Source organism: Bos grunniens, chromosome 1 (genome assembly GCF_055505025.1).
Source record: "Bos grunniens cultivar Pamir isolate PY7600 chromosome 1, Bosgru_T2T1.0, whole genome shotgun sequence".
In the NCBI taxonomy this organism is placed as follows: domain Eukaryota; kingdom Metazoa; phylum Chordata; class Mammalia; order Artiodactyla; family Bovidae; genus Bos; species Bos grunniens.
In genome coordinates, this window is record NC_141165.1 from 84,418,784 (window position 1) to 84,562,962 (window position 144,179).

General features: G+C 44.7%; 2 protein-coding genes across 3 annotated transcripts; one reads left to right on the forward strand and one right to left on the reverse strand.

Annotated features, from left to right (window-relative positions):
- Positions 1-7,122: 7,122 nt before the first annotated feature.
- On the reverse strand, positions 7,123-30,282 carry LSG1 (large 60S subunit nuclear export GTPase 1). 2 transcript variants are annotated; one of them, XM_086320472.1, is made up of 14 exons: positions 30,102-30,282; positions 28,566-28,692; positions 26,887-27,007; positions 26,624-26,710; positions 26,036-26,122; positions 21,776-21,836; positions 20,468-20,644; positions 14,918-15,304; positions 14,370-14,471; positions 14,080-14,223; positions 13,517-13,640; positions 11,244-11,323; positions 9,106-9,279; positions 7,123-7,581 (listed from the first exon to the last, which is right to left on the reverse strand). In XM_086320472.1, exons 1-14 carry the CDS (start codon positions 30,198-30,200, stop codon positions 7,402-7,404), a joined length of 1,950 nt encoding a protein of 649 aa, XP_086176598.1. In that variant the 5' UTR covers positions 30,201-30,282; the 3' UTR covers positions 7,123-7,401. The 2 variants fall into 2 exon arrangements, with proteins under 2 accessions (XP_086176598.1, XP_086176599.1); XM_086320473.1 differs by lacking the exon at positions 20,468-20,644.
- Positions 30,283-43,923: 13,641 nt separating this feature from the next.
- FAM43A (family with sequence similarity 43 member A) lies at positions 43,924-47,032 on the forward strand. The gene has a single exon (XM_086320482.1). The coding sequence runs from the start codon at positions 44,846-44,848 to the stop codon at positions 46,115-46,117; it is 1,272 nt and encodes a 423-aa protein (XP_086176608.1). The 5' UTR covers positions 43,924-44,845; the 3' UTR covers positions 46,118-47,032.
- Positions 47,033-144,179: the final 97,147 nt, after the last annotated feature.

A 144,179-nucleotide genomic window follows, 5' to 3' on the forward strand; every position in this document is an offset into this window, starting at 1 on the left:
TGCTGGGTCCCCGGGTGACTCTGTGTTTCAAGTTTTGAGGAACTACTGGACTGTTTACCAAAGTGGCTGTGCCATTTCATGGGTTCATTCATCTTTAAAAGTTAGGATCACTCACGGGAGAAATGAACACTGTCAGTCTTTGTGCTAAGAGCTGGGGACACACTGCTGAGAAAAACAGACATGGTTCCCACCTACCTTTACAGTTCAGTAGAAGAGAAAGATATTACGTAGGCAATTGAGCAAATAGAGATTAAATATATTATTAAACAAAAGGGGCCAAAATTCAAATAAGTAAAATGATTAAGACGAAGTATAAAATTAATGCCAACTAAGACAGTTGGTTCAGTGGTAAAAAATTCACCTGTGAATGAAGGAGATGCAAGTTTGATCTCTGGGTCGGGAAGATGCCTGGAGGAGGAAATGAAAATCCACTCCAGTACTCTTGCCTGGAGAATCCCATGGACAGAGGAGCCTGGCAGGCTACTGTCCGTGAGGTTGCAAAGTTGAATACAACTGAGCATGCATACATGCGAGACACGATTAGAGGGGTAAATTAAAAGGAAAAATATATACAACCCAAGTTTCTCATAGTCTATAAACAATAAATACCCTTAGTCTAATCTCTGCCTTCTGGTTCTTTTTTTTTTTTCCTTCTTTTTGTTCTTGTCTTCTGGGTTTTTGTGGGTTCTTCCGGTGTTCTCCTCTGTGCTTATGAATGGTCGTCTCTGCCTGGATCTAATCACGCATGGGTGCTGACTGGTGGCCACCTAGATCCTGGGTTCCTCTGGTGCCTACAGCTCCCAGAGGCAGGTCTATCCCCAAATCATCTATCCCACTAGTCGTCTTGCTAAAGTGAGCACTGTCCAGTTTGGTGTTGCCCTTTCACCAGGCCCAAGATCACCTGATACTATCAGTTTTGCTTAGGTCTGAAATTACCACGGTTTAAGTTGATTCAGTCTTTATTATGGTTTCCTTCTCCCTCCGCCTCAGCATAAATCCTGGGGAAGTGGACCTAATTTAAAAGTTGTTTCGGTAATTCTCTGGTGGTCCATCGGTTAGCACTTAAGGGTTTAAGTCCTACAGTTGCACTGCCTGAGCAGTTGAGGCGGTGTGGCCCATAGATTGTCAGTATCAGAATCGCTCTGGTTGCCCTTCAAAAAGCAGACCTACTAAATTTAACTCCCTGGGCATGTGTCCTTGGAATCCACATGGATTAGTGTCCTAGATCTGCTGAAACAAATCATCACAAATTTCGTGGTTTAAAGCAACAAAAATGCATTCCCTCACAGTCCTGGAGGCCCAAAGTCTGCAATCAGTGTCACAGGACTAAAATCAAGGTGTTTCCTGGGCTGCCTGCTGTATCCCCTTAGTGGTATCTGGTATCTGGTGCCTGCCCTACTCCCTGGCACTTTAAGGGAGAAGCTCTTTCTTGTCCCCTCTCTTCCAGCATCTGGTGGCTGCGAACATTCCCTGCCTTGGGGCTGCATCACTCTGATCAGTCTCTACCTCCTGTCTCCATGTCTGTATTGCCTTTTCCTCTTCTATGTTTAATCTCCCTCTGCCTCTCTCTTATTTGTGGCCTCCTCAAATAATCCACAATAATCTCCCTGTCTCAAGATCCTTAACTAAATCACACCTGCAAAGACCCTTTCTTCATACAAGGTAACATTTACAGGCTCCAAGGATCAGGACTTGATATCTTTGGGGGCCATTATCCAGCCAACTGTACTGTTTTATGGGAGATGCTTATGAGAAACAAGGTTATGAGATGGCCCTCGCTTGGGGTGGAGAAACTGTGGGGAGCTGTTTCCAGTCACTGGATATCTGGGGACATTGGACAATGCAGTAGGAAAGTGTGGGTTTTTGATAATCTTGGACCGGATTCACATTCTGCCTCCTTGCAGCTATGACTGGGTAAAGCGCTGATCCTTTTTGCACAGGAGTATTCTTACCTGTAAGCTGATAACAAGAGTACCTACCATAGAGTTACTATGATTATTAGAAATCCTGCAGATAAAGCATCTGGCACATGCCAACTGTGGCAATTATTATTGTTACTGTCTTTCCCAGGAAGAGCCTCAGATATACTTAAAAACAAATGTGGTTCAGGGACTTCCCTGGCGGTCCAGTGGCTGGAGCTCTGTGCTCTGGTCTGGGAACTAGGTCCCACGTGCCGTAACTAAAGATCCCTTGCGACACAACTAAGACCCAACGCAGCTAAATACATACATACATACACATATGTATATTATATACAAATGTGGTTCACTGAAAATGTGAAAAGGAACGTCAACTAATGGAGACACAGCTCAGTGCTTAGTTCTGTTTTCTACCATGTGCCAGGAGCATCTGTCTTCTGCCCCTGGGTCTCTGGAGTGAATTATCCACAGCTGAGAACTCCCACAGTTCAGTCTCACATAGCAACTGCCTTTGTGACATGTCTTGCATATCTTAATTGAGCACATCTACAACGAAACTGGATGATTTTCCTTTCCAAAGCTGTTCCACTGGGGTGGTCTTCCCTCACAGGTGATCGGGGATCTTGGTCCTGAGGGGTCCAGTGCCCACTCTACTCCTCTGGTAGGGACTTTCAAGCATGCTAAGTGTTGTCTTTCTACCAGGCTGTGAGCGCCTTGCCATGGTTTTGTTCGTATCTGTCTCTGCAACTCAGTGCTTGGCACATAGTAAGGAAAATACATAGAATGAAAATATTGATTTTTAAACAGGCCAGAGAGTGATATGTACTTAAGAACATACTGGAAATGCTCTAACAATACCTAGTATTGTGTGAATACGCTAGGGAAGGCTCTCAAGAAAGGCATGAGCTGAGCTTTGGAGATCAGGTGCTCCTGATGGCAGGAAGGGCTGGCCTGTGGGCACAGGCAGCAGCAGATGCTGCAGCAGGTAGAGCCATGTGAGGGGCAGTTGGTCCAGTCCCAAGGGAGCCAGGACTCCGTCCTGTAGGCGACACTTAGGATGATGAATTCTAACCAACTCCCTCCCTCCCAAATTCTTCCAGTACCTTCCATAGGGCTCTCCACCTGATCCACCCTCAGGAAGTGAGTCAGTTCCTTTACCAGGCTCCTCCCAGGCCCAAGAGTGAATGTCTTCTGGCCATGGTCCAGAGTTTAACAAAAAGGAAAACTTAACAAGGGAACCATAACACACGTCCTCCCCACACAGCTTGTAAGCACATCCTGTTGGCAGAGGCACTGCGGCCACTGGCATTGTCCTGAAGAAGGAAGGGCTGTGGCAGGCTGACTAGCCCTGCCGGAGCGGGCAGCCAATCGGACCATAAATCCCAGCTGCCTGTGAAGAGGGGTGGGGTTGGTGAGAGGGTGGGAGGTGGCTGTGGGCAGGTGAGCAGCTCAACAGCTTTCCTCTTCTGAGGACACACTGTCTCCTGTCAATGTTCTTATAAAATGCATTATTTAGAGAAAGGGCTTGTGGCTACTCCTTAAACAATAACATAAAAAAAAGTTCATCAATTTAATTTACCTGCTATATAGAGAGAAATTCTAAGATAATGCATTAAAAAAAAAATGTATGTTTATCTATCTACTTGGCTACCCCAGGTCTTAGTTGCAGCACACAAGACCTTTGATCTTTGTTGCAGTATGCAACATGCCTTTAGTTGAGGCATGTGGGATCTAGTTCCCTGATCCAGCATTGGGAGAGTGGAGTCTTAGCCACTGCATCACTCAGGAAGTCCCTAAAGAATGCATTTTGAAATACTGGCCATTCCAAATCTTAAGCAGTCCCATTGTGGACAAACTGGAGTCAAGATTGAAGTGATAGGATTGTTAAGGTCCTGAGTTCTATTTAGAACTTTGCCATCAACACACTGTACGATCTTGTTTTTAATAAAACATTTAAAATTTTTATTTAGGGTCTATTGAGTGGATCACAATAAACTGGAAAATTCTGAAAAAAAATGGGAATACCAGACCACCTGACCTGCCTCTTGAGAAACCTATATGCAGGTCAGGAAGCAACAGTTAGAACTGGACATGGAACAACAGAGTAGTTCCAAATAGGAAAAGGAGTACGTCAAGGCTGTATATTGTCACCCTGCTTATTTAACTTATATGCAGAGTACATCATGAGAAACGCTGGGCTGGAAGAAGCACAAGCTGGAATCAAGATTGCCTGAAGAAATATCAATAACCTCAGATATGCAGATGACACCACCCTCATGGCAGAAAGAGGAACTAAAAAGCCTCTTGATGAAAGTGAAAGAGGAGAGTGAAAAAGTTGGCTTAAAGCTCAACATTCGGAAAACAAAGATCATGGCATCCAGTCCCATAACTTCATGGGAAATAGATGGGGAAACAGTGGAAACAGTGTCAGACTTTATTTTTTCGGGCTCCAAAAATCACTGCAGATGGTGACTGCAGCCATGAAATTAAAAGACGCTTACTCCTTGGAGGGAAAGTTATGATCAACCTGGATAGCATATTCAAAAGCAGAGACATTACTTTGCCAACAAACGTCTGTCTAGTCAAGGCTATGGTTTTTCCAGTGGTCTTGTATGGATGTGAGAGTTGGACTGTGAAGAAAGCTGAGTGCCAAAGAATTGATGCTTTAAAAAAAAAAAAAAGAATTGATGCTTTTAAACTGTGGTGTTGGAGAAGACTCTTTAGAGTCCCTTGGACTGCAAGGAGATCCAACCAGTCCATTCTGGAGATCAGCCCTGGGATTTCTTTGGAAGGAATGATGCTAAAGCTGAAACTCCAGTACTTTGGCCACTTCATGCGAAGAGTTGACTCATTGGAAAAGACTCTGATGCTGGGAGGGATTGGGGACAGGAGAAGGGGACGACAGAGGATGAGATGGCTGGATGGCATTACTGACTCAACGGACCTGAGTCTGAGTGAACTTCGGGAGTTGGTGATGAACAGGGAGGCCTGGCGTGCTGTGATTCATGGAGTTGCAAAGAGTTGCACATGACTGAGCGACTGAACTGAACTGAGTGAGCACTTTTTGCTAACATAATGCCTTTAAAAAAAAAAAAAATCAATCATTTTGTTGTTGTTTTGGCCATGCCATGCATTATGTGAGATGTTGCCCCACGAAGGATAGAACTCATGGCCCCTGCAGTGGAATGGGAGTCTTAACCACAGGACCAGGTAAGTCTTCATTTTTAAATTGCTCAAAATGGTTGTTGTTAACCTTTTTATAACTGGAGACTTTTGAAAGCACTATCTTTCCTTTCTGTATGGCCTCTCACCCTCAACTAGTATACAGTACATTGAACACGACAACAAATGGCTGTAAATGGTGGAAATTCAAAAATTTTCCTCACTTCTCCACAAAGACTGAAGAGGGGAAAGGGCTAATAAAACAAGGTAGCACTTGGATTTCTGGCCTGCTATTAATTTTTTCCTGTGTATCCATGAAGAAAACATTGCTATTGGTTTCTTGACAAAAACTTTACTTCCTTCTAATTTCCTGAAAGTAAACAGATGACAGATGTACAGCAGGTTCTGCTTTAAAAGGATGGTATGTCCCCTGTAAGAAAAGACTTCAAAACAATAAAGTGATACTGACTGCCCTGCGAAAACCTCAAAATACTAACCTCTACAAGGGTGGGCATACTATTTACAAATTCCAAGTTTGCTTAACAAGACATATTCCAGGCAGAAGCGAAAGTGAAGACAGAAATTCCCTTTCAGGATGTCCTAGTTTGGGTTCCTCAGACTCTAAGCAAAGGTTCAGTTAGTTTATTTGGGAGGCAACTAACTCCATGAAGCAGAAGTGAGGAAGCAGCAAAAGTAAGAAGGGTAGGGAGAAGAGCAAGGAAAGGTGAGTTAACAAGACAGTTTAACCACGGGCAAACAGGGCTCAGTTCCACTAAGGATCTTGTGAGAAACCAGAATGTGCGTGCTGCGTGACAGGAAGCTGGGGTACTTACCAGCCGGCCCCCACTCCTTCCTGGTTGGGGGTTACTCTGCGGGGGTTCCACCTCCTGCCCTTCCAAGCTGCCCTTTGTGTAGGCTGAGCAAGCTCCTGGGGTGCAGGAAAAGTCCTCAGGTGGGAAACCAGGGAACACAGGGCTTGTGGCAAGCTGTCAGCCTGTTCAGGAACTGGGCTGCAGGCAGGCGGACGCCATTTGACACTGAGGGATGTGGAGTGTGTGTGTGTGTGTGTGGAGGGCATCTGCATACACATCCATCTCTTACAAGCTGTACTTGCTAGAAAGCTGAGTCTGATACCATTGACAGTTGTTATCCACTCATGAACATTTGACTTGTCAAAGGTACATCTCTAGAAATGCCCTCACATTTATGCTTGATTTTCCACACAGGTGCCCAAACAACTACATGGGAGAAGACTGACCTTTCCAATAAACGGTGCTGGGTCTACTGGATACACACATGTAAAAGAATTAAGCTGATCCATTTCCTGACTCACACTATGTACAAAAGTGAACTCTGGTCCAGAGACCTGAATTTAAGAGCTAGAACCCTAAAACTCTTCAGAAAAAAAATGAGTATATCTTAGTAATCTTGCATTTGGCAATACTTTGATTCTAACACCAAAGCACATGCAACCAAAGAAAAAAGATAAATTTAGACTTCATCAAAATAGAAAAGTTGGTCAATGAGTATTTGTTAAATTGGTGAATAAAAAATTTTAAATTCCCCAGATAGAACACATTTTCAAGTATACCAGATATATTACAGTCAGTTAAAGGCAAGTCTTCTTAACTGTGAATTCATGAACTTTGGGGTCTATGAATCTCTGGATACATTTTGCACATTTGTGTAGGTGGTAATGCACATTTTTCTGGAGAAAGTGTCCATAACTTCCACTAAATTTCCAAAACCATCTATGACACAAAAAAACACATGCTCCCCTCTCTGGGGTGGACACTCAAATCTTCAGTAGGTCATGCTCTCCACAGGCTTTAAAACTCATCCATGTCAAACCCTGTTCTAAGATCTGATATGCCTTCTGCCATATCAGGGGCATAAGCTGGGTATGTGTGTGAGGTTAAGTATCACAAATTTAATCATGTACTAAAAAATCCATCCAGGTTTCAGCAAATTAAAATCATTTAAAGAATGTAAAATGTCCAAATAGCAATAAATCTATATGAGCCAATAAAAAACTCACAAGTAGCAACTGAACTTTAATATCTTTCCCCCAAATTCCCAATTTATAAATTACTCTGCATTTGTGTATATATTTACACAAATATACATCATAAATTCCCTCATCTTAAATTCAGCCTTTCACAGGAGCAGGGTTCTGGGAATCTGAGACAACTGCTAGTCTGAGCTGGTACTCTAAGGAGCCCCTTGGTCTTAACACCGACTGCTGTGTGCGCATCACAAGGGTCCACCCTGTAGCACCACAGATGCACAGCAAAGGTGCCAGTTCCGTTGCAGTCCAAGTTCACGTATCCAGGTGCTTATAGAGTCTGCGGCTTTTCTCTTTTTTATTTCTGTTGCCGTGTTTTTTCCAGGGCTTCCCAGGCCCCCTCTCAGAGCTCACAGCAGCTGCTGTCACCAAGCCACTCCCAGGCTTGTAGCCCATCACAGCCTGGACTCCTTTGGTCAGAGCTCTCACATTTTCCTAGGGAATAAGGGAAGATATTAATGGCGGTGTCAGCAGTCTCCTTCAGAGGATACACACAGAATTGTTTGTGGAGAACTCCAGGATAGTGGACTTCCATCTCTCATTGCTCTTCTTTCTCTCCCCATTCCCAAAATAAGTTTCTCAGAGTTTTGTCTTCAATTCATTCTGCCTTCAACTTTTGTTTAGTCCCATGGCTTCAAACACCATCTATATCAATACTCGTAATACCAGCTATTTTCTGGAAATCTCTCTTGATATCAAAATTCTACTTGTGTAACTCAGTTAGTTAGAAGCTGACTCTACATTCTTTATTTCAGCCAGTGGTATAAGAACCTGCTCAGCCCCCAAGATGACACACTCCGTCTTATCTGTCACAACAGTTAGGCACTGAGTTCCATGGACTCCAGTCTCTAGAACTTTATATATCCTCCCCTCTTATCCATCCCCACTGCTTTAACCCAGATGTTCATTGGCTTTTACTGGACCACTGCAAGACTCGTTGAGTCCAGAGTCCACACTTCTATTAGAGTTCTCTAATCTGTATCTCTCTAAGTCCTGTCCTCACAGATCTCTGAACGCCCCTTGCAGACTGGGGAATCAAGTCCATATTCCTTCCAGTGGCACACAGGGTCACCTGCAACATGAGTTCGGTGTTGATAAAACCCACACTCCCGTATCTTTTTGCCTCTGTTCATTTACTCCTTCTGCCTGGAAATTTCATCACATCTTCCCACTGACACATTTTTATTTGTTTCTCAAAGCCTAGCTTAAATATCATTACCTTTCTGTAGTCTGGCAAGGATGTGGAGGTATTAGAACCCTCATACATTGCTGGTGGGAATGTATAATGGTGTAGCCACTTTGGAAGATAGTCTGGCAGCTACTCAGAAGGTTAAATATAGAGCAATTCCAATGACCCAGTAATCTTACTCCAAAGTATACACCCAAGAGAAATGAAATACATGTAAACAGAAAAACCTTCACGTGAATGTACACAGCAGCTGTATTTATAATATACAAAAAGTGGAAACAACCCAAATATCCATCAACTGACAAACGAATAAACAAAATGTGGTATATTCCATTTAATGGAATATTATTTGGCAATAAAAAGCAAAAGAAGTACGGATACGTGAATGAACCCTGAAGCTGTTAGGCTTTGCTAAAGAAGCCAGCCACAAATGATCATACAGTATATGATACCATTTATATGAAATGTCCAGAACAATCTATTTATAGAGAAAGTGGATGACTGGTTGGAAGTGGCTAGTGGAAGTGGGGAATGGGGAGTGAATGTTAATGGGTACAAGGTCTCCTTCTGGAGTGATAAAATGTTCTAAAATTAGATGGTGGTGATGGTTAACACAACTCTGTGAATACACCATAAACTATTAAATCATGTATTTTAATAGGGTGAATTCAATGATATGCGAATGACATTTCAATAAAGCTATTACTAAATAAAGCTGTTTCAATAAAGTGTATTGGATCAGAAGTTAAAAAAAAAAACTTAAAACTCACCTGATGGAAAAAAGCTTTGTCCACTACATTTTCAATCTGATATACCTTTTTATTTCTAACCACCTGCAGTTTTATTTCCCCACCATTCACTTTTTTCTCCAGGAGTCGCTGGTGTTGGTACTGAAAGGTCACAGGATCTCTGCCAGGAGGAGGATGACAGTACAGGAGTTTACCCTGCAGAGATAACACATGTGTTATCAGAGCACCTGTGTGAAGTTCACAGAGGTGGCCTCTCCCCAGGGCACACTGATGGAACTTTTGTTCTTTTGACAGCCGAGATGGGTTCTGGTCACTGCAACCAGACAGTCCTAACACCCAGAAGACGATCCTTAGTGTTCTAGAGGCCTCACTCCTTCCATAGTCCTAACTTAGAATGTAACCTTTCTTCTCTGTGCCCCTCTTTATCTTCTTTAATGTACTCCTCAGTACAAGTACGTGATTATATTGGGTTGGCCAAAAAGTTGTTTGGGGTTTTTCTGTAACATCTTATGTAAAAACCTGAACAAACTTTTTGGCCAATCCAAAACTTAATGTGGTAGTTGGGGGTTTAGTCACTCCGTTGTGAACAACTCTTTGCATCCCCATGGACTGTAGCCCACCAGAATCCTCTGTCCAGGGGATTTCCTAGGCAAGAATACTGGAGTGGGTTGCCATTTCCTTCTCCAGGGCAATCTGCTGACCCAGGGATTGAACCACGTCTCCTGCTTTGCAGGCAGTCTCCTGCACCATAGGTGGATTCTTCCCTGACTGAGTCATCAGGGAAGCCCTATACTTGATATATTTTCCAAAACAAAAGCCAGGATGCAGTTGGACAGTGTGGCTGCACTAACGGGGACTCTGGGCCTAATGCCATCGTTTGCTGGGCGCCAAGTTTCCTCTTCCTACCATGTATTCTCTAAAGACTGTGCTGTGTTTTAACTCATTTCCCCCATCCTCTACCTAGACAGCATATTAAAAAGCAGACATCACTTTGCCAACAAAGGTCCATCTAGTCAAAGCTATGGTTTTTCCAGAAGTCATGTTATGGGTGTGAGAGTTGGATCATAAAGAAGGCTGAGCTTTGAAGAACTGATACTTCCAAACTGTAATGCTAGAGAAGACTCTTAAAGAGTCCCTTGGACAGCAGGGAGATCAAATCAGTCAATCCTTAAGGAAACCAACCCTGAATATTCATTGGAAGGACTGTGCTGGAGTTGAAGCTCCAATACTTTGGTCACCCGATGTAAAGAACTGACTCATTGGAAAAGACCCTGATGCTGGGAAAGGGGGTGAAAGAGGATGAGATGGTTGGACAGCATCAGAGACTCAATGGACATGAGTTTGAGCAAACTCCAGGAGATGGTGAAGTACAGGGAAGCCTGGCACGCTGCAGTCCATGGCGTTGCAAAGAGTCGGACACAACTGAGCGACTGAACACAACCACCACCCATTCTTCACAGATTGACAGATGGCAAAGAATAATTAATAAATAATTCATCCATACAAGTGTTCTATTAACTGTTTTCTTCCTAAATTAAGAAAAAAAAGAACACGGCTGTCCTCTTTCACTTCTGTGCCCCAAAGCCCCACTGATGACACACTGAGAAGAGGAGGGAATAAAGCGACATCCTCACAGCCAATTATTATGAGCCTCCCGGAATACTTTTTGTGGAAAGAAGTAGCTTACTACTACTGTTAATAAAAACTACCGGGGCTAACTTTACACAAGGCACTGAGCTAAGTGGTGTTTGTGTATATGGGGGTGTCTGTCTCCAACTCATATCACCATTCTCATTTATTTCCCATAATAATCTCATGAGATAGGTACTATGAACTCCTATTTTGCTGATGAGAAAAACCCAAAACTTACTATGTCCTCACTGTAACAGGAAAATAATAGCTCACAGACTTACATACTTTATCACCTTTACTGATAACAGATATTCAGAGATGTTCATCTATTTCATATCATGTCAGTCCTTTCCATGTTTTATATGATGCTGGCTCCCCTGGATCAAGAGTATAATTCCAGTTATAAAACAGTATCAAAGAGAAAATATCTCTTTTTTAACCCAGCTGGTTGCCATTACCCTAAACACAGGCAATGGAAAAAGACCTACTTACTTATTGGAGAGGAACAAGAGGCAACGTTCACTTACATTGACATAATCCTTCAGGATGTAGCGTGCAGATCGAGGCTGGTCTGGCTGTCCATGTGCTGTCATGAATCCTCGCATACCTATGAGGGGAAATGAATTTTGTAAAACCTAAGTTAGAAGACACTGTAATAAAGAAACTTGAGGTTAATGGAAATCTAGCCTTTTCTATTACTACACTGCATTCTTATGCTACCTTAAAAAAATCAATTAACAATGTAGAAAACATTTTGGTTAGCATTACAAATCTATCTGACAATCCAAGACCGACTATACTGGTGCATCTGATCTTTTGACAAACGCCTAGCAACATGTTGTGACGGACACGTTCAGTCTCTCTCTACTCTAGTTATTTCTTTCATCTCTTTGATTTTAAACACTGATCCAAGGAGGCTACTTGTAGAATGCTACATTGTCATTATCAGCAAAACCAAAAGCAACAGATCAAGTTTTCTTATTTAATGACATACCTACACTTTTTTCAGTTTCCCAAACATACAACAAAGATCCCTTTAATACTAATCCAATTAGAAGGGAGCAACAGAGCAGAGCTGATAATAACACAGGCTTTAGCTGACAGGTTCAAAACCCAGCTCCTCCTACTAGCCCTATGCTGTTGGGTCTTTTAGTTTAGAAGAAAGCAGTTACAACTATACACAAAGATACCTTTGAAGGAGGATGAAAATCTAAAAATTAAAAAAAAATTATAGGAAAACAGCTTTTCCCAAGTAAAACACCAAACCCAACAAAACTAAAAACCGAACAAAACTGACTTCTATGGGGCTAAAGAAAATACACATCAAGAAAAACATTTGAAACATAGGTGGCAAAGAATTGCTACAAATCATTAAGACACAAATGATGCATACAAAAAAGTGATTCTTAGAAGATAAAATGGTTAACAAATACATGGACAGATGATGGATTGTACTAGTATTTTAAGAATGTTTAGGCATGTGTTTTTACAAACTGGCTTTGTCCTCACTTTTTGATTTACCAGAGAGAATTAGATGAAAAATTTGAAAAGACTCATATTACTTTCAGTTTTATCTGGATATCAAACCAGATGGAAAGTCTGATACAAAGTCTACTTTTCCCCATCTTTCAGGCCAGCACAAGGGAGAGATGGATTAGGAAAGAAACCTAGGTTCTCACTGAGGCTATGCCACTGACCAGACACCACCTTAGGCAAGTCATTTCATGTTCAGAGTTCAGATTACTTGTTGTAAGGAAAGGGAGAGGAGAGACGGGGAAATCTTTAAGACCCCTTCTTGTCCTATGATTTTGTGACTATACTAGTCTTACCACAAGTGCTTAGTATCCATCCTCTTTAAAATATCTCAACTAAGGCAAAAATTCAAGGTCTGATTTAACTGTGGTTTATATCAAATCACCTTTCTCTGTCAGGAAACACTCAAATAACCTGAACTCTTTCCTGGCTGAGGGCAATTTCTTGAAAGGCAAGATACATATACATGGAAACTTTTTAACACTGGTATTTCTTTAGGTAGATACAGGTCTCTCCAGATTAAAGTTTGTGTTTAAAATACGTAAATCACAGTCAATTGGAGAAATGACAAAGATAATTCTCATGTGTGTGTATGCTAAGTTGCTTCAGTCATGTCTGACTCTGTGCAACTCTATGGACTACAACTTGCTGGGCTCCTCTGTCCATGGGATTCTCCAGGCAAGAATACTGGAGTGGGTTGCCATGCCCGCCTCCAGGGGATCTTCCCAACCGAGGGACTGAATCCTCATCTCTCATGTCTTTTGCACTGGCAGACGGGTTCTTTACCACTACCACCACCTGGAAAGGTTCTACATGGAGCTCCCATGAAGAAAAGCCAACAGAGCCTCAGATCAGAACCCCTACATCTACACTTGGGTCCAAGGCCTCCTACCGGAAAGGGCCTGAAACCACCAAAGCCTGGGAAGACACGTCTCCCAGGCACTGATTTCTGCGATTAAAACCTGGGGAAGAGGCAAGGAATATAGCACACCTCCTTCTCTAACTCTAAAAAGCACCTAACATGAAATAAAATACCACTCAGGCAGCAGCCGGCTCCCCCTCCTTTACTGCCAGACCCCAAAACCACTACCAAGTCAGCTACCTGGAGGCTACTCCACAGGAAAGACCAACAGGACCACAGAAATATCAACCCTGAAAGATGACAAAATGCTAAGGGAAAATTCTGAATTTGTATCTTTGCAGGGTACTTCTATCAGTAATTATATTGTTATTTTTTGTTCACATTTTAAAATAAATCACCACTCACATCCATAAGCCGTCAGCAGTTCCTCTGATGTTGGAGGTCGCCAGGGATCTTCATCCTCTCTAGGCTTTATGATGTCAATGCCATATGTAGCTTCTAAAACATGTCTTGGAATATTCTGGCAAACATAAGCTTGTCAAGGAATCTACTTCTCTGAACTGACCCTCTTCCTCCTCCCCATGGCATCTTCTAAGAACACTGTATTTCAGCACCATGGTGACAAAAAACTTTCCACCTCTCCTAAGAAGTATGATTATTCTTAATTTTAAAAGACTTTCAGTCCCTCTTTTAAAAAAAGCCTTATGCACCAAATGTATGCACCTCCAAATGTATCCTTTAAAAATATTATCTCTGAAACAGACTTCAAGATGACAAATTTTTACCTAAATACACTACAGATTTGTGAGATAATCCTAATTCAGAGATAAGTCACACAATCTTTGTTTCTAATCCTTACAATTATGTAAGGAGGGATTATTTTTTCCTCCCCTGTTTAATTACCCAGATTTTTCTGAAGCTCCAATATACACAGAACAACCACAATTTTGGCATAGCACCAAGGATATTAGTGATACAGGTGGGACATGGTCTCTCATCTGGTCAATCGGGAGGATTCCACTGCAAATCATTTCGGCTTTGGTAGAGACAAAGGAGGGCATCACCAGGCCTGGGCAGTCACACAGGCAGAGGCCAGGTTCTACATAGAGAGTCTGAAGGACAAGTAAGGGGGTTAGGCTGGGCACACGGCACAGGAAGGGGAAGAAGAGCAGCACACGAGTGGCAAAGAACTCCAGAAAATACTCAGAGGGAGGAACTGTCTGAGGAGTAAATGCAGAGGCTGATGCTGTGGAAATACCTGAAAATGCTTGGTGTGGCCAGGCGTAGCAGACACAGATACCTTCTTGTTGCCTAGGATGGTGTTGATTGTTGAACTCTTACCAACGTTTGGATAGCCCACCTAGAAGGGAGTCAGATGGAATGTCTACAGTAAAAGTTGGCAATCTTCACAGGATGCCAAAAGCCTACCCTATCTAAAAAGCCTGCATCACAGGATGCCCAAAGCCTACCCTACCTAAAGGAAAGAACACTGGATCAGAGGGCAGAAGACAACCTTAAAAGTTTGCATTCTGGTATATCTTGTAAGTCACGAATCCTGTAGGGACTAACTGGGAGACTGCAGAAGGTAACTAATACGAAGAGGGGTATAACCAGTTTAAGCCTTGAGAAAGTTCACTCTTGGAGCTGGGCTTTGCCTGTCACACACGGCCTGCTCCCACGACGCCCACGGGCAACAAGAAGGCTTCAGTGTTCCCTGTGACACCAGGGCCTGACTGGTCTCTGGGGCTCCAGTGCAGTGGGAATACAGACCCTCATGAATCAATTTTATGACCTATCTCATCTTACCAGTCCAACAGTAAGTTGTCCATCCTTCACCTTCTTTCCAGAGTGCAGCTGCTTAAAGACCTCGAGCAATTCCTGCTTGGATACCAAGTGACTAAAATTGTGTATTTGTCTCTTTTGTGGGGTGTTCCTTCCTTGAGCCTCAGAATGGCCCTCTTTGCAGTCCTGGCCACAGGCTTCCTCATCAGGGCTGCTGCTGTCTTCCAAACACGTCTGCCAGTCTTCCTCCTCCTCCTGACAGTCCTCATACTCGCTCTCATCTTCTTCACTACTGGCAGCTTCACCAAGTGAAAGATGTTCAGTCTCTTTGTGTAGAATTTCAGCTTCGTCGCAACTGGAGTTTTCAAACTCGGCTGTGATAGCCTCTCCAGTGTCTCCGTTTACTTCTTCCTGATGAAATAACAGAAACCACATAAGTTCAGAAGTGTGTAACAACTGCACTTTTCACTCTGGTGAAAACACTCAGAGTTGGTTATCTAAGATGAACAGAGGACAAAAAACATTGTGAAGAAGAGGAAAGGTGACAGACGGAGGAGACGAGATAACATGAGAATATAACTGAACTATCAACAGTGGTGCCCTCTAGAGGTGGACCTTCACATCACACATTTTTCTTACTTGAACTTTGAACAAATAACATCTATTATTTTTCTAATAGATAACTCTTGTTTAAGGCCATACTACCCTGAACACCTTGATCCTAATAGATAACTCTTTTATCTATTAAAAAGAGAGTAAGAATTTAGAAAAGTCTGTGTCAAGCTGATTTCCTTGGCAGTACTTTTGCAATGGACTGTAGAATAAAATAAAAGCATTCTCATTAACAGTAAAACAGTTAACATTCTCTTCTTTGCACAAAGCAAGATGGGTATAATTTATAATTAATATATATTTGCATTTTCAAAGACAGGGATTTTCATAGTTAAGGAAACTCTTCTTTTATAACTGCCTTTAATAAATCATAGCACCATGGAGCACAGGTCCCTGTGTGTGAAACATGAGAGCAACAAAACAATGCTGTGCATGGAAATTATTCAGCAAACAATGATTTTTTTTGGAAACAGAATGGTAAAAATCATTTACAATTCATGGGTATATTAATCCTTCTGGATGAATTACAAGTTGGAATCAAGATTGCCAGGAGAAATAACAACCTCAAATATGCATATGATACCACTTTAATCACAGAAAGTGAAGAGGAACTGAAGAGCTTCTTGATGAGGGTAAAAGAGAAGAGTGAAAAAACTGGCTTAAAACTCAACATTCAAAAACTAAGATCATGACATCTGGTCCCATCACTTCATGGCAAATAGATGGGGAAAAATGTGAACAGCGACAGACTTTATTTTCTTGGGTTCCAAAATAACTGCGGACGGTGACTGCAGCCATAAAATTCAAAGATACTTGCTCCTTGAAAGAAAAGCTATGACTAACCTAGACAGCATATTAAAAAGAAGAGACATTATTTTGCCGACAAAGGTCTGTACAGTCAAAGCTATGGTTTTTTTTTCCAGTAGTCATGTATGGATGTGAGTGTTAAACCATAAAGAAGGCTGAGCATCAAAGAATTGATGTTTTTGAACTGTGGTGTTGGAGAAGACTCTTGAGAGTCCCCTGGACAGCAAGGAGATCAAACCAGTCAATCCTCAAGGAAATCAGTCCTAAATATTCATTGGAAGGACCGATGCTGAAGCTGAAACTCCAATACCTTGGCCACCTGATATGAAGAACTGACACACTGGAAAAGGCCTTGATGCTGGGGAAGATAGAATGCAGGAGAAGGGGACGACAGAGGATGAGATGGTTGGATGGCACTGTCGACTCAATGGACATGAATTTGAGCAAACTCCGGGAGATAGTAAAGGACACGGAAGCCTGGCGTGCTGTAGTCCATGAGACCACAAAGAATTGGACATGACTTAGCAACTTAACAACAATCATTCTGAATTCTTATGGATAATAAAGCAGAAATACAACAATTTACAGTATTACCATTTCTTATCAATAAGGATGAATTGATTTAGATTTAGAAATGATGCAAACCTATCATTTCCAAATAATCTACAGGAGAGGGCATGATGAACTCAGTTAAATAGGTATCCTACATTTTAGGGAAGAAACAAAGTCAGGGAGAAGAGGTATGATTTCACTGTCATTTCAGGCGACTCAAAAAGAAACTTGGAATTGGAAGCAATTTCTATAATGAATGTCAAGAAGTCACTGTGTACTATTCTGAATCATTTAAAAGTATGAAAGAGGCAGAACACAAGAATGTGGACTGAACATGGGTATGTACTAGGAAAACTAAGGCTTGAAGCAGTTTAGGTTCAGGAAAATGATAAAGGCAACAAAAGGACTTTGCAGTAGTTACATCAAAAATTTAAAGAAGGGACCAATTGAAAAAGTATATACAGGTCCCTTGCTAAGACTAGCCAGTGAGGCACTCTCCACCCCCTTCTGATGTCTATGTCAGAAGCTTTATCTGTCCCTTTTTCACTTTAATAAAACTCTGCTACACACACACCAAAAAAAAAAAAAAAGAAAGAAGGGAAAAGTCCATCTTTTGGGGAACACAGTGCAATTTAACAAATGGTCAAGAGAAAACAAAAGTATTCAATTAAAAAAAAAGTCTCATTAAAAAAAAAATAAGAATGGTTAAACCACCATGGCTGTTGCTGCTGCTAAGTCGCTTTAGTCGTGTCCAACTCTGTGCGACCCCAGAGACGGCAGCCCACCAGGCTCCTCTGTCCCTGGGATTCTCCAGGCAAGAATACTGGAGTGGGTTGCCATTTCCTTCTCCAATGTATGCATGCATGCTAAGTCACTTCAGTCGTGTCTGACTCCATGTGACCCCATGGACAGCAGCCCACCAGGCTCCTCTGTCCACAGGATTCTCCAGCCAAGAATACTGGAGTGGGTTGCCATTTCCTTCTCCAAAAAACCATGGAGAAAGAACCAAACTTCAGATAGGTGAAAAAATAGTGAATATCTATTTTTAATAAGTTCATGCTTGATATTCAAATGACAGATGTGATTAGATACGATATCACAGCAGTAGCTGGTAACAACCTGGAAAATCGTGAACAGAGACTTCAGAAGACTTAGGAAGAATAAATAGGGTTCAACTTTTAGAAAGGAAGAAAGAATATCTTCCATAAACCAAGCACTGGTAATCCAGTCTGACAGGGAAACAATTCCACAAGTTAGCTGACAGTCAGCAACAGGAGGCAGCGAAGATTCCCTGAGAACAGATCCTGCAAACAAATTCCGTTTCCCTTGGGAATCTACTCCTTGATTGTCAGTTCAGGGAATACCACAGATGTAAAACTGATCCTTTTCCCATTTTTAACAGGGCCACTGGGTTGCTGTATCAGGGCTGAGTGATATATTGATAAATAATTATTCAGCACTGCAACTAGACACCAACTTCCAGGAAGGATTTGAAACAAGAGAAGCCATGGTGAAGAGGGCAGCCTATGAAGCCAGATTGCCCACGGATTACAAGCACTTACACTCTTTCTGGAGAAGATGAAATAAAACACAGAAAGTACTCAGAATAGCAGTGCCTGCTAAGAACAGGTTTTCTGTGGGTTAGCTTTTATTAACAACAGTAATAGCACGACAACTACTTTTATAGCCTTTCAAATACATCTTAAATGATTGGTACACCTGTGCTTATTAAGTCCACGAAAGGTCGCAGAACTCTGTCCTCGGCCCCAGACTACTCAACAGCGTTATCAATGAACATTAAGAATACACAGAAGGGCCAACACAAAATCTGCAGATGATTCAACGCTGGAAGAAGAGAAAAGCAAATGACACATCCAAAATGAATTCTACCTTGTCCGCAAAACACTAATATTTAGGAGTTACATGTCCTAAGCTGAGCTAAAAATAAAGTGAAAAACTTTCCCCACATGTAAAGACAGATGAGCTCTGCTTGGTAAAACCTTATCTTTTAAATACTGAGTTGGCCAAAAAGTTCATATAGATTTTTCCCTTAAGGTAGTACGGGAAAACCAGAACAAACTTTTTGGCCAACCCAATATTTGAGGGATATGGTTGCTCATAGGTTTAACGAGCCAAAAGCATAAGCTCCTTTGAAAGGAGGTGAATTAACAAAAACTCTGAATTCCTGGGAGTATCCTGATTACAAGAAATAAGAACACATGCCCTGGGCAAACCACATCTGAAAGACCATACTCGATCGGTGGCCATCCTTTGTAGGTGCTCTCCTGACTCAGGCAGAGAGGCCCTCAGCGTGAGGAGTGCGCTGGAGGACAGGTCTATAAGGAGCGGCAAAGCAGAAAAATGTATCTTCTGCAGAAGAGGGAACACAGGGAGAAAGTAAGAGGCCTTAGATCAAAGTTAGGAGAGCTGAGCCTCATTGGACTGGATGAAGAACTTTCACCCTGGAGAGAAAAAGAATGAGACATGTGGTATGTCTGGCTGCAGACAGTATGTGACTGTCTGCCAGGGAGGTGGAGGGAAGAAGTCCTTCACAGAGGTAGAGCTCACTAATTTGTGAGCTCACCAACAAGAAGGGGTGTATTCAGAGCACCCAGCTCCGGCCACTAACTAGTCAGCAATGGCTGATAAACAGAGGTGAGACAAAAGGAGGTGGACAGGAAAAGATACGACTTTAAGTCTCTTTCAGCTCCAAGATGTTATTGCTAAGTTCTTCCCATAGCTGGTTATCATTAATTTTTATTAGAAAATAACTCAAACTGTTTCTATCAAAACTGGGTTAAAACACATGGTGTATCTTAATTTAGTATTAACTCATTTCTTTGTTTTCAAAATAAAGTCAAAAGAAATTCTAGTTGAGTCCAGAGAAGTTACTACATTCAGCTGCATCTGCATTTTGGTTTTGACTGCTGTTAGAAGTAACTGTGAAGTCATTAGGAAACGTCCTATACAACTTTCTGCCTAACATTTAAAAAAATTATGAACTCCGGAAGGTGGGATTCAAACATGCTCATTATTATGTAAGAACTAGATCATCAAGGAACACCTACTGCAAAGCACAGGGAACGCTAGCTACTCAGTCTCTTAGAACCTGTACAAGAAAGAGAGTGAATAAGAGCTGATGCACGTGGAAGTGAATCCCTTTGCGCTACACTGAAACAACCACAGCACTGTAAGTGAACTATATTCCAATACAGAAGCAAAATCAAATAAAAAAAAAAAAAAAAAAAAATTATGTGTCTTCAGAGAAAGCAACTCTGCGACTCACTTTTCTGTAAGTCATCATACTACCCTACTGCTGCTGCTGCTAAGTCGCTTCAGTCGTGTCCGACTCTGTGAGACCCCATAGATGGCAGCCCACCAGGCCTCTCCGTTCCTGGGATTCTCCAGGCAAGAACACTGGAGTGGGTTGCCATTTCCTTCTCCAATGCAGGAAAGTGAAAGTGAAAGTGAAGTTGCTCAGTCATGTCTGACTATCCTACTATAAATAAAGCCCCACAATCAACAATAAGAAAAAAACAAAGCGCACTTAACAGAAACTGAAATCTTCCTCCCTGAAGCCCAACCTGAAGAAGTCCCAGTTACCTTAGAGTTACCCATCAGCTTAATGGCTTCAGCCAAAGCTGACCAGAAGATGACCTTCACGTTTTCTTTTTCGAAAAATTCAGCCCAGGCACTCCGCTGCTCGGCAGTCAACAAGTCTGCCTTATTTATCAGAATAACATTCTCCTTGTTGTCATCAATGGTTTTCACATAACATTCCTAGGCAAGACAAAGATATTCAAATATTTCTCCAAATGGGGAAAAATTTGGCTAATTATACTGAAGACCCCCTTTCCCTAGTAGCTATTACTAAAAGGTCTTACTGTCCCCAGTTTTAAAACAGTCCTAATACAAAAGATTTTTAATCATGGTACATTCTATGGATCCTTTCAGCAGGCTTTGAAAAGAAGTTAGGTCACATATACTTACAAACTTCACATAAAAAACTAAAGGGTACATGCTGATATATGGCAAAACCAAAACAATATTGTAAAGTAATTAGCCTCTAATTAAAATAAATAAATTTAAATTAAAAACAAAAGGGTAAAAAAGAAATGCTTTCCTGCCCTGTTCTCATTTCTTTATACAGTTTCTTTTAAGCAAAAATAAAGAACTGCTGATTTGTCAGTCAGCAAGAACTATTTTCAAGCCAAATGATGACAGCCAATAATAATCTTACCTTTTATTACAAAAAATATTTTTGAAGTCTAAAAGGAAAATAAGACCCAGTGATTAAATTAACTCCCAACCATAGCTTTCCATTAGGAAATACCCTAAAAATATTGAAGGCTGAATTAGTAAGAGTTTCCCTATTTTGAATTTTGCTATTCACCAGTAGATTTTAAAATAATGGTTCTACTATGGTCCTTAAACAGAAGGAGGAATACTTCATGTGTGTTCAGTCTTATTAATTCAAAGCCCGTATCGCCTCATTTCTAGTGCTCCTCACACCTTAATGATGACCCCTGCAGTATTTTACAAACTTAGATCATTTGTAGAATACCACAGAAGGTAGTAACTATAGTGTGAGAAGAGAAAGCTTAGTGGGATGAAGGGACTAGGCATATGCCAAACTCAGCAAAATGCTACTTCATTTACTGTCTCTTCAAAAATGAGAAACATTCTAAACTAAAACCTAGAAAGTTCAAGTGTTTATGCGTTCCTGCAGACGGAAACAACTGTCTGAAGAAAACATCTGTCTGAAGGGCACCATTATGCAAGCTCCTGGCCTTGGAAGGAGTCGGGGACCGGATAGGGTGCAAAGGCTGGCCCAGAGCCACTGCTGTCAGTGACACAGTTCTCCCACTGCTGCTCCAAGGACAAGTTTGAATCTTGTCACGTTTTACTTACCAAATCCTCACACCTAAACAGGAGCGGATTTCGAGCATCTACTATCTGGACCACGATATCACTGAAAAACAAATGGGAGATGCCAATCACTGTGAAGTGAAAGGAAACAGTATTGAGAGCAGACATTCTCCATGTCAGGCGCTGATAGGGTTAACTTTCAATGGGCAGAATTATCTCCAGTTTATATGTGAAGAAGCTGAAGCTTGGAACAGCTAAGTGGTCTATTCAAAGTCACAAGGTACTAAGTGATGGAGCTTGAAGGGGAACTCAAGCACTCTGGACCAGAGATCATGCTGTAATTGTAACATTTTCCTGCTCTCAATATGATAAAAATTTTAATTATACCTTCTAATCATCTCTCCTGGAAAGATTAAAGAATTATTTCAAAGACTTCAACCCAAGGTGAGGTCTACTGTATGCTCAGCACCCAGTCTACACTTGTGTTAAGCAAGGCCTCAAAAAGCCCTGATACATCACCTGATCACAGCTGCCACTATAAACCTCATTGAAACCCTTCTGACATGTAGCAAATCATCATCCACCAGTTTCAAGAATGTGCTTAAATGCAAAGATTCAAAATAGCGAAGTATCAACTGAAGTTGCCATGGTGAAGCAGGAAATGATGAATCCAACCCCTTTCATCACGCAGAAGATGATGGAGCAATGTGAAAACTTTCCGCGCAGACAGCAAGTCCCTCGAATTCCTCACAAAGGTAGCGGGGACCAGCAGGCCAGCACTGTACGACTAAATACTGCACTTCTCCGGTAGGATCCTCCCTGCCCTCAGCCTCTGCGGCTAGGACGCCGTGACCACCGCTGGGAGGGAACAAGCTGCGCAATGTGCCAGCACCTTCTACTAGTCTTCCCAATCCATGTCCAGTTCACTCTTCCTCAAGTAACTCCTATGCAACTATGCTGAACACCAAGGAAATGTGTTAAATCAAGGCTACCATTCAGGGCAGAGCTTTTGACAAATCTGGGTTTGCATTTTCCTTCAGAATAAATTTCCAGCATAATCTTGTGAGTAAAGGAACTCGTAGACTTGCTAATTTCTGACAAGATGCTTAAAAAGTTCTCTAGTTAAGTGGGTCCTAGTATTTCCTTCTTTAAGGTAATATCTACTGCTTTCCAACTGTAAGGATTTAACAGTAAATGCAAAAATGACTGCAAAAAACGGACAAAGTCTAATGAACCAAAGTCCATAAACATTACGTCTACCTGCCAAACAGGCAGAAAGAATAACCAGCTTAGACACACCAGTAAGAAGACAAGTTTAAGATGGCATGCTTTGTGTACTGAATTAAGATGCAGGGCAAAGTGCCAGTTATGTGCTGCAAAGGCTTGATGCAACGCAACGGAAACGCCCTGTCTGACCAGAAGCAGCATTCTGCCCTCCGTGCCTCAGAGGTTTCCTGCATTTCAATGAAATGTCATACACCAAATCCTTTCTGATAACTATTCTTGAACTTAAAGAAACAGATGACATAGCTAGCCTGTTATCAAACAGGAGACATCTGCCGCTTTACAGAACATATCAATAAATATTTCCTGTTAAGAGACACAGCAGGAGTCACTTTAATGATATTTTTATGTAATTCAGATCCACTTCCATGTGATAGAGCAACAGAACAAGTGATGCTGTAATCCAATTGAAGCTACAAGTTTCAACAGGTCCAGGCTTACTCTGGGGAAACAAACAGCTTATTTAGGGGCATAAAAAATAAGGGCCTTCCCGTTAAACATGGAAAAATTCATATGGTTACCTTTGTTCCCTCTCAAGACCTACAAAAATGAAAGTAAAGGCTGGAACTCATTAGGACAAAAAGAGCAACTCAGAAAGTTAGTCAATGAGAAGCAGGCCTGTTCACACTCCAGAGCTCTGAGAAAGCTCAGGATCAGAAGCATCAGATGCAGCTTTTGAGACAAGGGCAAGGTGTGGGGCTAAAATCACTCTGAACAGGGAGTGATTAGGTCTATTCCCTTGTTCCATTCAGCCAGGCGGCCACACTTCACCCCACAGCCCCTCAGCCCCCTATCCCAATGGCAGAAGCCAGGCTTTATTGTGGAGAAGATGAACCTGAGAGGCTCTAGAACTAAGACCTCAAGCATAGGAGAAGGTGGGAAAGAAATGCCATACTGAAGAGGAGGATTAATGTAAGTCGACATATACCCCAAATGGTGCAAAGGCCCAGCCCCCGTGTAGTATATCATCACCTTTACCCTGTTCCTGACAGACGAAAGTGCTTCTCTTTAAGAAACTGACTGATCCTAGGGAAAACACCCTAGATACGAACATCTTAGGGTATCCCAACCAAATAAAATTGATCTCTGCTCAGTCACCACACAGAGAAGTTCACCTGGTGGCAAAATCACCCAAACAGAAGTTCGTCAATCAGCTTTGTAACACTTTGTTTTCTTAAATATGAACAGATGGCAAACATCACTTGATATCTGTGGAAAGCCTCTTACACAAGTCAGAAACCAGAATAAATAGGGAAAAAAAGAAATACGGAAAAAGACAGACAATATATGAAATAGGAGAAAATCTAGAATTAAAAAATAAACTAAGAGTGTGCAGATGGAGGCATTCCCTCAAGGTAGAAGTTTCAATATTTCACACTGTTATCAATCCTCTTTGGAAAAAAAAAAGCGCATTTTCAGCAACATACATCCTAACTGCATGAAGGAGACATCAGTCCACGTCAGTCCCCCAAAAAACCATAATGGGTCTTCCTAAGCCCCATTCAAACCTAGGTCAATCTAAGGTCTGCATGGAGCCTGGCAATTAGCAGCAACCTTCCCCTTCCTTCCGGAGAAGGCAATGGCACCCCACTCCAGTACTCTTGCCTGGAAAATCCCATGGATGGAGGAGCCTGGAAGGCTGCAGTCCATGGGGTCGCTGAAGGTCGGACACGACTGAGCGACTTCACTTTCTCTTTTCACTTTCATGCATTGGAGAAGGAAATGGCAACCCACTCCAGTGTTCTTGCCTGGAGAATCTCAGGAACGGGGAAGCCTGGTGGGCTGCCATCTATGGGGTCACACAGAGTCGGACACGACTGAAGTGACTTAGCATAGCATCCCCTTCCTTTAGGCTTGGAGATTTGCCTTAATATTTTCACCTCCTCACATCCCAGCCCAATGACCCTCTCTACCCAAGGGAGCAAGATGGGCTGGAGGCATGTAAATGACTTTTAAGAAAAAGAGATAATTCGTGTTATCATAAAATTCATCCTTTTAAAAGTATACAATTTAGTGGTTTTTAATACAGCCACAAAGTTGTATAACTATCACCACTAATTCCAGAGCATTTTCATCACCCTAAAAAGAAATGTAAGTGACTTTTACAAATTTAATCCAAGCCCTTCTTCTTCGTAATAATGCTAAATATGCTAATATTCTTTCCCAAGAATCCCAGTGAAAGCATCCTGTTTCCTAACGTTCTTACTGGGTATATTTTATAGATTAAACACACACACCCCTGCTCCCCGAAGGCTTATTGTTAAAAGCATCATTTCAAATATAAGGTTAATTTAAGGGGTCCTTATAAATAACTCATACACTCTTTTGACAAAAATAAAAACCCTTTAGCAATAACAAAGAATGAGATTGAAGAAAGCTGATTCATCAATTTCTAACTATCAGGATATGGCGATGATCGAAAAATCTCCCATTCTCAACTTACCAAAGTCATTCTCTTATTTTCAAATCCCAGTTGAAACAAATCACTCCTAAATTCCCCCAATACTACTAACTGTTCCTTCAGCTCTGACTTGGCCCGTGATCCTTCATCTGTAACACAGCAGGACTCACACTTCATCTTGTATTTTACTAGTATTTCGTCAACTTAGTGCAAGGATTGCATTTCATCTATCTGTGTGTCCCTGGTGTTTGACCCCTCCCCAAAACACATTTGCTCTCTGCAAGCAGACACCAATTCTTTTTCACATCTGTATTTTCCATGTTACTAGTATGAATTCGTATACGTTTGCTGAAATAACTATAGGTAGTTCACAACTCATCTTACAGAAAACAATCATTAAGTTTATCGATGTGTTTTATTAATAACAACCCCCCCCCATATTTTAAAAGAAATGTAGGATCACAGTTTCAGTTTTTATAATAATTCTCAGTAGCCCTTTGTATAGCTTGATCCTGTTCCCTTAACCCCTCTCTGAGCTCACAAACATATATAACATGCAAATCTAACATAACACCATCACCACATCCTTCTTACACCAGAAGAAAATGGTAATCTACCTTCTCTCAATCACCCTCCAGAGTTGGCGCCAAAAGTCCAAATTTCTTTCAAATGGTGTCAATATCAGGTTTTGTTCCTCTTCCAACCTGGTTTTAGAATGAGAAGTTTATCTTTCTGCTAGATTTTGATAGTTAGGTTTCAAGTGATATAAATACTCAAATTCATTGCATTAAAAAATAAGCATGCAAATATTAATTGTCAAATGATTTTTATATCCTTTCTGTTGAGTTAATATGTAAATCAAATTTAAATTTTCTACTCAAGCTTTTAAGTCCTAGAGGTTTATCCATCACACTGCAAGAAAGCTCCAGGGAGCGGTGATCAACTCCAGAGTGACAAATGGCGGGAGAAGGATATGAAAAGGAGAAAAGGCCAGGAATGCAGCGATGAACTCACAACCTTTGTGCAAGGAAACACATGCACAAAGCAATGTGGCTTGCACACACAAACTAATTTGCACTTATAAGATGAAATCTACCATTTCTCTTTAAAAGAACAAAGCCTTAAAAATGCAAACAGCAATGCAAGGACACCAACATGCCTAACTTAAAATTTCAAGAAAATTCTTCATGGAGGTGAACACTCACCAGACAAGCTGACGTCTCCATTCTAGAAAGTTATCTTTCTCTGCTTGTTTGAGTTCTTCTGGGCTAGTTTTTTGGTCCCACTTTGGTCTGAAACAATCATAAAAAAAAAAAAAAATCCACATGAGTTACCAAAACAGAATAGGATAACTGGATTTAATAATGGCAGTTGAGAAAAGAAAGCAGAAAAAAGTGAACACCAAATAAAAAATTTTACATTTAGTGGATTTGTTACGCCTTTTGATATACATTTTTACTCAACTCACCTCCTTGGTATACACAGGAACTGTTTGTTTTCTTCATGGAGTTTCTTAATTCTCTGGTTCTCCTCAAAAGATAGTAGTCCAGTTCTAGCCTCAGGAGGCACAAATTTAATATTAAGCTTCTCTGTCCATAGGGGGGAAAAAAAAGTACTGCTATTTAAGAGGCGGTGAATTCATTACTTAAAATACTAAAAATATGAGCACCTAAAACAGAATTTAAGCTTTCTTGATCTACATAGATTTCCCTAACCTAAAAAAAAGGAAAAGATCTTTACTAAATGTTTCAAAAGGTCAACCACTTTTTCCAGTACTGATTTTTATAAAACTCCATATGCTAAATGCATTTCTTGGAACCAGAAACAATAGAAATGGGAAGCAATTGAAAATATTCATTACAGAATGTATGTAATGAGATAGCAAAAGAGACACTGACGTATAGAACAGTCTTATGGACTTTGTGGGAGAGGGAGAGGGTGGGAAGATTTGGGAGAATGGCATTGAAACATGTAAAATATCATGTATGAAACGAGATGCCAGTCCAGGTTCAATGCACGATACTGGATGCTTGGGGCTAGTGCACTGGGACGACCCAGAGGGATGGTATGGGGAGGGAGGAGGGAGGAGGGTTCAGGATGGGGAACACATGTATACCTGTGGTGGATTCATTTTGATATTTGGCAAAACTAATACAATTATGTAAAGTTTAAAAATAAAATAAAATTAATTAAAAAAAAAAAGAAATAAAACAATAGGAACGGAAAAAAAAAAAAAAAGAAAATATTCATTACAACCAATCTCCTCATTGTACCCATGGAGAATAATTATAAGCCAAAGGGACTGAGGGGAAAAGCAAAGTTCAGCAAGGAGTCGCACTCCAGTCAAACTGGTGAGCTACTACAAAGCTAGAATTTACATAAAACATTTACAAACATTCACAATTAAGCTGTACAAGAATTTAAAGGAATAAAAAAACACCCAGTGTATATATAAACCAGAGGCTTCTACTCTAGGCTTTATCCCCTGAAGCTGCTCCAGGCCTCTCTACTGCACCTCTCCACACAGCCACCTAGTCTCCGAGGCAGGTGACTCCAGTGAGATAAGCACTTGGGAGCCAGCTACGCTTCTTACCCAAATGCTGAGAGGAGATCCTATTCAAGGATAACAGGTCATCTTCAGCAATGGTTCTCTTGATCTTTAGGCAAAGACGGCAATCCACTACCCTCATGTGACCATCAATACTGGCCGGTCCAGTCACCATTCTCATCATGTCATCCTCAACCACCAGTCAGAACACACACCCCTCTAACCCCATGCTTGATCATTTTTTAACATTAATTTCTCCTTCCAATGGTGACCTCCTACCCAATGTTCCCACTTAATATGGGAACTTACTCACCATGATGTTAACTGGTCTCTTCCCTGATGAGAGACTGAGTTTCTTGAATTTGACATGACAGATAACCACAGATACTTTTTAGAGCTTAATTTTAAAACCGTGGCACATTTTGAACTTCCCTGTTGAATTCAACTGACCCTTCCGCACTGCTCCTGGGATATCTGCCTTTGGGTTAAAAACAGCTCCCTATGACTTTAGGAAGATTGGCAAAACAGCCCCAAGTAGACTTACTTGTATCTAGTCAGCAAAGACAGAAACGTGTTGGAGGCACTCAGCAACAACTTACCAGCTACAAACTCTGTTCCTGCAAGTTCTGCAGTGGCAAGGAAGTCATCCAGGGAACTCTGTTCAGTCACGGACTGAAGATTAAGTCGACCCCAATCATAGCCATCGTTGAGCTCACTTGTGTGTAGCTATGAGTAAAACATACAGCTGCTTTCTTCTGCTCTTCACATCCAAATAAACGCTATGTTCTCAAAAAACCATTCTATGGCCTTGAGGGTGGTGTTAGCTCTTTTAGTCAACACTAGTAACAGTTAACATTTAAATGGGTACTTTCTTACCTCGTAATAGTTATTTTCCTTTTACTTTCTTGTTTAATTTTCAAAATCTTTTGAAATAAACTTCATATCTCCATCAGGATTAAACTGGAGAGAATAAATTGCCTATAGTCATAAGCTAATAAGTGGCAGAGCTAATATGTGGTTTATAAATCCATAAACCATATACTCTGGTTCTGGCAGCCACTGTTGGTCAACTTTTTTAGACAGACACCCACAGTAAGCAATACACTTCGGATAGTGACTTAAATGCTGTGAGATACTGTGAGATGCTGTGTACCATTCAGTATAGTGAAGTGAAAACAAAAGAATCCTGAAAGTTACCTTTATTACATTCCACACAACGTGGTATTTTCTTGAGTTTTATTCTGTGGGGTGAAAAGCTTGGCTAGTTGCCACTCACTGTTCTGATTCCAGACACACCTCAGTTTGATAAGATAAACACCATCCTAAGCTACATGCTCTGTACAGGTACAAATAAATGAAAAAAAACTGAAGGTTAAAAGGCTAGGTGGTTTGCCCAAAGGCCCCAGAATCAGCAAAAATCAGGGTAAGGATTAGAATCCAGTTCTTTACTGAGAACTTTGTGAATTCTAACACTTCGAGGAATGAATGTCAAAATGACAATTACAAATCAATCAAACCACTTCATCCGCTCTTCAAGGATCCTAAAGCTATGACCGTTTCCAGGCCCAGGAAGCTACTAGGCCCGCCAAACTTTGGAGAAATGCTGTCCAGTTCTGAGTAATACCACTAGGGAATAAAAAAAAAGTGAAGCACGAATCTGAGTTATTTTGTACTTCTGCTACCAACCAGCGGCTCTTGGAGGATCAATTCTTTAGAAAAATGAATACAACAAGAAGTAGTTTTTGCGTCATTCCTGTGAGGAAACTTCCAAATGCTTCCACGGCCTACAGGATAAATATCAAACTTTTGCCCTGGTTTCTGCCCTGGTTTTCAAGATCTCACTCCGGCCTCATCACATTAGCCTCCACCTATGGGCCCTGTGTCTTGCTAGGAGGGCCTGTTTATCCGTCTGGTCGATTCTAACGGTCTTGAGCATTTGCGCATTTCAGTATCCGAGAGGGGCTGGAGGTGGGCCTAGAACGGTTCCCCGCCGTTACCGGGGCGCAACTGTATTCATCCCTAGAAACCCTATTTTGGCATCATTTCCTTTGAATATTTCCCTGAGAACCCTGACCGTAAATTTCGCAGCGTTCAGACTCACAACTAGGCAGAAAGGCTGAGAAAGACGTTTTTACCCAGGAGTCAGTGTGGCGGTGGCTACGGCTCCGTTGAACTTGCTGGCGGATAAGAGCCCGGCCAAGGGTTCCACCCTCTGGCGCTCTTCTCCGACCCATGCTTGTCCAGAAGACGAACGAAAAGCAGCAAGTTAGAGTCACACCAGTTTGCTGGGTATTCAGGAGCGCGATCTCCGGAAGTGACGTGTAGACGAGCCGAAGTGGTTAAGGCCCGACATCGCAGGGAAACAGAATAATCTGCCTCAAATCTCCACTTATATATCTCACACTTGCCACTACGATAGAAAGTAAATGCAAAAAGTGGCCTCAGAACTTAATTTTCAATATATATTCCTAAGAATATCTCAAAGTTGGATAGGGCGATTAGATTACACGAATGGTACCTTCTAAATTTGTGCGTCGACTTTTAGTGTTCGGGGTACAACTAGGAGATTCGGAAAAAAATGGCCGGGCATATTTGCGGTAGCAGCCACGCCTCCGGTTAATTTCGTCAGGAGGAGGAGGTGACGTGCGTGTAGAGTGTTCTGGAGCGCTAGGTGGCGTTGCTTCCTGGCGCTAATTTTCGGCCTAGTGTTGTAAGGTGTGGCTTTACTGCTGTCACGCCTGGCAACTAAACAGCTTTGTGTTTACTTGGTCTTCCTAAGCTGTGAATTGGTGAGAAGAGTTCCTGCGTGGATGGCCGTTTGGAATGGAAAGAGCTTGACAAGGTTGCAAGGAAAGCCAAAGGAATCTGACTTAAACGTGCTTTTTTTTTTTTTTTTTTCCCAAATAGCTTTTAAAAAAGTGTTTAAAACTTCCAGCTAGAATTGTATTTAAATTTTCCTATAAATTAAAATAAAGTGAAAGCAGTGACCCCGCTCCACTCTTTGCGGCCTGACTTTTGCTCCTCACTTTATCTTTAGAGAAGTCGAATTAAAGTTATGAGGATGTTGGGGGTTTTAACTCCATTCTCATTAATCAGAACACCTCATTGTTGTGATGCTCTGAGAGCAAGCAGCATGCCCAAATCATAGCTGAAATGTATTCGGTCAGGCATCAAACCCAAGTCTCCTCAATATTTTATCAGTTCCTGGGGCGGATAAGAGGGGAGAATGAGGGTTGTTATTGTGTATTTTAGAACCCAGTTCTTCCCCAACTTTGATGTGCATGTGAACCCTCTAGGAATCTTGCTAACGTGCTGATTCTGACTGATAAGGTCTAGGGTCTGGCTGCACTGGGTTCTTCCAGGAGATGATGATGATGTTGGTCTGGCCCACAGGCCACTCTGAAGAGCAAGAGAAGTCCATTTCCTGCTGGTGCAGATGAAGATCCTGAAGAGCACTGGCTAGAAGTCAGTCACAGCAAGTCTGGGTCAGGAAGAGCTGGAACCATATCCCCCACCCATGTCTGCATTCCCTGGTAAGCCCTGCTGTGGGCTGTATCTCACTGCTGACTCTAATTGAATTGGAGTGCACTTTGGGAAACATGCTGACAAACCATGTAGTAGTCGGCAAGTCTTTGGGAAGGTGGTGCTCACAGATCAGTGAAGGAAAGCATTAGAACGTGGTTTCTTCCATCTGTCAACTTAGAGACAGCATATCTTTAAAAAACCTGAGAAATTTCCGTGGCAGTCTACCGATTAAGACTCCACCCTTCCACTGCAGGGGGCATGGGTTGGATCCCTGGTCAGGAATTAAGATCGTACATGCATTGAGGCATGACCACAATAACATACGATAAAATTGGGTTACTAAAACAAACAAACAACCCCCCCCCCAAAAAAAAACCTGAACATCAACTCAGTTTCTGGCATTCTCTTAGAGCTGAGTGGATAAAGAAAGAAAGAAAGAAAATAAATGTGCTCAGTCACGTTTGACTCTTTGCGACTCTTTGCGACCCCATGGACTGTAGCCTACCAGGCCCCTCCGTCCATGGGATTTTCCAGGCAAGAGTACTGGGGTGGGCTGCCACTTCCTTCTCCAGGGGACCTTCCTGACCCAGGGGTCGAACCCAGATCTACTGTGTTTCAGGCAGGTGCTTTACCCTCTGAGCCACCAGGGCTCAGTGGAAAAAACTAACTCATAAAGCAAGATTCAGTGAACTTTATATTCTAGTGACAATAATAATGAAAAGATGTAAACAAACCTGCCACCTAGAGCTCAGTTAGAAACTTGGGACTTCACTTTCATTTCCTCTTCCAGATTTTGTCACCTTCAGTGATTTAAGGAAAACAAACACTTTTGGTTTCTATTGTTATTCTTCTCCTAGGCGTCAAAAAATCTGGATCAAATAAAGTGATAATTTAATCAAGATAGATAGGGCATCAAAAAGACACTGACATCGTAAAATGCCAACAACTACTCTTAGCTGACAAATAAGTAAGGCATAAAAAAAATCTACTCCCCTCTGAGATATTCCTCAAATCTACCACTGACAAAGAACTAAATCTCAGCTTTCTTATCTGGTTAATGAGGATAATAATAATTCCTGTCCTGCAGAGGTAGTAAATGAGATAATGCTGCAAGATCATTGCCTAGTATTTTGTGTTCATTTTCACAACTGAAAAAAATTTTTCCCCAACAACTGGATAATGCCGGTGAGATTCCAGATGTATAATTGGTTCATACTGAAGGATTATGAGGCTAGTTCAGTGAGAGGGCAAGGAGGAAGGGGAATTGAGGATGCTGATGAGACACGATTGTGGGATCTAGATTCAGAGGAACAAAGTGAGATGGGGGTACAGGGAATGGTGATGGTGATGGTCAAGGGCGGAGAAGGTGTTGGTTGCTGCTCCTGAGTGAGGAAGTTGAAAAGATGAATCAGCCCAGCCCCTACACTCTAACTACAAAAGCCATTCCACCCACACACTTCAGGGAACAACACAACCCAGCCAAACTCCCTTCATCACTTTGTCACGACAGTGGAAATGTTTGTGTCTGGAAGACTAGTCAGATCTTCCTAATACCCCATATAGCTGAGACCTGTTGAGGCCAAGATTCCCTAAATAGCTGACTCCTGGGGAATGTTGCATTGATTTGGAGCTTGGAAGCCTCCTATTCAGTTTCCAAATAGCAATATGGGGTGTTCCTCATTCTTGATTTACTGTGATTCAACAAATGCAATTCCAAGTCCCCCAAACCTACATGCAGGAATAAACCTTGGAGTAGCTTTCTGCTCTCCAGCTTCACACTCTTGTGCCTCTGAGCTCCACCTCTCTCTGGGGATGGAGAGGGGTGAGTGGGTGGGTTTCTGTTTTGGTTTTGTTTTCACCCCTCGGCCAACAATGTGTCAGTGGCAGAAAAATTATCCCAAGGCAAGCTTGCAACCCTGCCCTCCCTCTTTCCCATTCTCTACACCAACTTCTTCCACAAGGACATTAAAGCAGTTTGCATAAGCCTGAGAGTTGTGAAAATAGAAGTCTGGCAGTCCCCACAGAGTCACTGAATCAGTAGGAAACTCCCTTCGATTATCTATGATTCTCAATTTTTCCCTGTCGAAAATGGGTGGATTCCTACACATAAGCAAGTTTCAATAGTTCAGCAGTGACTATACATGATAAATTTGAGTCACTTCAAACATTGCTTTCCTGCTTGTGCAAGTCACTGTGTGTTCAATGAAACATGTAAAAGACCTCTCGTTTTGGTGGGTAGGCAACAAGATCCTATGTGTTCTGTATTTGAACCCATGAATTTTTCCCAACTCTTGGAGTTGTATGTGGAATTTCTGGGGTTTTTTTATTCCCAGATGACTCTGCAAATTATTTTTTCCCTCACAACAGCAAATAAGAAAGGGCACTATCTGTTTTCTGAACTTTTGGCAGTAGAAATTGAGATCCAGTGAAGTTCAGTGAAGTAATACAAAATAAAGAAGGCTCCTAGTAGAATGAATAATCAGCAACTCTAAAATCTTCAGATGGAAAGTGCCAGGTTTCTTTCATTTGTTCATTAATTCATTCATTACTAGTCTCTGGGGTTCAGCAATGGACAAACTCCCTGCTCCCATGAGCTTATATTTTAGTGGTCATCAGTCCAACAGAGGGACTCATCCAAGGTTAAATAGCTCAAGTCAGTGGTGGGGTGATGAACTATACCACCAGTAACTAATCCACTAGGAGGGCCTTCTGACCATTGGGATTTCACTGTTTGTCTCTAACTGTGGTCCCTCCCCTAAATCATTTTATTAGATACATCGATAATGTTAGCAGGTACACTTGGATGGCAAGGAAATGAGAAAAAGTTGGAGGAAGTGTGAACAGAGTCAGGAGAAAGTATATAGGGCCATTTCTGTTCATCTGAAGGACTGTCATAGGGACAGGAGAGGATTGTTTTGACAAAGAAAGTGGAACTAGAACAAATAGGGAGAAACTACAGAGTTGCCATTTCAACCTGTGTGAGCCTTCTTACAATTGAAGTGGTTCAAAGATGGAATGACAGCTTTGAAAGGGAGTGAGCTCTCTGTCACTGGAGGTGTTTAAGCAAAGGCTAAATAATCAAGCATCAGGATGTTCTCAAGTAGGCTCATGCTTCAAAGTGGGTGTTGGAATAGATAATCACTAAGGTGCTCAATTAGGTAAGGTTCTTAGCTAATAGACTCCTTGCCCCTCCTGCTTATGCCACCCTTTGTTTCACTCCAATCTCTGAAATAATAGTAGCACAATGATGATCTCAGAGAAGGTGCCTAGGCTGGCAATATCAGCATGGTACCTTCACTATATAACCCAGGAAGAAGAGTACATCCTGCCCTCTTTGTCATGTAAGGGTCAAGGGCATCATGAGCCAATGATCTAGCAAATGTGCTCATTATTATTTATAAGTACTACAAGCAGCCCTGGGATTTCTTTGGAAGGAATGATGCTAAAGCTGAAACTCCAGTACTTTGGCCACCTCATGCGAAGAGTTGACTCATTGGAAAAGACTCTGATGCTGGGAGGGATTGGGGGCAGGAGGAGAAGGGGACGACAGAGGATGAGATGGCTGGATGGCATCACTGACTCGATGGACGTGGGTCTGGGTGAACTCCGGGAGTTAGTGATGGACAGGGAGGCCTGGCGTGCTGCGATTCAGGGGGTCGCAAAGAGTTGGACACGACTGAGCGACTGATCTGATCTGATCTGATCTGACAAGCACTTATTCATTGGAAGGACTGATGATGAAGCTGAAACTCCAATATTTTGGCCACCTGATGCAAAGAGCTGACTCATTAGAAAAGACCCTGATGCTGGGAAAGATTGAAGGTAGGAGGAGAAGGGGACAACAGAGGGGAAATGGTTGAATGGCATCACCAACTTGATGGACGTGAGTTTGAGCAAGCTCTAGGAGTTGGTGATAGGGAGGCCTGGCATGCTGCTGTCCATGGGATTGCAAAGAGTCAGACACGACTGAGAGACTGAACTGAACTGACTAGCACAAATGAAAATGTGGATTGAAGGCTCCAGTTTTAAAGATAACCATGCAGGCAGAGCAGTTTCTCTGTCCTCTGCCTTTTGAGGGAACAAACTTGGCATTCATCCCTTGCCTCTGGTGGTGCTGATGAGAAAGGCTCACTTGCAAGGCTCAGAGTTTCACTTCTCTTGACTGCCTTCTTATGCCTTTGCATTTCTGCCAGGCCCTTCTCCAGGTGGTAAACATTCCAAGCAAGTAGTGCTTGAAAGGCAGGGCTTCAAGGCAAGCGAAGTCAAAAAAACGTGAGAACATTTTTGGGGCCTCAGGACACAGGACGACCTCCAAAGTTTATAGACATCTAATCTGTCTATTTTCTTCTCTTACCCTTGCAATTTCCTACTATGGCCTTTGCTTTGAGTTGAATGCTGTCTTTCAAAAATAGAGATTCCAGTCTTAACCTGATATTATTTGAAAATAGGATCTTTGCAGATGTACTAAAGTGAAGACAGGGTTACATGTGATTAGAGTGGGCCCTATTGCAATGACAGATGTCCCTATAAGAAGACACAAATTTGGGCACACACAGAAAAGATACAAAACCGGGGGAGAACATCAGAGGAGGAGGAAGGCAGAGACGGGGTGATGTGTCTACAAGCCAAGGAATGCCAGGGATTGCAGAAGCTAGGAAGAGGCAAGGGAGGATGCTATCTTCTACTAGCCTCAGGAGCTAAGAGAGAAAAAAAATCTCTATTATTTTCAGCCATTCTGTTCGTGGTAATTTGTTATGGCAGACTTAGAAAGCCAACATAGCTTCTTATGATCTTAGAACCAGAGGGGAATTTGCTCAGCTCACAAGCAGGAAGGAGAGGGGCCAGGAAGAGGCAGCATCTTGCTCTGGGACCCTCAATGAGTCAGAGCTGGGACATGGGCGTCTGAGCTCTGACTCTGATCACAGCACATCCCTACTCAAAGGCCTCCAGTGACTCACCCAGCTTGCAAGATGCCTCTACCTGCTATTCAAGGTCCTCCAGACTCAGTCCCTGACCTGACTCAATGCAAAGAGCATAGCTTGGGAAAAAATATTTGCAAATGATGTGACCTACAAGGGCTTCATTTCCAAAACAGCTCATACAAACAGCTCATACAACTCAATGACAACAATAACAAAATCCAATTGAAAAAATGGGCAGAAGATCTAAGTAGACATTCCTCCAAAGAAGACATACAGATGGCCAACAAGCACATGAGAAGATGCTCAACATTGTCAATTATTAGAGAAATGCAGATCAAAACTACAATGAGATACCACCTCACATTGATTAGAATGGCCATCATCAAAGAAGCCTAAAAATAATAAATGGTGTGGAGAAAAAAGAACACTCCTGCATTGTTGGTGGGAATGTAAATTGGTGCAGCCACTATGTAAAATAGTATGGAGTTTCCTCCAAAAAACTAAAAATAGAATTGGCATATGATCTGCAATTCCACTTATGTTCAAACAAAACTATAATTCAAAAAGATACATGCAATTCTATGTTCCTTGCAGCACTATTCATAGTAGCCAAGACATGGAAACAATTAACAGATGAATGGATAAAGAAGATGTGGTACACACATTCAATGGAATACTGCTGCTGCTGCTACTGCTAAGTCACTTCAGTCGTGTCTGACTCTGTGAGACCCCATAGACGGCAGCCCGCCAGGCTCCCCCGCCCCTGGGATTCTCCAGGCAAGAACACTGGAGTGGGTTGCCATTTCCTTCTCCACTACTCAGCCATAAAAAGAATGATATAAAGTCATTTCTAGAGACATGGATGGACCTATAGATTATCATACTAAAGTCAGAAAAAGACAAATACCATATGGTATCCCTTATAGGTGGAATCTAAAATATGACACCACTCTAACTCTTTTACATCCTGCTTTCATTTAAAAAAATTGATGTAACATAAAATTATCCCTGTTAAAGGGAATAATTAAGTGGTATTTAGTATATTCAAAATGTTATGCAACCACCACCTCTGTCAAGTTTTGTAACATTTTTATCACCCCAAAGGAAACCCTGTATACCTTAAGCACTTGCTCCCCCTTCCTCCATCCCTCCAGCCCCTGGCAATGCCCAACCTGTGTTCTGTCATTAGGGTTTCACTTTAGCATAATGTTTTTGTAGATCTCCACTTTCATGGACCATGGTGATTAGAATGAGCCCATCTGGATAATTCAAGCTATTTTCCCTGGTTATTTTCAGTTGGTTAGCAACCTTAATTCCATTTACAATCTTCCTTTCCCTTTGCCATGTACTGTAACTTATTCATAGATTCTGGGGGTTAGGACGTAGGCATCTTTGGCGGGGGTGAGATTGTTGGTGGTGGTTGTGGTTATTGTTCAGTCGCTCAGTCGTGTCTGACTTTTTGCGACCCCGTGGACTGCAGCACAATAGGCTTCCCTGGTGTCCTTTGCCATCTCCTAGAACTTGTTCAAACTCATGTCCATGGAGTTAGTGATGCCATCCAGCCATCTCATCTTCTGTCATCCCCCTCTCCTCCTGCCTTCAATCTTTCCCAGCATCAGGGTCTTTTCTAATGAGTCGACTCTTTGAATCAGGTGGCCAAAGTATTGGATCAGTACTTCAGCATCAGTCCTTCCAATGAATATTCAAGACTGATTTCCTTTAGGACTGACTGGTTTGATCTCTTTGCAGTCCAAGGGACTCTCAAGAGTCTTCTCCAACACCACAGTTGAAAAGCATCAATGCTTTGTGCTCAGCCTTCTTTATGTTGGTGGTGGTGGTGATTATTCTGCCTGTTTAGGATGGTCAGAATGTGTCAAGGCACTGTCTGAACAACTGGAGGATTCTACTTATGTTTTGACTCCAGGAGCAGAGCACAGAGACGGTGGTAGTAATCCAGGGAAGGAGTGGATACAGTGCACAGAAATTGTGAACCTGATGCTCATCCAGAAGGTCTTGGATGAGGAGGAGGGCAAGGATAAGAGGTTAGGAAGGGGTTGATAGTGGGAAAAATGAAGTGGGGTAGGGCAGAGCTCCCTGCACTTTAGTATCTGTTCAATCACGAGAAGTTGAAGCACACATATTGCCAACCTCTAACACCAGATATCTGGTTTATGGGTGGGATCCAGGAATTTCCCCACAGAATTCTGATACAGCCAGGGGGTGAGTCTGCTCTGTGAGGAATGCTGATGTGATAGGAGTCAGGAATGAAGAGGGCTGGAAGAATAAGAGGCTGTAATCTCACAGTAAGATTTTGAAGTTGGAGAGTCCTTGAACCCACTGGAGTCATTCCCACCTTGGTGACTTCACACTGGCTGTGAACTCTGCCTAGCACAAAGCTGTCCAAATGCATAGTTTTAAATGTCCAGCAGCCACATTAAAGAAGTAAAGGGAAATGGGAAAAATTAATTTTAACAGCATATCCTACTAACTCAATGTAGCCAAAACATTATCATTTAATATATAATTACTATAAAATCATTGAATATTTTACATTCCTATCTAGGTCCTTAAAATATTGAATGTATTTCATGTTTGCATCACATTTCAATTTGGACCCAGCACTTTTCAGGTGCTCATTAGCAGCATTTGGCCCATGACTACCATTTTGGCCATCACAGGTTGGAATGCTCTCCCTCCATTTCTTTGTCTGGCTGGCTTCATCCCATCCAGGTCTCTGCCCAGAGAGGCCTTACCTGGCTATGCAGTCCAAACCAGCTACTTCCTCCTCCTGACATTGCTTTCTTTTCTTCAGAGACTCTTCACTAACTGATATTTTCTCAGGTGTTTGTTTGCTTGTTATCTGCCTCGCCACAGGATATAAATCCCATGAGGGCAAAGACCTGTCTGTCTGCTTTGGTGCAGTATCCCCAGCAATGACATCACATCTACAGTGGACTCTCGACAAATATGTGTTGAATGACTTTGAAGATCCCAGGTATGTCATTTGTCATGGCTGAAGCCAATGTTCATTCAGTGGGATGTAGGGGGAGGGGGACCAAGCAGGAAGAGCATTATTCGAGAAATAAGGTGGGAGAAAGCCAGCCCCAAAGCTTCGTGCAAGCTAAAAGGCTTACGCTTCGAATTTATGTTAGAGGCTGGGTTTCTTTCCGGCTGTGACTTGGCTGTGTGTTGGTTCTGCTGCTGGCTTATCTGGTTCTGTGAGAAAACGTTTCACCAAGTGTCACTCTTGCCTGGCACCAGTAGATGGGGCAGTGTCATAAAAAACAGTCTGTGGTCCGTGCAGTTTCTAGCCATGCAGTTTCGGTCAGCCCTTGCCAGCTGACTTTGCTGAGGTCTATTCTGGAACTGTTCTACATCTCAGGTCTACATGGTGTGTGTCTTACACATCGGAGTGCTCATATTTGCCTAAATCTTCTGTGTCCTCCCAGGTTGAAAATAAGCTTACTAAGAAGATAGCCCAGGAGCAGCTCTGTGAGCCTGTGCATCTGGGACATTGGGTCTGCTAGAAAGCCTGGCCCGCCAGTGGAGTCCTCCCTGCTGCTGTGCACCACTGTTTTCTCTGCCACTGCATGAAGCCCAAGGAGGTGCCTCTCGTGGAGGTTGAGACAAGCCCTAGCTCCCATCACCAGCGCCTCCACTTCCTCCCTAAACCCTTCTGATCCTTGGTTGTTCTTCACTGTTGTTCAGTCACTAAGTCGTGTCCGACTCTGCGACTCCACGGACTATAGCATGCCAGGCTCCTCTGTCCTTCACTGTCTCCCGGAGTTTGCTCAAATTCACGTCCATTCAGTCGGTTGGTGATGCTATCTAATCATCTCATCCTCTTGCCGCCCCCTTCTCCTTTTGCCTTCCATCTTTCCCAGCATCAGGGTCTTTTCCAATGAGTTGGCTTTTTGCATCAGGTGGCCAAAGTATTGGAACCTATCAGCTTCAGCATCAATCCTTCATTAGAATATTCAGGGTTGATTTCCTTCAGGATTGACTGGTTTGATCCCCTTGCAATCCAAGGGACTCTCAAGAGTCTTCTCCAGCACCACAATTTGAAAGCATCAATTCTTCAGCACTCAGCTTTCTTTATGGTCCAATTCTCACATCAGTACGTGACTACTGGAAAAACCATAGCTTTAACTATATGGACCTTTGTCAGCAAAGTGACGTCTCTGTTTTTTAATGTGCTGTCTAGGTTTGCTATAGCTTTCCTTCCAATGAGCAAGTGTCTTTTAATTTTCATGGTTGAAGTCACCATCCACAGTGATTTTTGAGCCCAAGAAAATAAAATCTGTCACTGCTTCCACTTTTTCCCCTTCTATTTGCTATGAAGTGATGGGACTGGATGCCATGATCTTAGTTTTTGAACGCTGAGTTTTAAGGCAGCTTTTTCACTCTCCTCTTTCACGATCTTCAAGAGGCTCTTTAGTTCCTCTCTGCTTTCTGCCATCAATGTGGTATCATCTGCATATCTGAAGATGATATTTCTCCTGGCAATCTTGATTCCAGCTTGTGCTTCATCCAACCTGGCATTTCGCATGATGTACTCTGCATATACATTAAATAAGCAGGGTGACAATACACAGCCTTGTTGTAATCCTTGAACCTCTGAGTAATTTGGAAATGTTAACTGCTTGAACATGATGTCTGCTTTTGTAGAGTCTAGACTTTGAAATATGGCCTAGCTAAAGGTCACTTGCTGCTGCTGCTGCTAAGTCGCTTCAGTCATGTCCAACTCTGTGCGACCCCAGAGATGGCAGCCCACCAGGCTCCCCTGTCCCTGGGATTCTCCAGGCAAGAACACTGGAGTGGGTTGCCATTTCCTTCTCCAATGCATGTAAGTGAAAAGTGAAAGTAAAGTCGCTCAGTCGTGTCCGACTCTAGCGACCCCATGGACTGCAGCCCACCAGGCTCCTCCGTCCATGGGATTCTCCAGGCAAAAGTGCTGGAGTGGCGTGCCATTGCCTTCTCCGAAAGGTCACTTAGCACAAGTTAATTTGGTGTGGTTTTTATAGGATTTTTTTTTTGTTTGGACTACTTACTCTCTCTACTTCATTGCCACTATAAGATATTCCTGAAATGCAAGCAGAAGAGGAATTAACCTTGGTTTAAGTGGCTTTTTACAGTCCTAACCAGCTCCTTCCAACACCTTGCCTCCATTAACCTATCAGGGCAGTTGAAGGGTAAGTCATTATAGCACTGTTCTAATCACATTCTGGGCCCAGCCAGCCATGAAAAGGCCATTCCTTCTCTAAGAGACTAGGAGAGCCCAGAAAGCACGATCAGCATAATTCCTTGTTTGATCAGGAAATTTTCCTCTTTCACTTAAAAAAACTATTTATTTTATTTTGGCTGCCCTGGGTCTTTGCTGCTGGATGCAGGCTTTCTCTAGTTGCGGAGAGCAGGGGCTATTCTGTGGTTGCAGTGTGATCTTCTCATTGCTGGGGCTTCTCTTGTTGCAGAGCACAGGCTGAAGGGCATGTGGGCCTAATTAGTTGTGGCACATGGGCTTAGTTGTCCCATGGCGTGTAGAATCCTCCTAGACAAGGGATCAAACCCATGTCCCCTGCATTGGCAGGTGGATTCTTAACCACTGAACCATCAGGAAAGTTATCCTGTTTCATTGTTATTAAATGCCATCCTAAACTGCACACGTGCATGCATTATTATGTTCTATGTTTGCTATATCTGGAAAGCCCTTTAACTCTTTCCGGCTTGGTGACGTCTTGTTCATTTTAAACATAACCACCTCTGTGGAACCTTCTTTGATTTTCCTAGTCACAAAGAATCTTTTCTTCTCCAGCTTCTCAGAGTACTCTGGGATCTTCGCAGGCCATTTGATCCACTCTGTCTTCTTGTTTACATGCATGTTTCATTCATTCATTCAACAATTAAGTGGTGCCAGGCATTGTGCAGACAGGGTGCTCTCATAGAATTTATGTTCCAGCAGAAGCCCAGAGTTGGGTGAACTTTATATCCTTCACTGGACTGGGAGTTTCTTGGAGACAGGAATTAGGTCTGTCGACTCCCAGTTCAGGGCCTGGTTCCAAAAGGTACTCAGGAAAGTTAAACTGAAATTCAGTACCAATGACTCTAGAAAATTGAGTCATGGCTCAGCTGGTAAAGAATCTGCCTGCAATGGGGGAGACCTGGGTTCGATCCCTGGGTTGGGAAGATCCCTGGAGAAGGAAAAGGCTACCAACTCCAGTATTCTGGCCTGGAGAATTCCATGGACATACAGTCCATGGGGTTGCAAAGAGCCGGACACGACTGAGTGAATTTCACTTACTTTCAAAGAAAGGTTAAAAGTTAGCAAAAATAGAGGGCCAGAGAATCTCCAGGAGGGGTTACGGTTGTGCTGAGATCAGGACCTGGCATGGAAGCCAGAGACACCCAGATCCCCAGAAGCCTGGGCCTGGAGAGTGGGAGGGTCTACTGTCCTCCTGTGGGATGAGCTTGGGTGTTCCATGCAGGGTTATCAGGACACTTATTACACATTTCAGCTACAAGTGGTTTTGCTTTGAGTGAGCAGACCATAGAGGAAAGCTGGTTGTTTCAAGGGCCCAGAAATGAGTTACTAACCAAGGGTCAGGCCAGCCAGATGATTAAAGTGACAGTGTCAAGCTGGCACAAGAGAAGAGAATGATTAATGCTAAGCATTCTCATGGAGGGTGGGTGGGCATTATTTGAAACAAAAGTCATTTGAATTTTTACTAGGAATTTTCATCCATAATGTGATAGTAATGTAATAAAACTAAATGCCTGGCCTGCCAAAGTAAACTGAGTTCTTAACCACACACAAGGATTATTTAGAAACTGTATATATCTCAGAAAAGTGCTCTCCCGCTTAGGCCCTGACAGAAGGCAGGGCCACTGCTAGGGGTTAGGAGCTTATTTATCAAATACACACTGTAGTGTTCACTCCAACCATCTTATTACCACTCATCTCTCTTTTCATTATCTGCTCTTTACATGTGGAGAAGGGGCTCCAAGAGAGTGAAAGATGTTTTCTTTGCCCTTCTTTATTTTCTTTGCCAGAATAAAATTCTGGGGAAAAAAATAGCACCCAGTCATTCTCAGAAAGCTGTCACACACAGAAAGAAATACTATTTCCCCAACCTTTTTGCACATTATAGTCTAAATCCCACCTTCCACCGCCTCCCCCAGAAGTTTCGATGGAGACATACATTTATTCAGTGAGTTGCAATTCAGCCTGGGGGTGGAGTGTCAGAATTCAAGTTGCTTTTCCTGCGGGGTAACCCCAGGTCTTGGAGATTTCTGTAGATATAGGGGATATTGGTAAATTTGGGATGAAATTGCCAGACTGGATCGGTCTCCCTTTCCCCCCAACCAATGGCTGCAACCAGATCCCTTTAAGAGATCGGCAAACCGCCGGGCGTCCAAGCCTGAAACAGATCCTTGTCTCTGCTCCTCCCCTGTCCCCGTGCAGCGAATGGTTCGTGCCGGCCTATATTTACCCGAGATCTTCCTCTCGGACTGCAAGGATGTGAGGCTGGCGAGGCAGCTACCGCTCGTAGCACCGGAGAGGGCGCGCTGCAAAGGCTGGCAGCCGAGCCAGGGGATCCCGGGAGCCGAGTCAGACACCCTCCGGAGAAAAGAAATGAGGTAGCGACCGTCCCGGGAGCCGACCATGCGCACGCCTGGCCCTCGGAGCCCCGCGCTGCCCCCGCCGAGCCAGCCCTAACAGTGAGCCGCGGAGCCCGAGTCCCCGGCGTCCTGCCTGTGGGAAGATGCAGTGAGCCACTGGGGGATTGCTGCGCGGGGCCCGCCGCGGCCATCCGACCCACCATCGGAGCGCACTTGGGGCAAGCAACTGCTTCTGGGACCCGCTCAACCGAGGGGCTCTCTGCCTCCAGGACCCCTTGGAGGTGGGGAGTACCGACCCCTGGGTACACTCGCGGTTGAGTTTCCGCGGTTTCTGGCCCTAGCGACTGTGTGTGTGAGTGTGAGAGGGGGGGCTCTTTTCACCTTCGCCGAGGAGTTCCTGCGTATTCTCGCACCATCCCGGCTGCTTTTGCTGGGGGCTTCCTCATTTATTTGCATCTCTTTTTTTCTAAAGACGTTTTCCGCCCCACTCTTGTGCTGTCTTTCTCTCATTTTGCCTGCCTAAGACTCTTTGCCCTGATCCTGCTCAGGCTGGGATAAATCTGTGTGCTCCTTCCCTCCTCCCCCTTGCAGTTAAATCTTAAAAAAAAAAAAAATTCGACCCCTACCTCTTGTGCTGGGTTCTCGAGCCTTATACACCCCTATTCCCCCGCCCCCACTCCGGAGTGGGCCACTCCCAGCAGAGTTTTATTTTTCGGTCTTGCCCGGGCCGAGCCCGGCCGGGGCGGGTGGCTCAGCCGGGCTCTCAACCGGCGCTCCGCCGCCGCCGCCCAGCTGCGCGGGGGCGCCCTCCGGAGATGCTGCCGTGGAAGAAGCACAAGTTCGAGCTGCTGGCCGAGGCGCCGCCACGGCAGGCGTCTAAGCCCAAGGGCTACGCGGTGAGCCTGCACTACTCGGCGCTCAGCTCTCTAGCGAGGGCGTGCCCCGAAGGCGCGCTCAGCCGGGTGGGCAGCATGTTTCGCTCCAAGCGCAAAAAACTGCACATCACCAGCGAGGATCCCACTTATACTGTGCTCTACCTGGGCAATGCCACCACCATCCAGGCGCGCGGCGACGGCTGCACCGACCTAGCGGTGGGCAAGATCTGGAGCAAGAGTGAGGCGGGCCGTCAGGGCACCAAGATGAAGCTGACTGTGAGTGCGCAGGGTATCCGCATGGTGCACGCCGAGGAGCGCGCGCTGCGGCGCCCTGGCCACCTGTACCTGCTGCACCGCGTTACCTACTGTGTGGCAGACGCGCGACTGCCCAAGGTCTTCGCCTGGGTGTACCGGCACGAGCTCAAGCACAAGGCGGTCATGCTGCGCTGTCACGCGGTACTCGTGTCTAAGCCCGAGAAGGCGCAGGCCATGGCCCTGCTGCTCTACCAGACGTCGGCCAACGCTCTGGCGGAATTTAAACGGCTCAAGCGGCGGGACGACGCGCGTCACCAGCAGCAGGAGCTGGTTGGCGCTCACACCATCCCGCTAGTGCCGCTGCGCAAGCTGCTCCTGCACGGACCCTGCTGCTACAAACCGCCGGTGGAGCGCAGCCGAAGTGCGCCCAAGCTCGGCTCCATCACCGAGGACCTGCTCGGCGAACAGCAGGAGCAGGAGCTGCAGGAGGAAGAGGAAGAGGAGCACGCGGAGGGTTGCCCCGAGGAGGAGGAGGACCGAGCCGGAGAAGGAGAGCCGGCAGAGCCAGAGGCCGAAGCGAAGCGGGCGCTGGTGGTGGCCATGCACTTCGAATGCGGGGACTTGCTGGACACACTGGAGAGTGGCCACGAGGAGGCGCTGGGGGGCGGCGGGGTCTCGCCGGGCCCTGAGGCTGGGTCGTCGCCTCTGCTGCTGGGCAGCACCTCCGACATGAGGGCCGAGCTTTCGCAGCTTATTAACGACCTGGGCGAGCTCAGTTTTGGCAACGACGTGCGCAGCCTGCAGGCGGACTTGCGGGTGACGCGCCTGCTGTCGGGCGAGAGCACGGGTAGCGAGAGCTCCATCGAAGGAGGGGGCCCGGATGCCAACACTGCCACCGCCGGGGACCCATCCGGCCCCGCGGACTGCGCCAGCCCAGACGAGCCCCACTCGGGCTGAGCTCCCAGCAATGTCCTGTGCGCGCCCTTGGCGCCCGATCGTGATCCCCACGCGCCTCTCCACCACTTCCTTACCTCCCGACCTGCCCCAGGAAAGGGGAGATGGGACACTTGAGGCTCAGACCCGCCCCCTCTACACCCATACATATGGCTGTGTTTGAAGCGGGGCTCAGATTGCAAGTGGAGATACGGGGGAGGGGAAACCATACAAGGAAGGGGAAAGAGGTCGCCATTTGGGGTCTGGGGAAGGGAAAGGCCGCTGGTGTTAGCAAAGCCCGGCGGGCTACAAGTGCCTGCCGGCCAGTTTCCTGTTTGTGGGGCAGCTGGGGCCTGAGGAGGAGGGGTTAACTTTCTCCCCCACCGGTCATCTGGGAGGGCCTAGTGTTGTCATTGACATGGCACTTTTTGTTTTTTTGTAATTGCTTTCACAGTGTTTGAGGCTTTAATGCCACCTCCTTGGACCCAGTCTTTTTGGTGCAAGAGCTTGGGTTGTTTACCTCAGACTCAGACCCTTGAAATTCTGCCAAATTCCTCAAATAACTAGTGGGGAAGGGAGAGGGGGAGAAAGAAAGTCGCATTTTGTTTACAGTTATTGACATCTAATACCTAGAAAAAGTTTTCCTTAAGAAACACACACCTTGCTCCTGCTCAAAAGATCTCACTCCGTGATACTGTGTAAAATATTTTTGCACTGTTGTGAAGTATTTTTGACATCTTTTTGGTTTTCTTGTACATAACTGTGTTCTCAGAGTCCAATGTTTATATCTTTTGCTGTGCAAAAGGGACATGTAAAATGTTGTTCAGTTGTATATACAGAAATGTGTATAAAACATTTTGTTATTTTTTAAGAGTAGCACTGCTCTGGTTCTGTTTGCACGCCAGTGGGGAAGAGAATAAAGAGGAAAATTGAACAGAACAGGTGAGCATCCAAAACTGCTTCAGAAAATGCTTGGCCATGGGGGTGGGCGGGAAAGGGTGTGACCATGACTGCGATAGGGTTGGGAGGCTAGTCTTTGTCCTTCGAAGGACTTGGAGGTGATTGAGAAGGGGGAACTCGCTTTATGTGTAGTCTGGGGCCTTTCCTGTCCTCTGAAACTCTGGGTACTGCAGCTGGGCCCGGATTCTTCACTTATTCAGTTCTATAAGCATCAGCTGTTTCTTTTTTTTTATTTTTAAACTTTACATAATTGTATTAGTTTTGCCAAATATCAAAATGAATCCGCCACAGGTATAAATGTGTTCCCCATCCTGAACCCTCCTCCCTCCTCCCTCCCCATACCATCCCTCTGGTGCTCTAGCCCCAAACATCCAGTATCGTGCATCGAACCTGGACTGACATCTCATGTATGAAACGAGATGCATCAGCTGTTTCTGATCTCTTTGAGGCAATTCTTGGAGATGCCGGGTGAGTTCTGTTCCTCACTGCCAGACCTGTGAGGTGATTTAGGGAGGGGTAACTTTCAAGGTCTTCTAGGGTTTTACCAGCTCCTGTGGTTCACCTTTTCCTTCCCAAACAGCTCAAGGAGCTGTAAAGATGAGAATTAGAGAATGAATGGAAGTCCCTATGAGGTTCTCTAAGGAATGGGAGCATCTCTGTTTTTCCTGAGAGGAAAAGCAAGGAGAAAGGAAAGTTAAATTCTAGTCATGGCTTGAATGAGTCACAGTGCAGGTGGGGCGGGGTGGGGAGCAGGTGGAAAAGCCCATTTTCTTTCCTTCTACAACCCAGCCTGACCCAGTGGGAGAGTGGTTTGGAGGTCAGGGCGGAGAAGGACTGCTAGAGCTTGGTCTGTGTGTGTGTCTTAGCGTTTTCATGCTTGCTCTGTGTTTATTTCTGTTGTAAACTCCAAACAGATGTCTCTAGTTTGGCTGCACCCGATCAGCTGGAAGCTGTAATAAGATGCTGCCAAAACTGTGCCTTCTGCAAATTATTTTTTTCCCTTTGCCCCTGTGGGCCCTTTTTTCCTATGTTGCAGAAATTGATTGCTCTCTTGGCCTTCCCTGCTGTCCTGAGGCCCTTGGTTTTGTTTTCATTGTAAATTTGTTCTGAGCAGATAGACCCAGTGATCTTAAGGAGTCTAGAATTCACTGAAACCATAAAGGAAGGAGGGGTGGGAGGTTGGGGAGAAGAGATTTTCTTCCTAATTAACAGAAGTTAATTGGTGATCCTTATTAGAAAAGCAAGTGTGGGTGGGAATTTGAAAAATATTCAGAGTCACTTCCTGAGGGCCTTAGAACAAGGTCCATCTTTATCTTTCTCTTTTATTATATTTTGATTTGGTTGAGAGTCCCTCTCCCTTTTCCTGAATACCTCAGATACACACTACTGAATGATGTTTTCAAACCCCCAGGTAGAGAGAGGTCAGGAAAGTCAGCTATGTGGTCCATCACTAGTTTGCATGCTTAGATCTCACATTTCAAATTATTGCCGTGCACTGCCAGGTTCTTCTGCTGTTTGAAACTGATAAGAGCCTTAATCAGGGTAAAGATCATTTGACAAATACTTGGAGGTGGGGCAGAGTCTACATGTCATCCTTCTTAATCCAACTGAGTCCAGAGAGAATGCCATGGTGGCTTTAGTCTGTGATTAATGGGGTTACAATGATGGGTCAGAAAACAGACGAATGACATTCATACCAATACCATCAATAAATACAAGGCAACTATGTCTTTAAAGTCTGATTTTTCCTATTCTCTGATTTATAAATAGGGAAGGGGTGTTTAGAGGGTGAGGAAGCAGGAAGAAGAAAATAAGCAGACTGCAGAAGAATCAGCTTCCTCTACTCACCCCACTGTGCCCTCCCTTTCCCTCTTTCCTCCCCTCTACTTTTTGGCTTTTATCCCCACTGCACCCCAGGGCTCTGGCTGTTGTAATTCTAGATGCAATAGGAAGGTGATACATGATTCACCTCTTCTTACATCTCAGTCTTCCAGGGATGATATCACTAGCGTAAGGAGAGATGTTTTGAATGAAAAAAACAAAAACCCGAAAACCAATTTACTCGTAACACTCAGAGGGAAAAGTGGTGTGACACAAGTACAGTGAGGCAGAGGAGATACACGTTACACGTTATGGAACGCACCTGAGGTCTGGTTTATTCATCAAACAGCTTGCAAGGTGAGGTTTATTCGTCAAACAGTCTTGCAGGGTGAGCCTCCTCTTTCTCCTTTACAAGCCAATGGTACTTTAAATGCAGTGAGACACTTGCCACATTCTTCGCCAGTGTGAGTAATCCTCCGTGTCCCACAGGAGGCATTGACTGCATGAAATAAGGAGTGACTTGTGGTGGCAAGAGAGATGGTTGCAGGGGTGGCTGTATACATCCACAGAGGAGGCGTTCCTCCACCTCCCTCAGCACAAGCATCCCATATTTGCAGTTTGTTGTGTGTGTTGAGGCAAAAGGAGGGAGGAGCAGGATGGTGTAGAAGAAACAATAGTATTATGTACCCTTTCAACTATTACAGTGTCAGACAAAACACCCCCTCTACACACACACACACACATGCTCCCCCCTAAAGAAAACCTTCCCTCACACTGCCCCACAGTCAGCAGAAGAGTAGATTTTAAACAAATTAGAAAGGCTCTGTTATACTAAGCAAGCATGATGCCCTCTCAGGGACAGAGCTGCTTTTAAGAGTTCAGCTTGTGAAAGGAGATAGATCTGGCTGGTAGAATCCACCCCTGGCACCACACTGGAGATTAGAAAACCTCATGGGAGTTGCCAAGAACCATGAGAAACATAATTCTATTACAAACTCATTGCCCTCATTTCTACCAGGATTTAGTAATGGAATAAGCAGAACTTTGCTCTGTGTAGTATGCATCAGTAACCTGAATATTTGCTGGTCAGTGATGCACAACAGAGCTAGAAATGTGCACGGACAGCTGGGGCTCGGAGCCCCGTCTGACATGTGGGAAACTATTCAGGGCTTCAGGCATGCAGGCAGGCCCCTGGGGCCATGGTACTCTGTATTCTCTGCACCAAGTTTTTCTATACTTGGCCACATCTGTCTCAAGGTAGTTTTTGATTTCTTCTTTGATTTCTTCCATTGGTTGTTTAGTACCATATTGTTTAGCCTCCACGTGTTTGTGTTTTTTGCAGTTTTTTTCCCCTTGTAGTTGATATCTAGTCTCATAATGTTGTGGTCGAAAAAGACACTTGATGTGATTTCAGTTTTCTTATATCTACCAAGGCTGGCTTTGTGACCCAGCACATAAACTATTCATGAGAATGTTCCATGTGCTCAGCACATCTGGATCTGGCTTTATGGTTAGCTGGGGCCTTTCCTGCTTCTGTTGGCTCATCCATGTTCACAAAATGCCTGGGACCACACCAATATCCCATCCATGCCCCCAGCTCTGGAGTGACCTAATTTGAACAGCCTTAAGTAACCATCATTTCAGTGGTTTGAATAGTTAGGTGGCCCTGGAGCTTGGCACTAATTCCATCACTTTTCTAGGACTGTTCGGTGACACCAGCAAAGGCCCATGTTTCTAACCCCCAAGGAGAGGAGCCCTGGTGACTGCCTCCTTTCTGGTTTCTCCTCTTCATCTCTCTCCAATCTCAGTTCCTCCTATAACACATCATTCAGGTGTCACCTATTACCCAGCTTTCTACCTGACCCTGGCTTCATTTCTCTTCCTTTCCACAAACCTAGTTCAGAATTGAGTCACATAAATGAAAGGAAAGCCCAAACTTTAAAAGAAAAATAAGCCAAGCAGGCAGTCATTCATCAGCACCAATCCTGCAATCCCAGGGCATGCTCTGGCCCTGCCCCCCCTTAGAAATGAAGAAATGAGGCACAAAGGGGTGATGTCCTGCCCAGAGTCATACAAGGAAACACCGTGACCGAGGGGTCCAGACTCCTAAACTCCTCTTTTCACATTCCTCCAGTTTTAATGGCTCATAACTAGGTTTTTAGCTTTGGGATCCAGAAACTGGCTGTTTTCCTCTTTCTAATGTATCCCTACATTTTACACATGGTAGATGCTGGATAATAAACTCGTGTGCCCTTCATCAACATGCCACTCCCACCTTCAACTCCCACCTCCAAGTGTGCGTGAGTGTCTACTGGCCACATGATGCTGGAGGGAGAGGGGCCAGGTGTCTCTTCCTGGCAAAGACCCTGCTGCAGGGGTAGAGTGGCAGCCCCCAGAGGAACCTGGTCTCCACTTGCTTCACCTCTGAGATCTGGTCTGGCAAGGTCTTGCCCTAGAAAAGCAGGTATAATTTGAGGGTGGGGGAGCTCTTTCCATGGTACCATGTTTATTGATCATCTGTATCATTCCTGGTTGGCTGAGTTCTCCAAGGACAGGCACGTAACTTTAGGCCTGTCTGATCCACCAAATTTAGCATACCGCCCAACACTTAGTAGGTGCTCAGGAAATGCTAAGGAAGGAATAAAGGGGTGATTCCACTTCAGGATAGGAGAATAGGGCTGATAAAGTTCAAGGTCATCACCCAGATGGAGGAGTCAAGATTTTAAGGATATATGTTTGGAAAGGAGGGAAGGATAGGGATTCAGTTGACTTCTCCACTCTATATCAGGTAGATTCAGTTCTCAACTTTTTCCTTGAAACTTCCCTAATCTTCTAAGGGAGGGATGGTTGTGGTTAGAGAAGGGTGGTTTACTGGTAATTGTCTTTGAATGGAATCGTGGACCAAATCTTTCCCTGTAACTTGAGCCAAGTAAAGGTTCACATAATGTGGTATGGCGGACGTCTGCAGGAAGAGTCTTGAATCCAGGCCTTGAAGTGATCTGGACTCTGGCTGCATTGAGCCAGTCAAGTCATTTTCTCTCTCTAGTCTCAGAATACTTGTAGATAAAATAGATGGGTGTCATTGCTGTTCAGTCACTACGTCATGTCTAGCTCTTTGTGACCCCATGGACTGCAGCGTGCCAGGCTCCTCTGTCTTTCATTCTCTGCTGGAGTTAGCTCAAATTCATGTCCATTGAGTCTCTGATGCTTTCTAACCTCTCATCCTCTGCTGCCCCTTCTTTTTCCTTCAATCTTTCCCAGGATCAGGGTCTTTGCCGATGAGCTAGCTCTTTGCATCAGGTGGCCAAAGTATTAGAACTTCAGCTTCAGCATCAGTCCTTCCAGTGAATATTCAGGGTTGATTTCCTTAAGGATTGACTGATTTGATCTCCTTGCAGTTTGATAATTGCAAAACTAATGTTCTGAGTTAAAAAGGAACAAAGGTTAAAGTTAAGAGTGTTTCTGCTTTCCTCTATCTGCTAGTAGGTAAGAATAGAAGAAACATCTGCCTGTGGGCTAGAAACTGTCTGGAGCTCTGGGAACACCTTTAGGTCTCACTGTGGCCTCGGCCATCACCACAGTTTAATTTGAAAGTGATGTTCCTCTTGGCCAAGGCAGAGCAGGAGTTGCCTGACAGACATCCCTTTCATTAACTCCAAATTTGGAGGCCATGCTGTGTCCTAAAATGCAGACTGATATTCTACCTAAGGGCCAGGTTGTGCGTGCATGGTTGCTAAGTCCTATCTGACTCCTTGGGACCCTGATGGACTGTAATCTGCCAGGCTTCTGTGTCCATGGAATTTTCCAGGCAAGAATACTGGAGAGCTTTCCCATTTCCTTCTCCAAGGGATCTTCCCAACCCAGGGTTCGAACCCATGTCTCTTGCGTCTCCTGCATTGGCAAGGAAATTCTTTACCACTGCTCCACCTAGCCAGGTTAGGGGACATAGAATAATGTGTCCAAGATCACTCAACAAGCTGGGCCAGAAGTCAGATCTCCTGATTCAAAGTCCTACACCCTCGTGCCCTGTATCTTTTTGTATTGGGATAAGTTAGTTTGCAAGCAACCCAGCTACTCTTCGAGGAAAGAGCCTCAACCTCTGATCAAAGACCACGAGGGAAACTCGAAGCACTGGAAGAAGTCTGGGAGTAAGAGGGAGTTGGCATCCTGGGGCATCTTCCTCACCACCTTGCTCTTCTCTGCTCCAGGACCCATCCCAATCACAGATCCCTGTCCTAGGAGAATTTATTCTTTGTTGCCTGTTGGGGATTCTCCATCCCTCTGTCCCAGGATTAGCCACCAATGAATGGTTCAGGAGGTCACCAGCTCACTCCCAAGATCATCTACTCTTTCTGAGAGTCTGAGGGCCAGACGGAGCTAGTCAGTTCCTTCCTTTTACAGATGAGAACACTGAGCTCAGAGAGGGGAAAGGACTTGTTCAAGTGACGTGGGTAGCTTATCGCAGAGCCATGAGTAGAACTCAGGCTTCTAATTTCTCTCAATCTCTTTCCAAGATGCCACACTACTGCCTCTTAGAAGTCCTCAACAGGAACACAGTGGGCCTCTCTGCCTCAGGGACGTGGGCTGAATATGTGTGTGTAAAGTGCAGGGCCCGCCTCCCTTCCAGAAGTGCCCACATTCATGCTTCACCTTTTCAAGCTATTGTTCCTAAAGCCAACAGTGAGTCCCAAATTCTTTCCTAAGTCGCTTTTTCAGGAAACTGACATTTTAATAGGGGTCTCTTGGATTTTAAAGCTTTTGAGATATAAAAGGCTGAATAATAGAATTTCAGGCACTGTGTTGGAGAAGGCCACAGTGAGCAGGAAGAAATATTTTAGTGCATCACAGATGCACTCTCCTAACATCACAGATGTTCTGCAGTCTAAGCCATGTTCCTAAAGGTTGCACTTTTGCAGCTGAACTCATACACAGAGAAAGCGAGCTTTCCAAGATCACCTGAGTTCAGGAGGGAGGGTGAGTAGGGCCCCTGGGTCCTACTCTCAGTTCTGTGTGCTCAATCAGGGCTGGCGAATGATTCCCAGGTACCATTTAAAGATCTACAAGTCCAAGAACTGCAGTTCCTTGTCCACAGCTGCTGTCTGTCTTCTCCCAAGGTTTCCTTGGCAGGTAAACCTGTCTTTGTCCTTGCAGGCCAATACATTTCTTCCTTAGCGTCCTTGATTCCCAGGGAAAATGCTCACACTACCTGATTTCCAATAGAGGAGCTCATCTCTTTAAAGGAGCACTGTGCAATCAGGTGCTCCTGTTTATGCTGCTTGCTCGAATGAGATCTGGAGCCACACCAAGGTGTGTGGGGTTCTTCTCACATCAGTAACAGTTGCTGCTGATGAAGGAAGTTCACAGAGCCCATGGCTGGTCAGACCCTTTTGGAGGTGTTCGCATTGATGAACTCCAAAGAGACTTGAGTTTTATGTAGTATGTATCTCTGCTACTTCCTTCCTTTGACCCAGGTCTTAGAAGATGTCCAGTGTTAACTGACAAGTGTGAGATTGCAGGACCAAGATGGAGTGGCCACAGTATTCCCGTGGGTGAGACTGTGGGTATAGCTGAAAGAGAAGTGGACTTGAGACTTGGTTCTAGCCTTGATTTTCCCATACATCAGCTCTTTGACCTTGGGCAATTTCCTTTTGGGGTCCAGTTCTTTTTTGTGCAATGGAGATAGTGACAGCTAACCAAACCATCTCTCAGGTTGCTTTGAGGCTCCAAATCTAAATGTTGAACAAGTTGGTGCTCTTGATAAAGAGCAGTGGAGAAAAGGAGTGGTGGCTGCTGGAATATTCACACTGAAATAACACAGTTGGGATGAGTGAGCCTTCATGGGGCTCCCCCAAAGAATAAATGTGTATCTGGGCAGGGACATTTTCCATGAAACATGTTCCAGAACCCAAGGAGGGAAAACAGGCAAATGAGGAAGTAATCTGTTAGGAAGAGGAAACAGTAGGTGGGGGTTTGATGGTATGGTTTCTGTGGAAATATTATGGGCTAATTTTCCATCTGAAGCTCAAGATATTCACCTAAGCTACATGGATCCATCTCCAGCCCAAACTCTTTCAGCAGCTATGGCAGAAGAGATGGCAACTGCCTGTGTTCTCTGGCTGGATTTTTGTTTGTTCTCTGTAAAGAGAGTCATTTTGTCGCATGTGGTTATCAGCCGAGATCAGTATTTCTAATGTGATTACTGTTCTATACTCAGATCAACAGACATACACATTACCTCCCCCAAAATATTTACAGTCATTGACCTCTCTAATAGATGGCCCTGAAATGGACAGAGTTCACCTTTCTAGAAATGTGGAAGCTCTAGGTTGTTTCTTGGGAGACGTGCTATATAAATAGAGTATACACAGGAGTGCTTAGGATCTCTTGTCCTAATGCAGCTGGTGTGTGTGTGTGTGCATGCATGTTCCTGTGGGTATGCCTGGGACTATGCTCTAGGGCACAGCTGAGCTGTGCTGTAAACTCAAACTGTTGTGCTGGGCGTAGTGGGAAATGATCAGTGAAAACTCATAGCACAATGTGAGAGCTATGCTGATCCTCCCAGAGTTTAGCCAAGAAAAACTTCAAATCGCATCCCCCTTTCCTTTCCGTTGTACTGAGTCTTCTTTTTTGTTTCTCTTTGATCTTAAAGTATCCTTAAACGAAGAGAAATCACCAGTTTCCTTGGGGAGGCCTCTGTATCTTGGGCGGCCATGATCCACAGAGGCCTCTACTGGTATGGCTTAGTTGTGGCTGGCAGGATCTTCATTGTGGCATGAGAACTGGTTCGCTTCAGACAGTTCCCATTTACACCAGTGTCTTCATGTAATTATAGTAGAGCCATCTTTCACTCTCAAAAGTGACCTAGTTTGGATGATAAATTATGTTTCCCTACCTATTACCTAGATAATTTTGACCTTAACCTGTGCATGTCTTCATCCATTCATTCCCATTCTCTCCTTCATGGAAAAAAACATTTATAATGCACCTACTGTGTGCCAAACACTATTCTGGTTGTAAGCGTGAGGTGGGTGAGTCTGAGGAGGGGATTGGGGTGGATCTAGGGAAACAAGAAGGCATCCCTGCTCTCATGGAGCTTGTAATCCAGTGGAAGAAACTAAAACATGTAATATCTGTGTGCTTAGTCACTCAATCAGTCCAACTCTTTGCGACCCCATGGACTGTAGCATGCCAGGCTCCTTTGTCCATGGGGATTCTCCAGGAAAGTATATTGGAGTGGGTTGCCATGCTGGAGTGGGTTGCCATGCCGTCATCCAGGGGATCTTCCCAATCCAGAGATTGAACCCAGGTCTCCCACATTGCACCCAGATTCTTTACCAGCTGAGCCACCAGGGAAGCCCATTTAATATCTATACAACCTAAAAAGAAGTATGGACAGTCTATGTCCATATTGAGGGAACCCAGAGGAGGGGGCAGCCAACCCATCCCAACCCACTCAAGGGAGGGAGGGATGGTCACAGAGGGCTTCGCAAAAGAGATGATCATCCTTTTCAGCTACCATGGTGGTCTTCTGACATGTTCTGACTAAGTTATAGAACTTTGACTTATCTAGATTCTGGGGGAAGTATAATCCTCCATAACTTTTTTTTAAGGGAGAGATTGGAGGATTTTTTTTGAAGTTCTCACCAACCTTAGCCTCTCTGGGGAATTTCTGCATTTAAAAAAATATTTATTTGGCTGAGCTGGGTCTTAGTTGTGGCAGGCAAGATCTTCATAGCAGCATGTGAATTCTTAGCTGTAGCATGTGCGATCTTGTTCCCTGAGCAGGGACCCAACCTGGGATCCCTGCATTGGGAGCACAGAACATTAACCACTGGACCACCAGGGAAATCCCTGGAGGATGTTTTTGAAAATTTCCTACTTGCAGCCTCTCTCAAGCCCCATACTTCTAAATGCCATTTCAGAAGAATATTTAGGTTTTCTTATTGTTCCATTTACTGACCCATGAACTTGGCAGCTGGAAGGAATACAATATGTTGGGTATAATTAAATAAGGCAAGAAATGCTAACTACTTTAACAAATCCCATACTCTTACTGGGTTATCATAATGAGGGTTTGTTTCTCTCCTATGCAATATTCAGTGTGAGTATTCATGATTGCAGTCATTCAGAGACCCAGGCTCTGTCTACATTGTGGCTCCACCATCTTTTAGAGCAGGAGACATGGGCCAGGTCAGACCTGCTGGCTGTTTTCGGATATGAAGTTTAATTGGAACACAGTTATACTCATCCATTCACATATTGTCTATGGCTGCTTTGGACTACAATAGCAGAGTTGAGTAGTTGCAACAGACTGTATAGCCCACGAGTCTAAAATAAATTTGTCATTTGGTCCTTTACATAAAAATTTGCTGACCCCTACCCTGGAACTTCAGAATTTTCCCTGGATCATTTGTTTCCAGCTAGAGAATGACTTCCAGTGGACAGAGAAAAAGTGTGCATGCTCATTGGAGGTTTTAATGGGTAGGTCTAGAAGTGACACACACACAACTTCTCACCGTGTTGCACTGGCCAAAATTCAGTCCACCATTACACATAACTGCAAGGGCAGCTGGGAAGTGTAATCCAGCAGTGTGCTCAGAACGAAAGGGAAATGGACTTGGGGAAGAGACACAGTCTCTTCTGAGGAATTTTGAGGGGAACTATCCCCTCTCTGAGGGCTCAGTGAATTCCTGCAGCCTTTGGAACAGGCCTCTTTCTCCAGAGACAGCCCAGCCCCTGGATGACAGCTCTGATTCTTGAAAAGTTCCTCTAAGATCATCACACTGCCCTATGAGCTTGCAGAGAGTCCTCTAATTCTACCTTGGTCCCAGCAGGGACTCAGCTGCCTGCAGAGAGATGCCTGAATTCTTCTCCCCTACAAAGTCCTCAGCTCCTCCCACCAGGGACTCAGACACCTGGGGAAAGGTACAGTGCTGCCTTCCCAGTGAGAGTGAGACCTGGACAGATGCATGAGTGGCCACTGCATGCTCTGGGAAGGCCCTACATGAATTCCACTGCCCCCAAGAGGGAGGTCCCACTGTCCCATGTCAGAAATGCCTCTACTATAAGTTACATTGACATACTGGCTTGAGGGAGGGCAGGAGAGGGGGACTTTATATGATACTGAACTGGCTGGATTTTTGTTACCATGCTACACTTATAATTTGTTGTGTGCATGCTCAGTCATGTCCAACTCTCTGCAACCCTATGGACCACAGCCCACTAGGTTCCTCTGTCTATGGAATTCTCCAGGCAGGAATACTGGAGTGGGTTGCCATTTCCAGGCAAGAATACTGGAGTGGGTTGCCATTTCCTCCTCCAGGGGATCTTCCCGACCCAGGAATCAAACCTGCGCCTCTTGCATCTCCTGCATTGGCAGATGGATTCTTTATCACTGCGCCATCTAAGAAGCCCACATTTATAAGAAACTAATCTAATTTAGAAAATAAAGAATTGTATAGTGCATTTTGGAAATATTTTAATGCAAGATTGAATATCTAGCTCCAACTTATTTATTTCCTTTTTGGTCACATGGCATGTGGAATCTTAGTTCCCCTACCAGGGATTGAATCCATGCCCCTGCAGTGGAAGCACAGAGTCTTAACCACTGGCCCACCAGAGAAGTCCCTCAAAGTAGTATTTTTTAACAGGCTTAGGGTACCTGACAGAATTATCTGGGAAATTTACTGGTACGGGTGTTAATGGAATGTGGCATTACTTTATTATTTATTATTCTTTGGTAAGTGTAGGGATAAACTAGCAAATAGTTGAAATAAATATATCATTAGCAAGAAAAAATGAGAAGAAAGGAAGGAAGGGAGGGAAAAAAAGAAAACAAAGGCAATAAGCTGTTGGTTACCTCGGTCTTTTGTAGGTAACCGAACTCAGAGGATCCCAACTCAGAGGCCTGGGTTTGCACCTCATTCTACGAGGTTCTCTGTGTGACATTGCACAAAGAGTTGCCGTTTTCCAAGGTCGGATACATTTATAAATAAGGGAAATTATGCTTCCTTACGGCACTGTGCAGTTCAAAGGAAGTCACGAATATGGGCTACTTCTTATGGAAAAGCATGACACAAATGGTGAGGGGTCTTCCTTGCTGACTTTCTGGACAGCTGGGTCCCAGGCAGGTTGGGAAGCATGCCTGAGAGAGTCTGGCCACTCAGTGGCCGCGCCTGCTCCATCATTCTCTAGTTGCTTCTTAGAAGTTCTGTTTTTCCCCAAACTTCTTGAAGGTGGAGGTCTATTTCCTCAGGACCTGCATTGCTAAGGCTAGACTTTACATTGGAGTCTGTGCAAGGGGCTGTCCCCCTGGAATACCATCTGGTCAGTGACCCCTCAGCACTCCACCTCTCCATCCTTCTGAGGTGGTCGCCCTTCTGGGAGGTGGTACCTTAGGCCTTACAAACTATGCTCTTCTGATGCTCATAACCCCTCAAAAGAGGCAGGCAGAGCAGCATCAATAACTCAGTTTTCAAGGAAGAGACCTAGGGAGGGACTAAAGAGTGGAATGCAGCAGAAAGGAAGGCCACCACAAGTGATTAGCACCTACTGTATGCAAGGCAAAGGACTGGGCACATCAAGTGCTTGCCTCTCATCGTAGTGGACTGAGTAACGGGTAGATCTGAGACAATGGTCCAGGTCTCCAGATTCTAAGGACTCTACATGCACAGAATGACATGGGGCAGGGGGATTATGAGCAAAGGATACTGGAGGCTGGCTGGGTAGACAGGCGGGAGACTAATAGGGAGGGGCCAGTGGGGGTAAAGAGGGGAGGTTGGCAACTGGCAAGCATGAAGCTATGGGTGGGGTCCAGGCCATAGTTTCCATTATGTGGCTGTCATCAAAGTGCCCAATAAATAAAGGTTTGCAATTACAGGGAGACAGGGGTTTGGGACTCTCCCAGGAGCAGGGCCCAGATGTTAATTAAGCCTAAGATAGGTTATTATCTCTCTCCATTGGATTGAACAGAGGGAAATTGATGCAGATGGCAGGTTGGGGACTTGCCTATGTGGCTGTTATATGTTATTATTTCTGGTTTTTAAGAGGCACTCAACCTGGGGTTCCAGGGTGCAGCCGAAGGGAAGAAGCCACATTTACGTGCTAGTCACTGAGGATGTTTCCCGCTCCTCCCTCACAGTTCAGGAAGGGCCTGCCCAGGCGCACAGCATTTGCCCTGTGGCTTTCTGGTCACCTGACTTGTGTTCCCACAATGGGGCTGCCATAGAGCCAGAGAGCAGAGCATGGGGTACAGAGTGCTGGAAACTTGAGGCTGTTCCATCCTGAAGTCCTCAGTGCAGATAGGCAGAGAGGTTATTAAAATAGCCAACAACTGGCTCACCATGTTCACCCACCCTTCTGAACAGATGCTGGCTGTAGCATTGGCCTGGTGTGGGTCTTAGAGGTTTCTGTTTGGCCAGGTGCTAACTCTTTGATAGCTGGGTCTTGGACAGGTTTCTGTGTATGGAGGGGGAGCGGGTTCAGAGAAAGGGCCCAGGGTCAGGGTGACCTGAGAAGTACTACTACAAAGAGGCTTGGGTCAATGGTTTTCTACTAATAGAGAAATAATTCAGTGTTTTACTGCTCATACATCTGTAGCCAGCAGAATATCAACTATGAGAAACATACTTTTTTTTATCAGGTAGTGCAGTGGTGAAGAATCTGCCTGCCAGTGCAGGCGATGTAGGTTCAGTCCCTGGGTCAGGAAGATCCCCGGGAGAAGGGAATGGCTATCCACTCTGTATTCTTGCCTAGAGAATCCCATGGACAGAGGAGCCCGGTGGGCTCCAGTCCATGGGGTTGCCAAGAGTCAGACATGAGTTAGTGACTGAACACCTATGCAATTTTTTATCTATAAATTAACAAGTATCAAAGATTTTATAATAATAATATTTCACTACAAATAATAACATTTAATTCTTTCACAGTAACACCATTGGACTTTGCTTTCTCTCTTTAAAAAAAAAAAATCATTGTATTTGTTTGTTTATTAGCTGTGCTGGGACTCACTTGAGGCATGTGGGATCTTTGATCCTTGCTGGGGTGTGTGGGGTCTCCCAGCTGTGGCATGTGGGATCTAGCTGTCCTATCCTTGAGTGAACCTGGACCCTCCACACCAGGAGCACGGAGTCCCAGCCACTAGACCACCAGCAAAGTCCCTGGACTTTGCTTTCATGCCTATTTTCTAATGGGCTGCCTTCCAGATACCAAGAGGATGTTTATGTTTGGCTGGTCAGTGGACTGGGAACCTTGCTAACACTTGCTTTTTGGGTATTGGGGAGAGCAAGTTTTTCTTTATTCCTCAGTGTCTTCCATCAACAGAGTTTTAACATTGTTGCAAGACAGACAGCATCTGTGGATAGGCCACTTGTGTCTATCCATCTTTGTAGACCAGGTAACTGTCTATTGACGAAACAGTGAGTTGCTTAGAGTCAACCTTTTTTTCTGAGCATCATTTGGAACCACTGAACAGAAACTGCACTCCTAGTATCACATGTGAGGTGGGGGTTACGAAGGGCCGGGGGAGAGGGAGACACAAGCAGGAGGGCAGTAGGAAAGCTGGGTCAGTCGCTATTCACACCCACAGGTGTTTATCAACAAGCACTTCTTGGCTAACCTATCGAGCAAAGGAAGAGGATCATTCTTTGGTTGGTGGCTCAGAAAAGTGGTCAGCCATCATTTTCAGGCAAAAACTGTGGAGCAGCATGGACCCCTTTTGCCGTCCCTGGCTTCAATCCCTCCAGGAGTCCCAATTCTAAAGGACACCATAAAGATTTTCTGATTAGAATTTCACTGTGCTTGTAGACATAGGGATGTAGGCTGCTAGGCAGAGTATGCCCGTGATCTGGAAGATCAAAGTAAGACGTGGCTTACTTCTGAAACTTGACCTTGGTTTTCAAGGGCTGAATAATAATAATGATGATAAAAAAAGATGGAAGATGTTTTGAAATACTATAGTGACCTAGTTATGTTCCATCTGGGAAAGGCGAACAGCCATGAGTTACTTTAATTCTCTTCAGCACATCTGTTAAAAGACTGATTGAACATTCAGGGCAAGCCTTAGAATAAGCAAGCTTGCCCAGATTGTAATGGCCAGTCCTTTGTGTAGATCTTGCAGAATAAAAAAGCCATAATGAAAATGATGAATACAGGCCTGGCCTCTAACTGTCCATAGCTCACCTAGGGGATGTCTGACTTATGAGTTTGCCCAACTACGTGATGAGTCTCCATTTAAGAGATCTTGCCTTGAATGTACTCTCCCTGTTCTACTAAATTCACATTCACAGGATGACTACCATCATGTTAATATTTTATTTAAGTCATCCAGGAATGTTTATAAAAGACATTTAGCACACATCAAATTTCACAAATAATAACTAGTATTTTATAGTTATAGCATACAGAAATATTTTTATATCCACTATCTCATTTGATCTTCACTAGGCCTCTGAGATGGGTAGATATTGTGACCTTTTTATAGATGGTGTCTTCCCAGGTGGCTCAGTGGTAAAAAATCCACCTGCCAATGCAGGAGACGTGGGTTCAACCCCTGGGTCGGAAAGATGCCCTGGAGTAGGCAACCCACTCCAGTATTCTTGCCTGGAAAATTCCATGGACAGAGGAGCATGGCAGCTACAGTCCATGGGGTCACAAAGAGTTGGACACAACGGAGCATGTACACACACACACACACACACACAGGAGGAGATTAAAGCACACAGAGAGGAAACTGGCTTAGAATCATAGTGTCAGAGATATTAGTGATCAGCTGGTCACTGATTTTCTTTTTTCAGATGGAAAAACCAGCTGGAGGGAAGAGACTTGATGAATCTCTTAGTAATTGAAGCAGAGCTAACTTGCCAAAGTTGTTTTCTTGCAATTATTTTAAGAAAACTACCTGAAATCCAAGACACTGCCCACTGATTTGGGGCGTAAGCTTGAATGTGACTGGGGAAAGGGGAGTGGCTGCCCTCCAGCCTTGGGGCCAGGGCCTGGACCAGGGCCATTAATGTGTGGTGTGGCCCACTGGTTGTTTTGAGCAACTGTTCAATTTAAAAAAACATAACAGACACAGAACCTAAGAGACGGGGTTTTAACTATGTGGAGTGGTCTATTTGGTCCTAGAAGAGGGATACAGAAAACAGATGGAGGCAGAGTCTTGGGAGCTTCAGCCGCTATAGAAAGTTCTGGAAGGGCTCTTGGTCCTCACTCCCCTCCCTCTACATCCCCCACTTCCCTCAGCAACCTGTACCCCTGTATGCCAGGAGCCTTGCTAAGCTCTGGGGTCGGAGAAATCCTTAGCTCAGCACATTCCCACTGCATCACCCCACTGACCTCCCAGCACCACCCTCCCTCCTCCAGACCCAGACAGACTCTCCCATCACACAGGACACAGCGCCGGGTGCTGAAGAGCAGGAGGCTCACTCTAGGATCCTGCCCTCAAGGAGCTTGCGGTTTGGTGAGGGGAGGAAAGGAGGAGGCGCACAGAACCAGCCATGACTCCCCAAAGTTCCCCCACTGAGCTCTCCCTAAAACACCATGTGGATACAAGGGGGGCAGCTGGAGGAAGAGGACAATGCTGATGAGCCCAGGAGGAGGAGTGGGCCTGTGACTGGGAGCAGGGCATTCTAGGGTGTAGGAATATCAAGGGGAGACATGAAGAGTATGGTTGTTCATCAGGGAAATGCCTTGGGATTCAGTGTATGCGTGTGTGTGTGTGTGTGTGTGTGTGTGTGTGTGTGTGTGTATGTGTGTGTGAGAGAAGATGAATCACTGGTCATAGAGAGCCTGTACACCCAACAACTCTGACCTTTCCATGGAAGACTATGAGTCTGAAGGATGGGAAGCATGGTGCTGAGAGAAGACGCGTAGGAGGTGGGAGGGAGGAGGGGCAGGCGTGAGGAGGGAGGGGACAGGGAAATTGTTGTTTAGTCTCTAAGTTGTGTCCAGCTCTTTGTGACCCCCATGGACTGTAGCACACCAGGCTTCCCTGTCCTTCATTATCTCCTGGAGTTTGCTCAGATTCGTATCCACCGAGTCGGTGATGCCATCCAACCATCTCATCCTCTGTCATCCCCTTCTCCTCCTGCCCTCAATCTTTCCCAGCATCAGGTTTTTGTTTTTGTTTTTTCCAATGAGTTGGCTCTTCGAATCAGTAACAGGGAAGAAGCTCTCAAAATAGTCCAGGCAGGAGATGACGAAGACCTGGGCTGAGGGGGAGATGCTGAGCATGGGGGAGGGGAACAGGTTGCAGGAACATTTCAAAATAATCAGGAGGATAAGAATAAGGGAGAGTGAGGTGTCCAAACTGCAGGGGAGCTGGCTGGCACTGGCTCAGGGGACCAGCTGTGTACATCCTCTCCCAACTCTACATCAGGAACATCCTATCGGGAGATTTAAGTCAACTGCCGGAGAAGCCTTAAGACCACAGAAATCAAAAAAATCTGTGAACCAAGACCTTTCTCCTCAGAGAGCCAGTTGTTTAGGAACGTTTGCACCGCTGCTGAGCTTCTCCTGCTGTGGGTGATGTGGAGGGCGGAGTCAAAGAAGTGGCCTTGGGAGGTTTCAGGGGCTTTTGAGATAAGCCTTGGGCAGGGGATTTTTCTGGTCAGTAGGGTGTGAGGGAAGATACTTTCTGTGAACGCTCAGTGTGAGCAAAGCCCCTCCCCCTCTTCCTCTGAAGTGTCTCGGCACAGAGCTGGGAGCTTAAGAAATGCTTGGTGGCCTTCTGCGGGCTACTGCTAGCAGTCTTCAAGGAGATTTTTATGAATTGGTAGAGAAGAGGCACCACTGAAATGTTTCTTAAATACTTACATGTCCACGATGCACGCTTTCCATGAATTGGCCTATCTATGCCAGGAGTTCCTCTACACACAGAGCACTCCCTAAATCCAGCAGTAATGGTTCTTGAATTACCTTAAGAATGGCTCAGAAATTTTCCTGCATTATTTTTATCAGGGGAACACTAGAGAGTGTTCTAAAGACTTTCTCAAGATCATAGCTAGTTAATGACCTTCACCAGGATCAGCCCTTTAGAGACGGAAGTTGTATTAGTTACCTATAGATGCAGAGAGCTCCCATCTTTTTAAAAAGCAGTTAAAAAACTGGCTCAAAACAACAATAAACATTTATTATTGCAGAGTTTTTTTGAGTCAGGAATTCAAGAGTGATTTCACTGTTGGGATTTGGCTTGGGGTCTGTGTTAGTCAAGGTCTTTCCGAGAAATAGAATGGATAATTTTATATACATTGTATATATATTATATAATTTATATATTGCATACTATATTAATGTATAGTATATATATTATAGTTTATATAATATACATTATATAAACTAGTGTATTATATATAAATTATATAAGTATATATATAACATATACATAAAATATATGTTAATATGTATAATTTTATTATGAGAAATTGGCTCACATGCTAAGGATGCTAAGAAGCCCCATGATCTGTCTACAGCCTGGCGTCTAGGAAAGCTGGTGATGTAATTCAGTCTGAGTTCAAAGGCCTGAGAGTCAGGGGAGCCAGTGGTGTAAATACAAGTTTGAGATCAGGAGAATCTGAGATAAGATATTACAGCTCAAGCAGCGAGGCAGGAGGAAGAGGAATGAGTTCCTCCTTCTCTATATTTGTTCTGTTCAGGCCCTCAGTGGACTGGGTGATGCCCACCCACACTGGGGACGGCCATCAGCCATACTGAGTCTACAGATCCAAATGCTAATCTCATCCAGAAATACCTACACAGACACACCCAGAAATCATGTTTCATCTGGATGCCCCATGGCCAGTCAAATTGCCACAGGAAATCAACCATTATGGGTGTGCACGTGTGTTCTGTCATGTCTGACTTTTGCAACCCCATGGACTGTAGTCCACCAGGCTCCTCTGTCCATGGGATTTCCCAGGCAAGAATACTGGAGTGGGTTGCCATTTCCTTCTCCAGGAGATCATCCCTACCCAGGGATTGAACCCAAGTCTCCTGAGTCTCCTGTATTGCCAGGTGGATTCTTTAACACCTGGGAAGCTGTAAACCTCAAGGGGGGTCTCTCATTAAATTACAGTAGAGATGTTGGCTGGGGCTACAGTTGCTGATGGGGCTGGAGGATCTGCTGGCATGGCAGTTCACACAGCGGGCGCTTTCATGCTGGTGTGGGCAGGAAGCTGCAGTTCCTCGTCCGGGCCTCTCTGTGGGTCAGCTGGAACATCCACTCAACACAGCCGCTGGTTCCTCCTGAGTGAGTAATCCAGAGATCAAGGCAGAAACTCCAACGTCTTTTATGACTTAGCTTCAGAAGTCATCGTCATCATTCCCATGTGACGTGAGTGAGTCTTCTTCAGTGTGGGAGGGGCTAACGCAAGAGGCAGGACTCATCAGGGACCAGCTTGGATGTTGGTTACCACAGAAGCCAACACAGGAAATGAGTTAAACCCAGGAGTCTCTTGAAGTCAGAGGACACGGTTCCGCCATCTGAAAGGTAAGGATCGCATTAAAGATTCAACCTCCTTTATCTAAAAAGAGGGACTATTGGTCCTTCTTTGCTTGCTTTAATGGGCTGTGATGAGGACCAAGCTGCAAAGAACAGTACAGATGTTAGTTCTGGTGATTATTCCTAAACCACGTTTGTTTAAAAACAAAAAGCAAGGGAAGAGAACCTTACATCCTTGCTATGGATCCATCCTTGCTTGCATCCATGCTGGCTATTCAACAAAGCCTAGGGGTTCAGGCCTCCAGGGGAGGGAGCTGCAGTGTGGTGGGTACAAGGATGAGCTCTGGGGTGAGGCTTCCTGGGCTCATAGCTCAATTCCTCCTCTCACCAACAGTGTGACCTGGAGCCAGATACTCAATTCCTTTGTGCCACAGCCTCCATACCTATTTCTGTGGAAATGATGACAGTACCTGCTTCAAAGGAACATTGTCATAGTTAAATTAGCTAATTCAGGTGAAACATTTAGAACAATGCCCCCTGACAATTTAGTGACTGCTTGATGTAAACCTAGCTTTAGCTCCAGAGTGGCCACAAAGTCTGGAAACGTAGCTATTATTTTATCATGCATTATAATGTTATATCCATAAACCATTTATTATATATGTGCCTATGTTGCCCGACTTAGTGGCCAACCTATATTATGCCCTCTAATCCTGATTGTCCAGGCAGTATACTCTGTCCTTTAGTTGTGCCTGTGATCCAGTTGGCAGATCTGGTTTAAGATTCTAATCTCTCATTAGAGGGGAGAACACTATCATTATGCTTATTAATGTTGGCCCCACCTCTAAGCTTCCCCGGATATGGGGCTCTGTTAACACTGCTCTCCAGTGTGTTGCTCACCCTAGTGGCCTCACCATTACATGAACACAGGACAGAGCAAGATACCCCGTGCTATTAAGTTGGTTTTGCAAACTGCAGTGGGCAACCACAAAATGGTGTAAAGATACACCTTACTTCAAAGAGGGCAGGGTACCAGACATCACATGAAAAGGGTTCCAGACAACCTGTGAATGTGCCCTGGGGAAGGAATGGTCTAGAGCGGGCAAGTTTAGAGTTCCAGAGATGTATCCCACCTTAACAAGATTGAACTTACAAAACTCTGAGCCTAGAAATTGGTAGTTTTGATGTTGGTACTGCTGCTGCTGCTGCTAAGTTGCTTCAGTCGTGTCCAACTCTGTGCGACCCCATAGACAGCAGCCCACCAGGCTCCCCCATCCCTGGGATTCTCCAGGCAAGAACACTGGAGTGGGTTGCCATTTCCTTCTCCAATGCATGAAAGTAAAAAGTGAAAGTGAAGTTGCTCAGTCATGTCCGACTCTTCAAGACCCCCTGGACTCCTACCAGGCTCCTCCGTCCTACCAGGCTCCTCCGTCCATGGGATTTTCCAGGCAAGAGTACTGGAGTGGGGTGCCATTGCCTTCTCCAGGATGTTGATACAGCTTATGTTGATACAGCTTATGTTATAAAATGACTCTGCATATATATGGAATTTAGAAAGATGGTAACAATAACCCGGTGTACGAGACAGCAAAAGAGACACTGATGTATAGAACAGTCTTATGGACTCTGTGGGAGAGGGAGAGGGTGGGAAGATTTGGGAGAATGGCAATGAAACATGTAAAATATCATGTAGGAAACGAGTTGCCAGTCCAGGTTCGATGCACGATGCTGGATGCTTGGGGCTGGTGCACTGGGAAGGCCCAGAGGGATGGTATGGGGAGGGAGGAGGGAGGAGGGTTCGGGATGGGGAACACATGTATACCTGTGGTGGATTCATTTTGATATTTGGCAAAACTAATATAATTATGTAAAGTTTAAAAATAAAATAAAATTAGAAAAAATAAAAATAAAAATAAAATGACTCTGCAAATAATTTACCAGTTTCTGTAAATACCCAGCTGTTTGGTTTGTTTAAAATATTTTTTTTTTTGTTAATTTTCTTTTTTAAAGGATTTGAGGATCTTTTTGGAGAACATCTATCACCTGGAAGGTTTTCCCAAAATGTGTTCTTGGAATAGTAATCCCATGGGGTGTTACTGGATGTTACATTAGGAAAGGTTACAACGATCAGATGAGGTCAGTAAACATAGTTGAATGTTTCCTTTTTACAGTTCTTCTCAGAGCCATTAATAACTAAGATGCCTTATGAATCTTTATAAGAGTGATACAATCATAAGATTTCCCCATATTTATTTGATCATAAACCCTTTTGGGGGGATATATTTCAGAAAAAGTATTTTTTTTAAATTTTATTTTATTTAACTTTACAATATTGTATTGGTTTTGCCATATATCAAAATGAATCTGCCACAGGTATACATGTGTTCCCCATCCTGAACCCTCCTCCCTCCCCATACCATCCCTCTGGGTCGTCCCAGTGCACCAGCCCCAAGCATCTAGTATCATGCATCGAACTTGGACTGGTGACTCGTTTCATTTATGATATTATGCATATTTCAATGCCATTCTCCCAAATCATCCCACCCTCTCCCTCTCCCACAGAGTCCAAAAGACTGTTCTATACATCAGTGTCTCTTTTGCTGTCTCATATACAGGGTTATTGTTACCATCTTTCTAAATTCTATATATATGCATTAGTATACTGTATTGGTATTTTTCTTTCTGGCTTACTTCACTCTGTATAATAGGCTCCAGTTTCATCCACCTCATTAGAACTGATTCAAATGTATTCTTTTTAATGGCTGAGTAATACTCCATTGTGTATATGTACCACTGCTTTCTTATCCATTCATCTGCTGATGGACATCTAGGTTGCTTCCATGTCCTGGCTAATATAAACAGTGCTGCGATGAACATTGGGGTACACGTGTCTCTTTCAATTCTGGTTTCCTCAGTGTGTATGCCCAGCAGTGGGATTGCTGGATCATAAGGCAGTTCTATTTCCAGTTTTTTAAGGAATCTCCACACTGTTCTCCATAGTGGCTGTACTAGTTTGCATTCCCACCAACAGTGTAAGAGGGTTCCCTTTTCTCCACACCCTCTCCAGCATTTATTGCTTGTAGACTTTTGGATCGCAGCCATTCTGACTGGCGTGAAATGGTACCTCATAGTGGTTTTGATTTGTATTTCTCTGATAATGAGTGATGTTGAGCATCTTTTCATGTGTTTGTTAGCCATCTGTATGTCTTCTTTGGAGAAATGTCTATTTAGTTCTTTGGCCCATTTTCTGATTGGGTCATTTATTTTTCTGGAGTTGAGCTGTAGGAGTTGCTTGTATATTTTTGAGATTAGTTGTTTGTCTGTTGCTTCATTTGCTATTATTTTCTCCCATTCTGAAGGCTGTCTTTTCACCTTGCTAATAGTTTCCTTTGTTGTGCAGAAGCTTTTAAGTTTAATTAGGTCCCATTTGTTTATTTTTGCTTTTATTTCCAATATTCTTGGAGGTGGGTCATAGAGGATCCTGCTGTGATGTATGTCGGAGAGTGTTTTGCCTATGTTCTCCTCTAGGAGTTCTATAGTTTCTGGTCTTATGTTTAGATCTTTAATCCATTTTGAGTTTATTTTTGTGTATGGTGTTAGAAAGTGCTCTAGTTTCATTTTTTTACAAGTGGTTGACCAGTTTTCCCAGCACCATTTGTTAAAGAGATTGTCTTTAATCCATTGTATATTCTTGCCTCCTTTGTCAAAGATAAGGTGTACATATGTGCGTGGATTTATCTCTGGGCTTTCTATTTTGTTCCATTGATCTATATTTCTGTTTTTGTGCCAGTACCATACTGACTTGATGACTGTGGCTTTGTAGTAGAGCCTGAAGTCAGGCAGGTTGATTCCTCCAGTTCCATTCTTTCTCAAGATAGCTTTGGCTATTCGAGGTTTTTTGTATTTCCATACAAATTGTGAAATTATTTGTTCTAGCTCTGTGAAGAATACCATTGGTAGCTTGATAGGGATTGCATTGAATCTATAAATTGCTTTGGGTAGTATACTCATTTTCACTATATTGATTCTTCCAATCCATGAACATGGTATATTTCTCCATCTATTAGTGTCCTCTTTGATTTCTTTCACCAGTGTTTTATAGTTTTCTATATATAGGTCTTTAGTTTCTTTGCTGCTGCTACTGCTGCTGCTAAGTCGCTTCAGTCGTGTCCAACTCTGTGCGACCCCATTGACGGCAGCCCACCAGGCTCCCCCATCCCTGGGATTCTCCAGACAAGAACACTGGAGTGGATTGCCATTTCCTTCTCCAATGCATGAAAGTGAAAAGTGAAAGGGAAGTCGCTCAGTTGTGTCCGACTCTTAGCGACCCCATGGACTACAGCCTACCAGGCTTAGTTTCTTTAGGTAGATATATTCCTAAGTATTTTATTCTTTTAGTTGCAATGGTGAATGGAATTGTTTCCTTAATTTCTCTTTCTGTTTTCTCATTATTAGTGTATGGGAATGCAAGGGATTTCTGTGTGTTGATTTTATATCCTGCAACTTTACTGTATTTATTGATTAGTTCTAGTAATTTTCTGGTGGAGTCTTTAGGGTTTTCTATGTAGAGGATCATGTCATCTGCAAACAGTGAGAGTTTTACTTCTTCTTTTCCAATTTGGATTCCTTTTATTTCTTTTTCTGCTCTGATTGCTGTGGCCAAAACTTCCAAAACTATGTTGAATAGTAATGGTGAATGTGGGCACCCTTGTCTTGTTCCTGACTTTAGAGGAAATGCTTTCAATTTTTCACCATTGAGGATAATGTTTGCTGTGGGTTTGTCATATATAGCTTTTATTATGTTGAGGTATGTTCCTTCTATTCCTGCTTTCTGGAGAGTTTTTATCATAAATGGATGTTGAATTTTGTCAAAGGCTTTCTCTGCATCTATTGAGATAATCATATGGTTTTTATTTTTCAATTTGTTAATGTGGTGTATTACATTGATTGATTTGCAGATATTGAAGAATCCTTGCATCCCTGGGATAAAGCCCACTTGGTCATGGTGTATGATCTTTTTAATGTGTTGTTGGATTCTGATTGCTAGAATTTTGTTAAGGATTTTTGCATCTATGTTCATCAGTGATATTGGCCTGTAGTTTTCTTTTTTTGTGGCATCTTTGTCAGGTTTTGGTATTAGGGTGATGGTGGCCTCATAGAATGAGTTTGGAAGTTTACCCTCCTCTGCAATTTTCTGTAAGAGTTTGAGTAGGATAGGTGTTAGCTCTTCTCTAAACAGAAAAAGTATTAAGTGGAATATAGATACGGGAAAACATAGACCTAAAAATTGCAAGCCTACTGTTTTATCTGTGTGGTACATCTATATTGGATTATTTCTGGCAACATCATGCCCCTCTCTTGAGAACTGCTCACAGTCCCATTCATATGGTCCCTAGGGGATGGGTGTTTCTTGACCAGAAGTGACACATCTCCTAGCCGTAGGAGTGAGCACTAGACCTGGGCTGGGCCACTCAGTCCCTTTTCTGAAATCTTTGGATTTGGGACCAATAATCCTTTCCCAGGTGACTGAGGCTATAAGACATAAACTGTAAAGAGCTATTAGTTGTGTTTTCAATTATAGAAATATAGAGAGCTATTCTGTGGTGGGGTTTAATCGTACTAAAGGAAGAGAGAAAAGCATGTGAGATGGAGAGTCCAGGTGCATTTGATTCCTTGGTTCTGGTTCTGAACTACTCATTCCACTCCCACTTTTGTGTGGTTTAGATAATCTCTCAGTTCCACTCAAGGTGTACTCAGGTGTGGCTGTGGACCAGTGCTGGTTCCCAAACTGTGCATTACCAGTCCATGGTGAGGTAAATTCAGAAACTGAGTGTTTAATAACTTTTATAGTAATTGACATTGCTGAGATAGCAAGTGGCATTTTATTCCCCTAGTTACTAAAGCGTTGATCTATAATGGATTTTAATAGCAATAGTAAAAAACCTGACTCTTCAGCTCAGATGGTTTGAGAAACTCTGTCGTATAATGTATTCCAGCAGGACTGCTATGTACAGTTGTGTAGGTAGTACACTGCACAACTCTAGGAAGTACCCTTTATATAGATGGCAATGTGAATGATTCCACCCTGCCTGAGTTATACATTGCACAACCAGCCCAGCAGTTGACACAGCCCTTTGATCCCAGTATCCTTCCAACAAATTCCTTTTCTGTTTTACTTAAATTAGCCAGGGTCTTTTTATTGTTGTTGCTTTCAACCTAAGGAAATTTAAATATTACGTCTTCTCCTGTCCCAGTGGCCTACTTCAAGTGTCTACTCTATATGAGACCTGGTTTTGGAGTTTGACTTTCCCATGGTATGATTCATCCATTTTGCCGTCTTGTTAGTTCTCATAGAAAGAAAGCAGCTTAGCGCATACTGCTTGGGAGGACGCCAAACATTCTACTCCACCAAACCTGGCAGTCTTTGGCTGCGCACGCTAGCACTTAAAGATTCTCTTTCCTTCCACTTCTGAGCCCCAGTGGAACAAACTCTCACAATTACCATGGGTGAAGGCAGGCCAGCTGAGCATTCTGAACACTTTTTCAGTGGACTTGTAACATGGGTGTCTTTCTAGAACAGTTTTGCAATATATAAAGCTTTAAAAATGCCCTTTGCCTTTCTGAGAATTGCACTTCTAAGATCCTCTCTTAAGGATCTGAAAGGTCATTAAAGACTTATGCCCAAAATGGCCACTGTGTTTTGATTGTAAACATAGAGCTTAAGAATAACCAGAATATCCAATATATAGTTGACCCTTGAACAAAACAGGTTTGAACACAGGGCCCACATATATCAGATTTTTTTTCCCAATAAATATATAAGGAATATGGATATTCCTTATTTGTGGGCTTTAACATCTGCAGGTATGGAGGGCCATATGCACTCATTGCCATCCGCTGTTTCATATAAGGGACTTGGGCATCCCAGGATTTTGTTACATGTGGGGGCTCCTGGAACAAATCTCTCTCAGATACAAAGGGGGACTAAGTAGATAACCGAGGATCTAATCAAGTAGATAATAGAAAAGTAGTGAAAAAATAATCTGATGTCATTTAAATTATATATAGAGTTTCTTACAGTATGGAAAATTATATATATATTTTGTTAAAAGTCATAACTGTGGTTTAGTAGCTCAGTCATGTCTGACTCTTTGAGACCCCATGGACTGTAAGCCATCAGGCTCCTCTGTCCATAACATTTCCCAGGCAAGAATACTGGATTGGGTAGTCATTCCCTTTTCCAGGGGATCTTCCCAGCCTATGGATCAAACCTGGTCATAGTTTGCAGGTGGTCTTCTGCATTGCAGGCAGATTCTTTACCAACTGAGTCACCTCTAGAATATATATGAAAGGGGGAAATGCTAAGAAAAAAGACTGAAGAGAAATAGGCTAAAATGTGAATAGTGACTGTCTCTGAGGAGTGATATTTTGAGTAATTAGCATAAAACATATTTTTCTAAAATTAAAAAAAATTATGTTAAGGTTACATATTACTTTGATAGCCTGGGAAAAATGAAGTTAACTACTTAAAAAGGAAAAAGAGAAGGCAGCTGTATGTTTGAGATTGGGCCCTGAAACACTGCTTGTGGGGCCACTGGAGGCTTCAGGTCTCAGTCGAACAGTTTGATTTTCTTGGTTCTTAGAGAACACCTGGCGGAGAAGGCGATGGCACCCCACTCCAGTCCTCTCGCCTGGAAAACCCCAGGGATGGGGGAGCCTGGTGGGCTGCAGTCCATGGGGTCGTGAAGAATCAGACACGACTGAGTGACTTCACTTTCACTTTCCACTTTCATGCATTGGAGAAGGAAATGGCAACCCACTCCAGTGTTCTTGCCTGGAGAATCCCAGGGATGGGGGAGCCTGGTGGGCTGCAGTCTATGGGGTCGCACAGAGTTGGACACGACTGAAGCGGCTTAGCAGCAGCAGCAGCAGCAGAGAACACCTGGACCAGAGGCCCTGACAAGCACACACTGCCCAGCTCAGAATAGGCACTCACATCTGAACCGAGAGCTGATATCCAGCAGTTCATTTTTCCATGAGTAGCATCTCTGGGTGAACTCCGGGAGTTGGTGATGGACAGGGAAGCCTGGCGTGCTGCGATTCATGGGGTCACAAAGAGTCGGACACGACTGAGCGACTGAACTGAACTGAATTGAACTGGGCATCTCCTGATTTTATCCTCAGTGCCAGGAGTGCCTCTTTCTGGGGAAATACCCATGATAGCAAGGTATGCTCAAAGAGGCTCAAAAGAGATTGAGTCATGAGAGGAAGACTATGCATTTCCCACCCCAACAACACCACTCCTGGGTACATGGCCTGAACAAACCCAGGCATTTGCACAAAAACTTATTATGCCATTGTTTGTAATACTAAAAAACTGGAACATTGGGGATAAAGTGGAAAAATTGCTTTCCATCCAAAGAAGAATGGATATATAAATTATAATATTTTCATATAATGAATACTTTATTATTCAGCATCAAAGTAAATGAATTAGCATTAACATAGGTGAAAACCTGATCAAGAATGTCAGCAAAAAACAAAGCACAGAGCAGTTTGATTCCATCTATATTGATATTACATTTTATATATTACTTATTATATAAAACATTATTAATATTATAGTTTATTAACACTATATTCGGAGAAGGCAATGGCACCCCACTCCAGTACTCTTGCCTGGAGAATCCCATGGACGGAGGAGCCTGGTAGGTTGCAGTCCATGGGGTCGCTGAGGGTCGGACATGACTGAATGACTTCACTTTCACTTTTCACTTTCCTGCATTGGAGAAGGAAATGGCAACCCACTCCAGTGTTCTTGCCTGGAGAATTCCAGGGACGGGGGAGCCTGGTGGGCTGCTATCTCTGGGGTCGCACAGAGTCGGACACGACTGAGGCGACTTAGCAGCAGCAGCAGCAACACTGTATTAATTATATTATTTATATTTATCATTCCATTAAGTTAAAACATGTGAAAATACCATTATTTATGGATGTTCACATGTAGTGAGAGTACAGTCTTGCATGAGAATAATAAACATCAAATTCCAGAGAGTGGTTTCCCCTGGGAATAGAAAAAGGAAAAAGAAATCAGGGAGTGGCATATGGAGGCTTCAAAGATATCAGTTTATATCTGTTTACATATAGTTTTACCTTTAAAAATGTATATCTGAAGCAAATATGGAGAAGAATGTTAGGATTTGACAAAGCCTGATGAGGTGCTCAAGTTATATCATTGTCTATACTCTTTTGCCTTTTGGAACTATTTCATAAAAAAGAAAGTAACAAATAGGAAGGGTACCAACCCAAGAGGTTCTGAGCATTAGATAGGTGGAAGCGACCAAGGAGAGAGGGTCTGTGCTCAGGATGCAAATCTAGACATGGTAACACCAGGCTCGGCGGGGAGGGCCATGGATGCCACCCTGCGTGGTGCCGTCTCAGCTCTGCCCACCAACACGTGTGGTGCCTCTGCAGAGCCTCTCTGATCTGCTATCTGCTGGGAATTACACGTCTCAGCACTTAGGTTCAGCCCCTGACTGCCTTTGTGCTGATGGGCTGCCTGCCTGCATGCACCTCCTTGGGTGGCTCCAGCCCTTATACTTCTGGGGCTTGTGCAAGAACAGCATAAGTTCACACCCACCTCCTGCTAAGCAACAGGGGAATCTTGGATGCCTGGGATTCTGGTTGTTTGATTTCCTGCAGGCTCTCCCAGGTGCTCAGACAGTGCATGGGTCTCCGACTTCCTGGTTTCAGGCACTTATTAATCTGTCCATCTCATCTTTTTTATTCTTCATAAAAATGGGTTCAGTCCAGGTCAGTGCCAACATTCCAGGAAAATCCAGTCTGGACCTCCTCATATGGTCTTGGAATATGGAGACCTACTTGCTCTGGAATCCCAGCTTTGCCAGCAAGCAGCTGGATGACTTTAAGCAAAGCATGTAATCTCTCTGAACCTCCCTTTCTTCCTCAGGGGAAATGGAGCATGGATGCTTGCCTCACCAGGTTGGCATGATGTCATGATTGCATAATGTCTCACTTTGTCAAGGCTCCAAGCATAGCATCTGCACAAGACACAGCACATTCATTTAACTTTTCCTAGGTCAAATCTAGCAATTAATGTTGGCATGCCTTTCAAGTTCTGATCATTTCTTTCTTCCCGCCAAACTACTTGCCCCCTCTTCCTTCCTCTGCCATCACTTCTCCCAACTCCCTTTCCCCAGGTTACCTCTTGGTGCTCAGGCTCCTACAGCACAGGCTGAACCCCAGCCTCCAGCTCTGGGTAAGACTTTCCAACACTGATTCTCAACCTTGCAGAACCTTAGGACCCCTAAGGAGCTAAAAGCCCCAAACACCAAAACAGTACAGTAACAATCTCCCATTCAATCCCCAGCCCCCACCACATGGAGAATATGATTCACTTGGCCTGGGGTGGGGACAGGGGACAGGGAACAGGCGTTGTATTTTCTTCTCCTCCCCAACCCCACCCGCACTGGGCAGGTGATTCTAAGGTGCACTTGAGGAATCTGATGCCTGCAAGCACTACAACTTCCTCTCAGGCCCCCTCCATCCTTGGGATGCTCCCCTATTACCATAACAATGGGGAAATCTACTATGTCTTCACTTTTTCCATTTCCCAAACTTTCTTTTAAACATTCAATAATTTGCAGGTTCTTCTCTTAACTTTGACCTTGAATAGCTTGTATGGTAGACAGAGCAGAAATAACCCTCAGACTACCCTGAAGGTTGAACTGGGTTTTCCTCCCAGAGCTAATAGGTACTTCTGTTCTGCTTGCCTTGTGACCCAGCTACCAGTTTGTGCATAGAGCTCACATTTCCTTTGCCACAGATATCTGGAATAAACAGCCAACATGGAACCCAGCTTATTCAAGCCCACTGTGAAGACTCTGAACTCAAGTGATATTTCCTATTTATTTTTGGTTCATCTACTCCTAAGACACTGATGCTCCACTATGGCTGGTACCTTTGAGCAGCCCTGTATTCTTGGCCCTTTCAGACATTGTGGGTTTGAGGGTCCTTCTGGAATATTCCACCTTCCCTGTATGGCTCCTCCTAGCTCACTGGACTTCCCAGATAGTAAGACTGGGCGGTTTCGTTCTCTTTGAGCCTGCCTCTCCAACTCTAAGCCCAGACCTCAGGCTAAAGGAGGATCCAAAGCTTGGAAAGTGGGAATGAGTTAACCAAGGTCATGGCTGTGGCCACAGCAATTGAAAACAGTGTGGTTGTTGGGCCAGTGCTTGGAATTATTGGCTTTGCTTCCTACATGTCCAGAGGCTAGTGCTGGGGCATTGCATCTGGAGCCACAAACTTATAACAGCAGCATTTAGCTTTGAATGAGCAGCATGGCTAAAGTCTATCTTGCAACAAAATGAGATGGTGATGCCCTGGAAGGTTCCACAGGCCTTGGCTTAGAACTTGCTGTGGGAGGTGAGGAGGAGGCTCACTTAAACACTCATATCAGGATAGGGATAAACAGAGAGAGAGAGGAGTACCAAGGAAGATTGACTGAAATTTGGAGACAATACCTACAGGTTGAATATAACTAACTATATATTTTTTAATATTTGGTCAGTCTCTCAATGGGTAGGTGGAATTTCATACTTTACTGACCTATGCCTGTAAAACAACTTTTTGTAGAAAATGGCTTATGCCATTTCCGCCTCACAACACCCCTGGTTGAGATCACCATCCTTGTAATCTGAGACCAAAGAGGGCCTGTGTGTGGGCTGAGTTGTCAGAGGAGCTAGGACTGGCCATGGCTCCTTTCCCTACAGTATTCTTTCTCTGATTTTTCACTAGTAGCTCATCAGTTTTCTAGGTTTCTAATTCACCATTGCATACCAGCCCAGTCCATTTCAAAGCAAGGATTTACCTGCTGGTAAGACTCTATTTTTGGAGAAGGCAATGGCATTCCACTCCAGGACTCTTGCCTGGAAAATCCCATGGACAGAGGAGCCTGGTGGGCTGCAGTCCATGGGGTCGTGAAGAGTCGGACATGACTGAGTGACTTCACTTTCACTTTTCACTTTCATGTGTTGGAGATTAAGGAAATGACAACCCACTCCAGTGTTCTTGCCTGGAGAATCCCAGGGATGGGGGAGCCTGGTGGGCTGCTGTCAATGGGGTCACACAGAGTCGAACACGACTGAAGTGACTTAGCAGCAGCAGCAGCAGCAAGACTCAATTTTATCCAGGTGATCTCCTGGCTCACAACCTGGAGGTATCCAAAACTATGTTGGGGAGAGAGGTTTTCATCTCAGGTTCTGAACCCACTTTAGTTCCTAGGCCCGCCCCTCTAGCTAAATAATTATTTCTCTGCACATTCAGTGAGTACCTTTCATGTGGTGCATCCTGGAAAGGGTTCATGGGAAGACAGGGATGAATTCAATAGGTTTCTACAGGAATGGCAGATGGGAGGCTCCAGTAGGCTCACTCTGCTTTTATATCCAGGACAGGCATGACTAATCTATCAGTCATTCTTTCCCATTAAGTCTGATCATGACCTCTCAGGACTCTGATCCAGGCATCCATGAATATTCAGTAGAATTGGTACTCAAGTTAATAAGAGCTAGAATTTCCTAAGCACTTACTATGTAATGGGTACCAAGCTCCATACACTATCATATTACTTCTGTACAATTCCAGGAAGCAGGAGGTGTCATTATCTTCTTTTTACAGATGAGCAAGTAGGCTTGCTTGAAGTTAAGTGTCTTGCCACCCTTCCCCAATTGTTCTAATATTTGAACCTAGCCAGTCCAATTCCAGAGCTTGCATCCTTGTTCTTTTTACTATTATCTGTTTTCCAACCCCAAATTGCCTTTTTGGGTGCAGAGCTGGTGGCAACTTGTAGGTGAGAATAAGTTAGCATCTGCTGGCTGCTCTGCCAGTTCCCCTGATGTTTCATAGCCAATGATCATGAGCCTCATTTCACAGAAGGAAGCACATGTCAGCTGTGACATCTCAAAGGTGACAGCTCAAATAACAGGAAGAAATGGGAAAAGGAAGAGTGAATTCCCAAACCTAGATCTCTAGGTCAGCCCAGGAACCTCGAGGACTTTGGGGGTTTTCTAAATGCCTTTTCTTATTCCTCAAAGCCTAACGCAGTTTAATTTTGTGAGTACATCTGGGGTGCAGGGCTGAAGAGCAGTACAAACAATAGATCTGGCTGAAACTTGCTTGGGTTTTATAAAAGAAGTTGCTGATGAAGCAGAAGCAACTGGTAGTAAGTGTTGTGCTGTGTGCTAAGTTGCTTCAGTTGTGTCCTACTCTTTGAGACCCTGTGAACTGTATCCCACCTGGCTCCTCTGTCCATAGGATTCTCCAGGCAAGAATACTGGAATGGGTTGCCATGCCTTCTTCCAGAGGATCTTCCTGACTCAGGGATTGAAGCTGAGTCTTCTGCATTGGCAGGTGGGTTCTTTACTACTAGCATTAGCAGGGTTAAATGATTATTTCATAGGAATTCCTATAAAGTCTCACTATCAGCCTGGGCTTCTGGAATGCAAAAGTAGCAAGTCAAGAAACACCTGAAGTAACAAGCAAAATTAGCCTTGGAGTACAGGATGAAGCGGGGCAAAGGCTAATAGAGTTTTGCCAAAAGAATGCAGCGGTCATAGCAAACACCCTCTTCCAACAGCACAAGAGAAGACTGTACATATGAACATCACCAGATGATCAATACCGAAATCAGATTGATTATATTCATTGCAGCCAAAGATGGAGGTGCTCTATACAGTCAGCAAAAACAAGACTATGGCTCAGATCATGAACTCCTTATTGCCAAATTCAGACTCAAATTGAAGAAAGTAAGGAAAACCACTAGACCGTTCAGGTATGACCTAAATCAAATCCCTTATGATTATACAGTGGAAGTGACATAGATTCAAGGGATTAGATCTGATAGACAGAGTGCCTGAAGAACTATGGACAGAGGTTCATGACATTGTACAGGAGGCAGTGATCAAGACCATCCCCAGGAAAAAGAAATACAAAAAGGCAAAATTGTTGTCTGAGGAGGCCTTACAAATGGCTGTGAAGAGAAGAGAAGCTAAAGGCAAAGGAGAAAAGGAAAGACATACCAATTTGAATGCAGAGTTCCAAACAATAACAAGGAAAGATAAGAAAGCCTTCCTCAGTGATCAATGCAAAGAAATAGAGGAAAACAATAGAATGGGAAAGACTAGAGATCTCTTCAAGAAAATTAGAGATGCCAAGGGAACATTTCATGCAAAGATAGGCTCAATAAAGGACAGAAATTGTATGGACCTAACAGAAGCAGAAGATGTTAAGAAGAGGTGGCAGGAATGCACAGAAGAACTATACAAAAAAGATTTTCATGATACAGATAATCAAGATGGTGTGACCACTCATCTAGAGCCAGACATCTGGAATATGAAGTCAAGTGAGTCTTAGGAAGCATCACTACAAACAAAGCTGGTGGAGGTGATGGAATTCCAGTTGAGCTATTTCAAATCATACAAGATGATGCTGTGAAAGTGCTGCACTCAAATTTGGAAAACTCAGCTGTGGCCACAGGACTGGAAGAGGTCAGTTTTCATTCCAATTCCAAAGAAAGGCAGTGCCAAAGAATGCTCAAACTACCTCACAATTGCACTCATTTCACATGCTAGCAAAGTAAAGCTCAAAATTCTCCAAGCCAGGCTTCAATAGTACATGAACTAGGAACTTACAGATGTTCAAGCTGGATTTAGAAAAGGCAGAAGAACCAGAGATCAAATTGCCAATATCTGTTGGATCATCAAAAAAGCAAGACAGTTACAGAAAAACATCTACTCCTGCTTTATTGGAGATGCAAAAGACTTTAACTGTGTGAATCACAACAAACTGGAAAATTCTTAAAGAGATGGAAATACCAGACCACCTGACCTGCCTCCTGAGAACTCTGTATGCAGGTCAAGAAGCAGCAGTTAGAACTGGACATGGAACAACAGACTGGTTCCAAATCAGGAAAGGAGTATGTTAAGGCTGTATATTGTCACCCTGCTTATTTAGCTTATATGCAGAGTACACCATGAGAAATGCTGGGCTGGATGAAGCACAAGCTAGAATCAAGATTGCCAGGAGAAGTATCAATAACCTCAGATATGCAGATGATACCACCCTTACGGCAGAAAGCAAAGAAGAACTAAAGAGCCCTCTTGGTGAAAGTGAAAAAGGAGAGTGAAAAAGTTGGCTTAAAAGTCAATATACAGAAAACGAAGATCATGGCATCTGGTCCCATCACTTCATGGCAAATAGATGGGGAAACAATGGAAACAGTGTCAGATTTTATTTTGGGGGGCTCCAAAATCACTGCAGATGGTGACTGCAGCCATGAAATTAAAAGACATTTACTCCTTGGAAGAAAAGTTATGGTCAACCTAGACAGCATATTAAAAAGAAGAGATATTACTTTGCCAACAAAGGTCCATCTAGTCAAAGCTGTGGTTTTTCCAATAGTCATGTATGGATGTGAGAGTTGGACTATAAAGGAAGCTCAGCACCAAAGAACTGATGCTTTTGAACTGGGGTGTTGGAGAAGACTCTTGAGAGTCCCTTGGACTGCAAGGAGATCCAACCAGTCCAATCTAAAGGAAATCAGTCCTGAATATTCATTGGAAGGACTGATGGTAAAGCTGAAACTCCAATACTTTGATCACCTGATGTGAAGAATTGACTCATTTGAAAAGACCCTGATGCTGGGAAAGATTGAAGGCAGGAAGAGAAAGGGACAACAGAGGATGAGATGGTTGGATGACATTACCGACTCAATGGACATGAGTTTGAATAAACTCCGGGAGCTGGTGATGGACAGGGAAGCCTCGTGTGCTGCAGTCCATGGGGTTGCAAAGAGTAGGACATGCAGGTCAGGAAGCAACAGTTAGAACTGGACATGGAACAACAGACTGGTTCCAAATAGAAAAAGGAGTAAGTCAAGGCTGTATATTGTCACCCTGCTTATTTAACTTCTATGCAGAGTACATCATGAGAAACGCTGGACTGGAAGAAGCACAAGCTGGAATCAAGATTGCCGGGAGAAATATCAATAACCTCAGATATGCAGATGACACCACCCTTATGTCAGAAAGTGAAGAGGAACTAAAAAGCCTCTTGATGAAAGTGAAAGTGGAGAGTGAAAAAGTTGGCTTAAAGCTCAACATTCAGAAAACAAAGATCATGGCATCCGGTCCCATCACTTCATGGGAAATAGATGGGGAAACAGTGGAAACAGTGTCAGACTTTATTTTTCTGGGCTCCAAAATCACTGCAGATGGTGACTGCAGCCATGAAATTAAAAGACGCTTACTCCTTGGAAGAAAAGTTATGACCCACCTAGATAGCATATTCAAAAGCAGAGACATTACTTTGCCAACAAAGGTCCATCTAGTCAAGGCTATGGTTTTTCCTGTGGTCATGTATGGATGTGAGAGTTGGACTGTGAAGAAGGCTGAGCGCCAAAGAATTGATGCTTTTGAACTGTGGTATTGGAGAAGACTCTTGAGAGTTCCTTGGACTGCAAGGAGATCCAACCAGTCCATTCTGAAGGAGATCAGCCCTGGGATTTCTTTGGAAGGAATGATGCTAAAGCTGAAACTCCAGTACTTTGGCCACCTCATGCAAAGAGTTGACTCATTGGAAAAGACTCTGATGCTGGGAGGGATTAGGGGCAGGAGGAGAAGGGGACGACAGAGGATGAGATGGCTGGATGGCATCACTGACTCGATGGACGTGAGTCTGAGTGAACTCCGGGAGTTGGTGATGGACAGGGAGGCCTGGCGTGCTGCAATTCATGGGGTCGTGAAGAGTCAGACACGACTGAGTGACGAACTGAACTGAAGTGACTGAATTGAACTGATCAGCCTGGGTTCCCCTTTGAGCTTCCTGGAGCCATCTAAATGAATAGTTACCACATTAAATTGGAACAATAAAAGGAGTTCGCAGTTCAGTTCCTGTTTGTATGTTCATTTGTTATACAGTCTGTCAAGGTTCATTAGGAATAAAATGAGTTGATTACACGTTAAATATGACATATTTCTTATTTCTGAACAGGTATGGAACCATAAAAATGGCTAAAAACATAGAATGAAATCTGAAAAAAACCCACAAGCTTAATTCCTGCTTTTTTCATCTCTCTGAGTTGAAAACACTTAAAGGCCAACCTAAACAGCCAAACTGTGTTCCTTTAACTGTGGGCTGATGGTTTTCTTTCTACTGCTCCAGGGAAGGAGTACATCCATAGCTAGACCTACAGGTAGACTGTGATATGTTTCTTCCACCTGCATCCTAGAAATGAAGACAAGAACAGCCACAAATAGTACTCGAGCTGTGCTGGGTTCAGTAGTGTCCCCTATTCGTGTTCTTCTAGAACCTGTGAATGTGATCTTTCTTGGAAATATGGCCTTTGCAGATGTAATCAAGCTAAACTGAGGTCACACCAGATGAAGGTGGGCCTTACATCCCATGACTGGTGTCCTTAGAAGGTGAGAGACACACAGAGATGTAGGGAGGAAGCCCATGTGATGACAGAGGCAGAGACTGAGGAGATGCAGAGGTGACCCAAGGATTGCCAGCACCCTGAAGCTAGGAAGAGGAAGGAAGGATTCTTCCCTAGTGCCTTCAGGGAAAGCCTGTCCCTGCTGATCCCTTGAGTTTGTATTTCTAACCTCCACAACGGTGAGAGAATACACTTCTATTGGTTTACGATACCTAGTTTATGGTACTTTGTTACAGCAGCCCTACAGAAGTAATAAAGGAATTTGAGGTGGAATTTGGACTGACATTCATTCTAAGCTTTCTTGCTCAGATACCCTTAGATTAAGGCCTTGATGTGGGTAAAGTGTTCTCCAGCTGGTCTCCCATTTCATCAGGTGGTGAGAAGGAGGAACCCAGTGTATGACAGTTTCTGGAAGTCAAGAACAGGCAACAGGCAACATTTAGGAAGGCTTTTCTCTAGCTATCAATACCTGATTCCCATATCAACTGATTGGGGAACCTAAGTGGCGCTAGTGGTAAAAAACCTGAGATGTGGGTGGATCCCTGGGTCGGGAAGGTCCCCTGGAGGAGCAGGTGGAACCCATTCCAGTATTCTTGCCTGGGGAATCCTATGGACAGAGGAGCCTGGTGGGCTACAGTCCATAGGGTTGCAAGAGTCATATGACTGAAGTGACTTAGCACACACCATATCAACTGATAATGGGAGACCAGAATCCACTTTTATTTTACAGAGCTCATGCTCTTCCTAGAAAACTGAGCTGGCGAAAGCCAATAGTATTGGGAGGTCTGCTTCAGGCATGGGCACAGATTTATTGAATGGCAAGGAGGGATACCTGTGAACACCCATTTAGAGAAGAGAGTCTGACATGGGTGTTTGACCTGGGCACACTGGAAGCACCCAGAAACTTAAAAATATCTTGATGCCTGGGTCTCCCTCCAGAGATTCTGATTTAACCAGTCTGGGGTGGCGTTGGGCATTAGGATTTTTAAAAACTCCACTGGGTGATTCTGAAGTGCAGTTAGGGTGGAGAAGTACTAGCAGAAGTAACTGAGATTCCAGTCATTGAGGTGACACTGCCCAATGATTACAGTAAATTAAAGAAAATTAGTAAAAACATTAATCTATATATTAAAGAGAGAGAATAAGATAAAAAAGTGACATCTAGATTGAAATCAGACTCTTTAGTTAGGTCCTCAAATATTTAAGCAATACAACAGCTACTTTGTAAAGAATGATCCCACAAGTGCAGCTCTGAGGTCAGTGGGGTGAGTTTGAATCATTTTGTTTGTTGGAACTCTCAGCACAATGCCTGGCACAGAGCAGGCTTCAAGAAACATTGGCCAGTGTCATCTCTTTAAGAACAGGAGAAAGCCATGGTTCAGATTTTCCTTGGCAGCTTCTTTCCTTCTCCAAAGAAATCTGGATTATCCAAATTATTCCCCAAAGCCTTCTTAATTCCTAAGAAGGCAAACCCAGTTATTTTAATTAAAAAGTTAATTACCATTTATTGAAGTTCCTATATTCATGTTAGATGGGTTGAACTGATGATTCAGGAGAGTTAGGTATTCTTACATGGTATGTGAGCACTTTATGAACACTGACTAATTCATCTACATACTTAGGACCATTTTAAGGGACTTTAAAGCTTCACACTTGAATTAATCATAGGAGATTATCGTGGGATAACTTTGTATGACATGTTGTTGATCATCTTTGTGATTTATCTCCTGCCAAGATCTTAATTAGAAACACAACCTCCAATTATTCTGTATTTATAACAAAATATAATCCACTTATTATTATTTTTGGCCCTGCTGTATGTAGGATCTTAGTTCCCCAACCAAGGATCAAACATGTGCCCCTCGTGGTGGAAGCACAGAGTCTTAACCATTGGACCACCAGGCAAGTCCCATAATCCAGTTATAGTATGACTTTCAGAAATATACCTTGGTAAAAGATTGGGAATTGCCCATCATCACATGAACTAGTAGGTGCTAAGCAGACAACTTAAGGGAGGGATGATTGTGGGGTGGAAATATTCAACTCTCTGGGGCTTCCCTGGTTGCTCAGTGGTGGAGACTCCACCAGTCATTGCAGGAGACACAGGTTTGATCTGTGGTCTGGGAAGATCCCACTTGTGGTGGAGCAACTAAGCCCGTGGACCACAACTACTGAGACTGTGCTCTCGAGCCAATGCTCTGCAACAAGAGAGGCTACCACAATGAGAAGCCTGTGCACCGCACCTAGAGAGTAGGCCTCACTTGCCACAACTAGAGAAAAGCCTGTACAGCAACGAAGACCCAGCACAGCCAAAAATAAATAAATAAAATAAAATAAAAATTACTTAACTCCCTGGAGGTGGATGGGTTTGAGTCTAACTTTCATGGCATAGCATCACTGCCATCATCTCCTTTTGGTTTTGAGCATGTATATGGTAACCCACTCCAGTATTCTTGCCTGGAGAATCCCATAAACAGAGGATTTTGGTGGGTTACATGAGGTTACAAAGAATCGGACACGACTGAGACACTAACACTACTACTATATAAATATACAAGTATTGTACTTATTTTAATATTATCTGTAAACATTATACTTAGCAAGGGAGATCAATAAACTTATTTGCCAAAACAGATAGATCCATTGGTAGTGACTGCTTGGGTTACTGGGTTAAAACAGTTCTGAACCCAAATCCACATTCAGAGGGAAAGAGTACCAAGCTAGATTAGCAAAGTCTTGGCGCACTCAAGAGGAGGGAACAGATGCATGAATGCCAAGCATTTACTGCGATCATCTTGGACACTTTTTTGAAAGACAAGAGTCAATAGGCCTTATACTAGTCACAGAAAGTTCTTATTTTCTAAGCAACTATATGTCCATGTTGGAAATTCAGTGTGTGGTATAAAGCTGTGTGACTTTTGGCAAAGTCACTAGTTGAGAAGTTCCCTAATAAGGTGAAGTATTTAGTATGAGGCCAACTAAGATCTGTACAATCCTTTCCATTTAAGGCTGTACACTAGCTCTCTACTAACAATTACTCTATTTTTATTCATTCATGATAAAGAACTTTGCTGTTTGTGAGGTGTTTAAGAATAAACATAGTGCAAGAGGCCACAGTCTGTTTCAAAGAACAATGCTCAGTGTTCAATCTCGATGTGCAGGCTTGTACTCAGCAGTCTTAGAAAGCTGCACATGACATTTCTGCTCCTTCTCCTGTTATTTCCCATCATTCAGCATCACTGTGCTGAGTTTGGATGCATTGTACGAGAGGAGTCAGGATGACCATTCTGATCTGAGAAACTGAAAGGATGAAGCTGCCATTCCTGAGATAAGGATGACTGTGGGAGGATCAGGTTCTTTTTTAAAAAATTTTATTTATTTTAATTGGAGGACAATCACTTCACAACACTGTGGTGGCCCCTGCCACACATCGGCACGAATCAGCCACGAGTGCACATGCGTCCCCCTGTCCTGAACCCCCCTCCCATCTCCCTCTCCACCCCATTCCTCTGAGTTGTCCCAGAGCACTAGCTTTGAGTGCCCTGCTTCATGCATCGAACAGGTTTTTAGGGATCAGATCATGAGTTCAGTTTTGGATATGTGACATTTGATATGCCTATTAAATATCCAAGTAAGCAGTTGGATAGAAGTATCTGGAAATCCAGAGCGGGAAATATGGGCCACAGATACCAATCTGGGAGTGAAATTTAAGGACTTGGAGCTGAAGGAGATCACCAGGGTAATGAGTTCAGAGAGGGAAGGTGGTCGAAAAGACTGAGCTTTGGGGTAACTTCAAGATAAAGAGGTCCAGAGATGAGGAGGAACTGACAAAGACTGAGAAAGAGTGGGATGTAAAGCCAGCAAAGTGCTCTGGTAGCCAAGGAAAGAAAGTGCTTCAAGCAGGAGGAGTCATTAACTAGGTCACATGCTATTGATAAGCCATTAAGGCAAACACTGGAGAACTGACGGTTGGATATAGCAGTGTGGAGGTCACTGTTTTGATGGAGTTCTGAAAGGATAGAAAGTGGAAGCTGCAAGCATTAACAATGTTTTTAGGAGTTGTTCCAAAAAGAGGAAGTGAAGTGTTTGCTGGAGAGGGAAACGAAGGTCAAGAGCATCATTTTTAGGGGGATGGGAGAAATGACTGCACATCTATGTGCTAGTGTCGAAGGCCCAATAGAGAGAACAGGTTGGTGATGCAGAGGAGAGCGGGGTAAGGCTGGAGCCATGTTCTCGAGTAGGTGCGAAGGGAAGGGGTTATGTGTAAGTGTGGAGAAGCTGATCTTTGCCTGGAGAGGACAGTTTATACACAAAACAGGAATAGAAAGGTTGATGTGATGGAAGGTACTTTTGCAAGGTCTCAGTGGCTTAAAGACCGAATTGTGCCTGACATCACAGAGTCCATTAAGCTCCGCCTGGGCTGCAGGTTGTCTCCGCCTCCTCAGCCACTCTTGGCCCTTTTTAATCCCCTTCTCCAGTCTGCAGTGACACATGGTGGTTGTCTCTGCTTGGACTGCTCTTCAAGACCCAGTTAAGACATCACCTCCTCTGTCCCTCTGGGTTCCCATATTTATCAGCTCAAATCTGCAGCATAGTTCTTTATTACACTGTAGTTTTGTGTTCACTCATCTTTCTTCTCTCAAAGCCATGATCTTGGCAGGGAATGCTTTTTCTTCTTATTTGTCTCTGTATAAAGTCACCTCTACCCATCTCTCCCCTAGGGGATGCCTGGCACAGAGGAGGAGATAACAATTGGAGATCCTGGAGACTGCAAAGGGTTCTATGCATACTTTTAATGTAAACTTTTCATTGAACTATAATACATACATAAATATATATATATATATATACATACACACAAATGATAATTGTTTTTTCAAAGCAGACCTATCTTCATCAATAAACACAGCCTTACCAGCACTCCAGAAACTTCCTTCACACATTCTCTTTATGCAAAGATAACCACTGTCTTGACTTCTAACATTATATCATGGATTTTTTTTGCCTGCTTTTGAATTTCATACATATGGAATCAAATCTCATGTACTATTCTGTTTCTGACTTCTTTTACTCAATAATTTATTTCTGTGGACAATACACTGTGTGTGTATAGCAGTAGTTGTCCATTGTCGCAGCTATGTAGCATTCCATTGTATGAATATACTGCAATTATTGACCCATTTCCTAGTCTACTGATGCTGGACATTTAGGGTATTTCTGAATTTTACAAGTAGCCCTGCAAAGAATGTTCTTGCACACATGGTTGAACATGTGTACACTTTCCTGTGGGATATACACCTAAGACTGGGATGAGTGGGTCACATATTCAATTGCTATATTTGAAATATATGTTCAACAAGCCCGGAAGCAGAGTTCTAGACCTTGGAACCACACAGTCCTAGTCTCCGCAGTCTTCTGGCCTCTGAGATGGTTGGTCCAGCCCCTTCTTTTTCACACAAGAAGCCTGAGACTAAGGCTATAAATGTGACTTGTCCCGGTCTCCTCATTTCCCAGCCAGTATGAATCATGACTCAGGTTGGTCAATTACCTCTTAGTATTCACATGAGGGAACTCTCCTCTCTGACCCAGGAATGATCACACACTATTGCAATATGTCTAACAAAACTCTTGCTCATTAAATATCTGTCAAGCACTGGGCACACTGTGTCATATGTTTATGTGTGCCAAGTGTTTATATTATATACGATCTCTAATCCTTACAACAATCCTTCAAGACGAGCTTAGAAAGGGGATGGACAACTCACTCAGGTTTCTACAGGACGTGGCAAAGGAGGGGTTTGAGCTCTGCTTATAACTCCTTGGGAGACAGAGGGGCGAATGCCTTCTAATGAAGATATTGCTGCTTGGGGACAGGGATACACTTTCTTTCCTTCAGGAATAAGGCTCTTCCTGAGTATAGCTAGTCTAGTTTTCTATCACAAATTGTGTGGCTCAAAGAAGGTAACTCAACAGGCACGCACTTAATGTATGCTCAGCTTTCCCTGTAAGGGACTGCTGACAGCCATGTGAGGATAAACATCTCATTCAAAATTTACGGAGAAGGAGCCCTTGCTCCACCTGCTCTCCCTAGGAGCCTCTAGAAGAGGGAAGCTTGATGTTCAGAGGCTAACTGAATCCAGTTCAGAGGAGCTAGAACATGGGCCCCATTATTCCAAGAATCTTTATAGATCACTCCTTGTTCCTGTCCTATATCCAAAAGGATATTGCAAAAAAGATAATAAAAAGATAAATGATAATCTTTAACATGAATTAGGTACTTACATTGTGCATTACATTACTGACTGATTGCTCTTACATGAATGATTTCATTTAGTCCTCCCAACGACACTTTGAGATAAGAACTTTATTATTCCCAGTTTACAGATGAGGAGATAGATGCTTAGAAAGATGGAGTAACTTACCTAATTGGTTGTTGTTGTTATTTAGTCGCTAAGTCGTATCCAACTCTTTTGCAACACCATGGACTATAGCCTGCCAGGCTCCTCTGTCCATGGGATTTCCCAGGCAAGAATACTGGAGTGGGTTGCCATTTCTTTCTCCAGGGGAACTTCCCCACCCAGGGATCGAACCCTTGACTCCTGCATTGGCAGGCAGATACCTAAGAGCATACATTAAATGAATGAGCTGGGGCTTTACTGCAGGCCTACACAGCAGTGGTGCTCTGTTCCTGTTGGGTGAATTGATGCACAGGTGCACACAAAAAATGTTTGTTTACTAATTAATAGCTCCCTTTGATTAAGATTTTTGTTATTATTTCTTGTTTTTTTTTTTTTTTTTTCAGTCATTTATCTGGGAATGTTCATAGTCTTATCACAACCACCGAAAGCTGACAAAGTGAATCCTGTGTTTGTGAGAGCAATTCTCCCCTACCCTCCACCTTGGAAAGGGAGAGGATTTTTTTTCTTACTGAAATCAGCTTAAATAATCTACTTAGTTAAGAAAGAGATGGGGGAGGGCAGGGAGAGCAGTTCTGGGAGTATCTAGGTGTTAAGGAGATTGGAGATGGCAGTGTGGGTGGTACCATGCAGCCATGGAGTTTGGTTTAGCTTCTAACCGGTCCCTGTCTCTTCTTTGGCCCTCCTTCAGCCTCTTCTCCTCTATTAATAGGATTTCATGGTAGCAGGTGGGTGGGGTAAGTGTGTTTGTGCACTATTATTTTTACAATTTTTGAAAAACATTAAGAGGATTGGCACTGTTTTGAAATTAACTGGTGCTGTTAGGGCATAGGTCTTAATTTTTTGTTTTGTTATTATTTTATAAACAGAACAAATTTTATGAAAAGAACACTTCAGGTTTTCAGTGTTCACCTCCTCTGTTTTACCAATGGAAACTCAGTGTATCAGCAAGTGATCCATCTCTGTGGGGATACAGATTTCCTGCTCATTCTAGTCTCTCTGCACTTTGCATTGTCTAAAAAGACCCTGCTAGATCTGCAGAATTAGCAGGTGACTGGGCCACATGTCGAGGAAGACTGCTGTTTTACTTAAGTTCACTGAAAGGGGAGTGTAGAGGGCACCTAAAGTCTGCTGGCTTATTTCTCTTCTCCCAAACTGCCTCCACCCGACTGAATGATCTGGAGTGAGTGTGCAGGCGGAGGAGGGAGAGAGCTAGAAAGAGAAGAAAGGGAAGAAGAAGAGGGAGGGACAGGGGAGGAGGAGGAAGAAGAAGGACAGGGGAGCGGAGGGAAGTGAAGGAGGGGGAAGGAGAGGCAAGGGCGGGGAAGGGAGGGAGGGGGAAGGAGCGGGGAGCAAGAGGAAATGGAGAGAGAGGAGGGAAAGGAGGGGGAAGAAGGGAAGGGGCAGGAGAGATTGTATATTCTGGGGCTTCTGTCCCAAGGTGGGCTGTAACACAGAGCCAAGAACTTTCAGTCTGTTAAAACTGCCTCCCATTCTGCCAATACCTAAAATGGTAGAAGTGGGGAGAAAAAAATCCTTCGGGTGGAAAAATGCTGACTAAACCATTTCCCAAAGCCACATTCGAAGAGATAACCCCGGGAACAAACACTTGAACATCTTTCTTTCTTGTGCCCTATGCTTCTTTTCCCTCTAAAAGTCTCATTTTACCCCTGGGGACATGAATCAAGTTGGTGATGGAGTCATTTCAGATGGCAGGTAAAAGCCAGCGCACGGGTGAACTGCCTGACCCATGCAAGACTCCACACATGGCGAAGCTATGTGTGTCAGGAACAACTCAGACTTGAGAGATGGAGAGAGGCAGTGCTTGGTGTGTGTTGGGAGGAGACTAGGTGCGGCACTACCATAGGTTTGCTGCCATCCCCACGGTGAAATTTGGCAGCAGAGATTTCCAGCCTATTTGGATGAGAAGCTGTTCTTAGTTTTCCCTAGTGTGCAGTGCAGATGTTAAGAAATTCACTTACTCCTCTGATTAAAATCTAAATGGCTATCACTTTCACGACAATGTGGAGAACTCCACCACTTTGGGGCTATTTTAATTTTCCTTTGTGTTCAGGGTTTTTATACAAGTTGCTTAGAACATGTTAATTTACAAAAGCTTTTTGAGCCAAATACGATGGAACTCACCTTAAAATGCCTGGGGAGTATTTAGATAAGACACTGATCTTCTGAAGTGTGGATTGTTACAGGGCAGGTGCAGTATTCAATGTATGCCCTACAGGATGCTGACAACCTAGGACCCAGCCAAGAAGCTACAGTCTTACTCTTAAGCTTATTTGATGTGCACTAATGCCAGGTGGAGCAGTGGTAAATTATCCGCCTGCCAGTGCCGGAGACGCAGATTCCACCCCTGGGTCGGGAAGATTTCCTGGAGTAGGAAATGGCAACCCACTCTTGTATTCTTTCCTGGAAAATTCCATGGACAGAGGAGCCTGATGGGCTACAGCTCATAGGAGGTCACAAAGAGCTGGATATGACTGAGCACACAGCACACAATGCCAAGCAAGTGCCCTTGCAGGGACAGGGGGGTGACTTCACTGGAAGAGCCATCCTCCACAGGGAACTTGCAATGGCTTCTCATGTAATGCTCATAGCAAAGAGAACTTCAAGCAGGAACACAGCTGTGAGCTTCAAGTTCTCAGGCTCTGAGTCACTAGGAAGTTCTTGACCGAAGGTGTCAGCCCCAGAGGCTGGGGTCCCTGGCAGTCTGGCAGACTGCTTGGAAGGTAAATTCAGCAAGAGTGAATGCCCATGTGATGAATTCCCCACAAAGAACCTGTTTCACTGGTGCCTGAAATGTGTTATACGGGAAGTACAAATTTCAAGAGCCTCTGAATTGTTGGGGGAAAATGTCTTGTTCAGGGAGTGACTGGAATCAGATTCCTATCTGATCCTTTTGAATTACTGGATTTTCTCTCTGCTGCATTTAAATGATGTTTGGGAATAAACTGTGTAAATATGAGACACAGGCTGCTGCTGTGGAAACAGAGTGGGAATAATGATTACCTTGTGTTCTGAGTGAAAGAAAGTTACATAGATATTCTAATTCTAGAGAGTGAGAATTGGACTGTGAAGAAAGCTGAGCACCAAAGAATTGATGCTTTTGAACTGTGGTGTTGGAGAAGACTCTTGAGAGTCCCTTGGACTGCAAGGAGATCCAACCAGTCCATTCTGAAGGAGATCAGCCCTGGGTGTTCTTTGGAAGGAATGATGCTAAAGCTGAAACTCCAGTACTTTGGCCACCTCATGCGAAGAGTTGACTCATTGGAAAAGACTCTGATGCTGGGAGGGATTGGGGGCAGGAAGAAAAGGGGACGACAGAGGATGAGATGGCTGGATGGCATCACCGATTTGATGGACGTGAGTTTGAGTGAACTCCGGAAGATGGTGATGGACAGGGAGGCCTTGCGTGCTGCGATTCATGGGGTCGCAAAGAGTTGGGCACGACTGAGCGACTGAACTGAACTGAAAGGATGGAAATTAGAAGGAATGAAAATTAAATAGAGAAGAAATATATCCTAGGGCAGAAAAGGAATCCCCAAAACTAAGGTGCCCAAGATGTCCTTATTTATTCTTTAATAGAACATCAATAATTGTACATGATCTATTTTAAAGACTTGCCTGTGTTAAATGGTTAACCTATAGACTGCACATCATGCCTTTCAGACATGCTGTGGTGCTTCATGCCCATTTCCTGTCCGTCTCGAGAGGAAATGGAAAGTTTACGTCACTGGTTTAAGTAATGGAACCCAGAACTAAAGTGCGGATGACAAAATATTCCCTTGGCTCTGGTTGTGAAGGCCACTTTCAAGCACAAATGTTCCAACAACAGAAGGAGCAGGAGATTTTGTTTCTTTGGGGAGATTTATTCTCACCTCCCCGTCTACCATGTCACTGTTAATTCCAAAGTCTGTCTGGGGCCAGAGGGATCTGAAATCAGTTACACTGAACAAAAAAGCACAGACTGAGTCCAGCGGACCCTGGGAACCAAACAGCCCGAACTCTTCAGTATCATTCTAAGGATTCTGAGTCCCAAGACGGGAAAGGATTTGCCTAAGCTCATAGGATTGATTGGTAGGGAAAGGGTTTAAAATACCATGATGTTTGCATTAAAAAAACCTCTCTCTGGATATACCCAGGAGTGGAATTGCTGAATCATATTGTAGTTCTATTTTTAGTTTTTTGAGGCACCTCCTACTGTTTTTCCATAGTGGTGGTGGTAGTGGTGTTTAGTCACTAAGTTGTGTCTGATTCTTTGTGACCCCATGGGCTATAGCCCACCAGGCTTCTCCATCCATGACATTTCCCAGGTAGGAATACTGGAATGGGTTGCCATGTCCTTCTCCAGGGGATCTTCCCAACCCAGGGATTGAAACTACATCTCTTATGTCTTCTGCATTGACAGATGGATTCTTTTCCCGCTTAGCAACCAAGGAATGCCTTTCCATAGTGACTACACCCAGGGATTGAAACTACATCTCTTATGTCTTCTGCATTGACAGATGGATTCTTTTCCTGCTGAGCAACCAGGGAATCCCTTTCCATAGTGACTACACCATATGTCCAAAGAAAACAGAAACATTAATTTGAAAAGATACATGCACCCCAATTCAAAGCAGCATTATTTACAATAGTCAAGATATGGAAGTAATTTCAAATTAAATATTTATCAACAAATGAATGGATAAGGAAGATGTGATGCACACAGACACCATGGAATACTACTCAGCCATAAAAAAGAATGAAATTCTGTCATTTGCAACAACATGAATGGACCTATGCTTGGTGAAGTCAGATAAAAACACTGTACGTTATCACGTATATGTGAAATCTAAAAAATAAAACAAAACAGAAACAGACTCACAGATTTAGAGATCAAGCTAGAGGTTACCAGTGGGGAAAGGGGAGAAGGGCAATGTAGTGATCAAGGATTAAGAAAAACTGCTATGCATAGAAAAATACTTCCAGGTGGAGCTAGTGGTAAAGAACCCACCTGCCAATGCAGGAGAGAAAAGAGATGTGGGTTCCATCCTGTTGGGAAGGTCCCCTGGAGGAGGGCATGGCTACCCACTCCAGTATTTTTGCTTGGAGAATCCCGTGGACAGCCCATAAGGTCGCAAAGAGTCAAACACGACTGAAGGGACTTAGTGTGCATGCATAGAAAAATAAGCTACAAGGACATACTGTACAGCAAGGGAACTTAGCCAATATTTTATAATAACTTTAAATGGAGTATAGCTTAGAAAAATATTGAATCATGATGTTGTACACTTGAAACTAATGTAATGCTGTAAATTAACTATACCCAGATTAAAAAAAAAAAAAAGATTTGTCTGGTGCCTGCAGATCTGAGACCATCAAGGACACTGGGCTCTAGCAGAGCCATAAGAGTAGCTTCGGCCGGAGCGATACTAGTACCATCACTAGTGGACATGGAGAGGAATGGACAGGCTTGAGAGAAGATGTCCCCTTTGCCGACCATCTTGGTCAATTGATGTTTCAACATATGAAGAAATCGTTGAATTGGAAAGCTGGCCTAGGAAGGTGAGTTGAGGGATCTAGTGAGCCACGGCTGCGCAATGCCCAGAGGCCTCCTTCCTTCTTTACTCAGGAAAGCCCCAGAACCTTGTTCCTCCCGCACCATAACCATTTCTTTTATCTGTAGCTCTTAAAGCACTTTGCAAAAACGCTCCAGCATAGGCAGGGTGTGACAGACAGCTTGGCCTGCTATTAAGTCTCTTGAAAAGTCACTGATTTTACTGTAATTGCAAACTTGGAGGCAACCCAGGTGGATACAAGGTTACTGGTGGTGGTGGTTTCACCCAAAGTGAAGAGGATTTGAAGAAAACACTGGTTTGGGAAGATGGTCCTAATCCTTCTTATTGCAAACATGTTAAAGGACAATAGCCCCCTTGTTCCTGAAATACTTCCAACTTTGACCTGCTGAGACTGAGAAATTTTGCTGCCCATTCAGGTTTTAATATAATTTTTCTTATCAATTATTAGGCACTTATGCTGTGTGCTGTGGAGTCTGGGCCAGGGCACGGGTGGGGAAGGCAGTCAGAGCACAGTGCTGGGTCTGGAGCTGCCGCCAGGTCTGTAGGGCCCGCCAGGAAAGTCCGGTGTACATCTTTCATTCCTGAAGCCTGAGCTATGCTTGACCTGGTTGACCAGTGCCTGGAGCAGGTCTAGAAAGGGAGTTCAGTAGCTCAGTCATGTCCGACTCTTTGGGACCTCATAGACTGCAGCACGCCAGGCCTCTCTGTCCATCACCAACTCCCACAGTTTACTCAAACTCATGTCCATTGACTCGGTGAAGCCATCCAACCATCTCATCCTCTGTCATCTCCCTCTCCTCCCGCCTTCAATCTTTCCCAGCATCAGGGTCTTTTCAAATGAGTCAATTCTTCACATCAGGTGGCCAAACTACTGGAGTTTCAGATTCAGCATCAGTCCTTCCAATGAATATTCAGGACTATTTCCTTTAGGATGGAGTAGTTGGATCTCCTTGCAGTCCAAGGGACTCTCAAGAGTCTCCTCCAATACCACAGTTCAAAAGCAACAATTCTTTGGTGCTCAGCTTTCTTTATAGTCCAACTCTCACATCCATACATGACTACTGGAAAAACCACAGCTTTAACTAGACGGACCTTTGTTGGCAATGTAATGTCTCTGCTTTTTAATATGCTGTCTAGGTTGGTCATAACTTTTCTTCCAAGGAGTAAGTGTCTTTTAATTTCATGGCTGCAGTCACCATCTGCAGTGATTTTGGAGCCCCCCAAAATAAAGTCTGTCACTGTTTACACTGTTTCCTCATCTATTTGCCATGAAGTGATGGGACCAGATGCCATGATCTTAGTTTTCTGAATGTTGAGTTTGAGACATTACTTTGCCAACAAAGGTCCATCTAGTCAAGGCTATGGTTTTTCCTATTGTCATGTATGGATGTGAGAGTTGGACTGTGAAGAAAGCTGAGCGCCAAGAATTGATGCTTTTGAACTGTGGTGTTGGAGAAGACTCTTGAGAGTCCCTTGGACTGCAAGGAGATCCAACCAGTCCATTCTGAAGGAGATCAGCCCTGGGTGTTCTTTGGAAGGAATGATGCTAAAGCTGAAACTCCAGTGCTTTGGCCACCTCATGCGAAGGGTTGACTCATTGGAAAAGACTCTGATGCTGGGAGGGATTGGGGGCAGGAGGAGAAGGGGACGACAGAGGATGAGATGGCTGGATGGCATCACTGACTCGAAGGACGTGAGTCTGAGTGAACTCCGGGAGTTGGTGATGGACAGGAGGCATGGTGTGCTGTGATTCATGGGGTCACAAAGAGTCAGACACGACTGAGCGACTGAACTGAACTGAAGCCAACTTTTTCACTCTCCTCTTTCACTTTCATCAAGAGGCTCTTTAGTTCTTCTTTGCTTTTGGCCATAAGGGTGGTGTCATCTGCATATCTGAAGTTATTGATATTTCTCCTGGCAATCTTGATTCCAGCTTGTGCTTCATCCAGCCCAGCATTTCTCATGATGTACTCTGCATATAAGTTAAATGAGCAGGGTGACAATATACAGCCTTGATGTATTCCTTTCCCGATTTGGAACCAGTCTGTTGTTTCATGTCCAGTTCTAACTGTTGTTTCTTGACCTGCATACAGGTTTCTCAAGAGACAGGTCAGGTGGCCTGGTATTCCCATTTCTTGAAGAATTTTCCAGTTTGTTGTGATCCACACAGTCAAAGGCTTTGGCATAGTCAATAAAGCAGAAATTGAAAGGGAAGATCCCCATTATTGTCATTAAAGGCCTAGACACCACAGGTAAAACCACTGTGACCTGATCAATTCCAGATTCACTCAAAGCTGTTCTCTTGAAGTCACCATCCTCTTGCATCAGTCAGTGGAGGAAAATATTTGATGATGAACCAACTATCATTAGAAGAGTTTTTTATTCTTTGGGCAATTATGTTGTGGCTTCTGAAACAGCTAAAGAATCTGCCAAATCACCTGTGATTGTAGACAGGTATTGGCACAGCACAGCCACCTATGCCATAGCCATTGAGGTGAGTAGGGGCCTCCAACACCTGCCCCCCCCCCCATCACTCTTTATACCAGTGACCCAGGGATCTGCTCAAACCCGGCCCGGTCCTGCTGCTCACCATGAGCCCCAAGGAGAGGATGCAGAGGATTGAGGGCCCAGGCATGCAGAGGACCAGAGAGGAGGCCGAGCTGGAGGTGAACAGCATATTTTGTCAAAAGGTAGACGCGTGCTACCAGTGGATGGAGAACCCTGGCTGCCACACGGTGGATGCCAGCCCGTCGTGAGAAAAAGTCCTCCAGATGGTAAGTGTAATCCAAAATAACTGCAGTTAATTATAGTCATTCCAGGCCAGGTGACACATTTTACTAAATTTGATGCTGTTTGATACATCTAAGCCTTGACTGGACAGTTCACTTTTCCCTAAATTGTTGTTCTCCTGACCAAAGGACCCGTCAAGACCGAGTCTGGGCACATCCCAGGGAGAGACTGTGGCTGCCATCTAAGTATAACAAATGTGTTCTAGGAATAGATTCTGAACTACAACCCCACCGAGTCCTTCCAAGGTTTGTCTCCTCTGGAAAGCATGAGGTGGACAGAAGTGACCAAGAAGGTCTGTGGAAGGTCCTCCAGCTTCCCCCGTGTCTGTGCAGGCTCCTGGCTGAGATGTTGATGTTCCCCGAGTCAGCTGCCTCCCAGCCTGGCCAAACTCTGTCTTTGTGAGCTCAGCCCTGAGTCCTAGAACTGAGGAATCCCAAAGAACACTTCTGTGTGTCCCAGCTGTCAGAACTCATCTTGTGGTAGGGCACTCTGAGCAGGAAGTGTCTGGCTTGTGTCTGAGGCTTATGGCCCTGAACTGCTCCTCTTGGTTAAGCACTTCAAAGTCAAATGCAGAGGAGGCCACACTGAGATGCCCTGAATACAAACACACCAAGAGTCCTTGGAGTCTATTCTGCTGATTTACATTCCTCTCCTTTCCTCCAAAAAACAGGAGTGTTCTGCACTAAGCTAGATGCATTAAGGGCTTCCCAAGTGGTGCTAGTGGTAAAGAACCTGTCTGCCAATGCGGGAGACTTAAGAGACATTGGTTCGATCCCTGGGTGGGAAAGATTCCCTGGAGGAGAGTATGGCAACCCACTCCTGCATTCTTGCCTGGAGAATCCCATGAACAGAGGAACCTGGTGGGTACGGTTCACAAGAGTTGGACACAACTGAAGTGACTTAGCACACTCAGCACATGCTGTGCTAAACTGCCTCAGTCGTGTCTGACTCTTTGTGACTTCGTGGGATTCTCCAGGCAAGAATGCAGGAGTGGGTTGCCATGCTCTCCTCCAGGGTATCTTCCCCACTCAGGGATCAAACCCGTGTCTCTTATGTCTTCTTCATTGGCAGGTGGGTTCTTTACCACTAGTGCAACCAGGGAAGCCCTAGTCATTTATTATATGCTTCCTCTAATAATGTAGTAACTAAAAGTTATTGAGCATTTATTCTCTGCCAGGTACTGCTCTAAGCCATTTACATACAGTAACTCTGAGGGGAGGGAGGTACCCTCTTACTGACAGGAAAACTGAAGCTCAGAGAGGCAGGCTGGTTGCTTAGCCAAGGTTCCAAGCACTACAGTGCTGGGCACTTCGTTGGATGCTATGGAGAGAAAGGCATCACCAGGTATTTTCAAGGTAATATTCACCCAACCTAGGAAGCTTCCTTGCAATGATGAGGCTGAAGAGTTTCCTTTCTGTCCTTTCCATATTCCCTCTGATTTTCCCATTTTATCCCAGCTTTTGCTGTTACTTGGAATTTCTCCTTGCCACAGATCCCAGCTTTCCCCTTCTGACCCTACCTCTTTCCTCCCTCCTTCCTCCACCTAGGCACAGCAGAGGTCCCTCCTCTGTGTCACCCTAATGACCAAGTTGTGGGGGCCTGAGGGGAGGGAGAAGGGCGTGTAGATTCCACACAGATGCTGTCTCCCCAGGTGATGGCCCCATAGTGTTGACTTCATTGTTATGTTGCCATGGATTTTCAGGAGGGGACATCTCCATAGGCTCTGGTTGGGGCAGGACTCAGGAAATGAATGCTGGCATCCTTAGGGTGAATGAGGGAGGCCTGACAAGACCCCACCCTCTGCTGGACCTTCCCAGAGCCTGAGACTCTGCTCAGGCCCTGCCTCTCACTTACTCTGGGTCATTCCTTGTTTGAAGGCTGGGGTGGCTCTGTGGGTTCTGGCTCTTAAGAGGAATTGGGCAGGGGTCTGCTCTGGGGACAGGCTAGATCTCCTCACTAGATCTGGAGGTAGGCCTGATGGGCTTCCTGGAAGGAGTGACCCCTGCAGAGGACGGGGGACCCTGGAGGGTTCCTGATCAGCCCTGCTCTCTCTCTCTCCCCCTTTAAGCTCATCCTCCAGCATCTGGAGATGTCTGCACTTCAGCACCGAGGTCCCTCTGGACCCCTCCCAGGCACTTGTGGTCAGTGAGGTGGGATGAGTCCAGTGGTGTGTCTCCCTAAGCAGGAAGACTGTCTCATTACAGGCCTGACCTCCATGTCAAAGACCTCTTGAGTGGGAGAGGAATTGTTTCCTGGGCAGGGGCTTGTCAGGATCCCCCACTATGGTGCTTGCTGTGCTTAGCTCTGGGCATGAAAAACTGGTATTTGATCCAGGCCACCAGCCTGGCTGAAGGTGTGAGCCTTGGGTACACCCCTTTCTTGGGAAGGGAGCCCTTCTTCCTCAACCCAATTCCATGTATTAAATTCCACCTTCACCTGTTGACTGAAAACTCAAATCCCACCTCTTTCTAAAGCCTCATTTCCCAAATTCTGGGGATCTAGAGATCTGGAAGATTGCTATCCCTCCATTGACCACTAGCACTGCCCTGCCCTGGACTCAGAGCTCATGGGAAGTAGGAGCTGTGTCCTTGGTCTCTGCTTGGCTCTCAGAAGGCGCTTGATCAAATTTCTTCATTCTTGTTTTTGTTTGGGGAACATTTTCTGCTTGGCCCCCAGCCTCGTTTTTAGGGCCCAAACAATTAGAATTGCAAGAGCCTCTGGTTCACCTGCCTCTTTGGCTCTGGCAGGAAACTGGGCTTCGTGGAGCAGCCGGTGCCCAGGCAGCTCTGCATCCTCCTGTCCTTGACCCTGGGTGGATGCCCCGCCTCTGCCCAGGCTCTGCTGCCCCACTGTGGTCTTTCTGCCCTGGCTTCTGGTTCTGCTCCTCTGGCTGCAGTTTCTGCTCTCTCTGCTTTTCCTGCTTCTGCCACTACGCCGCTGTCTTCCTTCTACTACCCCTCCTTCCTCTGTCTCTCCTTCTCCATCTCCTCCTTCTTTCTTTTCTTCCTCTTCCTGTTTCTCTCACTTCTGCTTCTGCTCTTTTTCTGCTTGGGCGGCTCCTGCTTCTTATGCTTTCCTTCCCCTTTTGCTTTTCCTTCTTTCTCCTCTGACAACTTTTTCAGCGTCTGTGGCTTTGGCTTGAGCTTCTACTTTTGGGACTTAGGCTCTTCCCACTTCTGTTCCTTCTCCTGCTGCTTCTACTCTGGAGACTTCTCCTCTCTCCTCCTTCTCTCCTCCTCCCTCCCTCATCTTCTGTCTCTTTCTCTGCTTCTTTCACTTCTGCTTTTACTTCTTCTGCTTCTTAAGCATCTACTCCTATTTCTTCTACTTCTGCATTGGCAACCGCTTCTGCTTTTTGCCCCTACAATTGCTGCTGCTTCCTGTTCCGCTTCTTCTCCTTCTCTTCCTCTTTCTCCTTCTCCCTCTTCTTCCACTGCTTCTGCGTTTTCTGCTTATCTTTTTCCGCTCTTCCTCCCACTCCTGTTCCTTCTCTTCCTCCCTCTCCCCGCTCCTCCAGCTCCTCCTCCACTTCCTTCATTCCATCTCTTCCTCCTGTGCCTCCTCCTCCTCTAACTCCTTCTTCCCTTACATATTCTCCTCCTGTTCAGTTTTGAATGTGCCAAGTGTATGGTGCCTATGAGACATTCTTTCTTTAGAGTTTCCTAGTGCTCTTTAAGAGCTCCAAATTTCTTGCAGACTTGGAACTGGTTAGTCAGCCTCCAGTATAGTCTCTTTGTGCGTGTGTAGCTAAGTCGCTTCAGTAGTGTCTGACTCTTTGTGACCCTATGGACTGTAGCCCAACCAGGCTCCTCTGTCCATGGGATTTTCCAGATAAGAATACTGAAGTGGGTTGCCATGCCCTCCTCCAGGGGGTCTTCCTGACCCAGAGATTGAACCCTTGTCTCCTGTGTCTCCTGCATTGCAGGCAGATTCTTTACAGTTGGACCACTGGGGAAGCCCCACAGTCTCTTTAGTAAGTGACAAATATTAACAAGAAGTTCTCACAAAGAGACAGTGCTCTATAATTCAGTTCAGTTCAGTTCAGTCGCTCAGTCATGTCCAACTCTTTGCGACCCCATGAACCACATCACGCCGGACCTTCATGTCCATCACCAACTTCCAGAGTCCACCCAAACTCATGTCCATTGAGTTGGTGATGCCATCTAACTATCTCATCCTCTGTCATCCCCTTCTCCTCCTGTCTTCAATCTTTCCCAGCATCAGGGTCTTTTCAAATGAGTCAGTTCTTCACATCAGGTGGCCAAAATATTGGAGTTTCAGTTTCAACATCAGTCCTTCCAATGAACACCCAGGACTGATCTCCTTTAGGATGGAATGGTTGGATATCCTTGCAATCCAAGGGACTCTCAAGAGTCTTCTCCAACACCAAAGTTCAAAAGCATCAATTCTTTGGTGCTCAGCTTTCTTTGTAGTCCAACTCTCACATCTATACATGACTACTAGAAAAACCATAGCCTTGACTAGATGAACCTTTGTTGACAAAGTAATGTCTGCTTTTTAATATGCTGTCTAGGTTGGTCATAACTTTCCTTCCAAGGAGTAAGCATCTTTTGATTTCATGGCTGCAGTCACGATCTGCAGTGATTTTGGAGCCCAAAAAAATAAAGTTAGCCACTGTTTCCCCATCTATTTGTCATGAAGTGATGGGACCGTATGCTCTATAATTAACTCAATATTTAAAAACTCATTAGTTTGTTTGATGCTCATAGTACTCACAATGAGTAGAACAGGGGAACCAAGGCTCAGAAAGTTTCCATACTTCCCCAAGCCACATAGAAAGTCACAGAGCTTTGATAAGAACTTAAGGCTCCACTCTCCACCAGGGTTTACTGTAGGGTCTAGTATTTTTGTTTGCTTGTTTGTTTTATTTTTAAAAAATTATTATTTTGGGCTCTGCGGGTGTTTGTTGTTGAGGAGGCTTCTCTAGTTGCGGTGCATTCTTATTGTGGTGGCTTCTCTTGTTTCAGAGCATGGGCTTTAGGGAATGTGGGTTTCAGTAGTTTTGGCACATGGGCTCAGGAGTTGTGGCTCCCAGGCTCTAAAGCACAGGCTCAGCAGTTGTGGCATACGAGCTTAGTTGCTCTGTGGCTCTATAGGAGCTTTCCTGATCAGGGATGGAACCTGTGTCTCCAGTTTTGACAGGCAGATTCTTTACCACTGAGCCACCAGGGAAGCCCCTGCTTATTTGTTTTTAAATAGACTTTACTTTGTAGATAAGTTTAACATGCTTGTGCTCAGTTGTGTCTGAATCTTTGTGACCCCGTGTACTGTAGCCCTCCAGGCTCCTCTGTCCATGGGATCTTCCAGGCAAGAATATTGGAGTGGGTTGCCATGCCCTTCCTGACCCAGGATCGAGCCCCCTGTCTCCTGAGTCTTCTGCATTGCAGGCAGATTCTTTACCACTGAACCATTGGGGAAGCCCAGGTAAGTTTAAGGTTCATAGCAAAATTGAGTGGGAAGTACAGAGAGTTCTTACAGACCGGGCCTTATATTTTAAAAAAACTTAAAAAGTCCTTTTGTATCCAGGATTTCACTTGTTTAAGAAACATGTAGAGAGAATATCAGCCCAGAGAGACAAGGGATTTGGCCATGGTCACATAGCAAGGTAGTGACATCTAACTGGGGTGAGGGCCCCAGCATCTTGTCTAAGGTCTGGGAAGGGGCTGGTGTCATTCAGAAAAGCAGTGGGGTGGTGAGTGATAGTGGTTGGCATCAGGTCAGCTTTTCTTCAATATGTCACCAGCCTCTCTCACTCAGGTCCTGGCATGGGAGACACATCCAGATCTGGTTCTACAAGCCCTCCTATCCTTAAGGAAAATTCTGCTGCTGCTAAGTCACTTCAGTCGTGTCTGACTCTGTGCGACCCCATAGAAGGCAGCCCACCAGGCTCCTCTGTCCATGGGATTTTCCAGGCAAGAGTACTGGAGTGGGGTGCCATTGCCCTCTCCAAGGAAAATTCTAGTGACTCCAATTCAGGGCATAAAACCAATAAGCACAGGAGTAGCTTTTCAAGAAAGATTCAGTTGAGAGGTTGAAAGTGCTACAAGGCCACAGGACAATTAAGAGTGTGCTGGGCTCCGAACTCTGAGCAGATGTCATTCTGGTTGGGAGCCAGGCTCTGGGAATAGGAACTCTGGCCCTTCTGTACCAGTCCTGGCAGGGCCTTGCTAGGCAGCTGGTCTCCAGCCAGTAGCTCCCTTCCACTGCCAGTGTTGCATGGAAATGGAATTTGGCAAAATTCACACCTCGCCTTTTGAGAATGAGTAGGAGTGGCCCCCACATATGGGAAGTAATAAATTATCCATCAGCCCCATGAGGGCAGGCCTAGCCTGCTTTTACCAATCATTGTATCCTGTTAAAGAGAAAATGATTCAGTGATATCTGTTAGAGAATAATCAGGCGTTCTTTCTTCAGGGAGACCAACATGATAGGCAAAGGTACGATTCAAAAGAATAATTTTGCAATGGGGAAAGAGATTGGCCTCAATTCTAAATATGGCATGGGTGAGGGAGAGTTTATAACTGACGAACGGGGTGGGGATCAATATATAAAATTATTAAGAGGAAATACTGGGGATAAGTGGGGTTCTGGCCAAACTGCCTCAACAGGATTCTTGCTAAAGGCAGACCAGGCTCATCAGATATCAGCTGGGAGGTGGTGGAGGATAAGTACAATTCTGATCACCAATTCTAATGGGTGGTGTCCTCCCTGCTTCCACCCTAAGCAATTCTCTGACAGCAGCTGGGTGTCCTACAATTCAACTCAGTTCTGACACCATCTGCCTGGAGAGAGCATCAGATTCCACAGGTTAAGGGCTCAGTCCCACAAGACTGCCCTTGACTTCCGATGTCAATCACCTGGGCTTGTGACCGGCTGGCTGTAAATCAGAGGTTCTGCCATCCCTCCTTCGCTAGAGTGGCTCACAGAACTCAGAGAAACATATTACTGCATTACTGGTTTATTATGAAAGGATGTAATTCAGGGAGAGCCAAATGGCAGAGGTGCATAAGCAGGGTGTGGGGAAGGGGAGCAGAGCTCCCACATTCTCTCCAGGCACCCCCTCCACCCAGCACCAACCAGGAAGCTCTCTGAACCCCGGCCTCTGGGATTTTTAGGGAGTCTTCATAGGCATGATTGATTTTACCAGTGGTCACTGGTGATTGATTCAATGTCCAGCCCTTCTCCCCTGATTCTCACCCTTCAGTTACATGATCTGTACCCCTAGCAATCAGCCCCCATCCTTAGGTGATTCAAAAAGTCAACACATTAACATCAACTCAGGTATGGTTGAAAGGGGTTTGTTATGAATATTATGATACCCTTATATCTCATCATTTTGGAAATTCCAAGGGTTTTATGTGCTCTGTGACAGAAATGGTGAGCAAGACCAAATATATATTTCTAATTGTAAGTCATAATATCACAATGATAGACATTAGACATCTAGAATGATCAGACATGAAGGATGAGTGAAAATGTTAGTCACTCAGTCATGTCTGACTCTTTGTGACCACATGGACTATAGCCCTCCAGGTTCGTCTGTCCATGGAATTCTCCAGGCAAGAATACTGGTGTGGGGGGCCATTCCCTTCTCCAGGGGATATTCCCAACCCGGGGATTGAACCCAGGTCTCCTGAGTTGCAGGCAGATTCTTTACTGTCTGAGGCACTAATGAAGAATGAGGGACTCTAGCTAAACTGACTTAGCAGGATTCTTGCTAAAATTAGACAATGCAGAGACAAACAAGGAAGTTAAGGAGACAATCTTTGTCAATCCTCAGGGCTAAAACCAGTACTGAGCAGATAACAGGTACTTAAAAGTATTTGTTTATTGCTACCTCCATGCCAAAGCCAAGGAAGGAGGTTTCACTACTCCCTAACATTTCCAACTCCAGCATTTTTATGTTTGTAGGACTCCTGGTGGGTTCTGATTTTAAGAGCCTGGTATCTGGGGTGGGAGTGGAGCATCAAGAATAACAGGGTAACAGCTTCCCCAGTCAGGCTCGAGTTTAGGGGTTGGCCAGAAGATAAAGGAAAGGAGGTAGCTTCAAAGGGGAGGGGGAAGCTGGCCAAGCCTTGGGCTTACGGCAAGGAAGGAAAGGAGACCTCAGAGAGCCCTTTGGACATGGGAAGAGGGCCTAAGGCTGTAGAGGTAAAAGGGCTGGTGGAAGCAATCTTGTCATTTAACCATTCACCAAACATGAGCATGCCTCCTTTTTGTGATGAATTCCATAGGAAAGTATTGCATCCCTGTGGAGAGAAAAGGCTCCTCCTGCGTCACTTCTTTTCAGGAAGTCCTTTGAAAGCATGGCTTTACCATCCAGATGCGCAAGTACCAAAGGCACAGCATGCCACTGTTGCAGTGCCCCCCTGAAAAGAGCAATCTTTGGGGCTCCACCAGGACCACATCTGCCTACTAATAAGAACCAGCTCCCAGGCACACTGATCACCGCTGCGGTGGGGTGAAGAGGAAGGGCGTGGCTGCTCGGAGGTGGGAATCTCCAGAGGAGGTGGCAGGGGCTGCACCTGGAAGGGCAGGGCGGAGCTGGCTGTGGGGAGGGCAGCAGCATCAAGGCGGGGAGGTGGGGAGGGCAGCAGCATCAAGGTGGGGAGGTGGGGAGGGCAGCAGCATCAAGGTGGGGAGGTGGGGAGGGCAGCAGCATCAAGGCGGGGAGGTGGGGAGGGCAGCAGCATCAAGGCAGGGAGGCAGCACTGCCACGTGTGGATTGGTCCTCCCCTTTGGCTTGAGTGGGAAGCGGCAGCCGTGGTTGGGGATCTCAGCCTGGGACATCGGGTATTTCTGTGTCCTTCCTTTTGATGTTTTCTGACTTTGAGGGGAGAGATTGAGTTAATCATGCTCTCTAGTTCATGACACATGGTCATCATTGCTCCTGACAAATTCCCTCTCTGTTTCAGTGATTTAGTTCCATTTTCCCATCCATAAGCCATTTGCTCTAATATGCTTGATATCTTTTGTTCTGTTTGTACATGTTCTTATATAAGGTGCGTGGTTGTTGAGTTGTGTAAAAAACACATTATTCTAACATATGTAAATGAGTTGGGTTTTCCCTGTCTCCTTCCGCTTCTGATGTTTTATTTGGCACTATGGTTTTAAGATCCATCCATCCCTCCACGTGTGCCTCTGGACATAGCACTGCACGAAGCCCACCCACTACATTCTGCTTCTCTATCCCCCAGGGGTGGATGAGAGATGCTCTTGGGCATGCTGGTGTCTTCACAGGGTTACCACAAGCTCATCAGTCAACAAGAAACCTGTGAGCTCAGTGGGCTGTGTCCAGCCAGAGCGGAAGTGGCTGTGACTTCAGTTCCCCAGGGACTTGCAAGGCTGCTTGCTGGCTATCCATGTTCCCAGTAACCATGTAATGTGGCGACACACAGGACAAATATTAGGTCTCTCCTGGCTTTGCAAAGACAATGTGTTCTTTATGCATAAGAGGAAGTTTAGGAAGCAAAGCCAGGATGTCTGTTTTCCTGAAAGTCGCCTGTGAGTAAACATGGCCTTTGATTTGATGTGGGGACAGGATTGGGGGAGGGGTATGAAATTGCAAAAGTGTGTCTGTGTGTGTGTGAGAGAGAGGGTGACGGGGTCAGAGAGGAGGGTGGAAGAGGGAAAGGGCATGGTTGGGGAGGACTATCTTCCTTCCCTCTTGCCTAGCCAATCTCACCATGACGTAGAGATAACCTGGGGCTGGTTTCCGAGTAAAGCTCTTCTAATGGAAGAGCTTGCAGAGTAAGCTGCTGCTCTTACCTTAACAGGGCTGGCTCCTGTCTGTGCTTCCTTGCAGAGTAAGCTGCTGTTCTTACCTTAACAGGGCTGGCTCCTGTCTGTGCTTCCTTGCAGAGTAAGCTGCTGCTCTTACTTTAACAGGGCTGGCTCCTGTCTGTGCTTCCTTGCAGAGTAAGCTGCTGCTCTTACCTTAACAGGGCTGGCTCCTGTCTGTGCTTCCTTGCAGAGTAAGCTGCTGCTCTTACTTTAACAGGGCTGGCTCCTGTCTGTGCTTCCTTGCAGAGTAAGCTGCTGCTCTTACCTTAACAGGGCTGGCTCCTGTCTGTGCTTCCTTGCAGAGTAAGCTGCTGTTCTTACTTTAACAGGGCTGGCTCCTGTCTGTGCTTCCTTGCAGAGTAAGCTGCTGCTCTTACTTTAACAGGGCTGGCTCCTGTCTGTGCTTCCTGCATTTCAGGAGAATTTGGTTTTGATTTGGGGAAATAACTACATGCATGTGCAGTCCAGAGGGTTTGTTTATCCTGCATCAGTATGTCTGTTCTTCTGATGCTGCACAGGGACTCTGACAACCTGAGGTTCTGTTTCGCTTCTCAAATCCTTCTTTCAGGCTGGCCAGGGTGGCCCTACCTACAGGCTGGATGTGGCAAGAGAGGGTGGGGGAATCATGGGGAGCAGTCATGGGATTCCAGGCATTTCCTCCTCCAGTTCTAGGATCTAAGAGTGAAGGCTAGATTGAACACATCAGAATTCCTGGGAACCCCCAATTTACCTTGACTGACTAATTCTTTCCACGCAAGACACATTGCTCAGACAACTCTGTCAGTGAAAGGATTAGAGTGGTTCCACAGTTGTTCTGATGCAGAGGGCAGGGGCATATTGACATCAAGTATTAGAGATTCATGGAGCCTTGGGCTTGCTGTTCCTAGAAGGGTTATTCCCATTTTTTCACCATGCACCACAACATCTAGTATAGTGCCTGGCACAGACCTTATTTTGGTCCATAAGACCCTGTGCCTTTGGGTAATTTCCATTTTTCCCATTGCTCAAGATGCTCCAGCTCAGTTGGCATTTCTGGAACTCTAACGTAACCAGACTGTTGCAGCCCTGACTCAGGGCCTTGGCATCTGCTGTAACTGCTTCCTGGGACTCTTTACCCCTCAGATCTCTAAATGACTGGCTCCTTGTCATCATTATGGTCCCAGCTCTAGCATCAGCTTTTCAGGGAAGCCTTCCCTGACAATCCCAGCTGAAGGGCCCTCTCTTTACCTCCCTGACCTGGCCATTCTCTATCCCCTTACTCTGCTGTGTTTTCTTGATAGCAGTTGCCATTATGTCAAATTGTCTTATTTATATAATCATTTTTAACACTTATTGCCATCTCTCCCTCTGGACCACACACTCGGTGAAAGCAGGGATGTTACCTGGCCTGCCACTGTTTCCCCAGGGCTGATGTCACGCTTCATGTACAGTATGTGCTAGCTAAATAAGCATTTGACAAATTAGTCAATGAATGGATGTGAATGAATGAATAAGCCAGCTGAGTGGGAAGCAGAGCAGTGGAAAAGAATCAGGACCAGGGAAAGGAAACACTTAGCGGGAAGTCCTTGCTCTTTTCACAGGAGCCATTGATTCTGCAAAAGCCCCTTCACCTCTGTGAGTGGTAGCTTCCTCATCAGAAAATTGGAGATGACAATACATTCACTCTGTGCCTCACCAGACTGTGAGGGTAGGATGCAAGAGCTTCTACTGGTGTAAAGCCCCACCCACTGGTAGAGGTTGTAGAGGTGCTCAGTGGGGACACACATTTCCAGCTGGGATGTAGAGGAGCTGCATGGTTTCTCTGCCTTGCATGTTTCTGTTTTTTTTTTATCGAGCAGCCAGGGAGAGTTTCCTGGGCACCATTAGATGCCCAGAACTCCCAGTGACTGGGGTCTGCACAGGAGGTGGGGCCTGATCTCTGATTTAATTGGAAACAGTGAGTAATGCTGGCCAACTCTATTAGTCATAAGTCTAATGAGCTGAAATGGAGCAAGTCTGAATAAAATCCATTAACAATAGCCATATTTACATTTCTATTGTCATATACACCATTTGTTGGTTTAAAAGAAGCTGATTTTAATTTATTAGAGTCATTATTTCTGTCTGAGAGAGAGATACAGAATCTGCATTTTAAAGGTATGTGTGCATGATCACAGCTGAAGAGGACCCATGCCTGTACTTGGTGGGTGTTTTTCAGAACCAGTCATTCTCAGAATGGTAGAAAATTCTAGGAAAGAAGTAGCTTCACTCTAGAGCAGTAGAGAAGACTCCAGGAACTATGTTTGCTAAGAGTCTTCTTTCTCCATTTTAACTGTTGTTTTAATACACCAGGATCCTGAATCCTTGGGGAGACAGGACCAGAAGAATCATAAGGAGAAGAGTGAGCAGGCCAGGCTCAAGCCTCACAGGCTGAGATGAGTATGGCATTTTCTGGGTACTGCAAGGAGGTTGGCCTGAGAGGAAATGGGAGATGCTGTTGGGAGGATATGGCAGACGCACTGAGTGCCAACTCGAGGAATGTTGTGGTACATTGTACTTTTCAAAGATTGCTGCCACTTGTCCAGCTTTCGTGCTCATCAGAAAATGTGACCTTGACCCCATGTACCCTCTCCTCTTGAGCCTGGAAAAGCCTGCCTTAACCCCTAGAGTGTGGCAGAAGTGATGTCATGTGAATGCCAAGGCTATGTCACAAAAATTCCAAGCACCTCCAGTTTTCTCTCTTGGGGCATTTTCTCTCAGAACCCCATCACTATGCTCTGCAGAGGCCCAAACTCATGTGGAGAAGCCATGCACAGGTGTTCTGGCAACCACCCAGCTGAAGGGCTCACTGATGGCCAGCATCCATCACTAGACATATTGGTGAAGATGACTCTGGATACTTCCAACTGCTGAGTAACACCTCCCACCCCCATCTTCATGTCTTCTCAGATAAGGTCTCAGATACTCTGGAGCAGAGATAAACGACTCTGGCCAACCCTTGTTGAAGTTCCTACATGAGTGTGTGTGTGCTAAGTTGCTTTAGTCATGTCCGACTCTTCGTGACCCTATAGACTACAGCCTGCCGGGCTTGTCTGTCCATGGAATTCTCCAGGCAAGAATACTGGAGTGGGTAGCCATGTCCTCCTCCAGGGGATCTTCCCAACCCAGGAATTGAACCCGAATCTCCTGCAACTCCTGCATTGAAGGCGGATTCTTTACCACTGAGCCACCAGGGAAGCCCTGAAATTCCTAACTCTCACTCTATGTAGTATACTGGTTATTTCATGCCATCCCCCAGATGGTCTCAGGGGGTGGTTTGTTGTACAGCAGAGTCATTGGAACAAACCCACACTTCAGTGAGAAGCCATTAAAGGATGAAATAGAGAGACATGCTCAGGGAGTCCCAGGAATCATCACTGAGGTCATCTCTGTTTTCATGGATAAACGCAGGCAGGTGGTATCAAGATTGCCATCTCTCTTTACAGGTAAGGAAACCCAGACGCAGAGACTCACCATCTCAAGGCTCTACAACGAGTAGCAGATCAAGCCAGTAGGCCCCACACCCAGCAAAACAGCGTCTAAACCCACCTGCTGCATTCACCTCAGCCCTTCCCTGTCTCCTGCCTCCCCGGTAGATGAGGAAGCTGGCCAGAGTGCTGATGCCCTGTTCAAAGTCCCTGGAGCTCGAGAACAACACCCACTGACTCAGATTTCATCCTGCTGGGCACCCAGAGGACTTCCAGGGACATGAACTTCTCTGTTGACTACAGTTAGCCCGGTGCCTTAGGCCACCATGACGGTGATCACGTCATAGTTTGTCTAGACTAACTCATTATACCTGTGGGCAGGACCAGAGTCTAGCCATTCTTGAAGGCCCATCCCACCTGCCACCCCCTCAATAAAGCCTTCCCTGACATCCCCACCATGAGTAGCTCATCTCCCTCCTCTTGAGCTCCAATAGCGCTTTGTTCCTATATCTACTGGAGTACATTTCCTATATATGAACAAATTCCATTCCAAGAGCATGTTCATAAGTCCAACCAAGTTAGCCTAATACGATCAGTATATAGTATTGTACTGTAATAGGTTTATAATACTTTGCATACAAATAATACATAACAAACACAAAAAATAAACATTTTTAATCATCAGGACAGTACCTTGAAAAGTACAGTATTGTAGTACAACAGCTGGCATCCAGGAGCTGGCATTGAGCGAACAGGCGAGAAGAGCTACTGACTGGAGGAGAGTCAGTGGGAGATGGTTGAGCTGAAGGATTGTCAGCAAGAGGAGACAGAGGGCAAACTGCAATTTCATTGATGCCTGATGTTGATAGAATGCTCGTTTGCATCTTTGAAAGTTCACAGCTTGAAAGTTTGTTTATAGGGGACCTACTATATATTACATGGCAGTGTCTTTGCTTACTTGTCCAGAGATTAGTGCTGTCCACTGGGTATTTAGCTGGCCTCTTGCTAGAACACTTACACATGGTCTTTACATGTCATCTCTCCTCATTAGCGATAGCAAATAAATATTTATGAACCAGAAACACATCTGCAATTTCAACCAACTAGTGGGAGAATGTAAGTATGTCTGAGGGGAGAGGAGCAGGGCAGGTGAGTAGGTTTGGAGGTGAAGAGAGAGGGAGGGAAGTGGGCGTTCAAACTAGATGACTTCTTAGTCCCGAATTCTTCTGGAATGTTTCACATGATCTACCCAATAGCAGGCTCTCTGTCAATGCATCCTGACAGAAAGTTTTGTGCCCAGCACAGGGCTAAGTCAGGGCTATACGCAACAGACCTGGCCAGGGCCAAGTGTGCCCAGGACGACCTGCAGAGGCCGGGTGGGTCTCTGCTCGTGGTTCCAGTGCTGATTTGCCTACAAGCCAGAAGGCCTATGGCAAATCTCAGCCAGACCACTCGCTTCAGTGAACATCTGATGAGCATCTACCTACTACTGTTTGCTGCCAGGTAGCAGCAGGGTGGAGAAGGCAATGGCAACCCACTCCAGTACTCTTGCCTGGAAAATCCCATGGATGGAGGAGCCTGGTAGGCTGCAGTCCATGGGGTCGCTAAGAGTCGGACATGACTGAGCGACTTCACTTTCACTTTTCACTTTCATGCATTGGAGGAGGAAATGGCAACCCACTCCAGTGTTCTTGCCTGGAGAATCCCAGGGACGGTGGGGCCTGGTGGGCTGCCATCTATGGGGTCGCACAGAGTCGGACACGACTGAATCGACTTAGCAGCAGTAGTAGCAGCAGCAGCAGGGCACAAAGGAGTAAGAACCAGTCTCCCTACAGGAGCTTACACATAACTTGGAAACATTTTTAAAATTGATTTTTGGTTGTGTTGGGTCTTTGTTGCTGTGTGCAAGCTTCCTCTAGCTGCAGAGATCGGGGGTCGCTTTTTGCTTATGTCACAGTGGCTTCTCTTCTTGCCAAGCATGGGCTCTAGGTGCAAGGGCTTCAATAGTTTTGGCACACGGGCTTAGTTGCCCTGTGGCATGTGGAATCTTCCCTGACCAGGGATCAAACCCACGCCCCCTGCATTGGCAGGCAGAATCTTAACCACTGGACTGCCATAGAAGTCTCAATAACTTGGAAATTTTTGTAACTTCTCTTTGGCTTATTTTTTTTAATCTGTAAACATTGAGCAAATGTGAAAACATTTTGGCTGGTGGGCATGTGGCATGCCATGTATTCTGGTTGAAACCAAATGTTCTCACCCCTCCCCCTCAGACCCTCATTCCACATATTTCCCTTTCTCAGGAGGGCGGCCAAGCAGCAGATCTTTGGGAAATCAAGAATTGTTAGGACAGTCGCCAAGCCTGGCTGGCAACATTAAAAGCACTAAAAACAAGTGAGCTTCCAGAATGAAGGAATTAAGAAGAAAGGGTCTGAATTCAGAAGGGCCTGAATTCAGAGGGTAATGAAGGAAAACTGTAACAACTAGTCAGATTCCTTACTAAACTCTTTTTTTTTTTTTCTCGAGAAGCTCAAATCACTTGCCAGGTCACTCTAGGTCACGGCGCTTCTTCTCAGCTTCTGTGATGGTCAATGGTCAGCCCAATGAGGGCAAGGGACTTGACCACAGCAGTCAGTAGCTTCAGGGACAGTGGAAAGAGCTCTGGGAAGAGCAGAGAAGGGGGGAACCTGTGTGGGGGCCCCATCTTTGGATAATTTGCTTTCTTGTCACAGTCTTTGCTCTCCGTAACATGAGGGGGCCAGCCACGGGGGCCAGCCACAGGCGTCAGCCTGGCCCTGCTCCGTCCCCCTGCCTCTGAGCCTGCCACCTTCCCTCCCCAGCCCCCAGGCTCCCATGGACACCCCTCCCCACTCTGCTGTCTCCTCTATTCCTCTTCCAAAACAGAGCCTCACTGTGAGTCATCCCTCTTCTCAGGCCACAGCTGACCCTTCCCCTCCCCAAATGCTTCTTCCTCTGGCTCTTGGCAAGTCTTTCCTTCCTGTGCATCCTGAATACCAGAGCCCAAAGGCACTTTAAGGGTAGGGTACTTTAGTGCCATCCTCACTGGCTGCTCCATCTGGATCTTTTTCCATATTAAGCTTGGGCTCACCTCAAGCCAACTAAGGCAGATGTCCAGTGTCTTCTAAAAGCTCCCCTGGTCGCTCAAAGGTGCATCCAGGGCTGAGAACTAAAGGTGGCCAGAACTCAGTCCATGTGGATCAAATGACCTCCTCCTTTCCTAGAAACACACTCGTGGCCCTTCCAAAACCACTTCCTGGCATCTCCTGGGTTTGGCTTACTTTGGTCTCTTTTTATTCCTTTTCTTTTTAAAAATTTTGCACCTGAAGTCCAGAGGGCTGAGTTAATGCTATTCTCAGTTCGTGGTGTGTTCATATTTGGAGGAAAGGAAATTATCTTCAGGTCCCTCTCCATTCCCTTTCTTTACCCAGAGAGCACCATTTTTGTTTTATTTATTGCTTGTTTTGTTTTCTTTTTTTAAAAAAAATTTTGGTTTGTGTTTGAGACCACCATTTTAATGTGCTTATGTTTATCTTTCTACTTGAATATGTTCTGGCAAAAGGTGTATTCTTTTGCAAAGATGTGCTTTTACTTGTGTAAGTCACATGTTAACATGGCTTGTTCTGTATCAGCGACTTGTCTTCCTGACACTCCACACTTGCATTTTCACACAGGCCAACCATCCTATTCGCGGGTTTCTTCCCTGAACTCACCATTCCCCTTTCTGAAAGAGATGAGACAGGTCAGCCTCCAGGCCCAGAAATGCTGTGGGGTATGTACCTGTCCTCCCATCCATTAGCCCTGTACTGGGAGTCCAACAGAGAGACGGGTGGAGGAGCGCCCTTTTTGCCACATATCGCTGGGCTTGACCTCCACCCAGGACAGAGGCACTGGATTCAGAGTCCTAGGAGGCTGCCGTCTGTGTGTTAGCATCTGACAAACTGCTGACCTGCCCACCTTGGCCCGTTGGCCCTGGTTTCACAACTGCTGATGTGGCGTCCCAAGGTCCTGGTCACTACATCTATTATCAGATCTCGCAACAGCCCCAGAGCACCATTCTGCACACCCTGAGCACCCTGGGGGGCTGCTGATCAGCTCACTTGTGCACACACAGGGACAGGCAGTAGCCTGGTGCCCTGATCCGCAGGTGATCCCTATCCTCTGCCCTAAGGGTTGGAGCTGACAGGATCTCTTCACAGCAGAGCCTGGTGCTGAGACCCAGTGCTGAGCTGTGCTTCCGACCATCTGACTTGATCTTGAAAGGATTGCATTTTCCGGCCACTTGCTGGTAGATTCCGGCTTGGGGCGTGTTTCCTGGAGCTGGCTGTCTTATTAACCCCAAACTGCTAGCTTTGGCATCCAGCTGGATAGGTTTTATGATCAACAGAGCAAACAGTCACACTGAGCTGGAGCAAATGGATTATCCTTGGTCTTTTTATGCAAAAACAAAACCACAATGTTTCTGAGTTTGTGTTTGGAGCAATGCATCTGGGCAGAAGGGCGGCGTGTTAGAGGCCGCCCAAGCTCCTTTTCCTCTTGCAGGGTGGAAGCTGAGGCCACAGGGACTTGCTTAGGGTGATAGAATTAGCACAAGAGCCCCCAGTAGAACCCGTGTCCCAAACCCCAGACTGATTTCTCCATGCACCGGCCTCTGCTCTGTATTTGATCACTCCCAGGGTGTGTGTCTGGAGAAGGCAATGGCACCCCACTCCAGTACTCTTGCCTGGAAAATCCCATGGACAGAGGAGCCTGGTAGGCTGCAGTCCATGGGGTCGCTAAGAGTCGGACACAACTGGGCGGCTTCATTTTCACTTTTCACTTTCATGCATTGGAGAAGGAAATGGCAACCCACTCCAGTGTTCTTGCCTGGAGAATCCCAGGGACGGGGGAGCCTGGTGGGCTGCCGTCTATGGGGTCACACAGAGTCGGACACGACTGAAGCGACTTAGCAGCAGCAGCAGCAGGGTGTGTGTCCTCATCAGTGTGATGACTGGATGCTTTGCAGGATAGCTGCAGCCTTCTCTCCTGTGCTGACCGGTTGAACACAGGTCACAGAGCATGGACCATCCTGCCCTGTGCTTTTGTCCTGGCCTTGCCTGGGATGAGCTGTATGAATTAGGACACGTGATTTCAATTTTTGAGCTTCAGTTTCTAACACCAGGAAAAAGGGATAACAATAGCTGTAACATTTGCATCAAGAGTCTTAAAATATTTATACCTTTTAACCCAGTGATCTGATTCTAGGCACTTAACCTGTAAAAGCAACTGAAAATGTATTAAAAAAGCTTTATGCTCAAAAATGTCCATTGCCGTCACATATTATGTCTACGCAGACCTTTTTTGATAGCATGGGGAAATGTTTATGTTATGCTGAGTGTAAATTTTTTTTTTTTTTTAAAGAAGAAATAAACCAAAAGTGATGGGTTGCTCAGAGGGTGGGTTTATGAATAATTTTTTCCTTATTCTTTTCTGTACTTTCCAAAAATTTTTGTAATAGATATGCATGACTTTTATAAGCAGGAAAAAAAATTCTTATATCATTAAGCATCAATAATGAAAGAAAAACATTTAAATGCCTAACCTGATCTATCTTCTTCTAAGAATTTTCTTCAACGTCTATTGTCAGATCTCACAGCAACCCCCAGAGTTAAGAATGACTCTTTACAAACAAGGATGCTGGGCAGGGAGGTGAAGGGACTCTTCCTACCTGTGGCTGGGAACCAGCAAGGGAGCTGAGCTCCTGGCTTGGGTGACAGAGCCCCCATTGTCACTGTGCCCTGCCCCTCAGAGCCACAGTGCAAAACTGATCAAGGAGAGATGCAGGGTAATTGTTAGGCACTTTTTGAGGTATCTGAGTAGGGCAGATGGCTTCCCACTTGAGACAGCCAAAGGGGAGCCTGAGGTTCTTGACCCCCTTTTCTCCAGCTAAAGCAGAGGAAGGGGAGATGCAGGGATCCCCACAGAGAGGCTGCCTGGGGTCTGGATGACTTGTCCCGGGGCTGTGTCTTTGAGCTCGTAGGTGGGAAGTGAGTGGCATCAGCTGGGGGGTTGGGGGGTGTGGAGAGGGTCATGGGTGACAGGAGTCAGACAGAATACTCCACACTGGCACCACTACACAGCCTCAGTCTAGAAGGTAATAGCAGCCTGCTTGTCTGAGCCACCAGGGGTGGCTTTGCCAGGGGCAGTGGTGCCAGCAAGGGGCAGAAAATCCACCAAAGGTCCCTGGTGTTTCCATTTGCCTTAATGCCTGCTTCCCATGCATTCTATCCTTCCTTGGAACCTCAGCAGCTTCCCTGGAGAGGATGCAGGCCTGGTGGCCCCGAATTAGGAGAGCTCAGGCAGAAGATCAGATGTTGTCTCTGAAGCTCCCACAGAGGCTGGCAGGAGGGGGAAGGCAGGTGACCTGGGCTCATGGACTCACCTGCAGCCAGAGCTCAGGGTCTGGTGTTGGGAAAGGGTGTGCCTCTCCCTCCAGAACTGGGGAAGAGGACAGAGTTTGGGATTTTGAATGCTCGCTTGAGTAGTGTCTCGGCAATGCACCCTGTCCAGAGAGCACAATTTTGCAGTAGCCCCATCTGTCTCACTATCTCTGAATAAGGTTTTCATTCTCTGGAGCCCCTATCAGAGCCCCTCCAATATGTGGGTGGTGGCTGTTTGATGCCATTGGTGAGGGTGGGAAGGTATTCCCTGGTAAGAGTGGGGAAGATACAGGGTAAAACCTTTTCACGCAGTCCATTTGGCTGGAGTGTAGGGGAGGAGGGCGAGTTGTGGGGAGGAATTCCTAAAAGGGAGGAAGGTCAGGTGATGGAAGGTCTGAGACCCTTCCTGGCACTATCAACCTCTGCTGCCTCCCTGAGCTTATGAGGGCAGAATAGTATTCTGGCTAAGGGCATGCGGTGAACACTACGGCAGGGCATCATACAAGAGAGGGGCTTTGGGACTGACTCAGCTGTTTGCTGAGATGTGACCATCTTTACTTCCAAACCAACCTGCTCCTGGATGCCTTGCAGTGCATAGTACTTGCCAGTGGCTCTTAAGTGGAAGATGCAACAGAATCACCTGGGAACTTGTTTAAAATGCAAGTTGCAGAGCCCTTCTCTGAGAGTCTGCTTCAAGTCTGGGGTGATGCCTAGAAGTAAGCACTTTAACAATTTCCCCCAAGTGATTCTGATGCATGTGGTGCATGGACCACATTTGTGGATCACTCAGCTGACAGGTTAATCTGACTTGGCTATAGCCAAATATAACTACACAGGGTCCAGAATATATCCTTGGACCATTGCCATCTTATCTCTGGCCCAGAAATTCAACTGAAGCATCTCTACTATGGGCACTAAGGTGTTCCCCCCTCTCTCTCAGGTACAGTTGAGAAGTCCTGTCAAGCCTTTCTGCAAGTCCTCATGGAAAAGAGTCCATGTCTTAACAATGCTCAATTTGGGGGACCCAAAATATATATAAGTCCTTCCTGCTATGGGTCACCTGGAACCCCAGTGCTCCATGATATTACAAATATCCCTTAACTCTTTCCAAAAACTCTTAATTGTAATAAGGCTGTGGAATTAATGAAAATATCCATTTTCTTTGCTTCTGGTGGAAATAAATCTGCTTAGTATGGTGACATTGGGTTGAAAGCATTGCAGTAAACATTTATTGTGTTAGACCGGGCTGACAAGAAATTTACATGTTTACATTACATTAATTAGTATATGGGCAAATGAATTACTAATTAATGCACTCAAGCGGGCAATATTGTTCAAAACACATGTTCAGTAAGGAAAGCTCAGTTGGTAAAGAATCCACCTGCAATGCAGGAGACCTTGGTTTGATTCCTGGGTTGGAAAGATCTACTGGAGAAGGGATAGGCTTCCCACTCCAGTATTCATGGGCTTCCCTAGTGGCTCAGACAGTAAAGAATCCTCCTGCAACGTGGGAGACCTGGGTTCGATTCCTGGGTTGGGAAGATCCCCTGGCAGAGGGCATGGCAACCCACTCCAGCATTCTTGCCTTGAGAATCCCCAAGGACAAAAGGAGCCTGGTGGGCTATAGTCCATGGGGTAGCAAAGAGTGGGACACAACTGAGCGACTAAGAAATAAAACAAAACAAAACAAAAAACTGGGGGAGGGGCAGAAATGAAATAGTGACATTTAAGAGAAGAGGTTTGAAACCTTGCTTGGATATCTAGCTCCTTGTATGTTACCAAGAGAAGGTTGTTTTAAAAATATAAATGGTTTTACTCACCTTTTCTCCTCTTTTGCTACAAGTGACAACTGTAGCCTCCCAGAGAACAGTCTGTTCCTTGGACATGTTTCAGGGATGTTAATTTCATTCAGCCCAGGGCTGCAGGAAAAATGGATTGCTTGTAGGAGAAAGTGTCCACTTCCCATAGCTGCATCTAGGGAGGGCTGAGGGTTGGCCCCTGCTGCCCTCCAGCTTTCTCCTGTTCACATGGGCTAGGCCCGTGTGTATCTTCCAGGATCCCTAATTTTACCTGATATATGGGAAACTTAAGTAGCTACATTTAAGGCTCAAACATTAGTAGAGGACTCTTGTACTGCCTAAGGATGAGTGATTCATGTATTCCACGTGCTAGAGTGGACCAAGAGTCAAAAGCTCATTAGAGTTTGCTGCTGCAGCTAAGTCGCTTCAGTCATATCCAACTCTGTGTGACCCCATAGACAGTAGCCCATCAGGCTCCTCCGTCCCTGGGATTTTCCAGGCAAGAATCCTGGAGTGGGTTGCCATTTCCTTCTCCAATGCATGCGTGCATGATTAAGCACATTTTTTACTGACAGGAAGTGCAGACTTCTGGTGCTCAGTACCAAGATTCTTTTGGGTTTGGGGTACATTGTAAAGGCACTCTTTCTCTTCTTCCTTGGAGATCTCAATATCTCCTCACTTTCATGAGCTTCCCATGGTGGGCGTCAGAATCACCCCTAGAGATTCTGATTGAGTTCATCTAGGCCAGGCATCTGCAAGGAGATTCAACCAGTCCATCCTAAAGGAAATCAGTCCTGAATGTTCATTGGAAGGACTGATGCTGAAGCTGAAACTCCAGTATTTTGGCCACCTGATGCGAAAAGCTGACTCATTTGAAAAGACCCTGACGCTGGGAAAGATTGAAGGCGGGAGGAGAAGGGGATGACAGAGGATAAGATGGTTGGATGGCATCACTGACTCAATGGACATGAGTTTGAGTAAACTCTGGGAGTTGGTGATGGACAGGGAGGCCTGGCGTGGTGCAGTCCATGGGGTTGCAAAGAGTCGGACACGACTGAGCAACTGAACTGAACTGAACTGAGGCCAGCATTTTCCTTTTTGAAATCCTCCATAAGTGATTCTGGGGCTTCCCTGGTAGCTCAGATGGTAAAGAATCTGCCTGTAATGCAGGAGACCTGGGTTCAATCCCTGGATTGGGAAGATCCCCTGGAGGAGGGAATGGCTACCCACTCCAGTATTCTTGCCTGGAGAATCCCATAGACAGAGAAACCTGGTGGGCTACAGTCCATGAGCCAACAAAGAGTCTGACATGACTGAGCAACTAACACTTTCACTTTCACTGTAGGTAACTCTGAATCACTTCAAAGTCTGAGAACCACTGACTATATAGGTGGATGATTCTCAAGTTGACACTTTGCAGCTTTCTGCCTTCTGGGGTGTCTGCATCTGGTATGTCTAACAGGCATTTCAAACTGGAAGAAGTGGAAGAATTGTGGGAGTCACTCAGCAGCTGCCTTCAACTTGTTTCTTTCTTTCTTTCTTCCAAAATATATCTCAGGTCTATCACCTTCTATACGGAATATCCTGCGCTTTGTAAACAAAGTCTAACTGGATAGAGAAGCCATTTCTCTGATTTACAAGATTCCCCTTGAGAATTTCTAACCATTGCTCCAACCACAGTGACCTGGGTAAGGGCTTGTTATTCTCCCTACATGAACACATGCTTCTTCCTTGACTTTGCTCCAGCAGAGACAAAACTGGACTCTTTGACAAGATTGGTTTCACCTAAGACTCAGCAATATCAAGAAGGAAGTAAACACAGGGCATAATATAACACAAGGTACCCTGGTATTCAAGGTGGAATTTCTCTCAGAAGCCTGTAGATCCTGCCTCATCCTGGCTCCTCTTCTGTGTCCCTATGGTGGGGATTATCTCAACCCTCGCCAAACAGAGAACGTACCCATTTCCCTTGACTCTTCAAGTCTCTAGTCAGGCAGCCAGAGCAAGGTTCTCCTCCTAGGTATGTGCTCCATTTCTGCTTCTTGTCAGGGCACTCATCTCTTTCTCAGATGACTGGTGTTGGAAATAACCACTCCCTTCAGAGGGGGCCAGGTCTTCTCAGGGCTATGGTCTCATAGACTTCAGCACTGCCACCAAACCAAACTAAGATACAGTGACCTTGATGTTCAGAAGGAATATGCATCACCCTCTGGCCAGCACCAGTGCCTTAGCTCTGGCCCTCATCAGCTCTTGCCAGTACGGAGAAGGCTTCCATTGAATTTCTGACCACAGTCTTCCCCGTTGTTGCAGGTCCACAATCCTAAACTACAGAATATCATAACCTATGGGTTCTCAAACTGTTGAGTCTCAGGACTCTTTTACATTGTCCCCAAAGATATTTTGTTTATGTGAGTTATAGCTATCAGTATTTACTATGTTGGAAATTAAAATGGAGTTTAAAAATATTTGTTTAATAATTCTCTGGTGGCTCAGTGGTAAAGAATCTGCCTGCCAAAGCCAGAGATACTGGTTTGATCCCTGGGTTGGGAAGATCCCCTGGAAAAGAAAATGGCAACCCATTCCAGAATTCTTGCCTGGGAAATCCCATGGACAGAGGAGCCTGACAGGCTACAGTCCATGAGGTTGCAAAAGAGACATGACTTAGCAACTAAACAACAACTTATTTTAAAATAGCAATAATAAACATGTCAAATAACATTTAAAAATATAAAGTAATCATTATATTAGAAAAGAGCCTGATGCACGCCAAGATTGAAGGCAGGACGAGAAGGGGACAACAGAGGACAAGATGATTGGATGGCATCTCGGACTCAATGGACATGAATTTGAGCAAGCTCCGGGAGATAGTGAAGGACAGGGAAGCCTGATATTCTGCAGTCCATGAGTTGAAAAGAGTTGGACATGACTGAGTGACTGAACAACAACAGAGTAATAATATTTCTTCAAACAATAACAAAATGTACTGAGAATAATGACATTGTTATAATTTTGCAAGTTGCTTTAATATTTGGCTTAATAGTTTAAGCTAGAGTCTGTGATGGAGAAGGCAATGGCACCCCACTCCAGTACTCTTGCCTGGAAAATCCCATGGGCGGAGGAGCCTGGTAGGCTGCAGTCCATGAGGTTGCTGGGAGTTGGACACGACTGAGCGACTTCACTTTCACTTTTCACTTTCATGCATTGGAGAAGGAAATGGCAACTCACTCCAGTGTTCTTGCCTGGAGAATCCCAGGGACGGGGGAGCCCGATGGGCTGCCGTCTGTGGGGTCGCACAGGGTCGGACACGACTGAAGCGGCTTAGCAGCAGCAGAGTCTGAGATGCTATGTTGTTTCTCGCCATGCTGTGCTACGAAGTAAATGAGGAAGATCTGGCCTTATGCATGTAAGTAGTAGAAAAGGGAGGAGTATTCTCATGGTCTTCTTAGATGATGATGGGTATTCTATTTTTAAACTCAAGAAGTGGTAGTTTCTTAAATGTCCTTGCAATGTGAAATCTGAAACTATTATCATGAACATTTTGCACTCTTACATTAAATCCCATTCCTTTGTTTTTTGGATGTGTCTTTTTCTAACACCAGGCATTGGTCATTTGACACATATTGGCTCACTGAGTTACATACATTTTCTAAATATTGACACATTTAATTACCCACTGTTTAAAAATCACATTCATTAATATCACTATTAGAATATCGTTGGAAAAGTCATGATGTATTGGGAAGTTGTCATACTTGCAGACAGATACAGTGTTTTCAAAATTCGAATTCTCACTTTAAAGCTCAAATTTTCTCATTGGCAACAAATACTGTTGGTTATTTTCTTTGCAGTAACAGACTCACCAGATTCATTTTTGAGAAAATATCTACCAAAACTCAAGTCTGAACAACCCTAGTTTGTCTGTCAGCTGTTTCTTTCAAGTTAAAACATGTTTTCTGAAGAAGTAATTAGTACAGCTCACTATTCAGTCACTAAGTGATTTTCCTGGAGATAAGCATTGTACTTCCGTGTACGGTAGAAGTGTTTATATATGCACTTAACAGTTCATCACACAGAATATTAAAACAGCGTGTTACTCAGGGGTTGAGATTTAATAAAGTTAGTAATTTTACTGTTTCATCAAGGACCATCATAAGTGAAACTGGCTTTTAAAACATTTATTTATTTTACCATGAGTGTAAGATATGAAGGATACAATGATTCTCCACATGGTATAGTGTTTCTATCATGATTGTGCTAAGGGAGCAGTAGTTTTACTCACTGTTGCTTTTGTGCCATTTCTGCAAATATCAGCACGGGAAAGAAAGCCAAATAACTCCTTTGTACCACGATTAAAATAGTTTTGACCTCATGGAACCCCTCAAAGGGTAGTGGAAACACCAGAGACTCCTAGAACACACTTTGAGAATTGCAATACTAACTCATCAACTCTCAACGATTCCCCTTTCCTATAGGCTAAAGACTGGCTAGACCAGGAGTGGCATGAGTTGCAATCTTCCTTCTTTTCTTCTCCAGGCTCTGTCCATAAAGACTTGACTTTTAAGGAAGAGCAGCAGAGAGCCCACGAGAACTCTCTGTGGGGGAGAACTTCATGAGATGCTGGCAAGCCTAGCTGTGAGTGATGCATTCAGGGGAGGTTGCTGGTGGGAAAGTTGACATCGGCTAGACATCAGGTGCCCCCAGGGCACCTGAGCCTTAAGAAGTTTTGTGTCAAGTCTGGTGTGCTTTGCTTGAATTCCAAGGCTGTGTAAACTGCTAGTTCCAACAATGATCTCATTACAACTGAGTGATTGAGTGAGGCAGGCGTCCTCCAAGGAGATCATTGGGTTTAGAGTGACTGTCTAATTAAACTGCACAGCAGCACCCTGCAGCTGGCAGGAAGGAAAAGCAATTTGGTTTTTGCAGACGGGAAACGGCATTTACAGAGGTAAATTGAATTGGCAACAGTAGTGGAGTGAATCAGCTTCATGGATTCAGAGACTTTTAGGGGTAGAAGTGAAGTTAGAAGTCAACTAGATAAGTTGAGTTGGAAGTAGTGGAAAGATTACTCAGGGTTCCAGCAGAGCTATTCCTACATGTGAGTCCATTAGGCAATCTAATAAAAGTGGCTCCATATCCCTTTCCACATCTCTTAGTGTCCCTTAGTGGGACAGCCTCCCCCAAAAGGAAGCCAGTTACTCAATGGATCTTTGGTCTATTGATAATGTTTTGAGTGAGGCTGGCAGAAAGACTGTAAGTCATAGTCTATTATTCAGGTGACCTTGTGGGTAGCTTTAGCTGCTGGGAGGGGTCCAAGAATTTTCAGTTATTATTCTAGAACCAGCAAATGACCTGGGTTTGGTAAAGATCCCGTGTGGCTGGGCTTTGACCTCTCACAGACATCCACCTTCTTCTGTAGACAAATACACTCTTTGTTCATTATTTCAACTGATTCCCATGACAACCCTGTGACACAGGTGAGCGCTGGAGTTTTCCCTCCATTTTATAGATGAGTCCCAGAGTAGATACCTGACTTGTCTAGATCACATTAGTAAGTAGAGAGCAAGATTGAACTCAAGGCTCCAAGGTCACAGTCCTGGGCTCTATCCAAGAGCCTGTGCTCCTTCCCCTGAGCGGTGTTCCTCAGATTGTGGTCCTCATGGAAGTGCAGTCTGGTCAATCCCAAAAGAGATGCATTGTATCTTAGCAACACACACACCATACTTTTCTCAGCTTCCTTGGCCAGTCTGGCATGGTTTTCTCACAAACACAGCAAAGCATATTGATACACTGGGAGATGCCCTAGGACTGGGGGCCAATGACATGTCAAACAGGACCATTCTTTTATCCATCAGGGTAGTAGGGACCCTCCAGAGAGGCGTTGCTGTAACTAAAGTTCTAGGAATTCCTGTGGCTGAAAGCAGGCCTTGTAGCGGATGGGGAGTGGACATTGCTTCATGCTGGATCAGCTCACTTTGACAGTTTTGGTGCGATGGGTGTGACATTTCCAGTGTGACTGGGTGCAAGACCCTACAACTGCTTTTCTGTAGGCTCACACCATCTCACAATGTGATGCCCCACAGCTGTTCCAGCAGCACCACATGCACTATCCTGCATGTTTTCCACTGTAAGGAGAAACACGGAGGTGCTGGCATTCAAGTGTGGTTCTCAAGCACTGGTGAAGAGGTCTTCTGGCGGCTTCTAGGCCAGAAGCCTTACTTCTCCAGGCAGCACTGTGCTGCTGTGTCACATGGAGAGCCCGTATGTATGACCTGAGCTCAGAAGCCAGACTGCCTGGGTTGGAATCCTGCCTGCTTACTTGTCTATGCCTCCTTTTCTCTTCCTCATAATGGGGTGATAACTGTACCGTCTTAGCTTGGGCCATTATAACCAAATTCCATAAACTTGGTAGCTTGTAAACAGCAGAAGTTTATTTCTCACAGTTTCTAGAGGCTGGGAAATCCAAGATCACAGTGCTGGCAGAGTCAGGGTCTGGTGAAAACCCACTTCCTGATACATAGATAGCTGTCTTCTTGCTGTGTCTTCAGATGGTAGAGGGGCCAGAGAGCTCTCTGTCTTATAAAGGCACTAATCCCAATCATGAGGGCTCCACCCTCCTGGCCTAATCACCTCCCAAATGCCCCAGCTCCTAATACCATTACCTTGGAGGTTAGGATTTCAGCATATGAATTCTAGGTGTGGGGTGGAGAACTCAAGCTGTCACACCATAGCAAGTCCTTACCTCATAGCACTGTCGTGAAAAATAAATGAATTTAAATGTGTATTAAAAGCAGTTAGGAGAGCACCTGGCACATATGGTGACACAGGCCTCTGCATAATCTTTTCCCCCATTCTCAGGATCAGCATATGCAAGAGCTGGAAGGGGCCTTGGATAGTCCATCTCACAGTTGCAGACACTGAAGTCCTGAGAGGAAGAGTAGTTTGCCTGTAGTCACACCCTCTGGCTGGGGGCTGGCTCTGTAGGGCGGAAGGAGAGAAAGGATGAGGGTGGGGTGGGCCGTACAGGCAGCACAGGGGTTCTCCAGCTTCTTTAGGGACCATGGTGACTAAGGGGCTCCCTCCCTTGGGGCAGAGCAAGGCAGCAAGATGACCTGTGAACTCGTGGTCACCCTGGACTCCTTCTGTCAGCGTGCCTGCTGTCCCTTCGTTCTCTTTTCTGTTACCCTGTGATAACGGTCTGTCACCTGATCTCTCTTTTCTTTCTGGATTAAGCTGATGAGGTTTGCCTTAGCCCAGGTCCTCCTGCTGATGGGTCTCTTCCTTTTACATATTCAATTCTTGGGAATGCTTTTTGTCTTTGAGATCTTTGTTCTACTTTCTTCTCCTGTTATATTTTCTGCAGAGTTTGCCTGAGACTCCCATTGTGGAAATTAATGTTCTTCACCTGGCTAATTGTATTTTATTCCATTACTTGAGCATCTAAAATGCATCATGTGGCAATCATTTCCCCAAGATTTCTGATAGGCAGGAAAATCCTAGTTTAAAAAACAACCCATCATATTTTTAATTTAACAATTATCTGTTTAGGACATGATTTATTTTCCTGAGGTATGAGCATTTGCTCAGCTTCATTTACTTTATCAGTCCAATAACCAGAAGGGCAGTGCAGTAATCACAGCAACCTGGAATGGATAGGAAAAACTCAAGCCTTGGGAGACTTTTTCTTATCTGCTGCAGTGGTTGGTACAGGGTAAGCATACTCAGTTAATACTTCTTGAAATCATCCTATTCCTCATTGTACCCCAGTTTTTTGTCATGTCACTTTTCTTCCTGATTTAAACAAATAAAGAAACTGTTGCCCCAAAGAAGAACAGGAATCATTTTTGATCTTTCCCTCTTTCTAATGCTCCTGTCTAACCAACCACATTCCTGTCCATTCTATCTTCAAAATACCTGTTTAAACTACAATAAGGTGTTACCTGACACCAGTCAGAATAGCTGTCATTAAAAAGCCTATAAATAATAAATGCTGGAGAGGGTATGGAGAAAAAAGAACCCTCCTATATGATCAGTGGGAATGTAAATTATGGCAACCAGTATGGAAAACAGTATGGAGATTTTTCAAAAGCCTAAGAATAGAGCTATCATAGAATAGAGCAAAACAATGAAAACTCTAATTTGAAAAGATGCATCTACTCCAATGTTTATAGCAGTGCTATTCACAATAGCCAAGACAAGGAAGTAACCTAAATGTCCATTGACAGATGAATGGATAACGAAGATGTGTCATATATACACAATGGAATATTGCCCAGCCATAAAAAGAATGAAATAATGCCATTTGCAGCAACACGGATGGACCTAGAGATGATCATACTAAGAAAAGTAAGTCAGGCAGAGAAACACAAACATATAATGTCACTTCTAGTTAAATAATACAATATATACAAAAGTATTTTTTAAAAATAATACAAAGCAACTTATTTCCAAATCAGAAACAGACTCACAGACATCGGAGAAAAACTTATGGTTACCAAAGGGGAATGAAGATGGGGAGGGATAAATTTGGATTGTGGGATTAATAGATACACACTGCTATATATAAAACAAACCAAAAGGATTTACTATATTGCACAGGGAGCTGTATTCAATATCTCGTGACAACCTACAATGGAAAATAATATGAAGCCATATACCTGAAATTAATACAATATTTTAAACCAACTACAGTTTAATAAATTAAATTTAATTTAAAAATAAAAGTTAGAAAACCAACAAAATATCTGTATAGTCTCCTTGCATCCTGTTCCACTCCCTCCATCTCCTTCTTTCTGGACCACTGCAGTAGTCACTCTGTTCTTACTCCCTCTAATCCTGCCTCTTCCAGTCTATTTCTCACAGAGCAGCCAGAATGTTTTAAAAACCTAAACTCCATGATGCCTCTACCCTAACTTCCATTGCCCTCCAAATGTAATCTAAGCTCCATCCTGGGCTCTCCCAGGCCCTGTGGAATCAGGGCCCTCCCCTCTCTCTCTCTTCATCTCTTGTCTCTGCTCCCTCCAGCCTTAGGCACACTGTCCTCTTCTTTCAATTCCTTCAATGCCAAATCCTTCCTGGCCTTAGGTCATTGCAGAGCTCTTCCTTCTGCCCAGAATGCCCTTCCCTAAGGGTTTCACGTGACTGAATCCTGCTTATCTTTTAGGTATCAGCTTAAATAGCACCTTCTCCAAGAGGATGTCCAGTCCAAAGTGGGCCTTCCCTGTTATTCTCTCGTGTCTACAGTCCTTTTCCTTCAGGGCACTTGCGTTTTCTTTGTCTATTGCCTCTCCTCTCCACTAGACTATAGGATCCAAGAGAGCAAGGACCATACATGCTTTATCCACTACTGTCCAACCATATCCCAGCCCAGGGTCTCACACATGGCAGACACTAAGTCCAGTAAATGAAGCTTTTTAAGAGAGGATGAATGGATGCGTGAATGAACGAGGCGTCCTTGAATCCTTTCCATTGTATCCTCCTAAGCAAGGTGGTATGCCTTTTAAATAATATATTTGCTTCCCCTCCCTCCTTCCCTAATTTAATTCCCTCCATTTGTACTCATTTGTTGAGTATTTTCTATGTGTCTGCACTAATTTCCCATCACAGTAACATCTCATTTATTTAATAAACATCATCTTACACCCCTTTCTACTTACAACTCAGTTGAGATGCCAGAAAGAAGCAAGACAACCTCTGCAAGAAACCTCACATTGGGATACATTTTAATATCTTCCCACACTTCTAATAGGCACAAAGATCTGCTCCTCAAACCTAGGACTAATCAGATGGATCTCTTTTGTTGGTAGGAAATGGTACTGCTGAACACCAGTAAATGACGGCTAGCTTTTCCTACAGATGATCCCAAGAGAAGAAATTTAAGTCAAAACTCAAACAAACATAGAATTCTTCCTTTGATACATTCATAAATCACAGTTTCAACCATGCGCGCGCATGCACACGTGTGCACACACACACACACACCTGCTTCCTCTGTCTCACTCACTCACAACCACCATGAGACACAGTGTGTCTCCCCCAGTGAGGGGCATGCACTGCACTTTCCTTGGTGTCCTGCTAGGAGCACTGGATGCCCAAAGGGGTCCATTTCAGGAAGTCTTCCTTTTACGACCCAGAAATGCAGGAAGTTTAGGATTCCTTCAGCTCCTCTTGGGTTGCTTGTCCAGAAGCCTGGACCTCCAGAAGCTTAGAAGACATCTCATTCGCTCAAAGATGAATCCCTTCAGCACCGAGGGACTGTCCTGCCTTGTCAAGAGAGTTCAGACCTCCCCCTCCAAGGACCCTTTTTCCACAAGTGTCATTAGGTCAAAGTCAGTACTTGACCTTATCAAACCTGTACATATGGAGTATTTCTCTATTAGATTATTATTGTTTATTTATTCATTCACATTTAGTGTGGCATCCCACTCCAGTACTTTTGCCTAGAAAATCCCATGGACGGAGGAGCCTGGTAGGCTGTAGTCCACGGGGTCGCTAGAGTTGGACACGACTGAGCGACTTCACTTTCACTTTTCACTTTCATGCATTGGAGAAGGAAATGGCAACCCACTCCAGTGTTCTTGCCTGGAGAATCCCGGGGACGGGAAGCCTGGTGGGCTGCCGTCTATGGGGTCACACAGAGTCGGACACGACTAAAGCGACGCAGCAGCAGCAGCAGTGTGCCAGACAGGCAATATGGTGGGAGTATAGACGTCAGGAGCATGGTGTCCTCCCGTCTCCACCCTCAGAGTGCGGTGCTGCCCGGGAATTTCCTGTTTCTAAGAACAGCCCTTTCTTTCTTAAATAGCCTATCAGGTGGGTGCCCTTAGGGATCCTTAACCTCAGCTCTGTCAAGTTCTTATCATCTGTTTACAATATGTTCACCTCTCTCAAAACACCCTGCCCTGATTTATAGCTATCTTGTTACATTATTTGTTTTTTCTGACTCAACTGGAACTGCCTGCCAGGTCCCTTCTCCTTCATCTCCACCCCACTTCTGATGAAGGGTTGAAATGTGGGTTTAGCCTAAGGCTTGTCCTTTGGCCACTACAGAAGTTTTTCGGGATGGGAAACAGACAATTGTTAAAACTCATTCTTAGGATTTTCCCTTGAAAGGGGTCTTATATATTAATTCCTAAGGGAAAATTTATATGCATAAATATGTTATATATATATATATAATGTATATACAGTCCATAGAGTCACAAAAGAGTTGGACATGACTTAGTGACCAAACAACGATTCTCTCTATGTATATCTGAGAGTTCTCCCCATTTCGTTGCAATCTCATTACTTGTTATCTCCATAGAAAACTTCCTGACGATTAGTCTGGGAGTGAAATTAATTATGGCAAATAGATGCGGAAACAATGCTTCATGCAAATAGACAGGAAAACAATGGAAACAGTGACAGACTTTATTTTTTTGGGCTCCAAAATCACTGAAGATGGTGACTGCAGCCATGAAATTAAAAGACGCTTACTCCTTGGAAGGAAAGTTATGACCAACCTAGATAGCATATTAAAAAGCAGAGATATTACTTTGCCAACAAAGGTCCGTGTAGTCAAAGTTATGGTTTTTCCAGTAGTCGTGTATGCATGTGAGAGTTGGACTATAAAAAAGCTGAGGGCCAAAGAATTGATGCTTTTGAACTGTGGTGTTGGAGAAGACTCTTGAGAGTCCTTTGGACAGCAAGGAGATCCAACCAGTCCATCCTAAAGAAAATAAGTTGTGAATATTCATTGGGAGGACTGATGCTGAAGCTGAAACTCCAATACTTTGACCACCTGATGCAAAGAACTGACTCATTTGAAAAGACCCTGATGCTGGGAAAAATTGAAGGCGGGAGGAAAAGGGGACGACAGAGGATGAGAGGGCTGGATAGCATTACTGACTCAATGGACATGAGTTTGAGTAGGCTCCAGGAGTTGGGGATTAATCATGAAACTGAAACCTGAATTGAAATTAGAACTTGACAGAGCTGAGGTTAACCTAATCAAAACCTGAACTGAAATAAATCATGTAGATTTTCAGGCATGCAGAGGCCCCAGGCTTCCCTGGTGGCTCAGATGGTAAAGAATCTGTCTGCAGTGCAGGAGACCTGGGTTCGATCCCTGGGTTGGGAAGATCCCGTGGAGGAGGGGATGGCAATCCATGCCAGTATTCTTGCCTGGAGAATCTCCATGGACAGAGGATCCTGGTGGGCTACAGTCCATGGGGTTGCAAAGAGTCAGACATACCACAAAGTGATAAGCACAGCACACAGCAGCAGGGCTCCCAGGGTCCAAGGCCTGAAGGAAGTGAGACCAGATCTGTGGCCAGAACTCACCATGAGATGGCTTGCCTGTTTTTCTGTGTTAGACTTCTAAGAGAAACTATAAACCTGTCTTTTAAATGTCACTGGCAAGGAATTATGGGGCTTCTCTTGTGAACACAGATTTTAAATAACTCATCACAGCATTTTGACTCTTCCTTCTAAATATTTCTTAGTTACATCTACTTCTCTCCACCCTCTACCACCATCACCTGCTGCCCAGATACTGTATGGCTTCCCAACCAGCCTTCTTGACTCCCCTCTGGTTCTCCTTTGATTCATTCTCCATACAGCACACAGAACCATTTTTAAACCACAGATCAGAGTGAGTCACCGTTTTCCCTTTATGACTTCCCTAGACCTCTAAATCGGAGAAGGCAATGGCACCCTACTCCAGTACTCTTGCCTGGAAAATCCCGTGGATGGAGGAGTCTGATGGGCTACAGTCCATGGGGTCGCTAAGAGTTGGACACGACTGAGCAGCTTCACTTTCGCTTTTCACTTTCATGCATTGGAGAAGGAATTGGCAACCCACTCCAGTGTTCTTGCCTGGAGAATCCCAGGGATGGGGGACCCTGGTGGGCTGCTGTCTCTGGGGTCGCAAAGTTGGACACGACTGAAGCAGCACCAGCAGACCTCCAGATTAAATCCAAGCCACTTTAACCTGGTCCATAGAATCCTCCCATTTTGACACCTGTTGACATCTAGTTACATCCTTATTCCTTAACACTTGTTCCCTTGTATTAATGCTCCAACTACTCAGATCCTACGCTTGTGCTTGCTTCTGGTCTTTCAACATGCTGCACTACTGCTTGGAGCTCCCAACCCTCCCCTTTTATTTCCTAGTTAATCTTGAAGACCCTGTTCAGATACCACCTAAAGGTACCAGAGCAGAACACTCAATTCCTTCCAACACCACTACCTCTTTCCCAGCAACTAGACTAGAAGGCCGTGCTACTGTTCCCAGAGGTTTACTATAGACACGACAACTGCCTGCTTAGTTGTCTGCTCCTCTTACCAGAGTGTAAGAACCTGAGGCCTGGACTGTCTGCTATTCATTACTGTATCCTCCATGGCCAGCCCAGTAGTTCCCAGCATATAGAAAGAACTCAGTGAGTGTTTGTTCAATTAATTTATTCATAAATAGATTCTCTGGGATAGATAAATCCTACTTCTTGGTGTCAGGAATGATCTTGATAAAGAAGGTGACACAGTAAGAAAAATTCTAGGCAGGAAGTCATGGGTCTTGAATACCTTATAAACTCAGGCAAGTCACTTCTCTCAGCACAGAACTTCAGCTTTCCTCCATATAAGGAATCTCCTGGAATCCAAATCTCAGAGATCCTTGTCAGCCTTTCATGGCCCACAGTGCTGCTTCCTACCTGTTTCCTTTAAGAATTACTCTGACTTATCTCTGTGCTGCCCATCAGGGATGTCAGAAGTCCATCATGTCCAGAAGGACCCTCCTAAAAATCCATGAATAGCATTAAGGACAAACTTAGAAACAAGGGCTGCTTTGGCCACAACAGGACTTAGTCCTTGAAGCCCAATTGTCATCACTTCTTGCTGGCATCTCTCTGAGACTGAAGTGCCCTGGCCTTTATTACCTCCTAACTGGCATTCTGAGGCTTCTCTCTGAAGACTCTTTCCCCTGCAGAGCTGGACTATTTGCTGAATACCAGAGATTGGGAGTGAATGTTTGGCTCACAATCAGGGCTTGAGAAGCACTGAAAGAGGTGTGAAATTCCATGAATGGGCATAAAGTATCTAGAAAGCTGGTGGAACCCTCAGAGCTCAGGACCTTGGAGTCACAGAATCCTGTGCTGGAGTGGAGGGCCGTGGGTGGAAGGCTCAAAATTATTGTAAGGGGTCCACAATCCATTTATGAATTAAGCATTGTCTGTGACTAAGTAAGTACTAGGTCTTGCAAGCATACATAGTTTTTCAAATGTACAACAGAGCTGCCATCATGACTAGCAAAACAAAAGTCCCTTTAAAAGGTAGCTTTAAATTCATGCCAGATGTTTCATGCTTTCCTCACTCAGTGGCTTCTACAAGAAATATACAAGACTCCCAGTTACAGGAATGCCAGCTCCAGGAAAGGCGAATCCCAGTCTGTTTTGTGGCTGTACTCCTAGCATCTTGCTCAAGGCCAAGCGTATTAGATGCTTAATAGTCAGGATTCAGGGAATCTTTTCTTTTTTTTAACTTTAAAAAAACAGACCTTTGTTTGAAAAGGTTAGGGACCACTGGCTGGCTAATCAGAATAATGAATGAAATGATATTTATGTGTTTCATAAAGATTTTTGTAACTTAAAAATTGAATTGCTTTCACACGGCATTTGGCCCTAAAAAGTGACCTTGTGAGGGAAGTGAACTCAGGGTAGAAGAGGCTACCTGCAGTGCGCTGAAAACAGTGATTGAGGAAACTGGGTCTTCAGCTTGTGTTGGGGGATTGTAGCAATTTGCAGAGAAGACCATCTCTGCTCTGTTCCTCTGGTCACTGGAGTGGCTCAGATGTGTGGCATCTAGGTAAGATAAGGCCCTAAAATAAGACTACCGTTTTGTCTAGTCAGTTTAGGTACCATGTAAGAATCACAGTGACAGTTGAGAGTTTTTGTGATGAAGAGCTCTTGTAGGAAGATGAAGGAGCTGGGGAAGTTGCCTGAGAAATTACAGGCTAGAGGTGCTCCTTCTGCATCTCTATTTCCCTTTCTTCTACCATTAAATAGAAATATAATAGAAAGTGAAAGTGTTAGTTGCTCATTTTTTTTCCTTTTTTTAAAAAAATTTATTTATTTTAATTGGAGGCTAATTACTTTACAATATTGTATTGGTTTTGCCATACATCAACATGAATCTGCCACACGTGTATACGTGTTCCCCATCCTGAACCCCCCTCCCACGTCCCTCCCCATACCATCCCTCTGGGTCATCCCAGTGCACCAGCTCCGAGCATCCTGTATCATGCATCAAACCTGAACTGGCAATTTGATTCACATATGATAATATACATGTTTCAATGCCATTCTCCCAAATCATCCCACCCTTGCCCTCTCCCACAGAGTCCAAAAGACTCTATACATCTATGTCTCTTTTATGTATATACTATACATCTGTGTCTCGATTGCTGTCTCTCATAGAGGGTTATCATTACCATCTTTCTAAATTCCATATATATATGCGTTAGTATACTGTATTGGTGTTTTTCTTTCTGGCTTATTTCACTCTGTATAATAGGCTCCAGTTTCATCCACCTCATTAGAACTGATTCAAATGCATTCTTTTTAATGGCTGAGTAATACTCCATTGTGTATATGTACCACAGCTTTCTTATCCATTCGTCTTTTGATGGACATCTAGGTTGCTTCCATGTCCTGGCTATTATAAACAGTGCTGCGATGAACATTGGGGTACACGTGTCTCTTTCAATTCTGGTTTCCTCGGAGTGTATGCCCTAGTTGCTAATTTGTGTCTGACTCTTTGCAACCCCATTGACTGTAGCCCTCCAGGCTCCTCCGTCCATGGAATTCTCCAGGCAAGAATACTGGAGTGGGTTGCCATTCCCTTTTCCAAAGGATCTTTCTGACCCAGGGATCAAACCCAGGTCTTCTGCGTTGCAAGTGGACTCCTTACTGTTTGAACCACCAAGGAAGCCCCTAAGAATATAATAGGGGGAATGTAAAAATAAGGTTAGTCTCTGTTAAGTGGTTTACAGTTTGTATTTTTGGGCCTTTGGATTGAGATGTAAGCTTTAAGGATCTGGAAAGATGGTCGAAATATGAAGGTGCACAATGTGACATGGATCCGAATGTGGTCCTGCTAGTCACTAATAGGGAGACTTTGGGTAAGTAAAGCAGCTTCTCACAACCTCAGCGTCTGATCTGTATGATGGGCTTATTCCGCACTTTGTCCTACCAGCCAGCCCGAAACCCTCCAGGCAGAACTGTGATTTGTGTAATCTTCAGAGAACCAAGGCTCAGATTAAACTTTCTCATGAGTAATTATTCAGATGTTGTGGGGGTGGGGCATCCCTGTGGCTGGAACCTAGCTTCCCCAACCTTGTTTTTATTTTTACACCCCAAAGTCCAAAACCAGCTGTCTGAATCACTTGCAAACAGAGCCAAAACAATTTTCATGCGTCACAGGAGGCCATGGGCTCCAGCCACGCCTCAGGATGATGTACTAAAAATATCTTCCCAGAGCTATTTTTAAGGCCCTGCAGGCTGCTAACCACAGGTGGAGAGAGAACTCCTCACACGCATGCAAAGAGTACCAAGATTACAGCCATGTGGGCCCTGGGGTCTATTAAGAAGCTGGACTTAAAATCCTACATCCTCCTCTCTGGCCACGGGATGGCTCACCATGCAAGCCTACACTGCAAGTACAGCCTCGCCCCTCTCCCGGGAAGCTGCCAGGCAGACAGGGCCACCGTGACATCAGTTGTGTGCAACCTTTCCATGCTGGGCGTTCTTGGAACCACTGGCACACAGGCTTCTGCCAAGCGAGGACACCGGATGCTCATCCTTCATGTTTTGAACAGTCATTTATAATTTTCAAAGCATGTTCACATCCATTACCTTGTCATCATCCATTACCTCATGGCACTCCTGCTAAATGGGTATTATTATTCCCATTTCATGGACTAGGAAAATGAATAAAAATCTGTGCTCTTGTAACATCCATGTTAGGCTAAGGCATGCAAAACAAATCCTCGGGTATCTGGAGGTGGGATGACCTCAGAGATCAAGACAGGCACTCAGCATTTCCTTCTGTCTCGCTCCTCGTCGGCATAGTGCTGAGGATCTCCATCCTCCTGTCTCCACAGTGGCCACACCTACCTCCCCTGATTCAGACTGCTCACCGTTCACGCACGCATTCATTCATTCATTAATTCATTTGTTTGGTAAACATTTCTGAGCACTCAGACCAGAATCTCCCTTTGCTAGGCTCAGAGATAAGCAATGTCATCCCTGCCTTGGGGAGGTGATAGTGACAGGACACAATCCACAGTGCGCGGTGGGCACAGGGAGGCAGGAGATGTCAAGAGAAGCTTCAGGAAGGAGGTTGTTCCTGTGGGCATCTGAAGGCTGAGTAGGAGATAGAAAGACAGTGATCTAGACAGAAGGAGGAGCCTGGGCCAGGCAGGCGGCGCTGCAGGGAGTGTGTGGGAAGGGAAGGCAGGTCAGGGTGGGTGCAGGCAGGAGGCAGGGGCCGAGAGGCTAGACTGGCAGCAGGGTCCGAGAGGAGGCATAGGAGCTGCCAGGAGGGCATCAGGAGTCACTGGAGGTTTTCAGCAGAGGAAGGCCTAATCACATGTGGGTTTCAGAAGCATCCCAGTGCTGGCTGTGTGTGGAGGACTGGAAGGCAGTGAGGCTGAGGAGAAGGACAGACGAAGGTTGTTAAAATAGAACAGCTGTGACAGGATAGGGGCCTGGGCAGAGGTGGGTAGAGTCAGAAAAGATGAAAAGCAGGATCTAATTCTGGAAGTACTTAAAAGTAATTAAAAGGTAGGCTAAAAACTAGTCATAGGGCTTAGTGACCCATTGGATATATGGGGACAGAAGAAAAGGGTCAGGATTGGGTGACTAGGGGCAGGTTGGTGCCTTTCAGGGAGTGGGGGACCCTTCAGAATGGGCCCTAGCATCAGTGTACTTTAAAAGGTCCCTGGTGCTCCTTGTGGTGCATAGCCAGGCTTGGGAACATGGCTGTGGAGGTGTGGTGGTGGAGCAGAGACGGCCTGGATGCATGGCAGATGGCCTGGCCGCTGGTGTATGGTGTACACGGGGGGCCAAGAGGACAGAGAGCCCAGAGTCAGCCTGGCCTCCAGGGAGGAGATCTCAGGAGAGAGCATTGTCTCACCTGCCCAAAGAGGGCGAGTACTAGGAAGGAGGCCCCGGGAACAGCCATCCGATGCTCCAGAGAGCCAGGCAGTGTGCGGGCTGGAGGGTGTGGAGGGGCTGACCTGGGCCAGAGCAGACTTGCAAAGTGAGGTGCAGAGCCAGATCGGACCAGACTCAGGGGGAGAGGAGGCAGGGAGTGGAGACCGCCAGAGGTGGGCTATTCAGTTAAGAAACGTGTCTCTGAAAGGAAGCAGAAAGAAAAGGAAAGACCATGTGCTCAGTCATGTCTGACCCTTTGAGCCCCATGACTATAGCCCTCCAGGCTCCTCTGCCCATGGAATTTTCCAGGCAAGAATACTGGAGTGGGTTGCCAGTTCCTACTCCTGGGGATCTTTCCTACCAGGGATCTTACCCGCATCTCTTGCATCCCCTGCATTGGCAGGCAGATTCTTTACCACTAGCGCCACCTGGGAAGCAGAGGGAAGAGCTAAAAGGAAACGGAGGAAGCACAATCAAAAAGATCTGAGGTCTTCTGTCCCAGGGATAAGGAGGCCAGGGGGACAGTTCACAACTCCCTGAATGAGAGGGGAGAGTGAATAGAGGCTGGGTCCCTGAGGAAGCTGAGGGCCCAGTGGAGGGACCCTAGGAGGAGGGATGCACCCATCTGGCGTGTCACCCGCCTCCATAGAGCCCGGCCCCTCCCTGTACTAGCCCCACAAAGTGTACTGACAGGGGGCAGATGCTGCAGCTTCCCTACTCCCCCCGGCCCACCTCTAGGCTCAATCACTCATGTTCTTCTCCCACCGCCTCGATGCAGATGACTCCCAGCCTCTTCAGACCACTCCTTGACCCCAGAATGTTTATTATCAGCTGTGAAGTAGACTGGGAATGGCTTGAAAGGAGGGACTCAAAGTTTGCCTAAAATGTTTGGTAATAACTTTTGTTGTATAAATGTATGCATGCACACATGCATAAATAAGTAAAAAGCACTGACATCATTACGTATACCTGTATGTTGCACACGTATGCCTAATTGTGCCTGCTCACCGCGGGCAGGCACATTGCCCCACCCTGGGCACACGTATTCTCCATGATCTCCCCACAGGACTCTGCTTGGCCTCTCTCTCTGACACACCCCCCCTGTCCTGGAAAGAAGCTCTCTGTGGACACGGGGCCTGGCCAGTTCACATTTCCTGGGTACATCTGCTGCTGTTTAGGAAACATTGCAGGTCATTTTTGAATTCTGGAATGTGAGTGCTTCCGACATATGGTTAAAGGGAAGGAAGTTTGCTATCACATTATGGAATTTATGCTCCATGACACTCACTCTTTCTTTCAGTAGAAAATGGCTTCTGGGAAGATAACAGGAAGAGGCATTTCCCCAGTGCTCATCCACGTTCCCAGTTTGCTCAAGAAGCATATGGGAGGAACAGTGACTTGACTTCAATTTGCAGTTTTATTTCCTAGTTTATAAGAGCTGTGGAAGAATGCCCAGCAAAGCAGGCAGGCTAATATATTTTTCAAGCTTCCAACACTAAGTTTTTTTCAGCTAACAAATGTTAGGGCATATTGCAAAAAAATTTTTTTAAATCCAAATTCTGTGTATTTAAAAAAATTTATTCAAAGGCTTTTTTTTTTTTTTTTAAATATACAAACTGCTCTCTTTAAGGTAGAAAGCTTCTTAACTCTAGGCAAAAATAGTAAGCACACGGATGACATGCTATTGGGGGATCATGGATTTTTTTTAACCTTGTATGAGGACTTTGGTGGAGAAAAGAGACACTGTTCCTCTTGTCTGTGACGGACAGTGAGAAGGAGCCACGTCTTTGATAACCACCCCCACACATACATATACCACCCCCCCACCAACACACACACACCCTACCCTCTCCCCTCCCCACCTGTCACACACACAGCACTCACACTGTACAATGGCATGTGAAATATGTAAACTTGAGCCAGGTCAGTGTGAGGCTGAATTTCTTAGTGAGTTAGGGTCACTGGCTCAGGATGCATTGGTGCTACTGAGGTCATTTGAGTCCCCCACTCCATCCTGGTCCCTTGTTTTCATGACCGGTCACTGGCCAGCTGCCCTGCAATAACGTTTGTTCCCAGATCCCCAGGTGGCCATTTTCCTTCCTGTAACCCTGACTGTCTGTGTTATCAGGCAGGATTCTCCCCCTTGGAATAAGAGGATGGAAGCCTGATGCAGTTAACATTTTCTGTCTCTGAAGGACCTCTGGGAACAGATGTTCCTAGCACTGTGAGATCTTCCTGGCATTTTTCTTTCTTTTTCTTTTTTACAACATAGTGATTTGATATTTCTATACACCTCAAAATATTGTTGTTAAGTCATGCCAACAGTTAATCAGTCGCCCAGTCATGTCTGATTCTTTGCGACCCATGGACTGCAGCACGCCATATTTCCCTGTCCTTCACCATCTCCCGAAGTTTGCCCAAGTTCATGTCCATTGCATCGGTGGTGCCATCCAGCCATCTCATCCTCTGATGCCCTCTTCTCCTTCTGCCTTCAATCTTTCCCAGCATCAGGGACTTTTCCAATGAGTCAGCTCTTCACATTAGATGACCAAAATACTGGAGTTTCAGCTTCAGCCTCAGTCCTTCCAACAAATATTCAGAGTTAATTTCCCTTAAGATTGACTGGTTTGATCTCCTATAAAAGGACCTCAAAATGATCACCACACTAAATATAGTTATGACTTGTCACCATATGAAGATAGTACATAATTATTGACTATACTTTTCCCATGTCAATGGTTTCCTGGTGTGCTGAGCAATGACGTCCTTTAGGACTCAGAGACTGTGTGTTTGCATGGAGATGGGTGGATAAAAATGGTGGGGACAGGAGCCAGGCTGACAGAAGGAGGACAGAATCCCAGGGGGACAGTGGCTTGGCAGTCATCAAGAGGAGAGGAAAACAAGATGAAGGCCCAGGCTTGTCTGAGGACGCAAAGACAGGGAGCCTGGGGGAGTTCAGAGTGACTACAGTGGAGGGAGGGAAGGAAGAAGGAAGAAAAGAAGGAAGGAAGGGGTAGACACACAGGATCTTTCTAGTTCCTACCTGACTTCCTGTCTGGGATGTGCTGGGGATGATCTATCAGAACACAGGCTCTCCTGACACTCACTGTATCCTATGGCTGTGGCCCTTGCCTGGGGATGCAGGACCTGTAGATGGAGCATCACAAGGGGCCCATTCTTCATGAAGATGTTGTCACCACCACTCACTCGAGATGGGTGCTTATTAATAATGGCAGTTTCATCAGATTCCTAACATATCCCTGGTGGGGGAATACCCAGCTCGTATTTTGTTCATGCTTGAAATGAGGTTCCATCAGGAGCAGCTGGAGGAAGACAGATCCTGAAGCAGAGAAGATGAAGGGGAGGCATGGGAACTGCCTTCAAGTATCTGAATGGAGATCTATGTGTGGACGAGGGGCTGGCTTGCTTCTTCAGAGCCCTGCAGGGGAGAAGGTAGCGTGTTTCAAGTCACTGAAAGCAAGGATCATGGTGTGGGCTGCTTTGGGAAGTGGTGAGTTCCTTGTGCTGGGAGATTCAAGCAGAGGCAAAATTTGTCAGGAGTGTCCCATAGTGATCCTTGTCAATCTGCCCTTTGTGATCATTCCTGCAGGGGGAGAGTGAAAGCTTGGTCAACCTCCTATCTCCTTGGTGGGGAATCATTCAAGACTGCCCAAGCCTCAGAAGGCTAAACAGTCTTGGCTGTCCTCCTCTGATGAGGGAGCCTGTCTCTGTCTGGCTGATGACCTTAGCTCACCCAAAGTGACCAGGACCCTCACCATGGCTGAGTCACAGCCCAATGTCCTGACTTTGACCATATGAGAAAGATAAATAGCTTTATTTTACTCATGAGGAATGTGGGGCTAACAGAGGTTATGTAACTAGCTAGTAAGTGGATGTCCGGCCATGTCAAATTTTTAAAGACATTCTTAGGTTAGATGGATAATATAAATAACCACTTCACTTAATTTAATCTATTTGTAAACCAAGTTTTTTTTTTTAAATACATTCCTCAAAATGATGCTTAGTGCAACATGATTTCATCCCTAGTCCCCACCCACAGCATTTTTGGTTTCCTACATTCTTCTCTTTCATCACAGGACACGTCAATGCAGGATTACCAAACTCTGAGGAGCTGTAATACCTGATAATTGCTTGTTTGATTTTGTAATCCATCCTCCCACCTCTTCCTAAAATGACTTTCTGGAGGAAATGGAGACATGCAGGTGCACGTGCAAGCCAAACAAATTAAAATGCGTTTTGTTTCCAAATATTCTGTGAGATATGGAGGAACAACACAATGTTCTGGGTGTTGGGGGTCGGGAATTTGGGAGTAATGCAAATTAGACAGGAGTGAAAGGAGATCAGTCCTGGGTGTTCATTGAAAGGACTGATGCTAAAGCTGAAACTCCAATACTTTGGCCACCTCATGCGAAGAGTTGACTCACTGGAAAAGACTCTGATGCTGGGAGGGATTGGGGGCAGGAGGAGAAGGGGATGACAGAGGATGAGATGGTTGGATGGCATCACTGACTCCATGGACGTGAGTCTCAGTGAACTCCAGGAGTTGGTGCTAGACAGGGAGGCCTAGCGTGCTGCAATTCATGGGGTTGCAAAGAGTCGGACACGACTGAGTGACTGAACTGAACTGAACTGAACTGAGGTGTCAGGAGAGGTTGTGGCGATGAGTCACCACCTAACGCTGCAGTCAGTCTCCCTCTTGGACGTCAGCGCTCCCAAGGATAAAACCAGAAGAGGGATAGTTGGGCGTGTGGGTCATAGCCATAATCTTTGGTTTAAATATAGAAGTGCTCTGAGTGTGACTTGGGACGTGGCAGTATCCACTTCCCACGCACCTAGGGATGTGTCCCAGGGAGGCTGACACCTGCTCGGTGGGAAATTCCCACCATTGTTTTTCATAATAACCGAGCTCTCCAAGGAAGATCCTGGCTCCACATAAGCTTTCAGAAAAGGCTTTCAAAAAGTCAAGAATTCTCTGTCCCTTCCCTCCTAGTATCAAGACTCTGTCCATGTCATCCTTGGGGGAAAAACCATGACACACTGATCCAAGAGGTAGGCAGGGATTGTTTCCTGAAGAGAAGGAAAATTAGATGGGGTTGGCATGTGGTTGGAGAAAATGGAATCTTGTTCAAGCAGCACATGGAGTTGGGGGTGTAGCTATGTTCCCAGCAATTTACTGTGCTTTGATCCCAAACGGAGGAGGATAGCTTAAGGTGGTGTAAAACACAGGCACTGAGGGGAAGAGGTGTTTCATTCCCAAAGAGATTATTTTATGGGAAATTCACTCTTAAGAAAATGCAGGGCATTTCCATCTCCTGAGGCCCTTAAAATGTAGCCAAAGTATGTACTGCGCTGGAAACCCAGGAGAAAAAGGTCCCTCCACAACCCTGGCTAACGAGGTGTGTGAAGAAGGACACAGAGAGGTGTCTTAGTCAGTGCTTTCTTTCCCATCTCAAAATAAATAGATAAATAGATTATTTGGCTTGCTGTTCATTTGTTTTTTGGGTTGTTCTGCATTATAAAAAGAAGGGAGGAAGGAAATGTAGGAAAAAATTAAATGACTAGGGGGGACTAGCGAAACTGATCTATATGGTTATAAATATGCTCTCAAGTTTTTACAAAAGCAGAGAGAAAGATGATATCAATGAAGATCTTACTATTAAGGCTGAGGAAGAGAAAAGGCAGAGAAAGAAGACAAGAGAAGGAAAAATGGAAGGAAAATAAAGGAGGAAGAAAAGTGGGTAAGAAGAGAAGGAGAGGGAGGAAGAAAGACGGTAATCAGAAAGTAAATAATTCATTTTTAAATCACAAAATTAGCTTAATTAAAAATATAGTGTAACATCTATATATCAGATTTTATTCTTCCACTCTTTTTCTGGAAA

What these genes read in the sequence shown, in the direction of transcription:
- LSG1 (XM_086320472.1), bottom strand. Translation starts at nt 30,200, where the DNA reads ATGGGTCGGAGAAGAGCGCCAGAGGGTGGAACCCTTGGCCGGGCTCTT. An exon ending in TGTTTAGGTGTGAGGATTTG is followed by an intron (nt 20,645 to 21,775) that starts GTAAGTAAAACG and finishes TGTCTTGCCTAG; the next exon opens with GAATGTTATGTGAAAACCAT. An exon ending in AGCTGATGGGTAACTCTAAG is followed by an intron (nt 15,305 to 20,467) that starts GTAACTGGGACT and finishes TTATTTCATCAG; the next exon opens with GAAGAAGTAAACGGAGACAC.
- FAM43A (XM_086320482.1), top strand. Translation starts at nt 44,846, where the DNA reads ATGCTGCCGTGGAAGAAGCACAAGTTCGAGCTGCTGGCCGAGGCGCCG.